Genomic DNA, 121,896 nt, shown 5'->3' on the forward strand with positions numbered 1-121,896 from the left:
TCACATTACGGTTCGCAAATGATGCAACAATTTTCATTTTTGGGTGAACTATCCCTTTAATAAGCCATGAAATCTAAGTTGGAGTTTTGTGACTTTAAGCCCATGTCTATAAGCATCATCTATATTCTAGTGTACTTTACTATTAAACGTAATCATTATTTCAGTTTGTCAAATTAAAATAAAATAATATAAAAAATTTACTATCAAACTCATTGATGACTCATAATGTACTCTTTATCCCCCAAAAATGCTCTTGAATGTGAACCTCCCTTAACATTTTTTCATCTTCAAAAAAAAAAAAAACCAACTCCCACTCAACTTTTCCTCTTCTTCTTTCGCAGGTTCCGATCTCGTGTCTTTCTCCTGGCCTTAGTTCTGGGATTCTGGCAAACATACACGTTGAGGTCTCATCCTAAAATGCTTTGCTAAAGCTGGTAAAATGGAACCAAATCAACTGTTTTATGGATTTGGTCCCCTTCAACCAGCTGTAGCTGTGCATTGATCACCCCGTAGAGTTTCTGCAGATGGAAACACGCCCGCACGTGCTCATCTTTCCGCTCCCCTCATATTCGCCCTTTATGTGGATCTAACTTCACGACGCGCACCGGCCGTGCCCTTGGATCAACCTCAGGACCTGTATTTGAATGCATGTTCCTTTAAGCACTAATGTCATGATTAATCACTCGTTGTGCTTTTAAAACCCAGGTGAGTATTATACATGTCATGGCATTTATTATCGATGAGCTATAATTGTTGATTATGTATTCAACCCAAATCACTATCATTGGAAAGTGGGCTCCGGGCTCTTTATGGCCGTCAATTGATTTCTTGTCTCTCCGCTGAAAGAACGAGGGGGGATGAGTCAAGCTGGATAGATGTAGGGAATGAGAGGAGGGTGCGTGTCAAGCTGTTGAATAAGTAAAACAGTTGTTCATCTTTTTTCTTATACTTTCTTTCTACACTTGTCTTGATTCCTAATGCACACACCTGATCAATAAAAGCTCATCGTGAAGTTCATAAACTGCTGAAGTGGTTTTTGCTTTCGGAGTGAAACAGATTATTCAGCGGGAAATAACGCAGGGTGGGGACTTGATTTTTATCCCTTGGGATTTGATTGGATTGAAAGCATTACGGTACGATGTTATTGACTAATATTATTTTTGTCCTGCTCGTGTGGCCTCAGGAACATGAGCAGAAAATGATTTTAGAGCTGGAGAAAGGTATTATCCTACATTTTTTGGGTGCAGACAAATATATTTTAGTTTAGAACAACACTCAGCAATGAATCGTGTTGGTTATGTTAATGATTCGTCACACGCCCTGCGGCATCAGCGTTCTGATGACCAGCTGGAGGGCGTGTTGTGTGCAGCTGAGATGAGATGTTCGGATGAGACACGTACACTTGTATATTTCCACTGATGCTGCATGGGCTCTCACAAATGGTACAGTTATGACCTACTTATATTTTCTCTCTGCCTCTGTGTGACTTTTGGGGGTCTCACAGTGGTATTTTGGGAATTTTTAATTATATATACAAACTTTTATAAACAAACTTATTATACACAAACTCAGACCATCTTAGGGCATCCCAACACAGAATGTTCTTATACAGCATCTGTATAACGTATAAATTGTGGTTACTGTATGAATGCATTTTGCAGCATGGATGGTGCATTTTAAAGATTCCCCTCCGGTGTCAGTTCATTGTCTACATTCTATCAAATGCAAATATATTTGGCTTTATAGATTATAATAATAATAAAAAAATGATACACAAATACACAGTGATGGGATTTGTTTTCTCAGAACAAATGTTAAATTCATTTGATTCACACAAGGCCAAAAAACATCACCTAGCAGCAGAACCCCTAAGTACATGTGAAGTTTTCAGTATTAAAAATACTGACCAAGCTTAATAGATGCAGACATTTTAAGTTTATTTATATACTGTATATGTTAAGTGTAAACATTGTGGCACTGTCAAAACTTCGCTGTGGTTTATTTGAGCAACCCAACCAATAGCACTGTCACAACATACTTAGAAACAATGTCCCCATATGTTTTCATAAGGGCAACAGAACTAAAGTGTTTACACTTTGAGAAATCAAATGAGAACTCAAAAAATGCTTATGATTCTGTATACTGTTAAGCAGATATTTTACTACTAAAAAGTTGCAAACATAATTTTTCGATTTTGTGACCGTGGTCTCTTTCAGATCCTATGTTTCAGTACATCAGTTCCATTATCTGTACAGTTGCCAAAAACTGCAAGAGAGATTTGCTCTTAGCGATTTAAAATATTCAATTCTTATATTTCTCTTTTATAGCACAGTAAAAATAAGCCATTACAGAATAACTGTGTGAAGGCAATCAAAGAGAAATTTACTCACTTCTCTTTTTAGTACACGCTTGAAGCTATGAAATGAGTGCAGCCTGTATACTTTCTTTAGATTATAGTTACTCACACATCCCATCAATACACACAACCATAAGAATGATCTGACATTAAACTACAGTTCTATAACAAACTAACATTTTAGGGGAAATGACTAACATTTGCAAAAAAACTTTTTTTACTAGAACCCACCACAATCCATTCAGTGTTATACTGCAAACACACCTCATTTCTATGTTAATATGGCTTATTATACATTGCACCTTATTGTTAAATTCTTAAAGCACTTTTTGCCTGGTGCAGTTAACAAAGAACTATTACTGCTTGCAGAAAGCATGCGTTAAACGAAACTTTAATTAAAATACATGTTTGTGCACATTTTCTATTCTTTTGTCTTTCTATTGGATTGCAGAATTGTAGAGTCAAATTTGCATATTTCCCTTGGCGAACCATACTAAAACCGTGTTATGCAACAATTCATTCTTAGCAAATTCTCCTCTCGGCCAGCAACAAGTGAGGGTTCATTACAACATACATTCATGCTTTTTGTATGTAAACGATAAAAAGCGACTCATATTTTTATTATTCACCACAAATGTTATGTGCTGTACGCATAATCAAGCTTGTAATCATAACCTCAACAAGCAACCTGGCTGACACCAAGCTCAAGCTCGCAAACACGGCAACTCAGCCATAATATAATATGATAAGGCCGCTCCTTGCAAAACTTAGATTTATGTAGCGGGTGACATTGGAATGGCAGAGAGCGGGTGCCAAGCAACATAAAACAATAGCAGACATTTTAATATTGAGATGGAGAAGGAGGGCACTGTAGGTTGGAACAGGACATGGCAGAAAAATAACCAAAACATCAAGAGACTGGAGAGTCCGACCTCTTTACTCACACTGTATTGATGGGTGAACACATTCATCAAATGCGTTCCAGCACAGACCATTGAACTATGGTAATACACAAAAACACACAACTTATCCTCTGATGTCTCAGATATTTGGAAGAATGTTAGTAGTTTTCAGTTCTGGGGCACAATTACCATAGCAGAAAATATTACTGTATACGGTTTTTTGTTCTGTTCAACACAAAATAAGATATTTTGAAGAATGTTGAAAGCAAACAGTTCTGGGGAACCTTTGACTATATAGCATTGTAATTTTTCTACTATGGTAGTCAATGATGTCCCAGAACTGAAAATTACTAGCATTCTTCCAAATATCTTCCTTTGTGTTCAGCAGAACAAAGTAATTTATACAGGTTTGGAACAAATGGAGGGTGAGAAAATAACGACAGAATTTTCATTTTTTGGTAACTATCCCTTTAAGCAAAACTCCACAGTCCACACAGTATTGATGAACGGAGCAGTTTGGCGAAGACGAAGCTTTGCGAAGAAAATCAGAATCACATAATTACTCCTAAAATTTAAGTCATTAGACAATTAGCAATTAGCAAAGTGTTTCCCGATGAACTGAAGAACATTAGGGAGACAACAACCTCAATGCTCAGTAAACAAAACTCTACAGAAGGAAAATGGGGACATTTGTTCTTAACCATCTGCTAGAGCCTTAAGCACAAATCACTTTCAGAATCTAATCTATGAAGATATGAGCCCATCATAGGCAAAGTATTTCTTTAGAAATAAATGTTTATAGTACACAGTGCTGACAGTGCAGAAAAAAGTCATAAACGATAAGAACAAACATGAAAATACGTGAACAAGTTTAAATGAGGATTTATGTTTGGGGCTAACTGTGCGTACACACCGCCAGCGACTCTGCCGCTGGGTGTCGCTAGTCTCTTGCTACGAGGTCGTTAGAAGGCGTTCCTAGATTTGGTTGCTCTAGTAACAGTTATAAACTAACATTTTTTTTTATTGACACTATAACAAACATATAAACACTTATAACAAGACATCCAAATAAAAATATGTAACCGTCTTTAAATAGGAAAAACATTGAAGTGTTTGGTGGCTTCTAAATTCATCCCTGTTTGGATCCTAAGGAATGAATGGAATGAATGGTGCTAAGCTAAACGCTAACATAGTGGCGCCGCGCGCTAGAGCGATTAAGTGCACGCACTGAGATGGGACAGATATATATCAACTCGTCGAAGTTGAGTGAAGAACATAGTGACATATGTAAAAACGGTGGTGTTTTCCTTTAATAAGGGAAAATCAAGATTACATTTTAAATTTCAATTATAAACAAACCCTGCTGTAACTGACGGGAGATGGATGAAGTGAGCTCCGCTGCTTTACTGCTATTGGTAGTCTTCTTTGCATAAAGTTGAGCAACTCTCAACTTTGTCGCGTCGCTAGACATGCCCAATCAGTGTTGCCAACTATTTTCAATGAAAAGTAGCCAAAGCCTGCCCGAAAAGTGGCTAAATATCGCCAGATGACGTCACAGGCTAATTTTCATATCAGTGACGTCATCACATAGTATCTGACAAGCTAAGCACTTTAGGTCTGCTTCATATCTCTACTCTCTGAGTGCTCGTATACAGTATTATATTAAAACAATACAACTGCACAATAAACAGGTTCTTAATGACTTATTTTTCTATTTCTGTTGGCAGACAACAAAAACTATGTAATAGTGAGTGAACTCGACCACTTAAAACTACACACCAGCAGTCACTTTCGTTGAACAGCTAAAATCCATCTGTGTTGATGTTTATGCGTCCATACAGTCATCACGTTTTAAATCATAAATGCTCAAACAAGGTCAATAAGTGATTAATTCTTGGAAACACTGTTTGTACATACATATCTCATTCACGCGTCAGTGCGGTCTGAACTGAATGTCCTGCTTCTCCCTGCCGCTCACTGAACAGAGTAGACAGGCTCTCGCGGGGCAGTAGAAGTGAAGCAGAATGTTTCGCTAAGTCGCCAAGGCTTATTCAGAAAGTAGCAAGATTTTTTGTTAGTCGCTTTTTGAAAAAGAAGTCACTAAAGGGGTCTGAAAAGTAGCTAAATCTAGCGACAAAGTCGCTCAGTTGGCAACACCATGCCCACTTCCAGTCGCCAACGGTCACTGTCGCTCGTGTCGCCGGAAGTCGCCAGCTTTCCATTGAAATGAATGACATCAAGTCGCTAGGTGTCGGGGGTGATTCACATTTCCTGTGCAAGTTCGTTATTTGAAATGTAGACATGTGGCAGGCGAGCACAAATAGGGACGTGGCTCGCACATTTTTCAAGGTGCGTCGGCGCCTCATCAAGAAGAAGAAAGCGGTGCGGCACAGGGTTTTCCACACAGTTTCAGACACGAAATGTGAATCGGCCCTTAGACGGCGAAGTCTGCATTCAGCTCAGGGATCAAATACCTGCAGCCGTATGTCCAACTCAATCTGAACCATTTCTCAGACTAACCACACATCACTGGGTCTATTGGGAAACATGAGGGGAAAAGAACTTCTAGACCTCGGCCAATGAAAAGAAAGTTGCTGATGTGGCAACGGTCAATCGCTCCAGTCATCATCACAATAGTATGAGCAGTTTGATTGCATTGAAATCCTCTGGTATTTGAAGGTGGGAACATATCGCTTTTATAACTCTACGTCACAGCTATTCAGCAGAAAGATGTCCAATGTTATTGCAGATAGGCTACGAGGAGAGACACAGAGGAGTTTAATTGAAATAATACATCAGGTTCGGTACATTAAAACACAAGGGAAAATCTATTTCAATTTTGCTTAATTTCAGAGTTTTTATTACAAAATATATTCTTAAAAATGATATAATTTAAGTATAAACTTGATTTTTTTGTACTGTAAATGATACACCACAGGTTTGGACAAAACCTGATATTTCATGTTTTCCCAGCATAACTCAGAATGTTCAATTGAAAAAAAAGAAACCTTTGTCATAATTTTTTTCCTTATTTTCTATATTCATCCTAAAACTTTTTTCAAGTGAAAATCTTTCATTGTGTTCTCAGACTTTGGACTACTGGTGTGCATTTACACATCTAAAAGGTTTCAATTGTCTCAGTACAAGTGTTTAAGGAACTGCCACAAGGGCCCATTTTTAGTTGTGCCAATTGAAAAATATAGATGTAAGTCACTACAAAATTTTGAGTTAGTGTACATTTTCTACAGATTTATTTTTCAGAAGTACCTTGCCTGCTTTAAAGAGACAGTTCCCCAAATATAAAAATTCTGTCTTCATTTACTCACCCTCGAGTTGTTCTAAATCTGTATACATTTCTTTGTTCTGATGAACACAGAGAAAGATATTTTGAGGAATGCTTGTAACCAAACAGTTCTTCAACCCCATTGAGTACCATGGTAGGAAAAATTACAATGGTCAAAAGTGCCACTTTCTTTAATAACTATCGTTAATGTTTCCTTCAATTATCGCCAATTCTATTACTGTGAATAACCTCAGTTAGCCCTGGAGTTTGGCCTTCATGTGCTGCGGTGTAATTCAGTACAACACATACGCTTTTTTGCATGCTGGAGTAATTGAATGGTAATTGGAGTCTATATTAATTAATTAGGCATTAGCTTAATGTGAAAATAAATTGAGATTGAGGGGGGAAACAGCTGGATACAGTTTCCATAACTTATAATAATGTCACAAAGTGTCACGAGCAGAAAAGAAGTTCTCACTTCAAATAGGACAAACTTTGTTTTACTCAAACATTCATGTGAGGTCTTTGGGAATAGGAATAACATATTACAGCAATAATATCTCCACGCTAAAATGCAATTTACCGCAATTAAACAAAAACATTTTTGCAAAGAAAAATGAAAGCCCCGTTAAGAATGACGATTCTCCTGCAATAAGCTAAAGCTGACCCATAATAATCTTCTGTTGTACATAAAACGGACTTTACATGTATGTAAATATGCTGAGCTCATTTAAAAATGAATGTGAGTAGTACAAGGGTTTCTACTGAACACAGCCATATAAATGCAGAGGCACACAGAAATAAACTACAGTAAAAACGACATTTTTCACTCCACACCTTTTACCATCTTTCATCTCTCTGTCCCAATGTTGAAATAAAATGAAATTGTTCATCATTCCCAGGTAACCACCAAACATCCATGCATATGTAAAGATGACATACAGCACATGACAGCACAAAGCTCTATTTCTATAATGCACACACAAGCAAAGTCGCATCGTGCACCTGTGTTTACTACCTGTCACATTGCTACAACACACACAGCTGAAAATTAACCTCTAAACTATGTCTAAAGCAACCATGGAACTAACATGTTGGACAGTTGTTCCTGATACAGCATGGAATCATATGTCTCTCTCTCTCTCTCTCTCTCTCTCTCTCTCTCACACACACACACACACACACACACACAGCACCCTCAGACTCAAAGAAAAGAGAGAGCAGAGCACCACGCTGCGTCCTTCAGCCGACCGCCACCGACAAAGCATCCCCCGAGACCAACTAGGACAGAGAGAGAGAGAACTGAATAATGACATTGGCAAGAACATAGCGTGAACTCTGCAGCAATCAAACAATGATACTGAGAATAAGATTGTGATAGAGTGATAGACTGAGACTATAAAAAGAGACCAACAACAAACACAAATCTATTTGTAGATAGGAAATAAACCTCACAAACCCTTTCCTTAAGATTTATTTAATTTAAACAATTATCTTTCTTTAATCATACTTAAAATTCTGTAATATGACGTTTTCATAATCTGAACAACCACCTTCATGTTTTTTTTTTTTAAATAACACCTTCATGACTGTTTTTAGACAGCACAGCCCCTATGCTTCTTCAGGTAACGTGCCTTGTCAAACTGCACTTACTGAGAGCGGGCAGCACAGAATGAATAAGCAGCCATTCACACAGGACGTGTTTTTGTGTTTAGAACATCTAGACAGGCACAACAGAATGCAGGTGTCTCGAGACACTATACACTACGTCGCAAAGGTGTGGGACATTGAAACGGCAACAAAATTTATGATGCAAAAGCCAATTTATTAATCCGAGCGTACTGTGAATAAGGTGACCAAACACACAGATTTTTCTACAATACCAATTTTATCTGTTAGGTTCACTGACATAAAAGGAAGTTAGGGATGGGCATTTTTAAATAATTTCCTATTCGAATATTTGAGCTCATGAAAAACGAATATTTGAATATTCGTTTATTTAAATTAAGTTAATAATGACGTAATTTGTTACGTTTTTATTTAGTCACAATTTCACATCAAGCTTATTATTATCATTAAATATTCATAACGCATTAATATTATATCCTCTTTATAGGTTTGATGTTGAAAAATTTTAAAATACATCCTTAAGATTAAGATCCTAAAAATACCCCAAATTCAATAACTTTAGTTGCAGTGAAATGTACATTTTCATGTTTCGAGTTGTTCAAGAACGAATATGAATTTATTACGAACAATAGCTCCGAACATTAATTATTGTTAATCATTTAATATTACGTTGGTATTTTTAAAGCTAATGTAAGTAATGTTAACGAATTCTGTGCCTCACCAGTTTTGAAACATTTGAATATGGTGATGTGAGCAGAGCGTAACACGTGATCCGGGCATCCTGTGTGTAAACTTAAAATAATTAAACTAGCTTGCGATCTGAGTGAACAAAGATTTAGGAACACATACAAATGATTTTTTATATTTTCTGTATATTAAAAAATCATTACAGATAAAGCGAAGAAGCGTTAAATAAGACGTGACAACTCTAAGGTCTTCTGTAGCGGTAACCTAACCTTGTGATTACTCAGTTTTATTCTTATGGAAAATACGAATATTCGAATAGCTTTTGTATATTCGTGCACATCCCTAAATTAAATACATCAATATTTTTTTTAAGTATATTTTGGTCACACTTCAGTATAGGGGGCAATTCTCGCTATTAACAAACCATTAACTACAACTTTTTCCTCAATAGACTCTTAATTTGTTGCTTATTAATAGTTAGTAAGTTAGTTGTTAGGTTTAGGTATTGGGTAGGATTAGGGATGTAGAGTATGTTCATGACCCCTCACACCCAGCACACTCCCTTTTTGAACTGTTACCGTCTGGTCGACGCTACAGAGCACTGAGCACCAGAACGACCAGACACAGGAACAGTTTCTTCCCTCAGGCAATCCATCTTATGAACACTTGACATTAAACGCGGAACACACAACTCTATTTTACATTATTTATTCACCAAATTTGCACATATCAGACCTGTACATACATAATTGTTTATATTGTATATTGTGTTTTTGCTGTTTTGTACATTGCCTGTTTCTATATTATTGTATATTATTTTTATTTTTTATTTTATCATCTGTGTTCTGTCCTGTTGCTGTCTTTCTGTTGCACTGTGGAGCTTCTGTCACTATAACAAATTCCTCGTATGTGGAAACATACTTGGCCAATAAAGCTCATTCTATTCTATTCTATTCTATTCTATTCATGCAGAGTATGTGCTTTACTAATAAACAGCCAATATGCCAAATATGCCAATAATAGGCATGCTAACAACAACTAGTTAATAGTGAGAATTGCCCCCATACTGAAGTATTACCTATATTTTTAACAAGCTGAAAGAAAGAAGCCACGAACTGCCTTGAGACTGGGGGGTTAGCCAAATGCTAAGATAGCACTGCATTTAAATTAAAACTTGTGTTAAATGACAAATTGCATTAAACTAATTACATTAATTTGAAAGGTTTGTGTTTATCATGCATAGTTGTATATCCAAGTAGATTGAACGATACTGATCTCTATGCAAGAAAAAACATTTGCTTGTTCACACTGTGAACAGTATACTTTAGAAGATCATGTATCTGAAACATCGTTGGGACAGTCATTACTGTATGCTGTCAATCAAACGGCCAGTATATGACTTTTATCACATTCTTGAGTGTATAGGAGTTTAAACTATTGTTACATCATAGTTGAAACCTACCTAACACTAGAATATCACACTCATCCACACATTTAAACATGTCACAATGATGATATGCACACATTACTTCTCCTTATACAGTATGGCTATGCCTGATATGAATCAAAGACATTCTCGCGTGTAGGCACCACCAGGGCCGTAGCTAGAGGATTGGGGGCCCCCTGAAAAAATATTGATGTGGGCCCCCCCACGCACACATATCACATACTGTGCAATATACAAGCATGGAGGCCCACATATATTCTTTTCTTTTCCCTGACATTGTCAGTCAGCATGTACATCGCTAACTTCATCTGACGTCTCAACTCTGATTGGTCGTCTTGTTCATGAGCTGGGGTGGGACTTCTGAGAATACTTCGTATCAGACTAAACCATTTTTTGGGAGGGTATGGAGCAGATATTAAAAAATTTCTTTAACCAAATTGCATGCTTTTTTTGTGGTTTTCGTAATATCTCAGTTATACAACTAATAAAATATTAGAATTATTCACAGAACATGGGCCTATATAGTATAATTCCTGGATTTTGTGGGGCCCCCTGGGCGGTGGGGATCCCCTAGAATTGTCCCCACCTTTCACCCCACTAGCAACGGCCCTGGGCACCACTAATCTTTCAATATTGCTTTTAAAAAGTATTTGGAAAGTATTTATTTGGATTCATTCTGAAGACATTTCTTATTTTTAATTAAATTGTTTAAGGGTCATTAAAGCTATGACTTTCGTGTTGCTAGCACCATACTTTACCAATTGAGCAAAAAGAACACTTTTCCACTCTGGTATTAATCTAAAGTTTATTAGTGATGTTTTCAGGTGTTTGTTGTCTTTAATTCTAAAACAAGACTTGCCCCAGATAAGGATCACATGGTATTTAATTAAATTTAAGCCAAGTAGGACAGACCTATTTAATCGCCTCATATATCGTAACCTGGGCCTATAAAAGAAATCTAAACTGACAATATGTCCTTTTCTTTAAATTTTCTTGAGAATCTGCCAATTACCCTTAAACTGATACGCAGTGTTGCCAACTTGGCGACTTTGTCGCTAGATTTAACGACTTTTCAGACCCCTTTAGCGACTCAAAAAGTGACTAGCAACAAATCTAGCTACTTTCTGAATAAGCCTTGACGACTTAGCGAAACATTCTGCCTCACTTCTACTGCCACCTTCCCAGCGCAGCACCTCCTATCTCTGTCCACTCTGTTCAGTGAGCGGCAGGGCGAAGCAGCACATTCAGTTCAGACCGCACTGACGCGTGAACGAGATACATACGCATGGACAAACAGTGTTCCAAGAACTAATCACTTATTGACCTTGTTTGAGCATTTATGATTTAAAACGCGAAGACTGTATGGACACATAAACATGAACACAGACAGATTTTAGCTGTTCAACGAAAGTTCACTCACTATTAGGCCTACATAGTTTTTGTTGTCTGCCAACAGAATAAAAAAATAAGTCATTAAGAACCTATTTATTGTGCGTTTGCGTGTATTGTTTTAATATAATACTGTATGCGACAGCTCAGAGAGTAGAGATATGAAGCAGACCATAAGCGCTTAGCTTGTCAGATACTACGTGATGACGTCACTTATATGCAAATTAGCGCGTGACATCATCTGGCGACTTTTCGGGCAGGCTTTAGCTACTTTCTATTGAAATGAGTTGGCAACACTGATAACACGCACCTGTGACGACAGACTTACTTAAAGCAAACTTAAAATAAGCTGCTGAAGGCGGCCACTTTTCTCCCTTAATATTGATCAGCACGTTTCTGGAAACACACACATCAATTTCCTTCAGATTCCTCTGTGTAATGGCTTTAAAATCTGCTGATTTTCTTAGCCGTGATTGGTTCACCCACTCTGAAAATTACCAATAGAGTTTCTCGAGACCTGGGCAGGGATTCAAACCTGCAATGGGTCACGATGTGCGTTTAAACTTTGTCGCCCAAGTGCGTTCCATTCGCTAACGTAATGATAAATGAATCAAGTTTTGGAACTGACCAGCTACTTTAATGTTTTAAGGCGTTTCGCAAGACTGCTGACGCTGGGATTTTACGTCCTCTGAGAGGGAACGGGCCTTATTTACCTCACCGCTGTTTTGTGAGACTATGGCCCGGTTTCATAGACAAGGCTTAGCCTAAGTCAGGACTATGCCTTAGTTAATTTAGGCTATTTAAGTCGCTTTTATTAAAATGCCTTAGAAACAACATTACCGATGTGCATCTTGAGACAAAACAATGACATATTTTAAGATATGTCAGGGCAAGTTTTTTTCAGCTAAGACAGCTCAAAATTCCTTTTAGTCTGGGACTAGCCTTAAGCCTTTTCTGTGATACCGGGGCTATATAATTAAACCTTTAGTTTGCGAGACTGCAATAAATTAACTTGATGATCGAGTCAGGCCGTTTTACAACATCCCCCGCCCCCCCGGCAGGCTCATTGTCTTTTCCATTCACACACACACACAGACACGTACAACCAGATGATGTCTTGTATGTTCGTGGTCATATGATTGTGAAAGGACAGGGGAATGAAAGAGGAGAAATCAATACAGAGCCACACTTAAGACATTCTTCCCATTATTTTCTCAGTTTCCCAATCCACACACTGCATTACTGATACAACGGCTGCGTTAACTTTGGTTCTCTTCAAAAACAAACAAACTGACAGGAGGAACACAAACAACCCACTTTCTGGTACTTTGCATGTTTCTTTATCTTGTACTGCAATAAAATTTAGGTTTGTGTCTGTCTGAACTGAAACATGATCATTTATTTTCACCATCGAATGTACTGTATGTGCTTTTGAACTCTATAAATCCAAAACGATGTGGTCCACATCGGACCAAGAGAGGTTTATGACTTTAGCCCGTCCGCACACTCACCCACAGCGGCCCGAGTTTCTCAGTCAGTCAGAACAATTCTGAAGCTCATCAATTTCAATTTGGAACGATCACATCATCAAATTTAATACATTATGCATCGCTCGATAACCCAGACAATCAAGCTCCACATTAACATAGAGCTAATAATACTGACGCATTATTCTCAAATTCACAACATAAACAGTTAAAAGAGAAGAAGCCCTCGCTTCTTGAATTGATGAGGTTGCAATTATCGCTCCAGCCAGGCCCTCTGCAGTACTGAAAGAATCTGAAGGAAGCCACTCACTCGCATCCATCGGAGAGGACTGAGTCAGGGCCATCTTCAGGGATGGAAAATTATCAGGGACCACAGACTCCAAAGATGCGAAAGAGAGACCCAACCTTATTTATCCCTGGTCCTTGGAGTTAAAGCATCATTTAAGCTGCATCATTTATTTTTCACTGAAACACAAAAAAACCTTTCTTCTAATATACTTTTTTTTTCAAAGGTTTGTGCACATGTTTGCCAAATAAGTCGGTAACACTTTACAATAAGGTTGTGTCTGTTAACAATAAATTATATGAACTAACAATGAACTATGCTTCTACAGAATTTATATAAACTGTTAACATTAGTCAAGGCACCATGAACTTACATGAATAAGTGTATTGACCTTAACTATAAAGATGAAAAAAATGATATTGCTCATTATAAGTTTATTTTCACAACAAAATGTGTCTAAAGTTAATCACTATAGTTTTATGTGAACGAGTGAGCAGAATGGTTTTCACATCGTTTAGCAAATTCTCTAGTCTACAAGATTCAATATTGATTATTGAGAATATATTTAGCGTATGTTTTCTGACCTTATTTCAGTGACTAAAAAATATTTTTACTAACCTTGCATGAACATCATTTTCTAAAGAAATGCAAGCATGTGCATACACGTTGCTTACAGAGCACAGAATGTGCTGATTACAGTAAAATTAGACTTTAGCCATAATGTGTTTATAAACTACTGAAAAAAGCACAAATGTCAGGGCATGTCAAAACTGGTGAGTCATGAAGGACCCCGAAACACCCTCAGACCCCAGAGGGTTAATGCATTTACTACACCAAATACAAACATTGTAAATTGTTACCAATAAATCTAAAGGTGTATCTACAGTAAACAAATCAATAGTTTTGTCTAATTATATAACAAAAATACAGAATTCTTGATGGTTATGATGATCTATGTTGTTGTATGTGCACATCTTTTTTACCCATTATTAGAATTTATTAGACAAATTAAATATACTAGTGAGAGTGAAGTGTGAGAGTTTATGAAAATTGTGCCCACATCACAACCACTGAAAAAAACCATATACTGTACCTGTACTGCCGTCACCATCTCATTTCAGGACATATTACCAAATAATGTGACCACTCCTTTGGTCTGTGAATTACTCGGAAGAGTAAAAAGAGAGCTGGGATTGTTTTAGGCAAAGGCACACCAAACACGTGAGAGAAAAAAGTAAATGGATTATGAAGAATTTCGCAAGAAAGGCATCGTTTGGAAACGTGATGTTATTGGGCTCTAATCCAGACAACCCTGCAATATTCTAAACCCAGAGAACGGTACTGAGAAATATTATGACTATTACACACCTCACTTTTCACTTCACATAGACACCAACACACACACAAAGTGAGAATGCTGTAAAATCCCGAGGTAATAATTGTTTCATTTGTTCTATCGGCTGGCAGATAAATATGTGAGAACAGACTAGAATTAGCATAGGATCAATGAGCCAGGACACTAAACTAATTAAACCAGCTCAGCCACATAGCAGGAGTGCCAACATTCCCATACACACATACACATACAGTACAGTCATGCTAGCCTTATGATTTACAACCAAACGCACAGACATATCCAGAATTACAAGATAAAAATACACACATGATGTGTCCTTCAAATGGCTCATGAAGTGTAACGTGTTCATTTTGTGAACAGACAGGGGCAGTAATCAGACAGGTGGATGTTTCTGCTGATGGTGCGGTCCTAAAGGTCAGTGTGTATTCATACACTCTCAGACTGATCAACATGCTGTTAAAAGCTCAATAACAGCTCTACTCTCTCCTATCTATTGAGAGAAGAGTGTTTACAAGTGTTTTCAAACCTGTACGGAAGCGTTTTGGTCAGCAAAAGGTTTCAGTTATTTTATAAAATTTCAGTTATTTGATCAAATGTATTATATTTAACAAATTCACCATTACGTAAACTGTTGATAAGTGATGATATAATAAATGAGGCATTATACTATGCGTGTGTGTGCGTGTGTTGAGTGTTTGCATGTCTGAGCGAATATGTTTGTGTGATCTCACCCCTTATAGAGCTGGGTGTAATCTTTTGATTTGCTGGATTGACCCCACTTAATTCAATGGAAGAGAAATGCTGTGACAGCAGCACAGAATGGATTTTCAATGAACTGCACCTGCACTAATAATTTTAAGGATAACCTCCTTCTTTCAGTGAAGAGACAAAGAGAAAGAAAAAGAAGAGAGATGAAGGGAAAGGACATTTTAGCTCACAATTTACAAACACCCTTCACATAAACTCAACTCAACTTTATTTATAAAGCGCTTTTACAATTTTCATTGTTACAAAGCAGCTGTACATGAGACATATTGACTATACTACGAAGCAAAATAATTAAAGTTGTACCTGCAAAAACAAGAAAAGGTTGAAAACACAGAAGACAGACATACCCACATACAAAACACTCCACACACACAATATGCACACGTACTAACACACATAGACATAGAGACACACACACACACACGGATGCGCACGCACACACACACACAACACACACACGTACGTACACAGACAAGTACGCACACACACACACACACACGCTCAGTGAGAGCACACATTTAGGATATAGGAGAGAGAAGCACAGGTCAAATATAACAGACTATAAATTCCTATATGCAATATTAATTAAGTAAAACTTTAAAATTCTAAAGCAGCCCCCTCGGTCAGGCAGAAACAGTATGCAAACGGTGGCGAGGAACCCAAAACTCTAATCGAGAAAAAAAACCTCAGGAGAACCCAGGCCCAACCAGGGGATTCCAGTTCCCCTCTGGCAAAAGCTGCTGCCTCTGCACAAGCTCCAGAGAGCTTGCACAACAAGGCTAAATAAAATAAATAAACTTAATAATAAAATAAGTTATAGTTTAAGATTATCATTAATAATCTAATAGCATTTGAAATTTTGTGGTGAAGACATGTCAAGAGACAAGGATAACACTGGCAGAATGTTGTCAAATTCATCCGTGCAGGGTACACACACACACACACACACACACTTTTTAAATGAAGAAAATATATAAAGCAATGCTCAAAATCCATCACAAATAATTGTGACTTAGTCAATATTAGAAAACTAGGCAAAGTTGGCAGAAAGGCTGTGTGACATACCGTATCTTCCTCCACAACAGTTAATAAAGCTATGCAATGTATAGAATATGGTTTGTGATGACTAATTTGCAATACGTGTAATATGCCTTGAATGTTTTCATGAAACTGTTTTTATTTATTTAATTATCTACTGCTTGTATACATTTAAAAAGTGACATTTTCAATCCAGTCCATGTCTTGAAACTAATTTTGTTTACTGTTGGGCCATATATATCACACAGTATATAAATCTATAAATGTAATGTTTGATTTCAAGAACATGTTTGTTTACTTTTGTACATTCTTGCATTTTTACACCGATGTCCAATATAAAATCTTGGTCCTGAAGTAAAACTACTGCACTAAGGCATCCTGTAGCTCTCTCTATCTAAATATACAGTATTAAAGGCCTATCAGTTTAAAAGACTGTAGCAGAGCTCAAGATCAATGTCTGCCTTTAACAGCCTGTCTGCGTTCTGTCTGGCCTGGGAGAGGAGAATGTATTGTTCTCGTATACCCTAGTCTGTAAATGAGAGTTCGTGATAGAAAGAGAGAAAAAGGCAAATAAAAAAACTGACTTGAGCATAGAAATCCAGTCTGGATGTATTATCATGTGAACCCAGTGAGGGATTTGTCATAGCTTATCAGGTCCATAACCACCCCAGACATTGTAATGTCCCAAAGATCATTACATCCTTGACCCCAAATATGATTACAAAGCGCTAAACCTACAGTATACAGTACATAAACCATAGGTGGGCAATTCCAGCATTATAGATGTGACATCAGCAGTCAAAACTTGAAATTATCAGAGAATGTCTTTATTACCAGTATTGAACCAAATGTTTATTTTTTCCTAAACCCCTGTTGATTAAGTCGATACATCAGAAAAATGTCAGGCCATTCCTTTTTATCTATTTAGGACGAGGGAAATAAACACACGTTAAGGATGTGACAAAAATACCTTTTTTGAGAGATGAAGCACTTTGTTGGATTGTTGTGAATTAAAATGCACAAACAAGAAGCAATAATATCCAAAAAATGAAGAAAGGGATGGCTCTTCATAAAACATAACATAGTGACTATATTTCCATGTGCCCATTTATGAAGAATATGGACCATTAAAGACGTGAAAACTCTGAAAGTGGAACATACCTGACTATAGAAAATCATACTTTTAAAAAATGCCTTAAAAACTTTAAGAGACCGCATGGGAATTTAAAGGTCCAGTGTATGAAATTTGGTCCTGACCCTGACTTAAAATCACAAATAAGTGGATAGAACAATAACTTAAAAATATGCTAATTTTGTTTAAATAAATAATAAGCAGAACTTTTTTAGTGTTGATCTTCAAACTTCTGTTATATTAACATAATGACCTGGCGAACCTTAAGTTGATCTTAAAACCATTGTCACCAATGGAGCTACGATCATCGTAGGCTTCCGATGCTTTTCGGAAAAACGCAGCCCAGATCAATATCTGCAAGCCTGCAACAATGTTCCCCTGACATAACATTGCTGATGCACTATAAAGACAGCTTTCTAAATATTCAATGTGTCGTTTTCTGACTCCCTGTAGAGATTAAACAGCAAAGTACAAATAAGTCATTAGCGATCTCTGTGTGATACTGTGATACTCTTATACAGTATACCTCTACTTTAGCATGAACGGTCAATGGAGAATGCCCTCTAGTGGTGACTCATATTACAACACAACAAGGTTGCATTACTGTACATGCAATACACTAACGGTAGGTCTTGTTGTCACAGGCAGAGTGCACTAACTAAACTACTACTCAAAACCAAATGCCATGATTCATACAAAATAATAAAATATTAAATGACAAAACTGACCACGTTTCATAGTTCTCATCAATTAAACGAACCTCATTGGATTGACCAGTGGGGCTTGTGTATGAATCAGGACAACAGTGACTAATCTCATAATACTAGTAAATTACTAAGTAGCTTTTGTGTAAAAATCTGGTTCAGTGAAAAGTAGCACTAACTGCCGTTTAAACTGTAGGATACATAATACGGTCATTGATACAATTTTTCAAGGCATGTCAAGTATTCCTAAAATGCATCCAAAGCACACATTTTCAGGTGCACGGCACATCTTTTGACATTTTTACATACACCAAGCAAAAAGTTTAGCTGCGGTAATTCTTGCTAATAACACACTCTAGCGGTCCAAGAGGAAATCACAATCTCACTCGCCTTATTTTACTGTATACTAATAAATGCATTATTTAGGTTTAAATGACGCATTACTGTGAGAAGGAAGCCGACTGATTTAACTCTAAATTACATACGTGTTGTTTAAAATGCCGCGCAAATGTCGATGGACAATGTCAACATTGTTTGCTAAATTGCTAAATTAGATTAACAAACTGTGAGAAGTTCTCCACAAGAGACACAAAATAAATCAACAAGGGTACCTGTTCATCGGCTGTTTCTCTCTGTGTGCGTTTCTTAATAAATGTGACCGTTGTTGTCGCGTGCAGTTTTTAGCCGAGCTGTCCCGTCTCAGTTTGTTAACGACGATCTGGTGGGAAGCCCAATGAAGACGCCCTACAAAAAATAAATAGTAAATAACTTACTTAACTTAATAAAGTCATCATACAAGTTACTAGTACATCATACACGTCACTACAGTTAAAACTATGGTAGTAAATAAATTAAAAAAGATTTTAGACAAAGATATTATTTTATCAAATAACGTGGGGTTCAGACCAAGTATTTTTTCGAGATTGATAAAATGATTGTGTATATAACAAAAACGAAACATTGCTTAAATAAAAGTAAAAGCACTTAAAGACTGTGGTGTGTTTATTATCTGTGCTGTATGTAGCCTACTGACTACTGAGGGAACGAAATGGAAATGTTGCAGATACACGAACTGCCCTATAGATGGCAACACTGTAGTGTGTATGTTTTAGCAGTTCAAAATAGTTCCATGACTCACACACAATATTGATAGAGTATTCCAAACGTTTTTTGCTTGCGAACACTAGAGGGAGACTAGTCTGTTTGATATTGAACGCCTACCTTCCTTTTAATTTATTTTTTTAGTTTAGTTGTAGATATAAAGCCATAGATTATGAAATTATTAATCAATAAGATATCAACATGCAATATTTTAATCTACTTTTGCTCTTGTTAGCTCTCTAAAGTTGATAAACAAGAAACTGTCTCAAAGAAAGTGTTTTTATACAAAACTTATCTTGTTGAGCTGTGATGTCTCTCCTATGATCAACTCACTTTTGCCCACGCATCGTCTCCCCTTTACAGAAGAACTAGAAAAACCCAGACCACTTGTTCCAACCACACACACACGTGCGCGCGCGCGCGCGCGCGCACACACACACACACACACACACACACACATTTTAGCATATCAGTACTGAGAGTAGCTCACTTCCTGAGATAAATTCACACACGTTTAAAGACAGAAGCAGTAAAACCGCTAACAGTCTTCATACATTACCACAGGTAGAAGGTCACGAACTGTCCGAAAATTAGCAACAATTTCATAATTCCATATTATAAAATAAACAGGAATTAAAGACCATTTATTCAATACAGATGCAAAATAATAGATGAAAGCTTTTTATATTTCAAAATGCCAATATTATGTGCACTACAAACCAAACCCTGCTGGTGGATGCTGAATGTCAGCGGTAAAACAGTTGTCACATAGCCGTTTGTACGGATGAAACCTATTGGTCCAGCAGCATAACGCCATGGGAGGCGGGCTCTCATTGGATGGATTAATCCGAGCGTTGAGCATTTTATATCATCTACAGCCTATGCGTTTATTCATGCATCTGTGGAGGGAAAGGCCATGTACACGAGCTTGAAATCCACAAAATAAATCCGTCGGGAATGGACCATTCGTTTCAATAAAGCGTAAGTAACTTTATTGACATCTTTATGTTGTTGATACAGTTCATGTTCATCCTGTGTGAGAGTGATAACTGAATGTAGTGAAGCAGCCAGACAGCATGTTAAAATGCAGCAAGCCATATGGTCGTCAACAGAGCGACCCGACTGATGCTTACTAATGTCTGTCTCACATAATATAACGTTATCTGGTATTGTGTATTAACTGCTAAAATAGACTCAGGTGTGCTGTGCAACTGTATTAGGCGATAAACACTCATAAACAACCCTGGATTCGCGTTTCCTTCACCTGTTTCCAGCATGCGCGGGCTAGAAGCGCGTGCTCATTCTACACCACAGATTGAAAAGCATGGGCATTCTGTATGTATCATGTTTTTAGTTCATTGTTGTTTTTTTATCAATTGGGATATATCGTGTTGCGGTATGCACCTGACAGACTGTCTAGTAAATTGCGTGATATTTAGTCATCAACAAGTGTGAATAAGGGCGTGCCACTAAACGACAGATTAGTTTGTTCTGCATGCGTCTAGGTAGCCTAGCGCACGCGAATGGACCAAATTGCAAGATGCTCACGCGCTCTTGTGATGCGTCGCGATAAAAAGCATGATCATCTGCTTTATCCGTTTAATTTGTTCTGCTATTGTATCTACATGTCATAACACGCACTCTTGCGCAGTGCAACATGACTAGTAATCGGGATTATACCGTATATCCTTAAATCCACGTGCAGTTGTGGATTCGCACCTGTCTCCAGTCGTGGCCAAAAGTATTGCCAGTGACATAAATGTTGGGTATTGTAAAGTTTCTGCCTAAACTGTTGTGGTGTTCATTCACATTAGCTATTTGTAGATTATTATTCAGAATGATCGGATGCATTTGAAATAATTGCAAAAAAAGCAACTCCCCAGATGTCAATCCCATATAGAGAATCCTCAAAAAGAGAGTGGATAAGAAAGCACACAAATCAAAAATCGTGATCAACTCGGAGCACTAATAAGGCAAGAAATAATCGCCATCAATCAGGATTTGGCCCAGAAGCTAAAATCCAGCATGCCAGAGCGAATTACAGAGGTTGTGAAAAACAAGGCTCAATGCTGTAAATATTGACTCTTTGCATATATTATGTTTTTGCCAATAAACGCCTTTAAAACTTAAGAAATGCTTATCATTGTTATACCATAGAAACATTGCGATACAAAGTTGCGTGTAAATGCTCGAGAACAATATAGCAGCAAACATCAATGCACTTTTCTGTCAGTGATGAGACTAGTGTATACAGACCTGATTTAATAACAGAGACCTGAACAACACTGCTACATTGACAGTATTACTGGTTTTGCTTAGCCATTTATTTGAGTGTTCACTCACCGCGAGTGTTTAGTAAATCCTTTTACTGATAAACTGAATAGGTTAAAAAATGAGTGTCCAGAGAATGATCAAGTTCAAATAAATAAACAGTATGCAGGTTTTTTGCCACTATTAATGATTTAAAGGTGTCCTGAACTGGCCGTTTTTATTATTTTATACTGTTGTATGAGGTCTACTTATGACATTCACGTAGTTTTTACATTTGAAACATCAAATTCAATAAGTAATAGGCTATTTTCTACCCTTTTGAGGCCATCTCGACAAACGCTCTGTTTTAATGGGCGTGCCGCATTGAAGACTTGGAAGTAAATGCCCACTGCTATGATTGGATGGCAGTTTGCATAGTAAACTTAGTTGGAGCCTTCTGTGAATTTGGTTAGACACGTAACATTAGGTTACACATTATCAGGACATATCAAGCGATCTTTAACAAAGCAATAGTGACGCATAGTACAAATATGTTTTACTCACATAAGATTGCTGCGCCTTTCCTGTCGGATCCAATATTGACTGCACAGCACTGCTTTTTAATTTTAGTCTCTCCGCAATTCCAGTGCCTTGTCCACAAAGGAATCGTCGGTGAAATGCAGCGAACAAATGCTCAATGTTTCACCCACGTGAGCAGGAACGTACTTTAAAATAAACTTCAACCAAGCATTCCTAATATCAGAATCCGAAGGAAGCGACTGTGTTCTTCCACAACCAGGCGCTGCACAATGTTGCATGTCTGTTGCTTGGTCGCTCTAAATAAAGATAACTGTGAAAGAAGTCCTCACTTTTGCACATATGACACGGGGCTAGCCGCTCTCAAGAGCCCTTCGCTAAAGTGACAGCGTTGCCAGATTTTCATAGAAAAAATAAGCAAATAAAGACAAGACAAAAAAAATCCTTAAAATGCAAATTGTTTATATATTTTATAAGACCAAAAATTCTTAAAATCTGCAACAGACCATTTATTAAGACCTAAAAGCGCTTATTAATAACAAACATGGCAACAGCAAAAGAGTGCTGTGTGATGTAGCCTTCCGAGCATAAACACAACACATATCAGCAGTTTAGTTTAAACTGATGGACAAAACGAATCTTTAGCTGAAAAATATGTCGCTATGGTTACCAGTTTGTCAATCATCACAAATGCCTGAGTGTGTCCTATGTGTGGCTGAAGTCATTCGCGAACCAATGGGCGGGGCTAGAGAAGTAGTCGTTGATATTTTTCTGTGGAGGCGGTGTTCAACCTGTCATAGATAGGTGCATTCCAGGACCTGGCGTTCGCTGAGCCTGGTGTCAATAACAGTTGTAATTTCAGTAACAAGGGCGTTTTCAGTTCTGACACTTACAGGATTAAAATTGGTTAAAATTGAGGTCTTAATTCGCTTGAATACGATTCCCTCTTATACAACAAAAGCTTGGGTTAAAATTGAGGTCTTAATTCATCGCCCCTTTAAATGGCTATGGCTCAGCCTAAAATACAGTACATTCTTCTCCCCTGGAGATTAATTAACAGTAATGATTACATCGCCTGACATACTGCAAAATTAATGCAAGAGATGAAATCAGTTGGGAATCTCTATGGACTCTGGCAATCTGTATACTAGTGTATGTGCATCACTAAATTAGATTTTTAACTTTTAGCCTCTTAGTGATAAGAAAGTGATTCTATAGCCCCATTGATTCTTCATGACTCATTTCTATTTTGACACTTGTAATTCATATTCACATGCCATGATGCAACTAATCACTTCGGTATCATCCTTCCAAGCTAACTTAAAAAAGTTAGATTTTCAGTGGTAATTTCTCCAGATGTGATTTTTATACCAGACACAAGTATAGACATGCCTACTAGGGATGGGCGATATTATATCGTTTGCGATATACCGGTAGAAATTCCCCACACGATAGGAATTAGTCTTCCCGCGATATAAACGATAAATTCTAGTTGATGACGTATTTCTTTGTGAGACCCATTCACAGCTCATATGTGAAGCGAAAACGGGTATAGCGGAGGGCGGACGTGAAGCTGAGAAAGAGTTTGCACTAAAACACGAGCTCTAAATCTCGTTTAGGTTGGCACTGTAGATGCATCCGAGTTAATGCTTAGTTTCACTTTCGTTTTATTTAATTCGTTTAAGTATTCGTTGATAGTCATAATACGTTACACCACAACATTTAGTTTGGCTGAAAGTATTTATTTAAACATTCGTTAGATGTTATGCGCGCATGCGCAAATTGTTTAATACGATTTCTTGCCTGTTATATACAGTATGAACGGAGCGACCCGTGCGCAGCTCGCGCCCACATGTGCTTTCATAGCGACATAGCGTGCACAGCACTGCTGTCTGTTTACATACAGTACAAAATGCGAGTTTGTATTACGTTATTTTAAATACGTTTATGAGCGTATAAAGGCATGGATTATTTAATTAGATTTCTTTTATCCGCATTTTCCTGTTCTCTTTCTGTAGCGCGAGTCATAGACAGTTCAAGAGAGAGTGATTGACAGCTTGATGCGATCGATCGTTTCCACCCAACAATAGAATATATACAGTTTTAGGTATGACATGATGTGTTTTTTGAGCTTTAGTTCATTTAACTTTTCTTTACTACAACATTTTGAAGTCGAATCTCACTATAATATTTTATATTTGTCAAAAATACTGTAGGTATATTTTAGGAGCTGTTTGATTTGGGGTAAGTTTTACTTTTTGATAATATTTGTTTTTCTGAGGGTCTAGACTACATGCAGCTACTATCACTTGATGCAAAAAAACAGCGGTGGATGGCGTTATGGATATATCGTCATTTTTATCGTTATCGCAACAAATACCAGGAATTATCGTGATAGAGTTTTAGGGCCATATCGCCCATCCCTAATGCCTACTCTCCTAGTTTCTCTAACTTTAGAAAAATAGTAAATGGAAAATACAAAAATAGTATATTTTATAATAATAAAATACATTTTTAAGTTAAATAAAATATTTTAATAGGTTTTCTTTGTGGAAGTTTACACGCTTTGGGCATTCTTATCTTTCATTCGACAGTACAGTGTCTTTTTATTACACATAATGTCAAACACTTCAACATATGAACTCAGAATGAGAACGAAGAGACTTGTTTCAGTATGAGTGAAATCATGTCATCTCCCAGCCTAAGCCCAAGCACCACTCTTCCGCACAATGGTCATCACAAAACTAAAAAAATGTAAAAAAATAAACATATAACTTCACGTCATACTTAAAAATGTACTTTGCTAGTACTAATGTAGTCACACACAAAGCATACTGGGGAACTACAGATCCTCATCCAATCATGTTGTATTAACTTGTTTACATTAAGTAAATTAGACAAGGAGCACAATTAGGTTTACTACTTAATTTAATTATTTAGAGCATTTGGATTTACACTGTAAACATTGAAAGTAAACAGTTTTTACAAAGCAGTTTTGATCTCCAAAAGTATTTTATTTTCAACTTTTTTTATTGTTTAAATCATGTTGAAAAGGCAATTAACTGCACGTTTACCTTAAATAATATACTATAATGTAATTTATAAAACGTTCAGTTCTGGTCCTTGATTCTGATTGGCTGAGCGGAGTTCTAAGCCGTTATAAAATACCACAATATATAACGGCTGACTGCACCACATAGCCTAAATATCATTTTATTTACTTATTTTATGAAACCTTGCTAAGCATATGGAATAACCGTTTTATAAAAGCAATAAGCCCCGCGAAGCAGTGGGTTACAGTGCATTTTATAACAGCTAAGGGCGTTGTGGCACGACACGAAGCGGAGTAATATAATATATTTACAGTGCAGCATTGGGTCAAAAAGGGACAAACCCAACTGCTGGGTTAAAAATTTACATGCTGGGTTGTTTTATCCCATTGTTGGGTCAAATATGAACATTCTCAGGTTGGTTTTGTTCTTTTTTTGACCCAACGCTGGTTGGAAAACAATTTTTAGAGTGAGGAGGAATTTCCTTAGAAAATCCATCCTGGTCTTATTAAACTTTTACAATTTAAACAGTTTAAAAAGGGCTTTTCTTTCTTTGTCATAAATGTGATTTTTTTTTATTTGTATGGTTGAGACATGGAATTGACCACTGTAATCGCATATCATGACTGTCTGTGTTGACTCCCATTTGCCAGTGCCACAGGCAAAACCTGGAGTGCGGAGAAGCTGATTGGCTGCCTCTCTGGGTCATTCATTCCACTTGGTTACACCTACAGTAGGCACAGACAAATGTACATCAAAATGATGAGACCAGCCCCTGCAGAAATGGGACACTTGGTCTAAACACATCATTACAAGTTCAGTTGGCACAGTGGCTGGTGTTTATTTTTTTAGCATCTACTGTCTGTTTAACTGTCATCTAACTAATGATTGTGGATTGTGAGTGAATTAGACTTCAATGTACGCTGGATTTCAGCCATTGATTGTTCACGATAACAGCAAAGCAGCGAGCTGATTGGCTGACCTGCTTTGCCATGATCTAGTCGCTAGTGGAAACTTACATGTGCTTTCAGTTTTCAGGTTTGAAATTTTAATATTCCTTATTTATGCAGTTTTTTTGTTTAGATCATTAGTCAAGTGTGAACTAACAAAACTACTAACATTGTTACGATGAACACAAAAAAATATATTTTGAAGAAAGTAATTTATACAGGTATGAAATTACATGAGCTTGAGTAAATAATGACAGAATTTTCATTTTTAGATAAACTATCCCTTTAAGGTATCCTTGTTTCTTCTTCAATAAGTTCATACACTTTGCATTGTACTGTACCTGTTGTAATACTACAAGTACAATATATTATATGCCATGCAAAACCATATAAAAAAACAAGATAATATGCAAAGAAAGAGGTCATATTTTGGGTGCTTTGTTGAGCTTAAGTTATGAGTTTCTGGTATAAGAACACACCAGAAGCAGCAGCAATACAGTGTGTGTATATATTCTTAAAATGTGAGATACGAATGCTTAGAATATTTAATGGCTTGAGGTTGGAGGCCAGATATTTTGTGACTGTAGCCAGAATGACCCATTCTTTGTACTGTATTTAGCACCTGAATCATCTTTTACTGTTAAAAATTCTTAGCGAAAGTGTTGGTTTTGCTTTGTTTCCATGTTTCTTCTCCCTGTAATTCATATCACATCCTACAACCGTGCGCTGTAGTTCAAAGAAAAGGGAAGGAACCTGCAGTCCACAACAAACACATGTTCCCACCATGAGAACTCTGAGCTTGTAGATCCTATCCTCCCCTCCTTTTGACGACATGTTAAAATTAGAAATAAGAGTTCAAAGAACACAATAATAAATAGTTACAGCAATTACATAATCTCGTCGTGAGAAGACATGAGCTGAGCAATAACTGTTCGCGTTTGGTGTGAACCCAGCATTAGAGTTTTCTTTCAAACCTGTCCAGTTAAGATGTGAAGCATAATCAGAACAATGTAATACAATCCTGAAAGACAATCATAAGAGCAGTTTTGTTGTCAGGCTGTATTTATTTTATGTTGGTTTGTTATTTGGTGTGAGATTAATTTGGGCAGACTGAGGAATTGAAAACGCATGTCTCATGCGTACGCGTTTGTAACTCTGCTTTAATCCCAGTACTTCTGTAATCATTTGACACAGAAATAATGAGTGTGTGGTTGAAAAGACTTTTTGTGATGTCGTTTCATACCTAATTGTGTTAATTACTTTCTCTTCTTCAGCGGCAGCACCATCACCAGGGTTTTTCCTGGCTCAAAATGAGGTGGAGGTGGTGCAACGCGCGTGTAGGCCTACGTCCCTTTAAGTGGCTTAACAAAACACTTATATTAACGTTCTAAAAAATTGATGAAATGACAACTAATAAGTTATATAAAACATTCAATTTATTCACCTGAACAGAATAGTTGAAAATTTGAATACAAGCTTAACAAACTTTTCAGCCGATAATTAACCAGTCTTAATAAATGAGCAAAGTTCATTCACATCCTACGTTCTCTTGTGGTTCACTGAGCTTTGAATGAATCGCTGATCTCTTACATTCTGTTTAAATGAATCGGTTCAAAGGAGTCATTTGTGTGCGAGTCAGTCTGACCGCAATGTGCGTTCATACTGGCGAACTGGCTGTGAACAGTATAACGCTGATTCTACGAGCCAACTTCACAGCTATAAACATTCCAATGATGTACAGCACGTTAATTTAAGAAACCTTTTCAAAAAATTGAACGTAAAACACATGAACATCCGTCAAACACAGCTAATACAGCTCCTAAGCTCTTCTACTGAACTCTTCGGCGCCTCACTGTGCTGATAACGAAACCGCGCCTCCATTGTGGCGTAATGCCGCAACTGCCGTTACAAATGACAGTCTGTTTAATGCCCGCAGTGTTTTTTGTGAAGACACCCGACATCATTTTTCCGGGAGTCGGAGGCGGCACTAAATTCGACTGAGGCGGCCGCCTCCAAATTCTCTATGCAGGAAAAACCCAGATTGGAGCGTTATGTTTTTAGTCGGAGGTGTAATAGACACAGGAGAATCGTTGATTTTCATGAATGAGATCATGTGGGCGTTTGAATCGAGATCACGATCTTTTAACGATTAATCGTGCAGCTCTTTGGGATTTATTTATTTCATGCTTCATGTTTTATTATTGTGTTCATTTATTTATTTAGCTTGACAGCCCCTGGTCTTTATGAACTTGCTTATAAAGTCTAGCATACACGCTTGAAACAACATGAGACAGAACTCTTATTTTTTATTGAACTGTTTCTTTAACTCGGCAGTCTTACCACAGAGTTGTCATGTCATAACTGTTTCCGTATCTGTTTTTCAAACATGTGTACGTTACTCATAAATGATCAGCAATGGAAACTCTCATATTTTACACCATATTTTCCAGTTTGTGTAATAGCATGAATTACATTGTTGTCATTCCCAACATTAAGTAGCAAAATTTTGTAACAATAGTCATTCATCGTTTTAAATGATTATGATCTATTTATAGGTACACTTGTACAAAAATAGGCAGAACTTTTATTTGACTTGAAAGTTCACTGTTATATCATATTTTTAGACACTTATTGTAGCCAAGTGAAGGACCCGAATATGGCCTTGTGATGCTGTAGTATCCAATTCATGGCCTGGGTTCGGTTTGTGCTATGTTCAGGGAAAAGGGACTACTGACAAATAAAAATAAGAACAAATAATCAAGTTACATGTAGCAGCACCAATAAAACAACAGAGCAAAGCAGAAAATAAAATAAGATACTGTATATATACCTTTTAAGGTAGAATTGCATTAAAGTAATCAAATAAAACATAACATTGCATATGTACAAATGAAATAAAGATGAATCATAATTGATGTTACAGAAGCTATTGAGTCACAAGCAGTGAGTGATTTCCTTGACTTTTAACAGACAACAGGAATATGCTGCTGTCGCTTTAAGAGGAATGAAACGGATCACTGATACTGTACACATGCGTTGTTTTTCGTCCATTTCATCCGTTCACTTAAGACATAACCTATTATGTTTGTTAAGATACTCGACAAGAGGGGCATGTTGACCTACTTCGTGTGTGAATCTGTCCGTTTAAGCGCTTCAAAGACAACTCAATATGTGCGCCATGTCTGAGACTTTCCTTATGCGCGCTTCGGATCTTCTCACAGCGCGCAAGCGAGTTTTCTTGTGCATCATCTGGCACTTAAATGTTTAAATTGACAAGGCTTGAATGAGTGTAGTTTAAACAGCAACACGTGCTGTTCAGGTCTCACCTGCACTCGCGCGCTCACAACACCCGGGTGATGAAAGCATAAATTACTGGTTATATTACTGCATACGTCAATCCTATTGAAATTTGTCTACGTTATTTGATTTGTTGTAGGTATTAAATGTGTATCCATCGACAAACATACATTAGCTGAACTTTGTCAGTCTGTTTTACGCATTATAATTTCATAACGAACCTAAATGCGTCGTGAGATTTAAGATGTGGAGAACCGTGCGGTTCAATTTTTTACCCAAGAACCGTTACACCCCTAGTATGCAGCCACCAGTGTTCTTTCTTCTGAGGTCTTTGGTAGTCCACTCCATAATCTAGTTTTGCATCCATTTTTTTGTTCTCAAGTGACTTGAAAGAAAGCTATTTTGCAATAATTAAATAATACACCAGAACCAAACCTCTTGATCATGTCTGAATGTTTTATTTAAAAAGCTGAAGTCGGTAATAAGGAAAAGTGGCCACTGATTACATATTTTTGTATTCATCTGTCTGTCTGTGCATCCTGAAAAAACAAGTTTTCTTCCATCCTTCAGTTTCCCAAGAAAGTGTTATGTAGTTTATTAGGTTTTTGTAATAAATAACTTCTGGGATGTCAGTTCTGCTAATGTGTCTAGCTACAGTACTAGAGTAATTGCTTTCATGTACTTTCTTTGTAGTTCATTTTTTCTTGCATTAGATGCATCACAGGTTTAAAGGGCCACGGGACTATATTGAAGGCCTTGCTGTAGGGCAATACATTAAAAAGGTAAATAAATCCATACAGTTACAACCGTGGTGTGATAAGATGACACAGGTGTGACATTTGAGGTGTTGATTATCATATGTGAGGTAGATACTGTAAAGCGATCTCTCAGTTGAATTACAGTGCAGAATAGGTTCAGTGCGGCTCATTGATCGATGTGAAACAAAGAGTGACTGAAAGTAACGCCCTGTTTTAGGGCTGTATCTTTTCTTCCTTGTCTCTGTTTCTCCTACTTCTACTTTCCTACACAATCAGACTCTCTCAGAGCGATGAGGTATCATGTGGAGCTAAGGTAGGCAAAGTGATTTTTTTAAATCCAGTGTGACTATTGTTATGAAGTTATTAGCTGTGATGTGCGATACATTCATTTACAAAGTGTGATGTTTTTATAAAGGGTGTGTTTTAGGGATATGCAAGGAATATTGTTTTATGTATAGGGTATTATAGGTGTCCCTGTACGGAAAGGATTTTAAGGTCATGGCTTTGATTTCCAGACAGACTGGTAAATGCATCTATACACTGTAAAAAACAAATCTGTAAAAATAGGGCATAATGTTTTATAGTATATTCAAATGAAAGATTTTCCTAATTGATTTTTACAGCTCTTTTACCTATGAATTTTGAAATGTATTGTATTGAGTCCATTGCACATTGAGTCTGAAATTTGCGTCCGAAATTTCTGCACGTTAAAAAATAAATATGACATCATGTTGTGTCAATCACATTTACACACTGCCTCTGATATTTTCATCCGTCATAAAAAAATTCGGACCGGGTTCGATTTTCTGCGTTTTTCGCATCCGTCAAGTATTTTGAGTGACCTTTTTTAACAATTCAGAGACACCGTACAAACGAGAGCCTAATATGAAAAAACGCATACGAAAATTTTGGACTGTATGTGCAAAGACCTTTAGGGTTGTGCAGTTAATCATAATTGATTTTCAGTTTCAATTTTGGCTTCCAACAATTATGACAACAAACAAAATCAGGGTAAAACAATTATTGTGCCGCATTCCGTTTTGCAAGGATTGTCTTATTTATTTATATTATTTTAATATTATTTATTTAAATGTATGCATTCATACTTTATTTGATATGTTTTTACATCTGTTTTTTATTTGTTAAGTTAAATCCAGTGTAAAATTGAAAAGTTATTTATTTATTACTGATTTATTTAATAGTCTTAAATAAGTGTAATCGTGTTAAAAACCTGTGATCTCAACATTGGACAAAAAAATTGTGATTATATATTTTTTATCATAATCAAAAAGCCCTATAAGCGGTTAACGGAAGTGTCTCAAAATTAATGGAATGTCTGGGCAGAAAATCGGCAGAACAATTTCTGTTTTTTCCCCCTTACTTTTAACAGTGTAGGTCACTTTACATAATAGTGTCTGTCAAATAAATATAATAGAATCAGAAGAAGCTTTATTACCAAGTATGTTTACCCACGCAAGGAATTACACACAAGGAATTTGACTTTTCTGGAGGAATTGGAGCTTCTAGTGCAGAAGAAAGTATACACATGGTGCAAACATAGTGCAAACATAGATGAAAGAGATGAAATATAACACTAAGACAGAAAAAAATGAAAATTAAATAATAATAATAATAATAATGCACTATATACAAAAGTGAAAAATATAGACAAAAAACAACATATATATTTTTTAATTAATGTACAGATGTGTTATTTACATCATAGTCAGAATGTGTTTTTTGAATTTGCAAAAAAAATAATGATTGTGGGACGAATTTAGTTGAATTTTTAATTAAAATCAAGTACAATGCTCTTGACCCTGGAAACAATTGTGGTTTGCATGTATGGCTTGATTGGGCCAGGGCAGAGGCTGACCATCTCGCTTTGCTCCCGGTATGTGTGCGGCTCTTCTGGTGTTATGGAGCGGCACTCGGTCAATGCCCCAGTATAAATCTGTTGTGCCCCAGTATAAATCTCAAGTTTAAGTAACAATTTACCTTTTTTTGTCAGTGTATACACTTACATTGATATTAGCGGAGAAACGGATCTATACGCAACGTAGTAACCCAACTCACATTAACCGCGAAATCATTCCCTGTCTTCCATTCCAAAGTGATCATCCCTACGCCCTAATCTCTTCGAAGAAGCTCTTGATGTGTAAGCTCTGAAGGGAAAAACGCGATTGTCACTTGGCAAAAGGAGCAATAAAAACATAATTTTCTCTTTATTTGGAGTGACGTTTATTTTGTATGGTGTCCCCTTCCCGAAGGGCCCTTCGGAGGGAGATATATTCCGCTTGTGTTTCCTTTCTACAGCGCCCAGCCACGCACTGCCTATTTGCGAGTTGTAGACATGACATGCGCCACCGCTTCTCGTCCGGTGCGCACTGTTGTTTTAACATTTCAAGTCATAATGAGCTGTTTGTGAAGAAAGGCTCGACTTCCAAATGAATGTCATTTTGATCCAATTCAAGCATTCTAAGTGGTTTGTTCATGGTGTGTGCAGTGCAGCAACGATGCAGAAGTTAATGGGTCATCTCAAACATTGTGAATGTTGTATGAAGTTTTGACAGAAAAGTACTGGAAATGCACCAGTCATACATAAAATTCTGTGGACATTAGTAGAGTAAGATATTTGATATAGACACAAGGAAAGGGCACAGGCCTACAGAAAGATTTTCATCTTATCACATGCAGCTTTGTAAACTGATGGCAACTAGAATGAGTTTGTTCAGCATTTGTTTTTCATAGGAAGGGCTTTCTCAACTTATATTTTACAGTTTGTCAATTAATAAGAATAAGCTTCATATAAGCACCCCTCAAAATCCCCCACAGAACCCCGGCACATAACAAATCCCATTTTAACCCCTAGGTACATGTGAATAGTCATGCCACATCGGAGGTCGCGTTAGCTGAAAACAAGGAGAGGATCCGCGTGCAGTAAAATATTTAATCAAAAAGACACTGGCTGGCTGCATGGATGGGCAGGGAGTTTTGCCCAGAACCATACCACCAATCTAAACTGTATGGTAATTGTCAATCATATTTGACGGTAGTGAACCTGACAGAAACATTAAATATGTAAACGACTTCAACTTTAATGGGTATTCAGTTGTATTAATACACAGTAAGTTCAGAGAGTAAACACATGTACATAGCGATGATATCACAAATATGCTAATTAGCACGTAACATCACCTTGCACCATAGCGACGGGTAAAAATAGATTGACGGATTTTTACGAGCCTGTCCGTCATAGTGCAACCTCTGTGCCACATATTATTATTAATTCTCCGTCATTGACAGATTTTTTTTACCAGTGACTGAAAAATCTGAAGACCTTCCGTCATTTTGACGGATTACAATGAGGGCAATTTGTAATTCCCCTTTATGTCAAATTGGTAGCATCATTTCCTTTCATCAGAACGGGATCGTTAATGACCGGAGGAAAGGACACATGTTTCGCATTCATTACTCATAAATGCCACGCGGTGCGGAGCCAGGGGCGTGTATAAACAAGGCATTAAACTATGATGGCCCACCACCGTCCAATTTTCGGCGGCCATAGTTTCAAAACGAACTGAAAATCTTTTTACACTTTTCATAATAACTGTCACGGTTCAGCAAGGAAAACAAGGAGAGGATCCACTTGCAGTAAAATATTTAATCAAAAAACACATAAGGGTTGCTCAATTTTCCAAGAAACACGAGAGAGCACATACAACAACGATTCACAACAGACAACTGAACACCAGGGCTATATATACACAGATGAAGGGACAAACGGGTAATGAGACACAGGTGAGACCAATACACGATAACGAGACAAAGCATGATGGGAACTGGAGTCCTTACAAAAACACAGGCAGTACACAGAGTAGAATAGCGCCTTTAGGTGGCGAAATGAGGCGCCAGCAACAGGGCGTGACATAGCCCCCCCTTCAGGGCGGATTCCAGCCGCCCTCAAAATAACAGTCCCGGAGGACAGTGTAGCGGAGGTAGAACAGGGGGAGGGACGGAGGGCCAGGCCCATGTAGGGGAACAAGGCTAAGGCCGTGGTGCAGAGGCGGACCTGGGCCGTGGTGCAGAGGCAGACCTGGACCGTGGTGGCCGTCTGGAGGCCAAGGAGGCGCAGGCTGGTCTGGAGGCCAGGGAGGCGCAGGTTGGGTAATGCTCTCTGGCGGCTGGGCAGGGCTGGATGCCGGCTGGACAGGGCTGGGCGTGACAGGCAGAGCTGGAAACCTGGGCGTGACGGCCATCTTTGCAGCGGGCTCAGGCGAGGCGGCCATCATGGCTGCGGGCTCAGGCGAGGCGGCCATCTTGGCAGCGGGCTCTGGAGCGGCAGAGCAATGCACAGCCCAAACACACACCAACGCAGCAACTATCACCACCGGGGCAGACTCCCAGGACAGGACCTCAGGAGCAGACACCTCCATGACCACCGGACTTGGGACCACCGGCTTGGCGGCCATGACGGCTGGAGACTCTGTGGCCACTGAAGCTCCTGGCCCACTGCCCCCTCCCAAAAAATATTTAGGACCGACCTCTTCCTTCACCTCGCCTACGGTGAATGTGGAACCAGACCACAGCAGAGCATAATCCACCAATTCGGTTAGCGACCCTCAAGGACCATTACGATTGAGGTGATCATGAAGTGTTCGATTTAATCCATAGCAAAAAGATCTATAAGTGCAAAGTCTGGTAAATCTGTAAAATTGGCAATGTCCAGAAAATCTGTAATATGGTCCTCGAGGGTACGATTACCTTGGCGCATGCTGACAAGACGTTCTGCTGGATCCATGCTTTGGTGAATCGTTCCGTCACGGTTCAGCAAGGAAAACAAGGAGAGGATCCACGTGCAGTAAAATATTTAATCAAAAAGACACTGGCTGGCTGCATGGATGGGCAGGGAGTTTTGCCCAGAACCATACCACCAATCTAAACTGTATGGTAATTGTCAATCATATTTGACGGTAGTGAACCTGACAGAAACATTAAATATGTAAACGACTTCAACTTTAATGGGTATTCAGTTGTATTAATACACAGTAAGTTCAGAGAGTAAACACATGTACATAGCGATGATATCACAAATATGCTAATTAGCACGTAACATCACCTTGCACCATAGCGACGGGTAAAAATAGATTGACGGATTTTTACGAGCCTGTCCGTCATAGTGCAACCTCTGTGCCACATATTATGTGTTTCATTACTCTTCATTCCATATAACAATAATTTGCATAGTGTGTACTCAACTCAAATGTGAAAAGGGAATATTCAGAATCTCCTAACATTCATTGTGTTACTGTGGGTCATTCTAAAACAGTTACGCTTTGGATTATAACAGAAATGCAGTCTGACTCTGGCATGCCCAGTAAAATATTGTGTTCATTTCATCAAGTATTTTGTTGACCATGATGTGGCATGTAGAACTACATTAATGAAATGTTGATAAATGTGGAGTCAATGCAGAACAGAATTGCCTAATTTCTTTAAAAAAAAGGGATAGTTCATCCAAAAATGAATTCTTTCATTTACTCCCGCTCTTGTCATTTCAAACCTATTTCTTTCTTCTGCAGAACACAAAAGAAGATATTTTGAAGAATGTTGGTAACTGAAAAACGGCGTTACCCATTCACTTGCATTGGTTTTGTGTTAGTACAATAGAATGAATGGATACCGTTTGGTTACCAACATTCTTCAAAATATCTTCTTTTGTGTTCTGCAGAAGAAAGTCATTCAGGTTTAAAATAACAAGAGGGTGAGTAAAGGATGACCGAATTTTCATTTTTGGGTGAACTATCCCTTTAATTGAAGTGGCCTGAATAATTTGATTCACTAATTCTAATAAACCTTATCTGTAACCTTAAAACCTCTCTTTCTTGCTCTTATTTACAGAATTAAGTTTTCCAAGAAATAGACCACCTTGGTTAACTTCAGTATAATCTACAAACATCTTTCTGCAAAGATCTTCGTTTAAATTCACTGTGCGCAGTCAGATACCGAAAAAAAATCTGACTTCATTTTGGAAAGGATTTCCTGGTTAATTTTTCCCATTTTTTTCCAAGTCCCCCACTGTGCCCCCGTTGGGGCCATGCCCCACCAGTTGAACAATGAAACTTCCTTTAGCTCCAAGCAAGAGCTTTTGGTCCTACAAGACAGCCCCCTGGGACCCAATCCAGACACCCCCAGCCCCGTGGGGTCCCAGGGCTCTGTTCCAGATAGCCCGTGTGGAGATGTCAACGTTGTGATCAACAAGACGAGCAAGCCCGGACTCGATCTCGCAGATTCGCCGCTCGGGGTGCAGTTCGTCCCCACGGACTCTGAGAATCTGTGTGGATGGGGAGCGCTGACCCCACAGTGTATGCAGACATTCAACACCCCCCGCTGGGTTCTGTTCTTCCTCTGCGTGGCGTCCTTCCTTCAGGGTATGATCATCAACGGCTTTATCAACACTGTCATCACCTCTATCGAAAGACGCTTCGACCTGCGCAGCTACCAGGTCAGTTTATGAAAAACTGAATTCAGCCATGTATATTTTTCAGCTTAACTAATGCATTTGTGTCGCCATTCCAGGCCGGACTCATCGCAAGCTCCTACGACATTGCCGCTTGTTTGTGCCTGACGTTCGTAAGCTACTTCGGCGGAACGGGCCATAAGCCAAGATGGCTGGGCTGGGGTGTGCTGATCATGGCACTGGGGTCTTTGGTTTTTGCCTTGCCCCATTTCACCACACCAGCCTATCAGGTGAGAGTTTCAGAGCACATGGGACTTTGCTCAGCCAATCACACAGAGACTTGTGTCGGTGAGGAAGGAGGACTCTCGGCGTACCGCTTTGTCTTTATGTTGGGACAGTTTCTTCACGGGATGGGCGCGACCCCTTTGTACACGCTCGGGGTGACCTACCTCGATGAGAATGTCAAGTCTAACTACGCACCTGTGTATATAGGTGAGTGTGGCAACTCTGTTAAAATCAACATTTACCTCAGATTAGTCAGATACACATCTTAAAAGCGTCTCAGGTACATACTGGTCCATTAGACTGATGTTTAATTTCTTCCTCTGTTTTTGTTTTGTTTTGAAGAGCTTTTATTTGCTTGAGCTTAAAATGTGTTTGTGTGAGTTCAGCGAAGTTGTTTATTATGGGCTGTGGTGGTTGTGTGCATGCTTCAACTCAACATGACCCTTGAAGGAATTTGTGCGCTTTGTGATGATGGAAGTAATAAAGCTTATTCACAGGCCAACTGAAGGTCAACACTGTTGCATTTATACAACAACAGTATTCATAATGTCACATAATGACTAAGTTGAATCAAACTTGATTTTATCAGAGGGTGTGTTTGTGTAGGCGGTCCTACGGCCACTTTAGCACTCAACCAAAATGCTTTTGGTGTGATTCACTTTATGTTACATAGACCAACACACAGAGATTGATACTTGACCTCACTGAACCCTGTAACCGTGTCCTAACCATGTATCGACACACCTAGTCATGTTTCTTTTGTCTTTATCAGCGAGCGCCACGGGCTTCCACCTCAGACATCAATAAAACCTCCTTCAATTGTTTCTCTCTCCACCATCCAATTTTCAAAGGCCATCCAAGACAATTCTTGCCCTGCTTGCCCTCTTTCCACACATGCAATCTCACCCATGATCAATGGGCTTTTGATGAAAACTAAGAAAACATGAATCAATGTGAACCCAGACCAGCTTGAATATGAATCAGGAGGCACCCACCGTAAGCCTCACATGTGCTATGTTCTTTTCCCAGGGATCTTTTACACGGCCGCTATTGTGGGACCCGCAGCCGGATACCTGCTGGGTGGAATCTTTCTCAACATTTACACAGAGATCGACCAAACGTAAGTGGTTGGCTGAGATGCAAGAGTGTATATAATGACAAACTTTCCTGTAGCTGTAATTGAAACGACACAAATAATGTAAAGGAATATGTCCTGAAGGTGCTTTGGATAACAGCAATTGCCAAATGCGCAAATCTTACAGGGATAGTTAACCAACAAATGAAAATTCTGTCATCATTTACTCACCCTCTTTTCATTTCTAACCTGTATGACTTCTGCAGAATACAGTAGAAGATATTTTGACAAATGTTGGTAACCGAACAACGGTGGTACCCATTGTCTCGCATTGGTTTTGTGTCCATACAATAGAAGTGAATGGGTCCATTCACCATTGTTCGCCAAAATATCTTCTTTTGTGTTCTGCACAAGTTTGACATGACAAGAGGGTGAGTAAATGATGACAGAATTTTCATTTTTGGGTGAACTATCACTTAAGAGACAAGCAACAGATTTCACTTCACCAAAATGTGATATTTCGATATAAATGTTTTATTTCACACAGCTTCTCTTAACTTCTCTGAGACGTTTTGATTGTAACCAGTATGTCTTTCTCTATCAGGACAGAGCTGACCCCTGAGAACCCACTGTGGGTGGGGGCCTGGTGGATAGGTTTCCTAGCAGGAGGGGCAGCAGCTCTGCTTATTGCTCTGCCTATACTTGGATACCCACGCCAGCTACCAGGTACTACCCACAATCGCTGTTTAAGAAAAAAAATACATTTTTAAAGTTAAGTACTTATTGTATAAGTGTGACTAAGTGTTGGGGGGGTTGTACATTTGGTTTGATGCAGGCTCTCAAAAATACGTGGCCATGCGCGTCTCAGAGGCTCACCAACTAAAGGATGGCAGCCAGGTCACAGCGTCTGATCCTCAGTTTGGAAAAACAGTCAAGGACCTGCCCAGGTATAAATACGTTCAGAGAGAAAGTGAGAAAATGAATTGATCGATTGTATAAGATGTTGAAGGCACTGTAAATGGCTTTGGACATTTGATACTTGTGTAAATGCGCAATGGGTGGCATTCCTGTGTGGTTTTTAAATGTATTAAAAGGCCATATTTGTTTGAGATAAAACAACGTCACTTTGTTCGAAGGTGTACCGAACTGTCACATTTATATTTATACACTCTTGACAGAAAGAAGCAGAGCAAGTAATGATGCAGTTTGTCTAGTTCAGCGAATTTAGAAGTGTGATGGGTCCGTAGATGACTTGGGTACGATACAGAGTATTAGCACCTTTCAGCATCGCTCTTGCAAAGTCGACAAACTGCCACGTTCAAATTACCCCGCTGTCGTTTTTTATTTGTTTAACTAGTTTTTATTTGGCTACTAATTTCTGCCTCAGACATCAACAAAACCTTCTTCAATATTTTGATCACCATGCAGTTTGCCCCTCCAGGTATTTAAACCAACAAAGTGATGCCATACTAATGATGGCCTTTTAAATGAGAAGTGTGTCCATATAAAATGAAAATATTTAAACAAGCCTTACTGGACTGTACATAACAATCAATGGTGTAAATTTGGGGCGGGACTATCTTTTTGTCTGGTGCTTGTCGAATTGAAGAAATTACATTCGCTTCACTTTTCCGTGTTCAGTTTGGAAAGAACAGAACGCGTCATTTCCCATGACGGTACGTGCACTATGTGCAACTACGCACATTGTTTGGTATGACGTGCACATATTATAGTAAAATAGGGGATTGTGAGTGTCAGGGGCACCGCGTTCCAGGGGTCTTCCTTGGTCCGTTTGCGTTCCGGTTTTGTTTGCGGCACCAACGGTACAGGCCCCCGGTAGGTTGCGGAGGAGCACCAAAAGACCTGAGAATCATCCGCCCTTACGCCACTCCTGGTGTTGAAGATGACTTTTCACATACTAACGTTGCAATCCTCACTCAGAATAATTTAAACATATGGTTTTGAGAACTATTGCACACTATTTAACATTTTTATTCTACTATTTGGATTGTAGGTCTATGCTGTTTCTTTTTAAGAACCCCACCTTCATCTTTCTGTGTCTGGCCGGAGCCACAGAGGCCACACTCATAGCCGGGATGTCCACGTTTGGCCCCAAATTTCTGGAGTCTCAGTTTAGTCTCAGTGCATCAGAAGCAGCTACCTGGTTCGGTAAAAATCACATGTCATGTCAATCATATATACGCAATATACCGTTTCTGTGTTCTTTCTAAAGGAACAAGTACGTGCATCCAGAACTTCTGTTTTATTTTTTAGGTTACATGGTGGTGCCAGCTGGTGGAGGTGGCACCTTATTAGGTGGCTACATTGTAAAGAAGCTAAACCTCCGTTGCCGAGGAATGATCCGTTACTGCATGCTGTGTGCACTGGTCAGTCTGATGGCTATCTTCACCTTTCTCCTGCACTGTCCTAATGTGCCCATGGCTGGTGTGACGGCCCCGTATTACAGCAACTCACCACAGAACCATTACAGCGCCCCCTACCTGCAGACAGAAAGCCACAACAACAGGTACTAAACTCATTAAAGCGCTGCAAAGCAACATCATGTACTGCAATGGATAGACTGAATAAATGGAGCCCTTCGGTTCATGATCTCCTGGATGAGGAGGGAGGCGGCTCAGGCCAGAAGGAGCAGAGCGCTGCTCACCCAGAGCAGATTTGATCAATACAGATAAAGGGGCTTTGATGGATAATATATTATTATTGATTTGTTGAGTCTAAAAATGTCAGGTTAATATTACAACAACAGCACTGGGAGGAATGATCATATTTTTCTTCCATTTTCGTCAAGAATGACAACCCCAAACAAGAACGAATTCAGTCTCTTTCAGCATTTCATTCAACATTTTTAATAATAACCTAAATGAAGTTTATGTTCATTCTTCCCGCTATGATTTTAAGTGCATCACCTGTATTTAGAATCAGAAAGAGCTTTATTGCCAAGTATGTTTGCACATACAAGGAATTTGTTTTGGTGACTGGAGCATCCAGTACACAGAAACAGCAACAACAGTACACAGAGACCATAACACATTACATTACATGTACACAGGTATGATTTACAATAATAGCAGGAAGAAAAGTATAACATCTTTTTTTACTGGGGTGATTTATATGAACGATTTTCTCTCCCGCAGCCTTTCAGAGCGGGGCAACCTGACCGTGGGCTGTAACATGGGATGTCAGTGTGTTACGGAGCTCTTTAACCCTGTGTGTGGTGCGGATGGAGTGACGTATTTCTCTCCGTGCCACGCCGGCTGCAGCTCCACCAACCACACGTACAGCCCCAGAGGCCGACAGGTACTAAACAAACACCTGCTACACCTCACTCCATTTAAATACACGAATGTCTTATGAGATGTCCTAATTGAGTTTTGATGTGTTTCTGCTTTCACAGGTGTTCTCTGGCTGTAGCTGTGTAGTAGGGAACGTTTCATGGGGTGAGGAGGGTTTCGCCGAAGACGGAAAGTGTGTGTCGTCCTGCAATCACATGCCTGCTTTCCTCACCTTCCTTTTCATCACCATCTTCTTCACATTCCTTTGCAGTGTCCCTGCACTCACTGCCACACTCAGGTATGTATGAGCTTATGTTTACCTAAAAAAAAAAACCCAAATAATGTTTTTCCCCATTATAACCGAATGTGACAACAGTGCGGAATACTACTGTTTAAAATGTTCTCCCTTGTAGGTGTGTTCCTGACCGTCAGAAATCATTTGGACTTGGAATCCAGTGGATCGTTGTAAGGACACTAGGTGGGATCCCGGGCCCCATAGCGTTTGGTTCAGTGATCGACATCTCCTGCCTGCTGTGGGAGGAGAAGTGCGGGGAATACGGGTCCTGTTATTTGTACCATAATTCATCCATGAGTCAATACTCGCTCATCGCAGGCATCATCTACAAGGTAGATAAAGACACTCCTAATACACAACAGAAATGATGATCTTATTTCCTAATCTTGTTTTAAGCGTTGTCTTTGTGGTTTTTCATCATCAACCACTTAAAACATTCAAGAACAGGTACACTCATATTAAAACCATTACAATATTGGCACACAAAATATTGAAATATTAGAAGATATATTATAAACAAGGAAAGGTTGACTAGAAATGAATATTTACTCCATGGGTATTTGTGGTCACAACATTATACAGCAAGCTATTTTTCGACCTTTTTGTTGATTTCACTTGTCGGTTTCTCTGTGTGTGTGTGATGCAGGTCTTAGGCTCTCTGTTCTTTCTGCTGGCCAGCGTTCTTTATCAACCTCCTCCTGAGTCTCCTCAGAGCAGCTGCGAGAGCACAGATGCGGGTGGGCACGACAGTGGGGGAGGGACCAAAGACCTGCCAATCAAACACCGCCCCCCTGAGATCATTGCAAACCCACATGCCAAGTTTTGACCTCTGTGTGTGTCAACACCATATCTGCTTATGGTTCCCTGTCACTCTGGCTGTCTTTACATTTGTAGGACATTCAGTTGTGTTGTACACTAAACCAAAACCAAAAGTCAGAGGAACAGATTGCAACACTACATAAATTGGTATTTTGCAGCACATGGCTTCTAGTAAAAATGTTCTCATTTGAAAATAATGTGCGAGTTAAATCTTTTTGAAAATAATCTAAATGGAAAATGACAGACTATCTTGTGTTGTTTAGAAAAAAGCCATAGATGACACAGAAAAGAGCACTTAACACAGTATATAAAACAGTATATATAGTAATGTAACAAACACAAAAATGACAAAACCGGACTCGAATGCCAGTCGGTAACACAGAGAGATGATACCAGAGTTACAAACTGTGCCTTTTAGCATCATAGTTTTGCATCATTTGGCACAATTAGAGGAAGATTTTACATGTGTTCAACATTAAACTCTTTAAATTGCACTTTACTGATGGATATGTATATTTTAACCGTGTGGTAAACAAGGTGCCATTACAAACAGTTTTGTACTCAATATCATGGCACACAGTTCTGATTCACATTCCACCACCACATAAAAGCATTTAGTCATTATTTTGTGATTGTCGTATTTGATAAATGTTGATTTATCACTAAAATGTGCCAAATTACTGCAGCTCGGGACAGAGAGGCTTTCATATGTCATGTCAAGACCTATTTTTGATTAAAAAGAGCAAATATTTACTATCCAGGATGATATATTTCTGAAAAGCACTTCACCCTGAGATTGCATTGAGAAATATTCATTGTGTCTTGGAGATTTTCAACTGCATTTTGAAAAAAAAAGGAAACATAGTAAGACCATTCAATTATTATTAAAATAACAGAGCACATGGCAGTATATTTTATATGTAGCAGGGGTTTGAATTTTCAAGCTGCTAAAGTCCAAATATGTAGAAAACATAACTAATATTTACTTTTAACAATCGCTAATACATAGAGCTCCACAATGGTATTTTACGTTTAAGTTTTTTATTTATTAAATCCGATCATTTAAATTTGTGATTGTGTATTTATCAGTTGTAATTTATTATTTTTTGCTGTTTGACCTTCCCTAATGTGAGAGATCTCTGAAAAAAATCTATTGACTCTCGTGACAAACTATGAATGAAAGCAATGCACTTAAAATTGATTTTGCACAATGAACATGCAAGACTGATGTGACATTTAATTGTATTTGTGTGCTGTATTATTCTAATGACTGAAAGAAGTGAAAGAAAAATGACTGTTTTGTCTCAGAAAGCATTTGTGAGTGAGCCGTTATTGTCTTTATTGATATTTGTTCTGATTTTTTGGCACTGTGTCTAATCACAATATAATTCGTTTTTTGTACTTTTTTGTGAAGTACTTTTATATGCAAAAGTTTTAATAAAAGCAAAAAACCCAAATACAAAGAACATTTTCTTTATTGCTATAGACCCTATACGGTTAAGTCCTGAAAAATCTGACTCAACAAGTAGGTGTAACATTTGAGTAGTGTCCTAGAAATTTTGCAACATTTTAAAGATGTTCTATTCATTTTAAACTGTAACATTTTCAGATCTGCCATGTTGGTTTATTATCAGGTTTAAATGGGATTTTGAATTACAATTGCTCAATGTGGTCTCAGGCCATTCGCCATATGCTTAGTGGCTGGAGCCCATTAGTGTCTCAACAATCTTCCAGAAGGGCCTAAAGATAACAAAATGAAAGCTACATGACAAAAAACTTTTTCTTACAAAAAACGTTCTGGTTATGCAAAGCTGTAAAAAAGGGTACAAACTATGAATGGGGTTGAGTCAAAAAGGTTAAGATCCACAGCTTTACAGTAGGCCTACGTGTCCGACATGGATATTATTCGTTAGTACCACTAGATGTCGCTGGTGACGCAGTGCTGTAAATTTTGCTCAGCAGAGAGAGGGAAGTACTTGCATAGCATGTGAATATAACGCTTTAATATAGGTACATATGCACACTCTGCTGATAAACATTTTGGTTTTCCATCAAAGTCATTCCGAAACAACAGCATCTCTGCAATAATTTCAGCAAATATTGTTCTAATCTATTTTACATAAAAGGATGCATGAGAGGTACAGATACAGAACTGATATACTGTTTCATTTACAGTACATGTTTTGCATCATTGCTACAGACAGACATTTAATGAAAGTCTATTATCTTAATACACAGTCAGTTTAATACTCATCATTAATGATACAAGTGTAAGCCTACACATAATTCGGTCATTCATCTTCACCTAAGAGGATTCAAATCTTTGGGGATCCACAATGATGGTAAAAGTGTGATCCCCTACAATCGAAAAAATGCCGGGTCTATGGTTGTGTCAAAAAGTTACAAACCCAACCGTTGGGTTAAATTGACACAGAAAATGTTCATATTTGACCCAAGTAACCATGGTTTGAAACAACCCAGCAAACAGTAGGTTCATTTATAACCCAACGACTGGGTTCCTCCATTTTGACCCAACTTTGGGTTAAAAATAATCCAGCATTTTTTAGTGCATTAAAATGGAAATTGATTAATAATGAAACTAAACCATGTTTATTTGAAAATGTAAAAAGGATAAGTTTAGGGGTAGGCTTAGGGAATATAATGTACAGTTTGTACAGAATAAAAGCCATTATATCTTTGGAAACTCCACACAATGTGTTATTATTACTTCAATAAAAATGCTATATGAATTAAGATTTGTCAAATTTATCTGAGCAATGCCATTTATGTTAAAGATCTGTATCAACAGTTATCTCATATGTGTCTCTTTTAAAACCTCCTAAAGAAATGTACAAGAGAGACACCTGAGATAAACGTGATACCGTAAATAAAACTTTCAGATGATGTGAAAAGGATATATTTAAACATTGTCACAGAAAGACACACATACAAACAATCAGATGAAACCTATGCATGAACATGTGTGCTTGAGGTGAACATGGAACAAGACCATCTGTTTTAACCACTGTGTAAACAGCACTATTGCCAGCAAGGAGCTAAGATCTGCACTTCACCTCCAGCACAGTAAGGCTTTTCAAACAGCACTAATAGAAACATACAGTAAACATCAAAGAAATGCACTGGATGGTTTCTTTCCTGAGCTGGAAAATGTTTCATTATTTTGTAGTGGGCATGTAGCAGATGAAATCATCAACCAAAGTGCTGCCTTGCAAATTGAAACCTGGGGTGTAAAATGATCTGAGCTCACAATATAATGTAGTTTTCTTAAAAGTGTCATACGGTGACAAGAAAGTCACTCTACTTTTTTTAGCTCCACTTATAGTGCATCATAATTTAGTTACATTTATCTTTAATGCCCATATGTTAAGACAGACAATGTCTGATATTTGGGAAGATATAATAAAGATTATTCAGTCATAAAGATATTCTACAGCTTGTTCTCTTGTCATTTGTCTCTGAGATTCATTCAGACCGGACCGAACTCACCCCAGGCACACAGATATTGAAATCGAATACAGCCGAACACAAACGCCCATTTCTTATGGTCACTGTCAAAGCAGTTTTGTTAACGGTATTAGACATCAATGGTGGTTGTGAAGCTGGCTGTAAAGGTCAGCTCTTTTGTGTCAATCTCACACACAACAACCACTCCATATGTCAGTGTGTGATCAAGATTAGAGAGCATCAAGAAGACAGCCAATTCCCCTCTGACACCCTCTCTAAAAAACACACGCACACATTTTCACACCTTCATGGCCGTGAACATATAAACTGAACCAATAGATATAGAATAAGACATACATGAACACATGCAGGAAAGTTTACCAAAACTTGACCATTGTTTTACTCTGTTTACACTTTTTGCTTTCCTGTTAAGGAAACATAAACCAAACCTGAACATTAATCTTTAACTACAGTATGTGCATCCATGCATAAGATTGATGGGTGTAGAATCCTGCCAGTTGGGCAAAACAGATCCTGCCCCAATATGACCAATTTTGAAAAATTATTCTGTGTAACATGTAGTGTGTGTGACCTTCAAATTTTAGCATGTCTGTTTAAATATGAAGGAATTCTACACAAGAAATACAGTGTTGCTTGTTTGCATACATCAAACTAATTGTTTTTGTGTGGACTTTAAATATTAGACTGTCTATGCCATGACTAACTGCTTCATAAGACATACAGTATAGTGTTGCTTGTGTGCATGTATTAGACTAATTGTTTTTTACTATATGTATACCCTTGAATTGAAATTGTGTGTGGTAGAGTCCTGGCAGTTGTGCAAAACAGATCCTGCCCCAATATTACCCCCCTTGAAATATTATCCTATCATATTTAACATGTAGTGTGTGTAGCCTAAAAATAATTTGACTGTCTATCCCATTATGGTTCCTGCTTCACGAGACATACAGTGTTGGTTGTGTACATGCATCAAACTTATTGTTTTTGACTGTGTATCCATGCATATGTTTGAGGGGGGTAGAATACAGGCAGGTGTGCAAAACAGATCCTGCCCCAATATTACCCCCCCCTGAAATAGTATCCTGTAATGTGTAACATGTAGTGTGTATGCCCTTGACATTTTAGCATGTCTATGTAAGCCACTTTACTGCAAGTAAGAAATGACATTTAGATGATGATTAAATACCAAAACGTTACCAAATCTAAATCAGAAATAATTGGCCAACTTGCGAAAGTGATTATAACCGTGAGCCATTAAACCCAGAGGGACAAAGACATGTTTTATTGTACTGTTTTATAGCAAAAAATATAATGTCATAAGACCATTAAAGGAAAAAAACATATTTGTCTCACCCTGCACAAAATTACCCCGATACTGTATGCTTTCTGTAAATATAAACTTGAAATACAGTTACAGAGAGCAGGCAGCATGAGTAGGAACCATTCACATAGATTGGGTTTTTGTGTTTTTGATGATGATCTGTTTTAAAATGTATTTTTAAACGTATGATGTCTTGAATATAGTGCTAATTGTGGAAGATGTTGAAAAACAGCAGGGTGTGACACAATGGTCATCAGTTTGTATATGCAGGAATAAAAAAGCACCACTAGAAGTGAAGTTCCCATACTCTGAATTTGTCCCCTAAAACTAAGAAAATGTTGATTTTTGTCCCTCGTGTAATGTCTATTCAATGACTTCATCTCGCACAATAAGGTTTTATCTTCATTGGTCAGCTTTCTTCAACAAATATCGATATGATTTTTTCTATTGAATTATTCCAATTTCATGTAATCAATTTAATTATTTTCTTTTAAAAATCAATTAACAGTGTTTACAAATATTTAGGTATATCTCTGCAAACTCAGTGACATTGTGCTATCGATTTCTCGCAATGGTGGGTTCTTAAACATTTGGAATTGTCTGTCTTTTATTATATTGTATTGATTCGCCAAGACTTACAGAGGGATCCTCACGATTTAGTTTTACACCGACTATATTGAACAACACAAACCGTTGTATTAGCTAAGTGGATTGAAACTTCAATCCTGCCTGAGGTTCCACAAAGATGACCTCTCTGTAAAATGTTGGCTTGTTGACCGGCTCGTTCTACTAATGCAGTTTTTTTTTTTTGGAAACCCTTAAATTCCTTATCTTTTCTATGATAAAAGTTATTAACTAAATTCCAGTATTCATGTGAAGCTCTATACATGAACATCAAGACTATTCAAAATATTCAAAATTAAATTTGAAGATTTAGAGCTACTGAAAGATGTTAAAGTGATACTTCACCCAAAAGTGAAAATCCTGTCATCAATTACTAACCCTAAGTTGTTCCAAACCTGTATACATTTCTTTGTTCTGTTGAACACAAAGACAGATATTTGGAAGAATGTTAGCAACTGACATTTCTGGGACATCACTGACTACCATAGTAGGAAAATTTTAAATGGTAGTCAAATGTGCCCTAAAACTGTTTGCTTTTCTAAAAATTTTTAAATATCTCATTTTGTGTTCAACAGAAGAAAAAAATGATACAATAATTTTTCCTGCTATGGTAGTCAATGATGCCCCAAAAATGTCAGTTGCTAACATTTTTCCATATATATGTTCATTATTTATTAAACTGTCATGTACATGATTTACAGAAAGCTATGTGAACTGATACATTTCTGAGAGTAACAATCCATTATAAGTAAATTTATAACCCAACATTTGTCTATACTTAACCAAACCACGGCTTAAAACCAACCCACCATTTCTAAGAGTGTTAAGGTAAAAAAAGAGAACAAGAGAGGGAGTGAAAGAGAGAGCGTCTGCCAATAACGTTTCCAACAGAGCTATCACACTGATCTTTATTTGTCTTCTGAGCAGGACTCCAAACACACAAAAGCACCTCGGTTTGTTTTACGAGCCAATTGATACCTGCAGAGCCGTATAGATATTCCTCACTTCAAATGACACTATAGCAGCGTGAACTGTGGATGTCATGCAGACAGAGGTCAAGAGGCTCTGTAACAATTATAACTGGACAACTGGACGTCAGAGAGAGCTAGACAGAGAAATTATTTGTGTGTGTGCGTGCGTCTGTATGTGTTAATGAGCTTTCAATGTATTCATGTATGGAGGTCAAGAGAAATCAGGTAATGGATTTGTTTGTGTCCATTTCATTGTATTTTCAGGCTTCTAAGTTACAAACTTTCCCATATCCAATGCAAGATTTATTCGCCCATACCAGCAAACAATCCAACACATGCTCTGTGTGATTCCGGCCATTCTTCAAACCTGTCAGCCTCACATGCGACGTGAATGAATAACCTGCCATTTCAAAGGACAGGGAAGCATTACGAATCACATCATGTTTTCAATGACCTCTGAGTATCAAAAATGCTGCTTTTGAAACCCTTGTGTTAGAGTGTTGCTCTGAGGCTGAAGAGCAGAGAGTCTTGTAATTGGATCACGCACATGGATCAATCACCTCTGCGTCTGGTTTAAATAAAAACATAAACACAAAAGATTCTTGTAACCTGAATCTGTCCATGCACCATATTACTAGGAATATAAGGTATGTGGTCCATAAATGCAACCCTTTCTCACAGAATAAAATGGTAAATAAATGATTACTATACAGTACAATCGAGTTGGAGATCTGTAAAATGTAACCTGTCCAACCTCATGCAAACTCCTGACTTAATCCCCCCTCAAAGAAAACTATTGGTGCACCACCCGCATATTTCCTCTTTAATGAAATCCTTCACTGAGTCTGAACTAAGTGGTCAGCATCACTGTATCTCTGACAAGACAAGCCGTGTAGAAAATCCAATGGTTCTTTGACTCTTAAAGAATAGATTCATCCTCAGTCACATCATATTTGAATAAGTGAAATGAACCCTGAATGACAAAGAGAATTTAATAAAATTTACTTTGACACATGTTTTAAAATGTTTAAAAACTAATAGAAAGTTGGTTTGGGGCTACATTGTCTCCTCAATTGGTGAATCATATAATCTGCTGTCCAAAATGTCAGATTACAGGATGTTACTGTTGTAAACCTTATTTTCTTTCAAAATTCTGCTTATTTTATTAAATAAAATATGTCAAATTTCTGGGTAAAACATTAAGTGCAGGTTTACCAGTGTAACACTGTTAGAAAAACATATTATAATGTTATAATATCTGCTTTGCCAGTGACAACCTTCTCTCACAAATGAAAATGTTTGAAGCTCTGTAATGATTTACGTGAGCTTCCATCTGAGCCACAGAGCCTCTTAATGGAGATGCTGTTCACCAGAAAAACAAGAGACTAATAAACATCTGCTGGGGTGTTTATACAATTAAGCTGTTAAAATCATTAAAATCTGTTATTTGTAAAGAGTCTATGCATTTTCACTTTAATGAAAAGTTTTTTTTTAAATACAGCATATTTTAATATGATCTCACTATAGACCACTTTACATATATAATTAAATCCTAAAGATATGTTTAACATTTTGACTTGACTTGAATTATAAATGTTCTGTTGGATGTATTTTGTACAAACATTTGTGCAGTGTTAAAAAACTGAAACAAGTTCTTCTAGACCATTGGACCAGCGTTGTTTAGACTGTATTTACAGTGTATAGGAACTGTATATTAATCACTGTTGTGCCATAAAAAAGTAAAAAGAAAAATGGGGTTCAGACTGACAGCGATTTGCAGCAACAAAACAAGTGAAAATCATTAACTGTCAATGATAATTGGTAATTTCAGGAGACACGAGTGAATGTTTGTGATGTGGCAATTAAAGGCGCAGTTCTTAATTAACAGCGGCCACTAGCGTTGTATTATAGATTTGCCATGAATCGCTCAGTCCAAACATGACGGTGGCCACCACAGTACAAAAAGATGTCGTTCTCATGTTGATGCAGGGAAGAGATTTTGCGGGCATTAGAAAGACTGTAGAAAGAGCTATTACATAAAATAATGGTTCATACGTAAGGTCTTTATACACCTCTGAAGAAATAGTTTTGTATATTATATTGCATTTCTGTCAATAGATCCTCCTAAAAACGCCATATTGTCCCTTTAATGTAAACAGTGTTATTCGTAAACAAACAGCGACTATAAAAAGAAAGAAAAATTGGAAAGCAGGTTTGGCTCAGATGTTTTCCTCTGTTTTTCATCTTTTCCTTCAACTTAAGACAAAGTTCCAAAACAGATGAAAGTTTCAACATTAAGTCCTTGTGTTTTGAGCAGCAGTCATGTGTCTGGATTCTACAGTGTCTGTCTGTTCTTACTTTTACCATAATGTGATTTGAGTGGATAAATAACATTCCCATCCCTCTATGCTTCTTTCTTTAACACACACATAAACAAGCATAGCTCTAATGAATCCTGAGAGATGTGTGTGAGGTAAATATATGAGATAAATTCTCCTCTCTGGAGGTCTGAATCAATAGAGCTATTAGAGGTGCTGTAAGTGATTTCTGAGAAACGCTGTTGAAAATTTAAACCAACACCTAAACAAACAAATTAGTGATTATTTTTTCTGTGCATGTGTTAAAAAATTGTGTACAGTATGTGCACATAGTCCTGGCTGTGTAATTAGGAGAATAACATTAGGGGGCATGTCCGCTCATTATTCTGTAGGAGACAGTTAACAGGTAAGTTAGATACAAACAGAGATCAGAGCCAGCTACAAATGCGTGGGTCAACTGCACGTGGTCTGTACAAACCTCCAGAGAATTGTGATATTTTCCCATAAAAAAATTAAGACTGGTGTAGTGGCTGGTGCTTTTGGTTTGTTGTGGGCAGGACATTGCTTTGAGAACCTACTCCATTACAAACCACACCAGTTGGCTTATTGGATGGGCCAATGTGAAGGTGAAGCCCATCAAGGCTTAATTTTGCTGTCAGATACCGTGAATTAGGTTCTCAGAGTTTAAGGCTTACTTACTGCATATCATTAAAAATTTTAATCAAAGCAGGGGAACGTATTATGACAACTAAGAATGTTGCTGTCAGATAAGGTTTCCCTATATTTAATGTGAAAAAAATTAAGGATGACTCAAACCAGTGACCTACCCATTTCAAATCCAAAGCACTAACCCCTACACCAGTTGGCTTATTGGATGAGCCTGTTTGAAAGTGAAGCCAAGGCAAAATTTTGCCAGTTATAGCAGGGGGAACATTATCTGACAGCTGAGAATTTTGCTGTCAGATACTGGGAGTTAGGTACAGTATAAGCGGAGTTTGGAGTGGGCTGTACAAACCTCCAGAGGATTATGATTGGTTTATGTAATGTCGTGTGTTGTAGTAGTAGGCTTGTTCGACTTCATGCACTGCAATATATTTTTTATTTTCCCATTAAAAAATAAAGACTAACATTCACCGTATACTTCAGATTTTGTTTTCATCCCATAAATGGAAAGAGACCGTGACCTAAGACTTGAAAGTAAGATGATAGTGTATGATGAAAGTGAACAACAGCTTGAGGAAGTGAAGATGACAACAGCTCAAAATGAGCTATTCCTTCTCATTTTCTGCTTCTTTTTATCTGCACTCTCGTTTACAAGGGTCCTTCTCATTGGACGAGGGCAACATTATCTGTGCTTCACTCCCAATAAGAGGCTCAGTATCGGGGATCTATTCATTTCCCCGAAGCATTTTAAACAGCTCTCCACTCCTTCACACAGGCGTAAAGATCCCCTTATAAAAGTCACACAATTGGCCCTTAAAAACTAAACCCTCTCAGTTGGCCCTCTTTTTTATTAGCCTTCATATTAATATGGTCATGAATTTGAATACTGATCTATGCATGTGTGTGGGAGGCAAGTACTAGTATTGTATTTTATCTAATATAAAAATAAAACAGTTTGATCAGTATTTTTCTTTCTTTTTTTTTCTTAAGCTTCAGAAATACAAATAAGGAAATTTCAAAATTAAATAAGAAGTTCTGAGAAAAACAGAGCACATACAAAATATAGGACTACTAAATTAAGAACAAAACAAACAAAAGTACAGAGTGAAATACAGAGAGAAAATAAATGAATAAAACAAACAAAGATAAGAAAACAATAATTAAACTAAACATCAGGATATTCTAATAGCTCAGGGATAGTTCACCTTAAAATGAAAAATCTGTCATCATTTTCTCACCCTCTTGTCGTTTTAAAACTGTATGACTTTTAAGAAGATATTTTGAAGAATGTTGGTGACCAAACAACCGCGGTACCCATTGAGTTCCACACAACATTGAAGTGAATGGGTACCACCCATTGTTCGGTTGCCAACATTCTTCAAAATTTCTTCTTTGTGTTCCACAGAAGAAAGAGTCATATACTGTACATATTTTAAACAACTTGAGGGTAAATAAAAAAATTAAGGTTAACTACTGTATCCCTTTAAGGTGTGTGTGGTCCTGTTATGAGTCCTAGGGGTTCTAGGCTTGGTCTGGGTCCTGGAGGGTCTGGTTTATGGCACCATCTTTTTATTGATTATAGTGTAAACTCACTAAATACTAAGTATACAGTAAATTAGTTAAATTACAATTTGGTGTGTTCAGATGAGAGTGTAGACATGAACACTGAATAAGATCCATCTCCATTTTTGTCATTTCCTTCTTTGTTTGTATATAACTCAATACAGTTTGTTAAAGACAATCTCAACCCAACCTCACACTTTTGGTTGAAATCTGAAGACAGAACAGATGCTGCAGACTAAAAGATGTTGTTTTAAAGGATGAAAACATGCACTGACACTTGAAACATATATTGAAGTGTCTGGTGTATATAAATGAAATATTTGAGACTCCTTTAAAGAGAATCTCCCCAGCAGCACCCCGATGGCAAGCATTCTGTTTCAGCCTGTGCAAATGAGGTTTTTTTTTAATTAAATCAAGTGATTCATGGCCAGGGCGTTTTATCAATTTTATGGTGTGGGTTTGTACACAACCAGTCACAGATCTGATATTAGCATAATGACAGTCAGTGTTATGAAGCTGTAGATAGGAGGGAGATTGGTGGAAAGAGGCTGTTTGTTTCTGATTCATCATGTTGTGTGAACAGGTGCAATCTAGCACACTAGCAGATACCAGCAATCACTAGCAGGTGTCTAACACTAATTGTTGGTCCATACAGAAATGACAAAACATTTGATTATCAAAAACATAACAAAGTGTGGGTCTCATACTTTGCATGCTCATGTGTAACCACATAATTTTACCAATTACAACAAACAGAGCATACATAAAAACACCCAACTAAACATTGTGTGGAGATATACCAATGGCACAACTAGCACATCATGTGCTCACCAAAGCAGTATGAATTTTGTTGTTCTGCCAAACACAGAGATATATTTGATGTTTGTAACCAAACAGATCTCATCTCCCATTTACTGCCATAGTAGGGAAAATAATTTCTATGGGAGTCAATGGGGGATAAATTTGGTTACTGACATTTTTCCAAATACCTTCCTTTGTGTTTAGCAGAAATGTATACAGCTTTGGAACAGGGTTAGAAAATTATGACAGAATTTTTATTTTTGGACGAACTATCCCTTTAAATCAAGGCCTGGGAGAATGACTAATAATTATTACTAATAAGAGAGCTTCCACAAATATTAACAATATATAAATTTTAGTCAATGCTGTGAATTGATTTTCTATGTATTTTTGTATGTTACAATAAAACCATTATTCCCTGCTATTAAGTAGTTTGCTTTTTTTGCCAAATAAGTTTTCCCATGAATACCTTTGGCTCCTCTAACAGCATGCTTCCTTTGCTTCCTGTGACATCATAGAAATGTGACTTGATCAGGAATTGATCTTATTTAATTTCAGTGTTTTCATTCTAAAAAATGTATTTCCCTTCAAGGAGACAATACAATTATTTTCCTTTCTTCTGTCTCCTGCGGAGTAATTAAAGAGTAGATCTGCTGCTTCCAGGAGTGAGGTGCCCTTTAAATGTCAGAAATGATGATGAAGATGCTGCATGCAATCTGACGATTTGATCAGCTAAAAAATGCCTGATAAAGGTGAAGAATATCAACCACTGTATACAGTATACTGTATGTCAATAACAAAGACACTACAAAGTTACTTCCAATTTAAAAATCCCAATATATCCCAAGGTTGAGACCAGTTTGCTTTCAAACCACCAACTGTCTGTTCTCTGCCTTGTGATCTTAAGTGGTACAAACTGTACAGTGTAGACTCATTGAAAAATGTAACCAGGTTATACAGCAGCGACTGTTCTACACAGTCAATTTCACGGGATAACAGTTGTCACAATATCAGACTGACTCGATATTCACTACACAGTTATTGTGGCCAAACAATATTATTGCAATATCTATCTAGAAAAATGTTTATTAATAATGATGCCAGTCAAATTTGTTTTAAAATTAGTTTTTTTTTTGTTTTTTTTCTTATCATATTATCATCATATGTTATCATGTGTAATAGTAACATTGTAATATTGATAATTATGGTTATTGTCCATATACTGTATTGTGACACCACTGAAAAAGTAGGCACTATTAATTATTCATACTGGTTGGAAACCTTTAGACAAAAGCTGTTGTGAAAGCATTCAGACAAAGAGAGTCAAAGGCTAAAGTCGACCCCAGTTAATGTCTCCATGAGAGAGATTTATTCACTCGTTCAGAGAAAGACTGGGCGAGAAAAACAACAGTGTTTATATATTTATATAGCCCTTTATGTTGTGACATTTAACATGTGTGACTGTGAAAACAACAGCTAAATAGTCACCATAAGTGAAGCGGATTAAAGGGGTGACTCAACTCCTAACTAACAGCAGGTTACGGAGTTCATTTTACGCACAAATTTAAATGACTCATCACAGCCAATGAATGAAGCTATTATAGCAATTTATTATTATTATTATTATTATTAGACATACATCACCAGCTATACACCTGGGCCCGTGTTCATGAAAAGTGCAAAGAGTTGCTCCTATGATGAAATTCTAAGAACATTCTTAGAAATGTGGGCGTTTCCCCTTAAAATTACAAAAAAGTTCCTAGTAAAGAAAACATTATTGATAAAGGTCCAAAATTGTTAGGAGTAGCGAGGAGGACTTTTTGGAGGCTTAAGAGTTTCTTTAGCAGCAGAGAAACGCGAAGAGGGAAAAGAAATGTGTTGCACACAATGCATTCGACAGTAAATTAATATTACACAACATATTAGATTGTGAAGAGATTATGTCTGTGACCGATCTTACTAGAGACATGCTAACATCTCGACACAGCGCTAATATCTCGACACAGCTTCTAAGAATCCACCAAGAAAGCTCCTAACTTAGCTTAAAAACTTCTACGTAGGAGTTTTTAAGTGCCGGAAATAAAAGTAATCACTACATTAACAACATATTCTGCATCTGGAAAAATGCAACTATGCAGCAGAGATGATTTGGTTCTCTCCCAACCTTCTGTAAGCAAAGTGATCAAAAGAACAATTACAGCACTTTCAGAACATTATTGTGTTGCTTTTCATTTTCTTATCAAATACGTTTACTATGACATTAACAGCATGGTAAATAGAAATAAAGAATAGTTATATATACATATATAGTGTGTGTGTGTGTGTGTGTGTGTGTGCGTGCGTGCGTGTGTGTGCGTGCGTGTGTGTGTGTGTGTGTGTGTGTGTGTGTGTTCGGCCTCGACAGCCGGTGTGTGTGTGTGCGTGTGTGTGTGTGGCGTGCGTGCGCGCGATGCGTGCCAGTGTGTGTGTGTGTGTGTGTGTGCGTGTGCGTGCGTGCGTGTGTGTGCGTGTGTGCGTGTGTAGGTGCGTGTGTGTGTGTGTATGGTAAAACAGGAAAAATTACACTTGTAATCACAAACTGACGATTTTGGCCTATAATAGACCCTATACTTAAAAGCGCTCTTTTATCCTTATTCGGCAACCAACCAATCAGTCTTCAAAAGACTGTGTCACACGGGGTCATCCCCGCCTCCTCACTAAGATAAAAGTTTTTGTCTTTTCGTTGCTCAGAGTTGCTCTCAGATTGGTCCTGAACGCTTTTAAGCTAAGACTCCTAAATTTTTAAGCTAAATTAGGAGCTTTCTTGGAGGATTCTTAGAAGTTTTAACATCTTAAGCACAAGCACAAAACATCTTAAGGCTAAAAGTAGCTCTTGCCGATTTAGGAGAAACTCTTAAAAATAATGGTGTGTCAGTACTAATTTTAGGACTCCAAAATTTTTGTGCTAAGAGTATTTCACAAAGCATTAATTAGTAACTTTAGTATAAGTTACTAAGTATATTTTATAATCCTTATTTGAATATGGCAACAATTATATTTAAATATATATATATATTTTAAGATCTTAATTTAAATATGTCAGCATGATACCTCATTATATTTCTATGCATAAATGACTGACAGAGACCCATCCTCTATCAGCCAATCACTGTGGTCATAGTCAGTATAAGCTTGCTGATATCATCCATAGCCACAAGGTCAACCCTGCCCTTTCTCTTAGCTTAAGATTTCTTTCTGCTCCTTAAATCTTAAATACAAGACTTTGCTCAGATTTTGCCCAGATTTTCAGTCTGGACTTGTTGCAGAAAGTCTGTGCCAGTCTGCAGATTTTATCCGTTAGTGTGTTTCTATCTGAAACTTTCAAAAAGTCTGCTAGTGTATGATGTCTAGTTTAAAATCTGTTCAGATTTTAAAAGTCTTGTAGTGTATTCCAGCCATTAGTAAAAGTTGCTCTCAGCAGCGTTGTGAATATGTTTTAAGAAGAAACTCTTCACTAAAAACTTTTATAGCTGGTTAGGAGAGCTCTTAGTGGTAAGATAAAATGTACTGGCCCTGTGGTAAAAATGCTTTGGGATTGTTTCATCTCCTTTTCAGGGATTCTTCCGAGTGTGAAATTCAACAGTATCAACAATTAGCAACATTATTAGAAGTGCATATCTGCAGTTACTACAGGCTGTGTGAATTCTATGCTAATTTTGATTATGTTGTTTGCTCTCCTTCCAAATCACTGTATGTCCAAATTCGCTGTTTTTCAGGAAATGGAAAAAACACTGCACTTTTGAAATGATTACATACTGTGTTGTCAAAGTAGACAAGCACTTTTTAATACTGTTTAGTGCTTATATTTTGCAAAAGTCCGGTGACAAACATAAAGTGTCACTAATAATAATGATTTATGGCAAAAACTAAAAATCACGAAAAACAGAGATGGTTTCAGGCAGACACCAGCGATGTGTGTTGTGTATTCTGTCTCTTTAGAAAGACATGTCAGCCACAGACAGTCTAAATGAATGTAAGAATAACAACAGATCCATTGTAGAAAAATCAACGACACACTTGCAGTCATGTAGAAATACATCAATCACAAAAGCAAGATAATTCAACCTTCCCTGATAAAAAAACATCCTGTTAATTTCCGGCACTTAAAAGGGAATGAGGTATTTATAGCTACAAATAACTGCTCTAAATATTTCTTATCTAATGCCAATTCATTTGAAAGCCTTGAATGAATGGCTCACAGAAATAGGTTTGTATCTGAATGGGTTTTTTTGCACATCTTAAATGAAACAAAAATATTTTGTATTTACCTTTTCAATTTATGGAGGATATGTGACATTTAATGCTTGTTACATTTGTTTCAAATAAGACAAAAAGGCAAGCCAAATAACAAAGCTCCCAAAGGGAAACTTCATTTTACTCTGTTACAACCCATAAAATGACACAACGCCTCAAAAAGCAGAGTAAGTTCTCAGAAACTGTGCCTGGCAATAAGATTTGAATGGGACACATTGTCAGAGTAGTTTAAGTCATAGGTCTAACTGAAAGATTCTGTAATATTCCTGAAATAGGGAGTTATGGAAATATGTTATAACATGAAATATAACAGACACGAAACATATTGGCAATATAAGAACAAAAATTAAAGCTTTGGCTTGATCTACATAACGTTAAGACAAATAGTACAGAACACATTAGCACAGGGCTGATCTTCAACTTGGACATGACAGCTATAGAGGTAAAGAGATCAGAGGACATTCAGAGACTATTATCCAAAGAAAAGAAATGCCTGTTCATACCCATCTATCATCATTTTTTCCTTTGTTTCCTGACAGCCTCACCTATACTGTTCATTACTCTGGGTGAAAGGTTGTCTAATTATGGACATATCATTTAATTACTGTATTATATAGAATTAAATGCCATTAATCTATGAACATTTTCACTTACAATATGTGGGACAATAATTTTCGTGGCACATGCATGTCAAATGAAAACACCAGAATGGCTTCTGTGTTCCAAATAAGCTGATTGTAGTCTAGAAAAATATGAATTTGCCGTTTGTCATCTCTTGCAATCAAGCATTTGATATTATACATCACAGCATTCGCAGTCTTCACTTGTTTCAACTCTGGATACTTCAACAAAAGCTCTCAGAAGTGAGATGGCACACTCTTTCATATGGTCAAGGTTATAGCGCATCCTCGCAGCAAAAATAAACCAATCTTTGAATGGCGTTGCGTCATTGCTCAACGGTTGCGTTCAACACGCCTCCTCGTCATATAAAAGCGTCTGAACGGCTCCCCTCACACACAGACCTCAGTAAGTTTAGCGCAGTGGCCACTGGCTCACCGGAGATTTTGCGCACAGCCGCCTGTTTTGAGTTGACACGCCGCGTGCAGATGCTTACCAAAACTCTGCGAATTTATTACGATAATTAAACAAACGTTACGTTTTAGTTTAGTGTCCTTAATGAATAACATGGAGGTCAACGGCACACTCCCAGGACGCAACTTCATAGACTTGCGCATCTTAACACAAAATCTTTTATCGTCGGCAAACAGGTCTCAGCAATTCCTGGACAATGAAACGATCCGCGTCGCCGAGGATGATCTGGACGTGAACACAGACATCTACTCTAAAGTTTTGGTCACCGTGATTTATGTGCTGCTTTTCGTTGTCGGGTGTTTAGGGAATTCCATCACCCTGTACACACTTCTCACGAAGAAATCTCTTCAGAATCTCCAGAGCACGGTGCATTATCACCTGGCGAGTCTGGCCATATCTGACCTTCTCATCCTGATCCTCTGCATGCCCATTGAGTTGTACAACTTTATCTGGGTGCATCATCCGTGGGCTTTTGGAGAGGCTGTGTGTAAAGGTTACTACTTTCTGCGGGACGGGTGCTCGTATGCGACGGCGTTCAACATCGCCAGTCTGAGCGTCGAGCGCTTCATGGCCATCTGTCACCCGTTCAAAGCGAAGAGCATCATGTCGAGGAGCCGCACGAAGAAACTGATCAGCGCCATGTGGCTCGCATCTTTTCTCCTGGCCACCCCGATGCTCTTCACTATGGGACAGCGTCTGGTTGAAAACGAATTCATATGCACCACTATCGTGTCCTCGATCACTGCCAAAACCGTTCTGCAGGTGAGTGCGCACAACATCCTTGCGTCGAGCGGTGGATTTTCTTCTATTTCTAGTATTGGAAAATTTGGTAATATCCACATTAGAGTAGGCTAGATCGTTTACCTCTAGAGGTCATTTATACCCCTTTGCTTCTTTTGAAATTACAAATTAAATTCAATGACCTGAATATTCATGAACATTTAAATGATAATCATTGTTTTCAAGCACAGCTGTTTGTTATTTATGCACCATTCGCCATGAAAGTCAAAATACATATTAGTGATTCTAACGCATTTTGTAAATAAAATTACCAACCAATATATACCAATATGGCAATATACTACCATTTCCACATGCTTTGAAGTAAACACTGACTGGCTGAAAATGTACACATAATGCTTTGACTCTTGGAAATTGTGCCCACAGCTGTAAACAGCATGTCTGCCTTTATTCGTGTTGATAACACCAGTGAATCAGATTTAGTTTGGAAGATCTATTTACAAGGGCTCCTAACACTCAGTTTCATAAACTTTCTTTGTACAGTCAATAAAACACAACCCAGCGTGAGACCAGTAAAAATGGACACCTGTGGAGTTCTACTGTGCAAGATAAAAATATGGGCATTTTAAAGGGATAGTTAACCTAAAAGTGAAAATGCTTTCATTGTTTACTCACACTTAAGTTATTCTAGATCCGTATACATTTCTTTGTTCCGTCGAACACAAAAGAAGCTATTTTAAAGAATGTGGGTTCTGGGGAACTATTAACTACCATACTATTTTTTTATCCCACCGTAGTAGTCAATAGTGCCCCAAAACTGTTTGGTTTCTCACATTCTTCAAAATATCTTCTTTTGTGTTTGGTTAGTAAATAATGACAGAATTTTTATTTTTGGGTGAACTATCTCTTTAAGTCCTACAAATAGATGAATGGACTTCATGGGGCAGTGGACACACGAGTCACAACATAAGATGGAGCATTTAACTATATAACTACAAACAACAGTAAATATAAAATGGAGATGCACACGTCAACAGAGATGGAAGAAAAAAGATTAGCTGGGAGATAAAAGAAAGGGATGCAGAGCGAGCTTACAAATGTTATCAGAGACTATCAGTCCAAAGTTTTGAGGAATCCTTCTTAGAATGACAGCAATTCCATACAGGTGGTTTATCGCTCTTCATTCTCTGCAAATTGGTTAGCACTGAAAATCCTAAAATGCTGTCTATAATATACAGAAGGTTTCACAATATGAAATATGGTGTATTATATATTGATATAAAATGTTAGGCCTGAAACTCAATTGCCTTTTTGGCCACACGTGATTTGATTCTAAGCAGAAATGACATACCGTATGACAAACATCTTCTATGGGAACTGTGAACTTAAATAAATATGTTACAATCTGACCCATTGCAAAGTCGTAAATGAGATCTTTATTTATCTCTTTATTTAGTAAACTTTAGAAGACACGTGTAGATTTCTTTTTTTTTTTAATTAGAAACAGACCCCATTAATCTCATATGAGTCTCAGAAGACATCTCAACAATATCTCAATCTGTGCTCTTCTAGAAAACTTTTCCCTGTTGTGATGAAATAACCTTTTAAATTCCAGCCCAGTTTTCTGAGTGCCTCCTTAATAGCTTCCATAATGTCCCTTTACAGTAGTCACACAAACATCTCTCAGTCATAAGATTATATGTTGTTGTGTTCTTCTAATGGTGTTGCTAATGTAATTCTAAATGTGTTTGCTTCTCTGATCTTGGGTTGTACTGTCCATGTCTGAAATTAATATATACTGCACATAAATACACAAATAAAATGAGACGTCAGATATTTATAGCAGCAGGCAGTGGTCTTGCCATGGATAAATGGCTGAGAGCCGACGGTCTGTAACTAAGAAACACTCTAGCAGGTGTCTCCTCAGCTATAAAGTGAGAGAGAAACTGTTGTGTCCAAATCTCCAGCTTCTCCACCCCACCACTTTATTCAAAAGTACATTCTGGATTTGACAGAATAGGGCACCTGAAAGAGACACCTGGATGGAGTTATAAACGGTTCCCTTTCTGTCGGTCTCTCGATGTTGTGTCGAACCGACAGAATGGGGTTTGTCTTGAGAACCTATCATTTTCTGAGTATTTAGAAAAGGCCAATGAAAATTGGCAAATGAAATTTGCATGCCGGGCTCCTCCCCGGATGTCCGGGTATAAGAGGGAAGCCGGCGTGCTCATTCATTCACCTTTTGTTCTTCAGAGCCTACGCATCTGTTGAGCTTCTCTACGATCTTTGTTTTTTTTTTTTCTGCTGGAATCTACGACGTGGACAGCGGACGGTCCCTTCCTGCAGTGACTCTCCCCTGGGCGTCTCGGCAGTTCCGGAGGTGTTCGAGCAAATTTCCTTTTCTAAAAGAGCAAATTTCTCCAGCGTGGCTTGTCCCGCTGTTCTCATGGGTGCAACACACTCATCGAGGAGGGGGACGGACACAATGCCTGCTTCCAGTACGCTGGGGCAGACGTTGTGGATACGTCCTGCCCGCACTGCGGGCGGTGACGATTCAGACGTTGCGTCACAGGTGGCTGTGTTCCCACGGGACTCAGCCACCACCTCGTTTGCTCCCCGTTCCGTGGCGGCAGGACTACGGCCCTGCCCTCCGCTACGGCAAGCAGCAAGGGTGATATGAGGAATACTGTGGTATCTCCACTAATTCCTCCCTACGGTAGGTAGTGGCCTCTGCAGCGTTTTTCCCCCACGGGGGAATAATGCTTACCCAGTGGCCCGTACGGTGCCGGGCGGCTTCTCGCCATTTAGAGAACTAGGCCTCCACCCGTGACGGCCGGTGACAGGGGCTTCCCAACTTTGTGTAAAGCTCTGGGACCCCCTTCCACTCCACTGGAGGGTCATAATTTCGCGTTATCGTGTTCGTCTGACTCGCCCAGGCCAGTCAACGTCGCTCCGCAGAGATTGTGACGCGGCTCAGTGCTGTGGCGTTTTCCATAGGAACCCCATTCTGTCGGTTCGACACAACGTCGAGAGACTGACAGAAAGGGAACGTCTTGGTTACGGATGTAACCTCGGTTCCCTGATGGAGGGAACGAGATGTTGTGTCCCTCATGCCACAATACTGGCCCCCCACCCCAGCGGTCGGGGGAGGATGCTTTAGGCTCCTCAGACCAAAGGTGAATGAATGAGCACGCCGGCTTCCCTCTTATACCCGGACATCCGGGGAGGAGCCCGGTATGCAAATTTCATTCGCCAATTTTCATTGGCCTTTTCTAAATACTCAGAAGATGATAACCAAGACGATTTCACTGCAAGACATTTGTATTACAGCTTTGCCAACACAGGCTTTAACTATTGGAACCTAAACAGGGCTCGAAATGGACTTTTTTACTTGGTTGCACGGGTACTTCCAACTTAAAAGAGTATAGAAGCACCAGAAAAATTTAGGAGCACCCACACAAAAATAAAGAATACCATGGTCTGTCTGAAAGCCAAAGGCGTCCGTCTGCGTATTTACATAGAAAAACGATGGTAAAGTAGCAAAGCGAAATAGAAAAACGCGTTCTCTGTGAACGGCAGGGCCAGTGTTACTGTAGCTCTCAGCACATGCACATACTGTGCATATAGCGCATATAGCGAATGCTGTGTACAGTACAGTAATGAAAACAGGTCGCACCACAACAAAATGTGCAATTCGAGCCCTACTAAAATAGAGAATTTCCAAATCCCCTTTATTTAAAAATGGTATTTACAAAATTCAAATTATTTTATTTGATTTCATTTAAATAAAAATACTGTGCCAGTACAGTTTTTACCATGGTATTGAACAAGTATCAAATTTAGGCTACATACTGTACCATGTACTTTTTGTCCAATGGTATTGTTTTTAGTTCGGTGTATATTCGACATCACAAAGTGTTCCTAAACTACACACTCATTATTTTGGTGATTTGTGGGATTGAATGAGTGCACGTGATAATGTTCACTATAAATTCAGACACCAATTTCACCCTCAAATAGTGCACTATATAAGGGTAAAGAGGCTATTTTGGACACAGCCTTGGTGTCGGTAATACTGTATTTGTGTGGTTTTTGTTTAAAAGTTACTCATCAATTTTTGGTATTGTACATATTATTACATCTGACTAAGTTACTTTATTGAAGGATGGAGCTATAATTAAAGGAACACTCAAGTTGTTCCAAACTTGTATACATTTCTTTGTTTGGTTGAACACAAAGAAAGATATTTGGATGAATTTTAGCAACTGAGACTTCTGGGACATCATTGACTACCATAGTAGAAAAGAATTGTATAATTTTCATTAAATGGGTTGTGCACAGCCTCCCTATTAGATCTGTCAGTGATACAGTATAAATGTATTGTCCATTACTTGCAATGGTTAGCCAGATAAACACAGCCAAAGGGTTTGTATGAGAGGAGTGAACACATAAAGTACCCTACACAATCTGGAAAACAGATCTATTTCATTACAGAGACAGCGCTTTGACCATGGACATACATAGACCATGCAGTGAGCACTTTCGTCCATTGCTGTGATGTTAAAGGGATACTTCACCCGTATAAATGACTTTGTTCTGATGAACACAGAGAAAGATATTTGGAAGAATGTCAGCGATTTTCACTTCTGGGACATCAGTGACTACCATTGTCATGATTCTGTCCTTCTTGTCATGAGTTTTCTAGTTCGGTGGATAGAGTCGTGACAGTACCATGCCTTTTGTGCTGGTTGGGTTATGTGTGGGGACACGTGGCCTTTGTTATGACATTGCGCCTCGTGTCCTCCTGTCGCGTCTCTTAGCCCCGCCCCTTGTTTCCCGTTAATCTCGCCCTTAGTGTTGATTCAAGTCACCTGCCCTATGTAATTATCCTTTGTTAGTTTTCCCTACTTAAGACCCTCTTGTTTTTTGTCCCGTTCTGGTTCGTTTTGTTTGACTGTTTCCCTATTACCTTGTCGGTCCTGATTCCTGCCCTCCTCCTGGAAAGTATTATCTTGTTTATTTCTAGTCTTTGTTATTGTTATACCCCTTGCGGGAAGTGTTTGGTTTTGTTGTTTGATAATTCCTTTGGTTCCTTGTTTATGTTCCTGTTTACCCCCTCGTGGGTTATTTGTTTTGTTTTATAAATAAAGCATTTTGAGTTAACCCTTTACTGCTTGCGTCTGGGTTCTGTCTGCTAATCCTGACAACCACAGTGGGAAGAATAAAATGGTAGTCAAAGGTTCCCCCAGAACTGTTTGTTTTCCTAAATTCTTCAAAATATCATCGTCAATTCAACAGAACAAAAAACACAATATATTTTTGTTCTACTATGGTAGTGAATGATGTCCCAGAAGTGAAAATTGCTAACATTCTTCCAAATATCTTTCTCTATGTTCATTAGAACAAAGAAATTGATACAGGTTTGAAAAAACCTGAGGGTGAGTAAATGATGACAGAGTTTTCATTTTTGGGTGAACTGTTCCTTTTAAGTGTTAGGAATTCTATGCAGGAGTTAAATGGCACCAGAAACCAATGGGTCGTCTATATATTTATGATGTCTATGGGTTTTGACTAGCGAATACATTCAAGTTAATTAACTGTACTGAAAATAGAGATAACCCACGCTTCCTATAAATCTTCTTACATTTGAAGAATTGCAGTCTTCACAGATGTATTTGTCTATACAGGCAACGTTTGTCTGTGACTTGTGTTTTCTATTTAAAATTGACTGTACTAGATGACATTGAGTGACAGGATTGCTTTACTTTTTTCCGACACTCTGTCCAAAGTGCAATTTTCACAGTCAGAGTGCTTCAAAGGAATCACTGGTTCACAGGTGCTTCAGATACCCAGAAGACATCAGGATAGCAGATATTGACAGCCCTACTGAGAAATGTCTGAAAGAAGAGAACCCTCAGTCAAGAGATCTGAGAGGAGAAGAAAGAGGCGAACCTTCACTATGTACATAAAAACATACAGTATGTCTCTTCTAGAATTTAGCCAATAGATACAGTGAAAATGTATGTTAAATAATATGTCATTTGACTCTTTAAAGGTGATGTGTGCAATTTTGTTTCATGTTAAAACACTCTTCTAAGCATCCATTCTAACCTGTTCTCATAGGAAATACGTACCTATGTACACTTTTTCCAGCGCCACAAAATATGTACCATGAGGTACGTACTGCAACCCGGTATCACAATTTCCAACAACAGTAACGTTAACAAGACCATGTTTTAAATTGGGATGTAATGATTTTGAATTAAAACAGACATCGTATTTTGTGTACGTTTATTACTTAGTGCGCACAATTTAGTCGTATTTGAGCATTTGTAGGCGTGTTTTGCTGCATCCCCTCACAAAAATAAAGTTTTTATATACTTACGTTAGGGAATGTACAAAATATCTTCATGGAACAAGATCTTTACCTAATATCCTAATGATTTTGGCATAAAAGAAAAATCGATAATTTTGCCCCATACAATATTGTTGGCTATTTATATTGACATATACCCGTGCATCTTATGACTGGTTTTGTGGTCCAGGGTCACAATAACATATCAGTTCTGTTTAGCTCATTACACTTCGCATTTTAACATTTTAATAACTAGAATGTCTGTTAATTATCTTGGTTTGTGCTTAAAAACTAAGCGTCACATCATGTGGTTAGCCAGACTGTTGAATGATGTTTGTCAGATTAACTAAATGCATAAGAGCAGTACGGAAAACTATAGAAGTATACATAGAGTATGTTTTACTGACCATTGGAAGGTCTTTAATCTAATCTCAGTTCAAGCACCATTAAATGCATCATTATGGGCTGCTATTAGAAATTAACAGATGTGAATGAATATCGGTAGGTTCCAGCCACACACCACAGCCCAGAATCCAGCATAATTTCCTCATTAGAGCTTTAAAGAATCATTAATTGATCAAATCAAACAGTGCAAGACTTGAACAAATGTATAAATATATTTATAAAAAATTTATATGTCTAATATAAAGCAATGAAATGACACCAAACTGTTACAGTCGTACAGATGTTTAAGATCATGTACTGCTGTGTCTTAATTAATCTGTTTATCATCCATTTTATAAGGCTCAATTTCTCGCTCTCTCTTTCTCTCTCTTTCCATCTGTCTATTTTTTATGGTGTACTTTTTTCCCCAAGGTAGGCCCAGCAGCTGTATTGAGTGAAGTGGTGTATCTCAGAGGTGCACTCGTGTCAAAAATAAAAATGAACAGCATCTCATGTGTTATTAAATCAAAACGCATTTGGTACAGAGTTCAAAGTGCTGTGCTTAAAGAAACCTTCATTATGAGTTCTGCTCAGGTGGTCTTACAATTAAACAACAGAATTAGCATCTAAAAGACGAGAGAGAGAGAAAATAACATGGGGTTTAATTAGTTTTTGGTTTAGAAACAAACCCTTTCTGACACTGGCAATGTTGTGTTAAACAACATAATACAGACCTCCAGTCAAAGGTGCTTTCAGATCTGTTTTCCAGGATGTGATAAATGTTTCAACATACAGAAACGTAAATAGGTTTGTTCAAATACAGCGTATAGGATCGCCCAAATATAAAATGTCTGACATACATCCACAATCTTCCTGTAATGCCGTTTCATCGTCTAGACTCACAACTCTGTTCAACATCTTCATTCAAGGTGAGGATAATCCACGCTGGACTATAAGACCCAGAGAACAGGATCCTCGACAAGCAGACACTTGAACGGAATTTGATTTGCCGCATGATTTGTTTGGTTATTCGAGTGTGCGTGCGCTCTGCTGTCGTAGTGAACGTACCTGCCGGAAAAGCTTTGATGGAGAAATGATACAGGAATGTCATTTTTCAGGACAATGTCAGCCACTGGCTCTAATAATATGCAGAGCGGATAGACATCACAAATCAATAAGGGGGATTTTTTATAAAAAATATCATTAATAAGTAGATTTAATTCGTTTTTTGTGCATAGGGATGAGTTTGGCTCAGGTGGCTGGACCAATTCTTTTAAATGGCCTCCATGGTTCCCATGGAGAGGGTGTCTTTGTAGGTAGTGTGTGGTATTGAAAGGCATAACATTCCATCAGCGCTACATTTAAAATCGAAGAGCGAGACACTGAACTTCATGTCCTTGCTGGATTGGTAGAAGTATGCCCATTGAAACATAAAGGTCCACAATATGTCTAGCACACTGTAGCTGTACATATACATTCTATTTATCATCGCAGTACCTCTAAAAACCCTGGATTTCCAAATGCACTGTTTTTTAGGAAATGGACTAGCTTTTAAAAGACTGAATACTGTGCACGTTTTAATGCTTTTTATTGGTTAGATATTTGCTAAATTTATGGCTAAATATTAAGATCCTGAAATATGGAGATACATGGTTTCAGAAGGACAACAGCGATATGAAAGATTATACATTTTTGTGCCTGTGTTCTTGCCATGTTTTGTTGACACTATGAAATTGATTATGGCTAGTCAAGTAAAGTTTGCCTCTCAACAAAAGAATCCCTAAAGAAATCATTTGTTTGCCAATACACTCAGTAAGATAATGAAAATCATATCTTCATTTGAATTGTGTTTGCGTCTTCATCTACACACTCAGAGGACTTTTATAAATCCCTTTAAGAAAAGTCTCCCCACTAGCATGCCATATTTGCAATGCCTCAAGCTATGAGACTAACCTAGGGGATGATACCTTGTAAATCACTTTCTATCAAATAAAATAACAATTTTACAACCAACCAACAAACCTGCACTGTAAAAAATCATGTTAAAAAACAGAAATTTTCGGGCACCTGGGCGCCAGAAATATACATTAAAATGAACAGTTTTTTTCTAGTAAATTTGCAGTCTTTGTTGTAATTTGATGTTTTTTGACCGTATTTCAAAAATTACGAGAAAAATCTTTAAATAAAACAGTAACATTTAGTAAAATTACAGTTTTTTACAGTGTAACATTAACTGTACCGTACATTGCGTTTTCTAGGTTATTCCCGCTACTTTGCATGCACAAAGGGTGGAAAGCACCTCACAACATTCAGTACAGAGCCCTTGCCCCAGAGAATGAATAATATTTTATTGAGTAAAGATTTGTTTATTCAAAAGTTCTATCAGTATTTATAATGTTTATTGATTTGGCACATGCGTTTATGGTTTGAGTCATCCTGAAGATGTTTATTTGCAGTAATAGGCCTATTGTACATGACTACTTACCAATTAAAGAGTAAGAATTACAATGTCCTTAAAAAATGACATTTCATACAGTGTGTAATATTGCTGTGTGTGAATGTAAGCAGTCTGCAACTAACAAATAACAAAGTTATTGGCTTGGGAAAAAAGGAGTTGACTCTGAATCACGTCAACGATTTCGTTCTAATTTCAGTTCTGTGTCAGATTTGCATCACTTTGTGTTGTTCCCACCTACGTTCCGTTTGCGACACTGCGACGCGGTAGACCATCATCAGACTAGACCATCTGACCAATCAGATCTGAGGAGGGGATTAGACAGATGAATCGCCAAACGAATCACTTGAGAGTCAGTCAAGAAGTAAGGTAATAATAACTGCCTATTATTAGAAAATGAAAGTGTTTTTACACCTTGTATGTACATAAACTTGTTGTTGGACACTCCATAAACAAAAGTAGGACCTTAAAAATCACAAAATATTTACTTTTTAAGTAAACAAATGAACATGAAATATTGATTTGAGTTATGATGTGAGGAAAAACTGAGCACTAAAGAAACACAGAAGTTGTGCCATTTAAGTGCTACATTTAAAATCGAAGAGCGAGACACTGAACTTCATGTCCTTGCTGGATTGGTAGAAGTATGCCCATTGAAACATAAAGGTCCACAATATATGTCCCAGCACACTGTAGCTGTACATATACATTCTGGATGTCCAAATGCACTGTTTTTTAGGAAATGGACTAGCTTTTAAATGACTGAATACTGGGTTGTCAAAGTTGACAAGCACTTTTTAATGCTTTTTATTGGTTAGATATTTGCAAAATTTATGGCTAAATACAAGGTTTCAGAAGGACAACACCTTAAAAATCACAAAGTATTTACTCTTTAAGTAAACAAATGGACCTGAAATATTGATTTGAGTTATTATGTGAGGAAAAACTGAGCACTAAGGAAACACAGAAGTTGTGCCATTTAACAAACCGACTGTCAGTTTGCTTCAAACAATGTTAAAGGGGTCATATGGCACGAATACATGTTTTTCTGTGTCTTTGGTGTGTTATAAGTTGCCCATGCATGTATTAGACATGCAAAATTGCAAAAATGAAAGTGCTGGAACAAAAGATGCATTCTATCTAAAAGCGAATGCTCATCCAGACCTGCCTGAAACGCCTCGTGTAACCACACCCCCACAAATCCACGTCAGTTCATGGTATGATTTGACTAAGACCGCCCAAATGTGTATGCAAGTCAGTACTGTCAGTACAATTGCTTTGGAACATGATGTTCCAAATATGGTAAGAGGTGTTACATTTCCATCACACGCTTGCAGTATTTGACCAATCACCTCGCACTGGTTAACTGGCCAATCATAGCACACAGAGGCGTATTAAGACCTCATGGTGCCCCTGGGCAACAGCCCCAGAGGTGCCCCCCCATCAACCCACACGCAAGAATCCACTCATTAAAAGATTTATTATTGAACAATGGGCAAAACCATTTGAATAGGCTAATGAATCAGTTCAAATGATTTGTTCAGTTCGCAGCACGATCTGAATCATCTGAAGCAGGATTACTCACTCCTCGTAGCGCGAAACTTAAGAACACGCAGAACACAAAGAGCGTTGGATGAAGTGGATATTAATCTATATCTATACAATCAAAACTGCAAATGTGTCATATTGTTTGCCAGCAATGATAAATGCCCGCAATATGCGCGCTCCCGCGCGACCTGTTCGTCAGACACAGCAACATGCGCGTTACCTGTCAGCAGAGGCGTATTAAAACCTCATGCTGCCCCTGGGCAACAGCCCCAGAGGTGCCCCCCCATCAACCCACACGCAAGAATCCACTCATTAAAAGATTTATATATTAAAAGATTTTATAAGAATGAAACTCAGCAATTTACAATATACTATTTTACAAGAATTATACATTAACATGACACTTTTGTAGAATATAACACAAAAACAACTCTTTTCCATTAAGTATTTTTAACAATTAGACCTACTGTAGTTAAGGGGCACCTGCTTTCTGTTGTAATGTTACATTTCAGGTTTTGATGTAGTTTAAAGAAATCACTAAAACATTTTTAACAGGTGTAAATGTTGTGCGTGCCACAAAATGGGGGTACAGGGACACACACACACACACACACACACACACTATAGTTTGCATGTATGTATTCACATTAGGGGGACAATGGAACAATGTACAGATTTTCAGGACATTGGGACTTTAATTCACCAAAGTGGCATTCACCAGATTACAATGTATAGCAAGGTTATTCATAAAAATAACATGAAACGTTATTGTTACTATTTTAACTGCTATACAGCTATTCAAACGCTCTATTTAAGCACAGTATGTGTATATTCTTCTTACTAAACGATCACATAAGTACTAAGATATAAGTGTACTCCACTAAAAAGGACACATATGAATTGATTGCTATAGTGATGACACCGTTCTTCACTTTCACTTTAAAACCCAGGTTTGGAACTTAAATAGTGGCCTTACCTCCACGTACTATTAGCATACATTATCGGCACTATAACATCTTACTTCTGACGCATGCCATGTATATATACCTTTATTAATCAGTGCTAATCTCCGCATTTTTAGTCTCCGCTACAACAATGCGCTCTGAATCGTTCCCGCTTCCATGTTTGAAGATTAAAGTGTAGGCTACACGAAAGACGACTCGCTTAATAGTAGTCACTTGTGATTGGCTGAATGTTAATTCACTCAAATCTATGTAACTAACCAGATAACATGGGCGGGAATTTTGGCGGAGGTGTGTCGAAAAAGTGCGGAGGACAGAACCATTTTTATCTGAAAGTGGGGGTATTCCCGCACATGGTGCCACGCCTATTTAGCGCAGATGCGTGACTTAAGTCTTAAAAACAAGTGCTTATGTACATTTATAAAAAATATATATTTTGTATTGCGGGTTTATTTGGTGCACCTAAAGTCTTGGTGCACCTAAAGTCTTGGTGCCCCTGGGCACTTGCCCAATTGCCCATATGGTTAATCCGCCTCTGCCTGTCAGACACAGAGATGTGGGCTTGCAGAAATATACATTTGAAGAACAGAAGGAAGAAAACTTGTTGATGGGCGTGTGGTTCACTGTTTACTGTTTGTTTACAAGTAAGAGCGTTTCACAACACACACGTGACACAACACGAGAAAACACGAGCTTTGTTCAAAAATGTGTATTTCATTTAAGAGAGCACTGCAGATGCTCTAGATCATTTTAGGAAATGCTCTGAGTTTAGTTCATGCTTTAGTTTGACATGGTCTATTATTCTGAATAAGTTGTGTAAACTTGACATCAGGACTAGATGAAATTTACAGAAATGCTTGTCTCTTCTGTGTTTGTCTATTCTTTAGTCTCTCTAGTATATTGCAAAGATATCTGCTTATGATAATTAAAAATATTGATTAAAATGTAATATTAAAACATTGGCGTTAATATAAATTTTATGTAGGCCTATATAATCAGATACAAAGTAACTAAGTAACTAGCTACTTGAGTAGTTTTTTCATTGCATACTTTTTTACTTTTACTCAAGTAATTTTTAAAATAGTGACTTTTACTTTTACTTGAGTAACAATTTCTCTAGTTACTTGTACTTTTACTTGAGTAAAGATTTTGGCTACTCTACCCACCTCTGATGAAAACACTAAAAACTAAGCTTTATGCACATTGCACAACATACAGTATAACAGCAGCATATGAAGATGTTTCAACAGGAATCAGGCTTACCATTGTGAGGAGATGGTCGATCTCAGTAGTGTCTCTGTATGGACTCAGACTGTTCCACACAAATGGATGATATGCTTTCCTGCACAAATATATTTATACAGATTGTATAGATTGTTTGGAGTGTCAGATGAAAGTGCTGACAGAGTACACAGCACTGAGATAAGGATCTAAAGCAACAGAACATTTATTGCTTTGTGTGCGTGTGTGTGTGCTCCTATCTGTTCTACACATCATATATCCTGCCACTTGTACTACACGCTGCCTTTATTGTGTGGATTTCCATTAGTTCAGAAAAATGACCTTGTGCATTGTGTCATTGTGTATATGCTCCAGTGCAACTTTGTTATGCCAATTTAGGTCAAGGCAGAGAAATTTGAAGTGCTAAAACTATTGAATTAGACCACTTTACCCAAGTTTTTTTTCCCCAATCACACATTTTAAAGTCATAGACAGATCATTGTTATGGTACAAGATTATGTCTGGCACAAGTCAAAACTTTCAGACTTGTAAAACTGTCCCTTGTTTACCTCTCAGGGCGCTGATCTAGGTGTGCCGCAGAGATCCTCTGCATCTCGGCTTTAACATGGTCCAGCTTTTCTTTTATCAGTTGAGTATGGGTGTTGTATGTGTGTCTCGCTGCGGTACTAATGGGTTTTGGATAGTGGTGCTGATTCTTTCTCTGGGGCCCGCTGGGACTTACATCTGAGGAAATACGACCTCTTTGACATCATTCAGAAAACATCACATTATTTGATAAGATGTGATTAATTTTTACTGTAAGATTTCTACAATTGTTTATTTGGTGCACTTATAAAAGGATTAGAAACTGCATAACAGCAATTTTATGTGTCAGATTGGTTCAATTCCTTACTATTGGTTTTTCAGAACATATGAGATGGTGTTGTAAAGCCAGTCAATGCATGAATAAATGATTGAATTTGTACTGTATTTTTTAGGCACTTGAAACAAAAAAAAGGATTAACGTCAACCAACAATGAATGACACAAAGGTATAGATCAGTACATCAAATTGTTTTAACGTTCGCGTTTTACTCTGCACTGTTGTATTGGCCGTACTATGACACCTGTCACGCTTCAAAAAGTTTCCTAAAAGGTTCTTTGTCAAGCTGTATGGGTCCTGAACATTTCTGTTACACAAATAATTATTTGTAAAATAATATGGTTCTTCCAAAGGCCCCGTGTATAAATTTAGCGGCATCTAGCGGTGAGATTGAGGATTGCAACCAAAGGCTCACTCCACCCCTCCCTTTCGAAGCACTACGGTGGCAGACTCAGGGCCAAGATGTTGTCACGTTTTCACTTTTTTGCTGAAGGAGATAACGTATACGAAACACACTCTGTAGAGCAGTTTGTCCGTTTAGGGCTAATGTAGAAACAACATGGTGAATTACATGCAAGGGGACCCGCTGTGTATACTATGTAGATAGAAATTGCTCATTTTAAGGTAATAATAACATAACACTTTATTATGCAAGCTCTTTAAACACCTCTGAAGACCTAGTTATGTATATTACATTGCATTTCTGTCAATAGATCCTCCAAAAAAATTACACTTTGGACCTTGAACCCTAAAATCTAATTGGTTGATAGAAATGTTGCTCCAGAACCATCAAACATCCATAAACATGTCCTGAGTAAATTACAATAAGCCTTTTGATCCAACATACTGTACCTGAGGTAGCTGCTCCCCCAGTTTCATTGTTTATCCATTTTTCTGGCAAAGTTGTTGTGTCTTCTTTGGTTGGAGTACATGCTGATGAGTGTAATTAAAAATGAGAATAGACAGTTAACACGAAGAAAGGTTATCAGCCCCATTTAAAATGACATTAGTCTTTATGGCATTTATACACAATTACGCAAGGGCCCTGCAGGTAATAGCGTACTTCTTTATTTCTCTTTATTCTGTAGTTAATTATCAAATATAAGCTCAAAGTAGAGGGCAGTTTGTTTTTCTTTCTAATGTCAGTATCAATAGTTGGGGCACTTGCCTTTTAAATCTTCCCTTGATGTCGCTCTGCTGTCACCTTCACTCGAAGATGAGGAAAATCGAGACATTCTTTCAAAGAAAACATTTAATTAAAATCATAATGCCAAAGAGAGCTGTTGTTATATTATAGCAGACAGGAGTGTTCAGTCTTATTGATATTGAAGGCTGTTGCAGCCATAGCAACAGTAGTCAAGGTGCAGTCAAACAGGATTCGGAGTGTAAATGGACTCCTGCTGTTGCGTTAAACTGCTGAGCGGTGAGGCTTTCTGCATATCTAAGGCATAACCTTACAAAGATTTCCACATTCCATGATACTGTGAAAAAATGTAATACCTGCATTTTGTGATTTTTTTGTATTAAAAATAATTTTAACAAGTGAATTTATTAAAAATACATACACATCCAAGCAGAATAATTTAAAGGACATCCAATAGGAAACTACAAGCTTTGTTTATATAGCTTTCAGGTTTCCAGTGTAATCATACTAAGTGACAAAAGTTTTGCTGTGGCTCAGTGGTTAGAGCATGGCGCTAGGAACGCCAAGGTCAAGTGTTCGATCCCAGGGGACTGCATGCAGTTATAAACAAATGTATAGTACAATGCAATGTATGTCGCTTTGGATAAAAGCGTTTGCCAAATGCATAAAAAAAAATTAAAAGTACAAATGTCAATCAACTATATACTCTAAAATAACAGAACATTAAAATTGTAAATACAATTCTCATCACATAAGAAAAGAGCTTTTTTGGCTACCGTTTGTATTTACTTTACAGTTAAATTGTGGTTAATTCTTTAACCATTACCTAGTGTGTTCAGAGTGCTGTGTAACCAATGAGTAAATCTGCCCCTGTGTCCCGGGGCAAGTATTCAACAGGTACCGGGACGGTGAGACAGAGAGCTTCTCCGGGCGGATGGATGTGCAGGAAGCGCTCCCTTTTCTTTACGCTGCGCCGTATCGCTGTATGCTATAAATCTACAGAAAAAAAATAAAACACGGCGATGACTAAAAGACCAATTACTTATACAGGGCTATTGTCTTTATTCGTGTTGATTATACGATGAGGTTTATTTCCATGCACTGCTCGCAGACTGGAGGCGAGTGATTGTCCGTGAGGAGGAGGATCCACCGGACATCCGATAAGGAACTACGAGCTTCATTCAACGGTGACGCACATGGGTTAGTGATTATTAATCTGCATTGTTTTAATGAAGGAAAGCGCACGGGTAAAGCAAGCAGCAGCTGTCTGCCTGTCTCCAACAGGGGAGCGAGATGAGCGCTGATGCGATCTGAGATCTCCTGACATTGTTGCTGAGCTGTGAGCAGGAAACGCCGCTGCGAAACACAGGCCTGCCAATGATGAATGAATGAACGCGGTGTGACGCTTTGTTTGTTTTGGATGGTTAAACGAGTGCTCTGGTGCGTTTGTTACAATGTTACTGTAATAAAACGGACACGTGAACTGTTGAACTTGCGCGCAGGTCGTGGAAGTGTCATGATACATGAACGGAGATACATTGAGACCGTTAACGTTAGCTGTAGGATTTCCTGAATAACGGTAATAGATCTGAATTGTATCCCGCCGAAGTGTTTGTCAATAGCGCAAGAGAGGCGGACTTGATTGAATCATTCTGTTTCATTGCTTGTTGATCGAGTTACACGTCCATTGCATTGCACACATGTGGGCAGAAACAGGCAGATAGTGTGCTGTATTGTTTCTTTATGTAGACGGAATTATCTACCTAAAACACCTGCTTTGCAAGTGAGTGATTGGATGAATTATTATAAATGTATTATTATAAATGTAGCCCTTCATATATACATACTAAGGCTCATATGCAATTATTTTTGCACAGTCAATTTTAGTTTATTAATTATTATATTAAATATATACAGTGCGTTGTACGCACTACCCTGCTGAAAAAACAATAGAATCATGCCCAAAACAACAGGAAATGTAATGGTTATAATGGGAATTGTACTAGCTTTAATGGAGGCTATATTGGTGTCTACTGCTATGTGCTGGATTCTACATGTATATGTCTTATACATGAAATAAATGTTTTATACTGTTCAATGTGGTTATTTCAATTGATTTCTGCAATATATTGTAATGCTCATGCAGTGTATCTAGCACATTTGTCATTCTTTTTAAACATATGCTCACAATATCTTTTTCCAGAACTTGAAGGCTGTTTTCCAGCATGACTGCTGTCAGACAAAGGAAGGGCAGCAAAGGGAAGGACCCTGGCCCCAGCATTCAGAACCTAAAGCCAGAATGTATAGCTGAATCAAAAGAGAGGCTTAAAACAGGTCAGTGCTGTTTCAAAGATCAATAAAAGTGATTGTAGGTCAAGCCGGAACAAAGGAGGCGCCAGAAACGAAAGATGCAGAGAGATCTTGTAAATCAATGGCAACGCTTGTACTTTAAATGCAGGCCTACCTATTATTTATTTAGCTTTCTAAACATCATTTAACGAAACTGTCTATTATAGTACAAAAAAGTCATATCCAGATCCACCACTGGCCAACCATCTACCCCACATCGACGGCTCATCTGCCATGAATGCTGAATTACAACTGTTCAGATCAATTGATTTCAAATCGTAGCTGTTCATATATTTTGGATTTTAGCACAGCTGGTCTGCTCTATTGACCAATATTTTTATAATAAAAAATAGGCTAGTATAATATAAATGGAATTGTGGGCTCTCTTCTCTTTTTTAGCATGTGGGTTGTAAGAGTAATACTGCTGTCATTCCCTCCAGGTGGTTTCTCATGGTGGACAATATTGTGTCTAATCATTGGCTCAATAGTGGGAGTTAGCCTGGGCTTACTGTGCTGCATCTATGTGGCTACGCTTCATGACAATGACCTGTGGTTCTCCAATATAAAGGTAAAATACACTTTTGTTTTTGTACACGAGTAGCGATGTGAAAATACATCATTTTAGATTGATTTACTTTCAGGCTTTCAAAAATGTCAAATGTCTTTCGAGTGTTCTTAGGCTACACGTCTAATATGAAAAACAGCACTAGATTTGTGTGGTTACATTTGCCGGTGTTCTTATGTGCACGTCTCGCATACATTTCCTCCTGAAAAAAGAGTACTTTTCCATGTGTGCTGAATGATTATTTTTCTCTCCCGCTTTGGCATAACACTCACATAAACAGAGTTTGGGCTGTAGATCGTGTTATGACTTCCAGAGCTGAAACAGAAGAAACCAGCAATGCCAAAAATGTTATGTCATGTTCAGTTGGATACATCAGTTTGTGTCCCAGATTCCTTATTAAAATGAAACAGATCATGGGAGGTTTAACCACATTTCCCAATCAGCTGTAGGTTTTGTAATAGATCTATTTCTTTTTATGCATGCAATGTGACACAGCCTTTTGTTCACTTACTGCTACTTCTTTTATGGGATATTTTATTTGATTATTTCTCATGTTATAATGCAGTGATTTGTCATGAAACTTGTTTTGTAACAACACAGGAACAGTCTTAAATATGACATCAATCAAGTTTTCTGAAATGTCATGTGAACTTTGTTATTTTAGACTGGTTTCTGGTTATCCCTTTATGCTTTGAGGATATATTTAGGTGTTGGCATATGTGGAAACCATTACTGTATTCTGGATAAGTCTTCTACTTCTACTTAATGTGTTTTCTTTAGTGAGGGAGCAACATCAAACCAAGTGGTGTTTATTTCATACAAAGACAGCATGTTTGTTTGGTTTATATAATATTATAAAACAATGAATACAAACTTACGAAAACTTTATCTGAACACTTTCTGATTGTCAGACTTAGTTAAATATCTTCATAGTTAACGTGATGAAGTACATCTGTGGTCCCTGTGCTGGGACACCAAAGGTCATACTTTAAAAGTGAACCTAAGACCAGATGGTTAAAATGATTTGCAAAAAAGTCGATTCTGAGGAAAGGCGATCGCATCATTTGCTTTAAGATGCAACTTGGTTGAATATTTTGTATCTGATGCGATGAAATTCATTTAAAGTGCCTTAAAGGGAACTCGGTGTGTAGAGAGATTTATGGCTTAATGCTTTGTAATAGCCTTACACTACTAGCATTTGTCGTTAGAAACACATCAAATATTTTCAGTTCTTAAAAAAAACCTAAATGTAATACTCATTTTAACCTAAGGAGGCCGCCATGTTCTTTTTTGATGACGTAAACTGGTTGCACGCACAGCTAACCAGCCAAACTAAACACCGACACACTAATCAGTTCTTCAGTAAATATAAGGTTCTGTAGGATAATATATACAGTATATCTATATACAGTATGTGTAACAATGTTCAAGGAAGAAGGAGGAGGGAACCGACGAACGTTTAACAACAAAACTTTAATAAAATAAACAAACAACAAAACGAAAGTAAAATGCCGGCAGCTCCCTCACGGTCGACTGCCGGTCACACATAATAAAATATAACGTAAAGTCCAGGCCTGGTTCTCTCTCGTCCTTTACTGTTGTCGCTCCTCCTTTTATATAATGCTAAAAGAAGAAAGAAAGTAAATACGCTATTTGGTGTATTTTCCTACATTTTAATATTGTTTGTCAGAAACAACACAAACATGCATATTAATAACCAAAATCATTTCGAATTTATCATATACACGATGTTTTTTGCCATTATACAATGCATTTTATCCAGATTTTGACTTTTTGATGTTGATTTATCAACATCAGTAGCCTAACGTTATTGTCTTTCCCTCGGTCATTAGCTGACGGGGGCTAATATTCACGTGTGCTCTAATACAGAATAAATAACCAAACCGCAAGCATTATTATTGTGTTCATCAGTATATTCTCATAATCTATGAAGTGTACGATTATGGTGGATGCTGATGTCTTAAATAGTCTTAAATGTCTCAAATGCGGTAGTTTAAAGTTATGATTTAATGCACGCTCACCTTGAACAGACGTCTAATACTGTACGAGTTCTTCTTTTATGGCTGGCAGGCTGGCTTGTGTCAAGAGGACATACCGCCACCTACTGTCTCTGTGTGTTTGTATATCTGATCTTATGTTTTACGTGTCATATTTTACTGTTATATATGGAAAACGTGTGTGCTTCACTGTTGCGAAAGAGAACAGGTTTAGGTCGCAACCATTTGACATCATGGATTCTGATGCAAAAAAATGGCGGCCTCCAAGTAAAAATATTTTTTCAAAGTTTATGAATACTGTGACAGTTACACTTTTTTTTTATTTCACAATTATAAAGTCAGTGCCATTGTTCATATATTAAGCCATACATCGCTCTATACCCAGGGATCCTTTTAAGTGCACAGTAATATTTGGGGCCACACATTCACACATTTCTGATCTGTCTGGTTTATACAGTACAACATGTGTTTTGTATTTGATCTCAAGTTTAAAATGAAGTCATAGTGCAACTGCAGTGGAAAGCTAATGCACTCTAGCTGGTGTTTGATAGTGGGCATGAGGCATCTTTTATCTGAACACTTGCTTTTGTAAACGTGACTCGCAGTGATTGGATGACCACACTTTTTATTCTCCATGTGTTTCATTTTTCAGCTGAAGAAAAATGAAAAAGGACTAGTAAAAGGGCTTGAAAATATTCTTTATTTGAACACAACATAAAAGATAAAAATTGCTTGTATTAGAGGTTGGTTTAGTAGCTATTCAAATGTTTCTGTAGAGATCTTCCATTAGAAACGCGGGCGGGTTGCCTTTGGAGTGTTCCGGGAACCGGCAGAAAATTTCACAGGGATTTTGTAAATGTTTTCAGCAGGAGTTGGTCTTACAGTCAGTTTCATCACTGATGTTCAAATGTTGCCAGACTTCTTGACCGAAGGCTTTTAAAGATTGTATGTGTCTCTTCTGGGACGCAGCAGGAGACAGCTGCCACTACAGCTTCTAAATTCATTGTGCGTGAAGTCACGACCAGGACAGTTAGAGAACCACACTATCGTCATAGTGTACAGTCAAATTGTTTTCACAAATGCGCTTAAACCTCTAAATTATGTTCCTAGTTTGTGTTCCTTTTTTTCATCTTTTTTCTATTTTTTTCCCCTGACTACCAAGAGGTCACCAGTTGTGCAGCCCACATGCCTTCCTTCCTGTCTCAGCCCCTTTCTCTCTGATCACATGTGAAATGTTCCTCTGGCAGATTGAGCTTAGAATGACCTCATGAGGTTCTGTTTTATTGTTTTAATACGTACGCTTGAAAGTTTTGGGGCAAGTAACTCTGGAAAAGAGTCATAAACAAAAGCGGGAGCTTACGGACAGAAGCAGAGAGGGACTCCTAGGATAGACAGAGCTCAATAATACTTGAGAATGAGAGTTCGTCGTGGGAGGAACAGCAATCTGGATGATAACACACCGACCTCCCAGAACAGACTGCCTATGGGTAACTTTGGGGCCAAAGACAATCTACAGGATTATAAGAGTGGGCAGGGGAACACGGAGTGGTGCCTAAAGCTTTCATGGTGTCACATTCCGGTGCAAAGCTGTTGGCTGGCTGTTGTCATAGCAGCAGGTTTGCTGTTGGCAGGGGTTATTGGGCTGTTTCATGCATGGTGTGTTTATTCTATACACGAGAATCTGCTGTGGTTTTCACACCTAAAGGTAAGCAGGACCCGGATCTGTCTTCTGTTTTGTCTCTGGGATTGTTGCTTAGAAACATTAAGTGAATGCGTGTCTCTTTGTAATCGGGATATGCAGTCTCTGTCCGGTCATTCTTTGTCCGGATCTGATTCTTTATACGACATTATTTCTTCTTTAAATAGACTATTGAAATGGACTTTTTCATTAACGTTTCAGAAGTTCTTTATAAAACAATTTCATTCGATATTACTCGTTATTGTGGAACATTAAGACCTTTTTTGAATGTAGTTTAATTGCGAAAACTGCTTCCACTTTAAAATGTTTCATATTTACAGCATTTTTTTCCTCAAGACATTTGCAACAACAAAAATGTTTGTGGTGCTCAGACAGCTTCGAGGTGTGAACGGTCCGTGAGCCGTGGCTGGCGGATTATCGCTCACAGTAATCCTCATATCACCCTCGCTGCTTGCCATAGCGGACTGCAGGGCCGTAGTCCTGCCGCCATGGAACGGGGAGCAAACGAGGTGGTGGCTGAGTCCCGTGGGAACACAGCCACCTGTGACGCAATGTCTGAATCGTCACCGCCCACAGTGTGGGCAGGACGTATCCACAACGTCTGCCCCAGCGTACTGGAAGCAGGCATTGTGTCCGTCCCCCTCCTCGATGAGTGTGTTGCACCCATGAGAACAGCGGGACAAGCCACGCTGGAGAAATTTGCTCTTTTAGAAAAGGAAATTTGCTCGAACACCTCCGGAACTGCCGAGACGCCCAGGGGAGAGTCACTGCAGGAAGGGACCGTCCGCTGTCCACGTCGTAGATTCCAGCAGAAAGAATGAACACCCAGATCGTAGAGAAGCTCACCAGATGCGTAGGCTCTGAAGAACAAAAGGTGAATGAATGAGCACGCCGGCTTCCCTCTTATACCCGGACATCCGGGGAGGAGCCCAGCATGCAAATTTCATTCGCCAATTTTCATTGGCCTTTTCTAAATACTCAGAAGATGATAGATTCTCAAGACAAACCCCATTCTGTCCGTTCGACACAACGTCGAGAGACCGACAGAAAGGGAACACTTTTTAACCCTTCTTTTAAATAAAAGTATGAATAGTAGTTATTTAAAAGTATTTACCTTTAAAGCCTCTATCTGAAAATTTGACATCTATATCGCCATCTTGAAAAAAACATTGCAGATTACTTTATGTGGTAATTGATAAATAAACCGTACATGATGGTGTGACTGCAAAAATTTAGAAAACAACTGTTAATAATATACATATTTTTAAATGATTAATATTTATAATATAAAATAGCATGAGAGAGATTTATTTTCATTGTTATTTTTTGCTGTCACACCATAGGACACATTTATTTGTCATATACCCATGTACTTAGCTTTATGTGGGTTGAAATGTCAGCCATGCTTTCCCGGGCCGCCGTGAGAGTTGGGCTGCAGTTCCCGCACTGCCTCTACCAGCGCTCGCGGCTGGATACATGGTGCCTCGGGTTTGAGCGCGGCTCCAAGCCGCGCCCGTCCCCCAGTGCTGTGTTTACCAGAAGTGCATGAGGAACTTAGTAAGGTCTGGAACGCCCCCTTTTCGGCGCATCCACGTCCAACAAGTTCTGTCGCCCTCTCTTCCCTCGAGGGTGAGGCAGCTAGAGGACACGTCGATCTCCCCCAGGTGGAGTGTGCCGTCACGGTGCACTTGTGCCCGCAGACGGCGGCCACTTAGGGGGGCTCGGCCTAGACTCCCATCCAGGGCATGTAGGGTCTCAGCATCTCTGGTGTCGAGGGCTTACATTGCTGTGGGCCAAGCTGCCTCCTCTCTCTACGCTATGGCCATCCTGAGGCCAGGGCGTTGAGAGAGCTCCACGAGGGTAAGACCGACCCTGCGCTTTTGCAGGAACTCTGCGCCGCCACCGACCTCGCTCTACGGGCGACCAAGGTGACTGCGCGGGCCCTGGGTCGGGCGATGTCCACACTTGTGGTCCATGAGAGACACATCTGGCCGAACCTTGCACAGGTGAGTGACGCAGAGAAGGTCCGCTTTCTCGACGCACCCATCTCGCAAGGGGGGGGCTGTTCAGTGATACTGTCGAGCAGCAGTTCTCGACAGTAAAGAAGCAGACAGAGGCATATCCTCCCCCGCCGCGACTCGGCCGCCCTCGGCCATCGAGTCCCGTGCACTGTCTGCTGGTCCTCTTCGACGCCCTCCGGCGTCCCCTCAGGCGGCCCCCCGGAAGAAGATGTCAAGGAGGAGACCACCACCCCGTCAGCAGCCGCGGCGAAAGCAGAAGCGGCCCTCATGGGAAGACCCCAGGGAGATCGAGAATACCATCGGGCCCGACCCCAGCCATCCCATCGCTGGGTGGTCGATCCGGGATGGTTCCTGACCCGTCCCAACAGCCCACTTCTCAAAGGGAGTTTCCTCTCTCTCTGGGTGTTTGTCACAGCCGCTCTCACCCTCTACACGACGGTGGTCGGCAACTCGACATTGCATCACGGCGAGACCCAATGTCGAGGATATTCAGCAGCCCTCAGCACTCTCAGTCGATGGTGCGTTGTGCTACATTATCGGCAGGCAGGTAAGCCAGCAGAACCGATCTCCTCGCCGGGGGGCAGCCATCGAACCACCCCCTGGAAGGTCGATGAAGCAGATCGTACCCCTAGCCCCGGTCTCGGTCCCTGGGAGCCTGACTAGAGCCCCCAAACCGTCACGGTGGCTACAGGATACGATCCGTCTCGGCTACACGATCCAATTCGCCAGACGCCCGCTCAAGTTTCGGGGCATCCTCTCAACCTCAGTCAGAGGCAAGGATGCTCCCATGCTTCGGGCCAGGCTCGCCACCCCTCTGGCAAGCGATCGTGCTCGTCCCTCTAGCCGAGATGTTCAATGGGTTTTACAGCCCGTACTTCATCGTCCCCAAAAAAGGCGGGGGACCCGTGGTGTATCGGTGTATATTTGGTGTATATTTTTACATAAGACAGTCTGTTCATAGTATGGATGCAATTAATATTAAGTTGCAATCACCCACTGGGGGGTTTCAGTATATTTGAAAGCACAATCTAGTAAAAAGTAAAGATTTTCAGCAGACACAAAATTCAACCCGGTTGTTTTTTACCCAAAGTTTTCTTGCATCATTTGGTGATTAACATTTAAGATGATTTCTCCAGTTCTTTCAAATGATAATGACTTACAGTATACGTTAAACTTCCAGTATACCATGGCCTTTAGGGGGTCTCTATGTCTCTTTGTAGTATTACTTTTATCCCCAGAATTAGCAGGTCTATTGTTTGAGTAAATAACTGTCATTGAGGATCGCAAAACTAATTGCTTGTTCAGCATATTCCAACCATTTACAGTCTGAAAGATCAGTGGCTGGGAAAATGACATCTAATTATTTCTTATTTCTGGGAGCATTTCTTTGATTCTTTTGTTCATACTGACAGTGTACCCAGAGGTGGGTAGTAACCTCATACAAGTAAGAGCTTTTCACAACACACACACGTGACACAACATGAGAAAACATGAGTTTTGTCTAAAATCAGTTTGTATTTCATGTAAGAGAGCACTGCAGATGTTTTAGATCATCTTAGGAAATGCTTAGTTAAGTTTAGTTAAATGCATTATAAACGAAAACTCTGCAGGTTCACTTTAGTTTGACATGGTCTATTATTCTAAATAAGTTGTGATATTGGGACTAGATGAAATTTACAGAAATGCTTGTCTCTTCTGTGTTTGTTTATTCTTTAGTCTCTGTGTGTATATTGCAAAGATATCTGCTTATGATCATAATAATAATAAAAAACATTGATTAAAATATAATATTAAAATACTGGCATTAATATACATTTTATGAATAGTATAATCAGATACACAGTAACTAGTAACTAGCTACATGAGTAGTTTTTTCATTTAATACTTTTTTACTTTTACTCGAGTAATCTTTTAAATAGTGCCTTGTACTTTTACTTGAGTGAAGATTTTGGCTACTCTACCCACCTCTGAGGGTACTCTGTCAGCTTGCCGGTAATTATCCACTAAATATCCACTATTATCCGTTGCTTTCCTTATAAAAAATGTTGTTCAAAGCACAACTGCATGAACAATTCTTTCTGCTGTTCACATACTGTACACACAAACTGACAAAACCTTTAGTGGCTCAACACTTTGCTCTCAAATACAACCCAACTGACATCTCTGTCACACTACACATCTCCCTTCACATGTCCTGCCAAATTAAAATTACGTCATTCAATTTTTTACTCTACACATCTCTTAAATAAAACTTAATGTATGTCACAAATAAAGTGACAGTAAAAAAATAACTTTATGAGAACTTTACACTGTCATGTGGAAGTTTACCAGCATGTTTCAAACTAAACCACAAATAACAAAATCATGTGTAATATTGTGAAGGTCCTGGCTCACTTTCTACCATAAGTAAGATAGAATAGGACAAGCAACCAAATGTAGACATATTGTATGCCATGTTGTTTTAGACAAACTTTAATTCTAACTACAAATCATGTTTCTTAAAATGATATGGCCTAATCCCTTTTCTTCCTCTGATCTCCTCTCTCTACTCAAGGTAAATGCTTTCCTGTCTTTTGTGGTTCCCATGGCATTAATCTCAGCATTAAACGGAGTCATAGCCAGTCAGCTGCTGCGCATGTTTCGGGAGACTGTGCAGGACAATCGCACCTCTATCATCGGAGGAAACGCTACCATTCTTAGTGTCACAGTGGAACCTAACCGCGCCCAATCACTGCGGCATGGAGTCATGGTGTTACGTGAGTGCCTTTCTCTTTTCCCCAAGCATATAGTTTAACAATAGTGTTTAGTGCTTGAAATAAGTATGGGTGCATACAATTAAATAGTATACAAGAGCAGGGGCGGACTGACCGGTAGGATATTCTGTCAAAGTCCAGAACGGCCGTCCTGGTGACGGCCTACGGCCGTGACCAGGGGCGGACTGGCCATCTGGAGTACCGGAACTTTTCCCGGTGGGCCGCTAACGTATGGGGCTGGAATGGACGCTTGGGCCGGACAGACGGATGTACAAAGTATTATAAACGCGAATGCACGCAATGCGAAGGCATTAGCGAGTCGAACACATATGCATGTAATGCAATGACACGTTATATACAACAGCCTCCCCCATCGACAGAAATGATGGAGGGCCGATGCCAGATTTCTAATGTACTTAAATATTAAATGTAAAAAAAAAACATATAAAAATCTATTTATGAAATACTGTCCACCTCTGCATAAAGGAGATGGAATCAAAACATTTGGTAAATACTTGCCCACAATTTATTCTAACATAAATAGTCTTTCTGCAAATATATCACTTTCAATGTAAATTTTGGATCTAAGATCAGTTTTACCATACTGTACTTCATTATTTTTCATATTAATTTATTTTGAAAATGTGTTTTGAATGTCTTTTTTATTTTAATGTTAATGTTGAACGGGTCTTATTTTTTCAAAACAAAAGTCTTTCTGTCATGATCCAGAAAGAAGAACCCAAATGCAGATGGCGATGTGGTTTCAACAAAGACTTTAATCAAACAAAAAGACTAGGGCTGTCAAACGATTAATCGCGATTAATCGCATCCAGAATAAAGGTTTGTGTTTACATAATATATATCTGTGTACTGTGCATATTAATTTTGTATTTATAAAGACAAAACATACACATACTTGTCTATAAATTTTAAATGTATTAATTTATATTTACCAATAATTGAAATTGTAAATAAAAGTTTATTAATAGTTATATTTTATATTTTTCTTAAATATATGTGTATGTGTTTATAAATACAAAATTAATATGCACAGAACACCAGCATATACTATGTAAACACAAACTTTTATTCTGGATGCGATTAATCACGATTAATCATTTGACAGCCCTAAAAAAAACACAAAGCAAAACGTACGTGGGGGTAAAACAATGGGAAACAGGAGGTAAATAACACTGACAGGAACAATAAACTTGACTCGACTAAACTAATATAACACTTGACATAAACCAGACTGGACTCGACGTGACAACACTAGAGAGATTTCACTCTAAGAGCAAGAAGGAAGGAAGGGAACAGGTGCAGGGCATGAAATAATTAACAATCAATAATGAGGAAACGAGAGGGCGGGGACAAAGATGAGACCCGAGAGCGTGGTACGCCATAGCAAACAATACCACGTCTCTCTCACACTAACCGCGTGGGTCTGTCATGATCCTGTCACAAGACTCAGAAACTATGACCAGAATAGGCAGAATTGTGACACTTTCAGATGTCAATACTGCAAGTCCCCAATAAATGAAGACCCAAATACCTAAAGTTTAGTTTTTTTAAGTTAAAAAATGCATGTGTTTGTGTGCATACATCTGTGAGTGACCATTCTGCAAATCTCCACTCAGGGACTTGATCTATGTAATGAAGGTTAATAAAATTACCACACTTAACCCAATAAAGTTTGTCAGAAGATGAATATCACCATTGACACAGGAATAGTCTGATAGGAAATACACTGACAATGAATGACAAACATGTTTATCCCATAAGCTGTCTTTCATATATGCTACTCAACACTGGAGATGCTTTCTTAAAATAGGTAAATAACAACTTATAACACATCATGATAGGTTCAACGTGTGCAAGTACAGCTTCACTTTAAGACCGGAGTTAAAAATATGTACTGACAGAGCTTTTCAATTTAATCCTCATTTGTGAAGCAATTTTGCTCACACTGGACTTATAATAACAGGAAGACGTTACTTTGGAAGAGAGAGCTATAATTTCGTTGTATGCAGCTGTGAAATGAAAATAAAGATATTCTATTATGTATCAAAATGTGATCCATTAAAGGTAGGGTGGGTGATCCTGTCCAGAAACATTGTTTGTCATGTTGGTTAGAAATCTATTTACACCCTGATAGCAATCAAGAAGTATAGTGGTCAAATAATATTTTTATTATTGTATATCGTCTGTGAAAGGCGTATAGGATCAAAAAACGTTCGCCCAATCAAAACGTTCTGGCCGAACGCTGTGACTGGTCATGTGTACATTTTCAGCCAACGTATTTTACACACCACTGTGCACCCTGTTCACGCAGACATCATACGTCATCAGCGCGCTCACGTCTGCTGTGTCAATGTAGAGAGAATGGCGGACAATCAGCAACAATCAAACTTTCCTGCGGAGCCGACAACAAGTAAATCTACAAAACGAAAGTCAGTTTTTGAAAAAGCAGTGACGAAAAAACGTCTGGATCATGAAAGAGGAAAAACTCGAATTAACATCGGTTCAGCTTTTACACAATTGAGACCGCTCCGGCAGGCTAAGGGGCTGAAATGCAATAGCATGATGGCTCTCTTTCTTTTGGACAGGTATGTACTAGGGATGCACGATATTATCGGCAGATAATAACTTATAAATTAATTATCGGCTTCGGCCCAATAAAGAAAATAACGCCGATATGCCTTGCCGATAGGAAGCAGTAATTAAATCATGCTTGTAAAAGCAGCGCATTCTTACATTAACTGAGTGTGCAAAGAAATCCATCTCTGCGCCCGTCAGCCGCGCACTGCCTATTTATTGATTAACGTTTTTAACTAAAACACAGAGTAAAAATAAAGTTGAATCCTGCCCATCGTCCATCGGGAGTAGACTTTGAACTTGAGCTCAAGCCTGCAGAATATGCAACGCGCCGCCCTGTGACTTTCCTCTCTGCACGCTGCCGTTTTGTAGTCTCCATTTCAAAGACCTATGCTCTTGTTGCTTATTTAATTAATATTCACCAAATTCATTTTCCAAATGTATTAAAATTATTTTGTTTATCATAATTTTAAAATGTGAAAAGCCGGGCTTGACATTAACACTTGTCCGGGACAAGTGAATGTTTTGTATGGGCAAGTGAGAGATAACTTTACTTGCCCGACTGGACAAGTAACTTGAAAAAAATAACAACAGTGCGACATATATGTAGAATAATAAGAATATGTGCATTAGACAGAGCTGTGTGTTTGTGTGTAGTGCGTTGGTCATGGTGTGTGACAATAATCAATGGCGCATCGCACTGAGTCCATGTAACTACATGCGGACGTGCTCTCGGTTTTATAAACCGTCCCCTCAGTTTTTGAAATCTGTACCCACGAATTCATAATCTGTGCCCATGCTTTCGCAATCCGTTCACACGGTTTTGCAAACTGTAGCCTACTCGCGGAATTGAAGCCTCTGTCTGTCAACAGAACAAGCTCCTTCCTACAGGAACATTAACCAATATTGTATACTGTTTTATTTTAGATTATATTATAAATTGTCTTATAAAATGTGTTTACACACGAGCTCGTGGCGCATATAAAGCATGCGTTCATTGCCGCGTTTCACTGGCATAAAGTTGGTTTGACATTAAACTTTCGTGAATTTAGGGACCATCTCTAAAGTTACATTCACATTAAAATACTTTTTTCCAACTTCAAAAGCATTTAAAAGGAAAGATTTATAGCCACAAAACTAACTGTACAGTGTTCATGTGTGTGTCTGAAAACTGAGGGGACGGTTTATAAAACCGAGAGCACGGATCGGAAACTCGTGGGTACAGTTTATTAATCCGAGAGCACGGATTTTTAAACTGAGGGAACGAATTACAAAACTGTGGCCACGGATTTGCGGGTTTTGTTTTTTTTTCTCCGAGGGGTGACCAGACGGGCTCCGTAGAAAAGCGCTTGACGTCTTGTGTGTTTTTTTTCCATTGTCCAATCGAATGAGTGGAGAGGCGGGCCTTCCGATGCGGTGACGGAACTTTACAGTTGCTTGAAACATCCGGAGACTGCAATGATGGAGGAGAAACTTGTGCTGGCACGGGTTAACCGAGAAAGGTCCGAGCAAGCGCCCTCTGCTTGTACCTTTTTAAAGTTTCTGATAATAAGACAGTTAACAGCAACTAGAGCGCTCGCGCTATAATCCTTGACTGACAGGACAGCTGTTTTGGTGGTTACTTAGCAACATAAAAAAAACGCTGCGGGCTTCTCTTTTCGGAGTCAACCAAAAGAGCAGAGCGGCGCGCCTCGCGTTTTCGAACATGAAAAGCGCGTTCTGTCTGATCGAGCCCTTACTCCATATGATTATAATTTAAAACAGAAACTAGCAGCTTCTAAAAATAAGTCAAGTGTGAACACAGACAGCTTTGTCTATTTGTAGTGGTTCTCTCTTGAGCTGAAAAGGTAGATGCTGGGATTGCTGATAGCGAACCAGCCGGGTGGATTATGTGCTCGTCTCGAAATTTGTTTATTAAACATCATTCACTGAAGCACCTCACAATAACGCATCCTCCTTCCGTTCGCGTCTGCGTTACCATTTGCTTGTTATTTGGCGTGAGATTTGTTTAGTTGGGCAGAGTGAGATCCTGAAAGCATGTGCGATGTAACAATGAGTCAGCAGGCAGAGAGTAGATCCACATGCAGTTTTAGCTTTTAATAAAATAAAGAAAAGACAAGAACAAACCAAGGTAATCCAACACTGAATGAGCATAAAACAAAGACCGGCTCCAAACAAAGGAAACACTAGGGTTTAAATACACTGGGGTAACAAAGGAAACAGGAAACACCTGGGGAAACTGATTAACAAGAAAAACTACATAGGACTACAAAACATGGCACACAACAGGAAATAATATAAAAGTCCAAAATAACAGGGGAACACAGACTGGGATCATAACATGCGAAAAGCTTACAACGCTGAGCGCATGATTGAGCAGACACCTGATGCTAGGCGCTCTAGTGATAGGGGAGGGGCCACGCATGCTCGGACAATCCATTGCATCATCGATCCCCCGTTTTAGCCCCGCACAAAAATCCTGAACAGAGAATCGGTGAAAAACTACGGTATAACTCCACAATTCAGTACTACATACTTCTGAGTCTTTGTAATGTGTTTCAGCAATACATTTCTAACATCTATAATGTGTTTAGAAACAATTCTCAGAATTCTCTTTACCCGTACTTTAACTATTTCTCATATTTCAGTACGACTTTGTCTGTGATCCTTGGAAAACTACACAAAATTTAAACAATAAATTGAAGCTTAAGGTCACAGCTATCCTTTGGTGTGTCCTGCTCCTAAACTTTGTGGCTTCTCTGACTTCATCATAATTCTGAAACATGTCGTCCTCTCGCTGATCTCCTCTGTCATCTGATTCTGATTGGGAGCTGAGAAAATACAGTACCCTCCACTATTATTGTACTATTACAGTAACCTCTCCAAGACAGAACTCCTGGTTATACCGGCCCAGCCATCAATTGAACGGCACCTTACTATTCAGCTCGGATCCTCAACTATAACACCCACCAAGTCTGCGAGGAACCTGGGGGTGACGTTCGACGAACAGCTGAAATTCACCTCCCACATCGCAGCAACCTCTCGAACTTGCAGGTATGTGCTCTACAACATCAGGAAAATCAGGCCGTTCCTGTCGGAGCATGCCTCTCAGCTGCTTGTCCAAGCTCTGGTCATATCAAGACCGGACTACTGCAATTCTCTACTGGCCGATCAATGCAGTCAAGCCCTTGCAAATGATCCAGAATGAAGCTGTACGTCTAGTTTATAATCAGACTAAAAGAACCCATTTAACATGGCTGTCAGTTGCCGCCCGCATCAAGTTTAAATCTCTGACACTGGCCTTCAGAACGATAACGGCAAATTCGCCCATCTACCTTAACTCAGTGCTCCAGGTCTACATCCCCTCCCGTCATCTTCGGTCTGAAAATGAGCGACGCCTGGTTGTTTTAAAAGCCAAGCGATGTCTGTTTCTTTACAGTAAACCTGCATATCAGAGCCATTTGACAGATGTAAACAAACGTGTCTTACCGGGAACTGTGTTATTGATATCTGGTCAGATTCATACAAATTTGTTGTTTAAAGGTAAAGGTATTTAATTGCTGAAAACAGTTTATTGTAATCGGGCGAACTTTATGTAAGCAGCGAGTACAAATGTTCATCTTCTCCTCTGTCATGTTCACAGCTCTAGGTAGAGATGAATGGCTTCCGGTGGGGCAGTGGATCTTTTCTCGCACCCTGAGCGTAAACACGGAAGTGACCGTGCATATGTGCATTGTAGCGGTTTAAGGACTTTTCACCAATCTCACACCAGCTTTCAGAATCATATATCCTACTGTTCATTGCAGTATTTAAAAAAAAATTGCATTTATGCATTTGTGTGGGTGTCTAAAAAACGTAATGTATTAATTTAGCTTCATCTGCTGTGATCATCTGGATATTTTTTCCCAGCATGCAACGCAGCTTCTGCTTCTATCAATGCTTCTTTGCTAATGTTTAAAAACGTAAATTGAAATGCATATCCTCTCACACCCGTCCTATGTTGATGCATCTGTCTATAGACCTGTCAGCATTGTGTGAGCTTAATGTGAGTTTGCTAAGAGTTAGCAATCTGCAACCAAAACATTTCATCTGTCAGTGTGACGGCACTTTCTGAGAGCGAGTGAGGTGATCTAACAGACTCTAATTATGGCAAATCTGCAGAAGACACTTTCTTTTGCCCAGCAGGTTTGGACAGGGTCAGAGATGATGGCAGGGCTTTCATCCATTCTTCCCAATTTATCTAATGTTGGCTCCACTTACTTCGACGTCAACTGAATTTGAATTGATATGGTGCGCTGTGAAAGGTCAGAAGTTGCTTTTATTCCTGAACTGGATCCAGAGGAGACAGACACTTAGTGAGAGTTCATATCACCAAGATATTATTTAAGTTCTGGTGATTGGCGAGTAGGGCTGTCACAGTTAAAAACTTTGGCTGACAATTAATTGTCTATGAAATAATTGTGATTATGGCGATTAATTGTGTTTAAAAGCTTTGACAATTGTAACGATTCATACAATTGATTTATTCAATGAAGAAAATATATCCTTTAGAAATGTGAAAATTCTGTAAATAACTAACATTCACTAAAGAGTGACCATAACAGAAGAGAGCACTCAAACTAAAACTGCCAGGAGTCTGGAATCACTCTAATAAAACTCAACACAAAAAAATACAAAGCTGATACAACTCAAATGATGGAGAAATGTCATACAGTATGAATTTACCAGTCAGTGCAGTTTAAGGATGGTGGACGTAGAATGCACTGCAGATTACCCTTGTCTACAAGAATTTACAAGAATTGCAGTTATCTGAAATAATTGCGTTTATGTCAAATAATTGCGACAGCCCTATGGGCGAGTAGGCAAAGATCTGTTGTATTTAGAAAGAGAAAAAAAACAAGAGTAGTTGTAGGGTATGTTTACACAACGATGTACTACTAAAGGCTTTGAAAGGTTTCACATGACAACACTTTAACCTTTATACTATAAATTTATACAAAACAAATCTGCATTTAGTGGAATGTAATATATATACTGTGTATATAAACCTGCAAAACTGCATTTTTAAAATTGAACTAAATAAACATACATCAAATTATAATAGGAACCGGAATGTGGACATTTATGGAATAACTTCATTCAAATTTGCTGATATGCAGTGCAAGTATAGGGTCAATAAATGATCCTGTGTGCTTATTCTTGTTTGATGAAGTCAAAAAGCAAGCAAAAGACATGGCTTCACATTTGAGAAATAAAGAGAGGCCGATCTCTTCTCATCGGCTTGCAGTGCGACTGGCTGCTCATCTGAACCCGGCGCAGGAACTAGAACAGGAAGTGTCACTCTGTCTGAGAGCAGGAAGTGAGAAAACGATTGTTGCAACTCCTGGTCCCTTTCACATGCTAATAATTGCTTCAAACAAGCACGATATCACAAACACCTCACAAATATGCTTATAGAGTGGCCATGAATTATTCAAGGTACATAATGAGTCTTTATCTGCTGTTAGTAAGAGTGACCCTCAAATGAATCACGCTGAAGTGGGGGCAACATTTAATGGACGTTATATTGAATTTACCAACAAAATAATACAAGTAATTACATCTCATCAGAGCACGGCACCAGGCAAGAGTTTTGTCGCTTTCTAATGTGTTTATGCAACTGCTGAATTTAAAATGAAATCAACACAGAGTGGAACAAAGAGATGAAACGGACAAGCTTATTATTTGCTTTATCCAGCTCTCAATACACCCTAGATATCCAATGTGTGCATGTGTGCTTGTATGATGTACACGGCTCCTATTTGTGATGTTGACAGTGTTGATTCAGTCTGTGCTGTGTTAATCTATTGCTCTAAACAGGCATAATTCACTTCCTGTGTGATTTATCACTGATCTGTATTTAGATTTCTTCATAGGAAACAGCCAGGCTTTGAGACTATTCTTATCTAGGCACACGGCATACCCATACACAAGCCAGATATCTAGAATCCACATTTGTCTGATTAGCTTTCAAATGGAAGGCTGAATGGGGATTCAGACTCTCATTTGGAAGGTAATCGGACGAATGCGGATCCTTGATTGAATTTCAGAAAGATTCTGCCAAAGCAGTAGTGCAATCCTGTCCTTACACATTAGCATTCAGATATGGTTTGTTGCTCCATTAGTGATAAGATAGAGATGTAGACAGGTGGAATGAGAAGAAAATGATACTCATCAGAGCCGGATCATTTGGAGTGACAGCAAATGGTACCACAGAATGGTAACTGCCGAAATGCCATTGGCATCATAAGCAGTTCGCCATCATTATTGTACTGATCCGTAATGTTACATGATGAACATTTGTAAATGTTTATACTCTGTGGAAATATTAAGGACAGAACCCATTTCGCGTTCTTCAATGAGACCAAGTACATCATAGTAGGCCTAAATAGGCTACATTTTGAACTTTAAACCATTTTTGCTGTTTTAACTAATGCTTGTTATTTTACCGTTTTGTGTTTATATGCTTTTGTGTTGATACAGCCGTGGAAAAAAATGAAGAGACCATTAATTTTATTTTTTTCAGTTTTTCTATATTTACTATTTATAGTATATGTTTAGTTAAAATTATCATTGTTTCAAATTTCAAGTGAAATATTGTTTCTATTTGCCTTTATTTGCAGAAAATGAAAACTGGAGAAACGGGTCAAAATAACAGAAAAGATGCTCTGGATTTTTTAGATCTCAAATACTGAAAAAACATTTCATATTTACTTTTAAGCAATGAAATAGTAATATCTGTAGATGTATTTAGCAAACATTGAAAAAACAATTTTTGTGATAACCTGGGGCCTCATGTATCAACGCCGTGTACGCACAAAAACTTTGCGTACGCCAGCTTTCACGCTCACGGTCGGATGTACTAACAGTGAAATTAACGTGAGAATGTGCATTCCTCCACACCAACTTCATGTCTGGCATGAGTTTTTTTGTGCGTACGCACATTTACAGCTTTGTCCGTACACAGTGTTTTACTATGGAATCAACGCAAGTCTTTGTACATGAGGCCCCTGGATTTTTATCAGTTTTCATGTGTCTTGTCATGCTGTCAGTCTTTCACATTGCTGTTGGATGACTTTATGTCTCTCCTTATTTTTTTGTCTCTTCAATTTTCTTGTAATTCAATAGATGCTGGACTGGAATGGCCACAATACATCTAGAAATGCTGATTGAATAAAAATGTTGAATGCTGTTTTTCCGCAGCTGGAAATGCTAAAAGAGAATCAAATGTTTGCACTGGTTGCAGAAGCCCCTGATAACAGACAAATTGTGAAACAAAAGCTGAAAAGCTATATTTCTCTGTCTCCAGCTTCATTCTGTCTTTATCTTTTATTTGCTTCTTTCCTCATCCAGAGAAATAAGAATTCATTTTAGTTCAAACCCTTAGGGCTAAATTTAATCATTTAAGACAAGAAGATCAAAAAGAAGGACTGTCAGTGTTATTTTTCATTCATAAAATCTTGAGATGCAGATTTATAACTCAGCATGACTCAGAAGGGGGAATTCCTTTCTTTCACAGAAACACACACAAGCGCACAACCATTTATATCACCTCATCTCTAATAAATGGCTGACTAGTTTGATTCAGAGAGAAATTAACTGCCTTTGGGAATTTCTCTGAACGTCTCTGAGAGTGAAACAAAACAGAAGAAAAAAATATGCGCTGTCAGTTATCTCTGCCAGTGTTTCTCAAGTTCAAGTTTTTACAGTGACATACCACAGATTATACTATATTAATAAAACATATGCTGTACATTTTGAAAATGTAATCTGGGTATTTCAGAATTTTAGAAAATGTGCATACTGTATACAATACGAATAGTGTGTACAACAGAAATGATTCAAGTATTGGATTATATTCTGAACATAGTCATTTTTCTCCAATGTTCAGGGAAAATAACCACAATTTTTTATCAAAGCCTAAAAGTTAAAAACATTAAGAATTATGAAAGTAATTACATTCAAGCAATGCGTAAAATGTAATGGAATCATATAACCAAACAAAGGAAAACAAAACCCTCTAATGTTTTTCCTGGCATTTTTCTTTACACTAGCTAATTTCACTACCTAATGGCGTTGAACATTTCTGAACAAAACAATATTAAGTCAATGTGTGATGAAGCAATTTTAAAGCACAGACTTAATGTCTATTGCCAAAACCTCAGACCATATTATTGAGCATTGTGCCAGCAGTATAGCAAGAGCCTCATATAGAGAGAATAACAGAGATTAGTAAAGTAATCCCAGTTTGACTCAAATCAAACCTGAAGTAATGGAAAAATAAAAAAGAGGAGTGAGATGAGAGAAAAAAAATGGACAACTAGCTGAAGTGAATTTGCGTCAGTGAGAAAACAAATGAGTCATCTGTTGTTCCCAAATGTATTTATTACATGTGAAGGCACCTGCAGAGCTTTTGAACGCCTTCTCATTCACATACATCACTGCACACGGGTGGGAATGTTTCTTACCGTGATTGTTATATTGTCTGTTTTCTTTCACTTTACTCTCCGCAGGTGCTGTTGTCATTGCGTTTGTGGTGTGCTGGTTACCGTACCACGCAAGAAGACTGATGTACTGCTATGTTAATGAATGGACTCCGTGAGTGTCGCTTTAAATATTACATTTTACATTTGGCAGATGCTTTTGTCCAAAGCAACTTACATTGCATTATACTATACATTTGTTTATAATTATGTGCAATCCCTGGGATCGAACCCATGACCTTGGCGTTGTTTGCGCCATGCTCTAACCAATAAGCTACAGGAAAGCTTTTATTACAAAAAACAACAGAAAAAAAGATGGAACATTCTCTTATTTCATTCCAGTAGTTTAAATGATAATTCAACTCAACTCTCAACTCAACTTTATTTATATAGCGCTTTTACAATTTTCATTGTTACAAAGCAGCTGTACATGAGACACATTGACTACAAGCAAAACAATCAAAGTTGTACCTGCAAAAACAAGAAAATTCACCCAAAAATGAAAATTCTGTCATCATTTACTCACCCTCTTGTCATTTCAAACCCAGCTGACTTTTTTTCTTCTGCCGAGAAGATATTTTAATTTAATTAAATTGTATTTATTTAGCGCTCTTCAGAATGTGCATTGTTCCAAAGCAGCTTTACAGGAGAAAATAAGAAATGGTACGGTCACGGTTTGTGCAGAACCCAGACAGTTAAAGTTCAACAAAAAAGTACTTTATTAATAAAACAAAAACCCACGAGGAGGCAAACAGGAAAATAAACAAAGAACCAAGGATAGCATAAAACAGCAAAACAAAACACTTCCCGCAAGTGGGGAAAACAAGAACTAAAACCTAACACAAACAAGGCTTACTTTCAGGGACTGGGCAGGACCTAGACAGACAAGGTCATCGGGGAAGATATCAAACAAAACGAACCAGCACAGGACAGCAAACACAAGGGCATTATATAGGGAGACTAACAAAGGATAATTAACAAGGGACAGGTGTTAGGAATGAAATGCTAATGGAAAGCTAAACAAGGAAACGAGAGGGGCGGGGTCAAAGACGAGACCAGAGAGAGCGCATGTTATGTCAAACCCAACAATAACATGTCTCTCTCAACACATGAAAGGCTCTGTCATGATCCTGCCACTAGATCAAGAAAGACATGACATGATGAGGCAGAATCATGACAGGTACATTATAAACACAGTGCATGGTGTTTATAGAACAAGCAAGATCAAGTCTCCCTATGAGCAAGAACCCAAACTCCAATGATAAATAAATGGAGAAAAAAACTTTGGGAGAAACCAGTCTCAGCCAGGAGGGCCAGGTCCCATCTGACGTGTCACAGCTGCACTCAGTGACTTTGATTAAAAGTTACTGAGTAAATGTTTATGAAAAATAGGGAGAGCTTATTAGTTGTGATTTAGGAAATTTCATTTGTTGAAACTGTTTAGGTCTAATTTTGTGATCGATATCAGACAACAGAGGAGTGTTATAAGCAGGGAAAATAGTAATGGCATAATGTAAATGAGTGCAGCTATAACTGCTGTCATGTGATGTAAGTTTATCATGAAATACTAAGTATTGTAAATTTAGCATTAATGTGACAAGTAGTCCGTCTTTGCTCTCGGTTGGGAATGGAATTGCCTGAGCTGGAGCTGGGATGGTCAGTTAGTCTGCAGGCTCTCGCAGGAGGGTGGCACGTTCAGATGGAGCATAATCTCTAGGTAGGGATGGGCATATGATGTTCATCTGGTCCTGGCGTAATCTCTCCCTACCTCGGGATGGGCATCCCGAGGCGGGGGAGAAAGGCAGAAAGAGACTAATTAGTGTAGCTACTGTTCATTAATTTTATTTTGCATATTAAGCATTAGTGAATGCTTGGCTGAAAAGATGTGTCTTTAATCTAGATTTAAATTGGGAGAGTGTGTCTGACCCTCGGATAGTATCGGGAAGGCTATTCCAGAGTTTAGGTGCTACGTATGAGAAAGCTCTACCCCTTTTGGTAGATTTATTTATTCTAGGTGTTATCAAGAGTCCTGAGTTTTAAAGAATGTTGGTAACCAAACAATGGCGGTACCCGGTGACTTGCATTAGTTTTGTGTCCACACAATAGAAGTCAATGGGTACCGCTGTTATTTGGTTTCCAACATTTTTCAAAATATCTTCTTTTGTGTTCTGCTGAAGAAAGAAAGTCATACAGGTTTGAAATGACAAGAGGGTACATGATGACAGAATTTCACTTTAAGGAGTAACTAGCTAAAGTGCCCATTTAAAAAAGTGTCATTTCGGCTCCTAAAATTTGCAAAAGTTCACTTGCTTTATATTTTTTACAGTAACAAGCTTCATTTGACAACAGGCAACTTTGTAACAGCACAAAAATGTTGGTTTTGGTCGGAGGTTTAGTGACTTTTTACTCTTTAGGTTTATAGTTTACAGGATATTTTATACTATATGACTAGTATACCCAAAATGGGGAAATCCCCTCCTAATTTAAGTAATGTAATTCAAATAAAGTACTGTACACTGATAACTTCAGATCTCATACAGTACGTATTTTAGGCCAATGAGATTAGATCACTTCAATAGTATACTCTCAGAAAAATAGTTTATTCAACAAACTTCTGGAAAATCTTTTCCACACAATTAATTTAGGATTGTACAACAGGAATACAATTGGTAAATTTAATTAAATAATGTTTTGTTAAAACAACTTGATGAATTAAAAAAATATATAGAATTTGATTATTATTAAAAAAACATGTTGCATTAACTCGTTAAAATTAAGTTAATTGCACGAGAGGCGATTTTTGTGCATTTTGGACCTTCACGATTTTGAGTACCATGTAAGAACACGATAACATTTAACTATACAATTTTTTGCTTGTATTCAATTCTGTAAATGACTCAATGTGTTTAACTATGATAAAGCTTACTGTACATATTTCTAGTGTTTTTAAAACAGTTGCATTACTGTAAATTTCAATATTTTAAATTATGAATAACTTGTGAAGCTACAATTTCAAAGTAGCTTTTATTTACATGTATACATAAGGGATGTTAATGATTAATCGATGATCGATTAATTGTCGATAACAGTTTACTCGAAATAACTTAAGGATGATCGAGTTCAAGGTCATTCACGCGTGCGGCTCATGCACAAAACACCTACAGCAGAATCATGGAAAACCACAATGGCTGTCCACTTATTGCATTACTTGGCTACCGACACACCTTCATTTAACATTTTTATAGAAATAAAAGAAAGTTAATTTGGACAATGGACGCAAGAGTTCGTGAGGCTCACATCTGTCAGGCGTCTGTGAGGCGCGATGATTGACAGGTCAAGGTGGAGGAGAGCTTTTGTTAAATAAAGTTTCATTTCTTCGTTTAATATAAGTAGTGTTGTCCATAACTTGTTTGGAGCAGTCGTTCGTTCGTTAGAAATACATTAGGCTAACTAATGCTGATTTCAACAACTTGAAACATTAAAATGTCAACCCAGCTAACACAGTACGTTCTGACAATGTCACCAGTTCGTCTTCATTTGCTCACCGTGACATTACTTTGTGACTACGTTATGAGGACGTCTTGGCAATGTTCCATTTCTTAGAATTTTTTCTTACGTTCCAGAAACGTCCCAGCCACGTCCTCAAATAACGTCGTGAATTAATCCCATGGAGAACGTTGTAGCGACGTGATGTACTGGTCTTCAGATAACCTGGACACTGGTCATTTTTGCTTACAGTCCAGAAACGTCTTAGCCACGTCCTCAAATAATTGATCCCGTTGAGAATGTTGTAGTGATGTGATGTACTGGTCTTCAGATGGTCATTTCTGTTTATTATGTTATTGAATGGAAAATTTATGATCAGAGTAAAATCTGTTATAATGTCAAGACGAATTAATCTGACTTCTGACAGCTATTAAAGTGGAGTTTAATTCGATACCACAATTACAACTATTTATTTTGTGTGCGCGCGTCTGATATGTGCTTGCGCGTCTCCAGCACGCACGTGCCTTCTTTGTTCTGCAAAGAGTCGCGCGCTCTCATCATTTAAACGTTAACGGTCATTTCTTTTTACCTCGCTGCCTGATTTTACTTTAGCGGTTTATTAATATTCTTTCTTTATTTTATACCTTACAGATGTGAGAGTAAACACATATTTTAGTGATTTTCGATCGATTTGGCGCGTTTAAATGAACGGACCCTGATGTTTGCGAGTGTGACTAAAGAAGCTTTTGATTGTTGTTTTAAAAACGGACAACCTGCTAAACTTGTGTGGTAAAACAAGAATATAACATTAAGCCTAAACATAATGTTTATTCATCTCTGTCAATAAATATCTGCTTTAAATCCTCTATATTGTGTTGAAGTCTTTGTTTATTTATGTCATGTACTACAGTATAAATAAAATATCTGATTGTGATGTACAGTGCTGTGTTGAGTTTTATAATCGTTACTGTGCTTTATACATATTTGAATAGAAAATTACTCCAATTATGCATAAAATATTGAATCTTTAACGCACAGATTAAATCACAAATTAATTTAATCCTCCATGTGAGGGATGATAATTGTTTAAATTAAATAAAAAATAAGATTTTAACAACGTGACTGCTTGGTCATTAGGACGTGCTCATCACGTCCCAGAAACGTTATTTGGTACGTCGCTGCGACGAATATGGTACGCTCCAGGTATGTCTTCAGGAGGTAATCACAATGTCCCAACAACGTCAAATGTTACGTCTTCAGGACGAATATGGGAATCACAAAGTTACGTCGCTGGAACGTTATTATGGTACGTCGTGGCAACGAATATGTTCCGGTCCGGGTACGTCGTCACACCGTAACTGTGTTAGCTGGGAATTTCACTGCAACTACAAGTTTTGCCTTAGCATGTGACTAGTACCCTTTTCCATACCTCAAGCCTGTATTTTCCTCCTAAGAACTTCAACAAGGGTCGTCACCTGTAAACAGAGGTGGACGAAGTACACAACTTCCTTACTTGAGTGAAAGTACAGATATTACTGGTCAAATATTACTCCACTACAAGTAAAAGTTGTAAAGACAGATTCTTACTTAAGTAAAAGTACAGAAGTACGTGCTTTTAAAAGTACTCAAGTATTAAAAGTAAATTTCCTTTATGTCAGTTGTGCATTGTTTTATTGTCGTATACCTTATGCCTCTGAAGCAACCTACTGAATACACAGAGTAGCTCACAGTATCAGTTGTATTAAAGGAGTAGTTCATTTCAAAATTTTCCCCCATTGACTTTCCATAGTAGTTTTTATTCCTACTATGGAAAGTTAATGGGGGCAAATTTTGCAGTGAGCAACTCCTTTAAGAGCTTCATATGTTTAGCACATATATGTTCCGTTTAGATATAACCCTGTATGATCATTTAGCCTAATTATCCTCATTAGCCCCCTAGGCCTATATGTATTTATGAGCAGTGTTCTTTTATTTTGTATTTTCCCTTTACCAGTTTTAGCAGCAATTTACCAGTAAGTAGTAAGGTTGTTGTAAATAGTTAAGTGTAGAAGCCATGTGTTTGTTGGATTTATTACCATTTGTATTTCCATAATTTAACTACAAACATAAACTATAGCTAGTATAATGAAACTATGGTATTTTTAGTTGCTGTGGTTTTACTAAAGAATTCGAATGAGATTTTTTAATTAAATTCCTCTTTGTAGTGTGTTTGTGGTTTTATTCAAATAGGATTTACCATCCCACCAATAGAATCCATCACATACAAGTAGACAACATGTATCCATAGTACAATTCCCATTACAACCATTAAATCCATTACATTTTCTGTTTTATTTTGGGCAGGGTTCTATTGTTTTTATTTCAACAGGAATACTTCAACGATAGTTACTTCAGTAAAAACATCATTCATTTTCCAAATCGCTTTAAATGATATAGCAGCAGATCAGAAGTTAACACGCACGCGTAGCTCAAGGTGTATGTGATGCTTATTTACCGTTTAGCCGTTATGCCGATCATTTTCATGACAATGTTTCTACGATCTTTGACTGATCGTAACCCACAGATGATTACACCACACTTTATCATGTGCCTTTTTCGTCTTTTATTTTTCTATTTGCCTTTTTAGAGCGCTATCAACGGTGTATCAGCGCCTACGTTTACATTAGTTTAGCGGGGAAGATCCCAGAGTTGCCAGATTTGCGTTAAAAAAATCTGCCAAATGGCCATTCAAAGCTTGCCGGAAAACCGCGAGCTTAGAAAAACTGAAATACTTGGCAACAGTAAAAGGTCCTGGCAGATCGCAAGCCAGATAAATTGCGCACACAGGAAACCCCGCTGCATAGAAACCATTTTCTACTTTTGGACCTTTTTATAAATGTAGTGGAGTAAAAAGTACGATATTTGTCTTTCAAATGTAGCGAAGTTAAAGTACAAGTACTCAGAAAAAACAATAATACTCAAGTAAAGTACAGATATTCAAAAAGTGTACTTAAGTACAGTACTCAGGTAAATTTACTTCGTTACTGTCCACCTCTGCCTGTAAATAAATTCGCACAGATGTTTTTTTTTGTTTTAAAACGCGGTGTAATTCCTTAGTTAGACTGCTTTAGTTGATTTTATTTATTGATGCAAATGCAATACAAAGCTAAACAAGACAGACACTGACCATAAAACGACAAAAATATTTATATACAGTGGTGATCAGCAGGTCTTTGTTTTTAGGATCAATTAACAGTCGGCATGGAGGTATCAAGCCTGTTTACTTTATTTATAGTCAACATTATAAACAATAAAGCCAGATATTCTTATCAGATCTAGGTTTTGTTTCCGGGAGTTAGAGAAGCGCGTTTTCTCCGCTGTCGGCTTTGTTAACCTTCGGCTTGTTGAACAGACTTTCACCAGAGTAAAATAGACCATATAGGCTATATGCTTGTTTTTCTTATCAAGAACATGTAAAACAAAATAAACAAGATAACCATATATCACAGACTGTCAATATACGTTGCGATTTGTTTTGTGTTTGGTTTTTGTATGATTTCGCGCAGGTTTAAATGCAGTTTTTTTTATGTATTTTTCTATTTTTTTCCAACGTTACTAATCTTTTCAGTATTATATCAACAGGATATAATATTAGTGTGTTATGAATATTTAATTATAATTATAAGCTTGATGTGAAATTGTGACTAAATAAAAATGTAACAAATTATGTCTTTTTCAACTTAATTTAAATAAACGAATATTCATTTTTTATGAGCTGAAATATTCAAATGTGAAATTATTGAAAAAATAATGCCGCGGAGGATTTGCAATGTACACTTATACGCAGTGTTGGGTAAGTTACTCTGAAAAAGTAATTAATTACTAGTTACTAATTACATATTCAATAGTGTAATTAGATTACTGTACAAATTACTCTCTCCAAAAAGTATTTAGTTACTTATTACTAATTACTTTCTATATCCTATATCAACCTTGATTAGTTAAGTGATTCAAGGGTAGGCATGAAACGGCTCTTTTAATTCATTCAAATAAATAATATAAACTACATAAAGTACTCTTATTTACTGACCAAAGTATTACAAATGTGAGAATTATACATTAAAGCATTCATTTTAAAGTTAGACTTTGAATTTTGATGTTAATTCCACTATTGCACACACATATATTACACAAAGTATTTAGTTTAATTACATCAGAAGTAACTAATTAAATTACAGAAAAAATAAGAGTAATCCCTTACTTTACCTTTTCAAGGGGAAAGTAATTAAATTACAGTAACTAATTACTTAGTAACTAGTTACACCCAACACTGCTTATACGTCTATAGAAATACAGTAGATACAGGCACTGATGCGTTTACTGATTCATTCAGTCATTCAGCTGTGAATCGCAGTTACAGAAACGAGTGAGAAATATGTCAGACAGATTGATGATTTGTGTCGGAATAAGTGCTGTTTAGTTCCTCCTCATGCAGGGCTCATCATCAGTGTTGCCGTAGGGAGAACATTAAAATCTTCACCCAGACAAACAAATGCAAGTGAATTACGACCCTCGTTATTCACACTTCAAACTGAAAAGCTCTTCAGATTTAATTAAACATATTTATACCTTATGTTCTGTGGAGATTGAATTATTTAAAGGGGTGATATGACACGGCTAAAACATATTATCGTTTGTTTTAGATGTAATGCAATGTGTATACACGATTTAAGGTTAAAAATGGTGTATTTTCCACATACTGTGTATCTCCTCTTTGCCCCGCCTCTCTGAAACACGCAGATTTTTTACAAAGCTCATGGCTCTGAAAAGCGAGGTGTGCTATGATTGGCCAGTTAACCAGTGCGTAGTGATTGGTGGAATACTGCAAGCGTGTGATGGAAATGTAACGCCTCTTACCATATTTGGAACATCAGGTTCCAAAGCAATTGCACTGACAGGTACGCCCACCTTACTTGCGTATACATTTGGGCGGTCTTAGTCAACTCATACCACCAACTGACGTAGATTTGTGGGGGTGTGGTTACACGAGGTGTTTCAGGCAGGTCTGGGTGAGCATTCGCTTTTAGATAGAATGCATGTTTTGTTCCAGCACTTAAATTTTTGCAATTTTACGTGTAATGCATGGGCAACTTATAACACACCAAAGACACAGAAAAACATGTATTCGCGCCATATTACCCCTTTAATATTTTCTATTTAGTATGTTTCTCTGACATCTGACCTGTAATGTACCATTGTTTTTATTTGCTTTTTTATAGAAAAATATATTGTTGCAAAAATAATAAAATATGGAGATACAAGGTTTCAGAAGGAAAGCAGCAGTATATAAAATTCATATGGACAGTTGACAGGGGGTCTGTTTGTACCACCTAATTCATTGCATTTAGTCACATTCGTCTCAAAGACCCCAAACATAATTCATGTAACAGTTTTAATAGAGTTTCAATTTGAAATGTTGTTTATAATGAGATCTCATAAGAGTATAAACCTGATGCTTCAATGGTAATTACTGTATGAGATGATGAAAGAGCTTTGGGGTCTCTTAGGCTACAGCAGAACATGAAGTTAAGAAGTTTCTTATGAGGTCAGAAAGATCTCACCCCCTGCCATGATAGACTGGAAATGAATCCATTCATCAATCAAACAAATTCTTTGAAATAATGTTAAAGAGAAAATGTGTATTAGCCTAGGTACAGAGAGATAGCAAGTCAGTGTATAATCAATCACTTTAAGTGACTAATTAATCATCTGTGCTAAAATCGTCTGTTGATGCTTAAATCCATTTGCCTCCTAAGCAGATTGGTAGTGTGTGATATTTATATTTCTCTCTTTCTACTCCGCTGGATTCTATAAAAAATGATGTCACTTATTCTTAGAAGATGAATGTAAAGTCATGCATCAGATAGCATGATCATGGTCTGTTCATGGACCATCTGATGCAGATTGCACACAAAAATTATCTTTCGGAAAATGGTATTTTTATTCAGAAAAGTTCCACTTGCAACTTCCAAGGAAAAAATAGTCTCATTGAGCAAACATGCATGTGCAGCTTTGACTTTGGATTTTTGTGTCTGTAAATGGCTTCCTTGCATTGGTGAGATGATCCAGTCTGCTGTGGCAGGGTTAAGTCTTCTTTAGAGTTTTGGTGAATCTGGGTTACAGGGCTGAGTTGATAGAGACAGACAGGTTCACAGTGAGACTGTACATGTGTCTGACATCATAACTCTGATGTGATCAAAGATCAGAGAGAATGAATTATGAATGTGACCTTCACTCCGTGTAGTCAAAACCCAATTTTCGTTTTTGAGTTTTATGTAGAGACGTTATCTAAAGAGACACATGATCGTTGATGAGATTATCTTTTATTTTAATCAGTTCAAACTAATCAAATCACTATACAAAATCCCAGATTTACATTACATTGAGAAAGCTAAAGATATTTTTCTAAACACAGCCTAACATAAAATAACAACGTCAAAACTTTCCAGAATACATTTTAGTAGTATAAATAAAGAAGATTTCTGTTGATTTCAGAAACAGAGTGGAGATTGAAAAAGCGTAAAAGAGATAAAGTTTATAGGTATATGGTACAGTATATGAAGATCATAAAATGTTAATTTAAAAAGAACTATCAAGTTGTCTGTACGTGCAAATGACATAAAACGTAAAGCAGCTGTCATGAAACTAGGTTTATTGTGAACGTTTTTATAGCACGAATAGATTTGAATTGAAAATGTTTCTCCTCAGTTTTATATCCATCATGACTCTATAGCCAATTATTTAAGTTCAGAATATTTTTTTCTAAATATTACACTTACTATTTATCTAAGATAGTTTTAATGCTTCTTTAAAAATACAGCCACAGAAAACAAACTACTGAAATTATTCTTTTTTTCAATTTGATCATTCGATTATTGATAAAAAAAATGAATTCTGTAAACAACATTTCTCCCAAATTCCAAAGGAAAATATTGTTTTATTTGCATTTATTTGTAGAAAAATTAAATAGGACAAACTGGTCAAAATAACAAAAAATCGGTTTGCAGATCTTGAATACAAGGAAAACAAGTTCATATTCATGTTTAAACAACACAGTATGTACTTTTTATTGGTTAGATATTTGCAAAACCCAGTGATACACATAAAGGGTGTCTCATAATAATGATTTATGGAGATATGAGGTTTCAGAAGGACAGCAGTGATATGTTAAAAAACAGCTCAGAGATGAAAAGTCCTGATTTTGAATTGCAGCTTTTAAGTGCATTCTCTCAGTCATCCAAATTGCTATTGGGTGACTTCATGTCATTCCAGAGGTTTGATTTTGTTAAACAGACACTTGACTGGAATTGGTATACAATGCATGCAAAAATGCTAAATAAAGGCAAAAAAGTGGGCGTTTTTTCCTGCAGCTTTGTAAAGATAAAGTAAATTTTTGCCAGTCCTTGGTCTCATAAAGTTTGTAAACCCCGGATGTACTTTCTGTATTAGTACAAATATTAGCTCTTTCTGTCCCTCAATCTACTCTGTTTGCTTTTCTCCTACAGTGCTCTGTTCGATTTCTACCACTACTTCTATATGGTCACCAACGTGCTCTTTTACGTCAGCTCGGCTATAAACCCCGTCCTCTACAACCTCGTCTCGTCCAACTACCGGCAAATTTTTTTTTCCACGCTCCGCTACTTCCTGCTGCCGTGCCGTCATAAGAAACAACAACGCGTCCTGACCCGACACTCCATCAGCATCTGCAGCAACCACACCTTGTCCACCAACGCTATCAAGGAGACCATTTACTGACCGCCTATTCAGTTCCTCCATTTCATTCAGAAAAGCCAAGGGGAAGCCATTGAAGTGAAGATTGTGTCCAGATGGACTTGTTATTACAAGAAATGTTATGTTTGTGCTCATACATCACCACATTGAGCTTTCGAGTGTCGCGGAATAGCTACGAGAGACTGTGTTTGTGTGTGAAAGAGTGCGTTGTGGTACCACGAAACACACAAAACGAAAACTGAACAGGGTGCTCAAACACTGTAAAAATCTCCAAATGTAGAAATATTCAGATTCGCAGTAACAAATGTTACATGCTCAGCTGATTCTAGATCAGTTTGAGTGGTAGTAGTGGGAAGTTTTAATGTTTTGTCTACAACATTAGGTGGATAAAAAGAGTTCAGGGTTGAATAGGATGTAATGAAGAAATACATCATTCCTAAGCTAATCTTAAGAACCAGACTGCGAACAGTTGATTTATTTATGTGAATAAACAGCTGCTGTTATGTATATAGAGTCTTTATATCCAACTGATGTAATTTACCAACTGTGAAGATGAGAACATGCATTTGGTTTTTATTACTGCCACAGCAGAGATCGCTACATCTTGAAACAAGCGATTCTAGCTTGTAACACATCACAATTTCTGTAACCATTCTGTCGCTATAGCAACAGTCTACATTCAAGAAGGAAGAATGCTCGATGGGAGGACGGGCATAATTGAATGTAAAAAAGCTTCTTTTAAACACAGCCTTGCTCTGCAGTTTGCAGAAAGAGAGACAGAGTCTTGACTGAATATGTGCGGCTGAAGGAAAAGTGTAAACCAGCACAATTAATTTTCAGCTGTATGAAAGGCACTTATCTCTGAGAAACGCTTGGCCGCAGGAATGCTGAGATTTACATCAAAACTTCCACTAGGGAAGTGTTTCGAGAATGATGGGAGGGCTAGAACACAAGATTGAGGATCCGTGACAATGATGTGGGTAATGGAATTTGGTAATACAGATGGAAAGCCAAAGAAAAATGGAAAGTTCAAGATAGTTTGCACTGTTTTTCTAGTGCCTTTCGTGGTGAGGATGATGAAGATGAGGAAGCTATCTTCTTAATGGTGAAATGTTGATAACGTTGTTCCGCTGTAGGTAAATAAAGTATGATGGCAAAGTAGGAAATAGGGATGGGTGGTGTTAGCCACGCCCACTTACTTACATACTGTAGCATATAGACGGTTTCATCAGACGCACTGGCCTGGACCGAAGTTAACTTCCGATCTGAGTTTGTTTATCAGTCTATATAATATAACAAATGATTTTATATTCAATGAATTTTATTATTTTAGTTTATATAAATTGTTATAAAATAATCTACTAAACCAGTGGGGGGTAAACCTAGGGAATGGCAAATTTTCCTCTGGCCATACAACAACCACTTTCCAAAGTAACGGAACCATAAATTATACCACATCATATCTACACAAAACGTGTACAAGAATCCACGAAACTGAAAGAATGCACGAACAGACTTACAGATAACAAACCCTACCCTCATATCGTTAAAAATGCTCTTTTTGAAGCTCTAATTCTGCAGCAATAGGGCGACTCCAACAAAGTATCTACTAAACCATCTGCCATTTATACTGCGATTTAATAAGTGATGTGAAAACATAGACAAGCGAAAGGTGGATTCAAACCTGCATCGCAATAGTGTCAATAGTACTCACTGCACCACTGAAGCTGTTGATGAGAGAATGTCGTTTTTACATTCTAAAATACACATGCTTCCGACGCCCATGCAAGAAATATACAGCAGTCTAAAATAGTTTGATGATCTTTAATAAGCATCATTATGCACACTTTGTTTCCACTGTTTTGTCTGAATGCTAGGGTATGGCCACTGCCAAACTCTGCCATACGCAAACGCCGCCCCAGACAGAAACTGTTGTTATTGATTCTTTGCAGATGTCTACTGGAAGTTACGTTTGGGCCACATAATGTCTGTTTATGTTGTTGTCAATGAAACCGTCTACTCTACACAGTCGCAGTTGACATTATTTTGTCTCAACAGTATATACCTTCATACCACCCAGCCCAGGTCCCAGAGTCTGGCTAATGCTCCTTGTTTCTTATTTACATCTATCAAACAATTTTCATGTCAACTGGATAAAGTTTTGGTAAAAACAGCTTTTGTTCGTATTCATCCAAATCAACCACTGTGTGTGGAACTGTAGAGAACATGGTGAATGCTCACAGCAGGGAGGATGCTAGGGAGTTGAAAAGAGTGGTGTGTTGAAGTACACAGAATGTTAAAGAGAACACGCTGATATGCTGGCCAGAGATACTTGACCAGAGAGAGAGAAAGAGAGAAGTATAAAAGATCACCTGCTGAGGTTGTGGACCAGAGGTTGTAGACACGACAGACACCGTTAGAAAGGTTATGATGTTCATTTGATGGTTCTCCAAGGGGACAGCAAGATAATTACAACATTTTTCTGTTATTAAGAAAATGTTTTGCCTAAACCATAAACATTTCTAAAATGCCAAAGGTCATTACGCATGGTAATGAAATGTTATCTCATAATGTAAATTTAATGGCTGTATAATATATGGGAAATGTAAGAGAAAATGAAGACAATTATAATATATATTTTGTGTACATACCAAAAAAATTCATGCATCGTCTGAGCACAAGGACCATTTTAAGATTATGTAAAAAAAATGAAAAGCACTTTGATACTGTACGTGACATGGGTTAACAGAGCAATGCAGGGATCCATTGTGTAAACATGACAGAAAATCTTAATGGTGGGCGAAGAGTTAATGTAATAAAGCTTTAAATGTCAAAAAGTTCCAGAAGCAGTTTGAAGTTGACCCTTTATCCACACTTCAATATTAATAGTTCTGGCGTATTTTGGGTTTGCGTCTGTGCATGATCTGCACTAAATCCACATCTCCACTGGTCTAAAGCAAGCTGTTATGTTCTTACAGAGTCATTGCGAAATGTAATCTACAGGGCTAATACCATCAAATCAGGACTGATCATTCCTAATGGGAAGATAACGGTTTAAAATGAAGTATGATTTGATTTACCTGTAAGTTAAATTACAACCCTATTAAAGCAAATTACGTAAAACATTTACTTGCTTGAAGCAGATGCTGTTCATGAAACCTGAAACACTCTGGAAAGTGAATTGTGTTTGCACAGATTTGATATACTGTATGTGCACTGTGCTTTAAGATATTATTGATGTTAAGATTTTGGAGCATTACAACAGTTCGCCATCAGTAACAGAAATGTAGCACAGCAGTTTTTCTTTGATGATTCTAGATCATCATCTCTGACCTTTTATTGTAACGTTATTGTTGCTGCTGTCAAATCAATAACTTTCATGAATGTATACACTGTAAGTCATTTCTACGGCACATGTGACTTGTTTTAAATCAGTGGTAATCAGATTCACAGTTAACATGCCTTTAGAGTTCTATAGCATCCATGCACGTAGTGTCATGAATCCTCCTGAATCAATGTTGATTCAATTGGTTTCATTGAAATCCCACAGGTGGTGTTGTCTCTTTTGTGCTGTTTGTTTAAAAAATGTCATTATAAATATATGTTAACACTAAAGATGGATTTGAATAGTGCTGATGTTGTTTTGTTATTATCGACTAAATTAATTATTCATTTTAATGGGAAATAACTCAGACTAATGAATTGATTGTTTAAAAGCTTTCCTGGTGCATTTAACTTGCGATGTTTAATGGAAAAGCCACTGTATATGATGAGTATATGTTTTGTAAAGTACAAAATAAAAATGAAAAAAAAAAGATTTTTATATTAGTCATTAACTAATACATCTTCCCACTGTGTTTTGTTCTCACACAAGAGAGAGGCAGTAAGTCTCTAACATACACCAACAAACTCCTTTTAAATAAGAATGTTTGTTGCCGTTTTGATGGTTTAGTGTGAAATAGCTTTTATAAGTACACAAACTATTGATCAGTTGAAATTCACTTTGAATGGATTGCAAATCACAGCACATACACACACTTGAATGGCTGATCTGATTGACCTTATCAGATTCTCCTCAGGTTGTGCTCTGTTCTGAGGTTGTCTGTGATGGATGTGATTCCTGAGGTTCTTGACTCCAAAGCTTGTAGCAGCATTGAGAACAAGTCAACTATAATTGGTCTGTTCAATCTCCTCTGAGAGCCGGCTCTGAAAGCTGCGGGCACCTTTCTAACCTAATGATAACCTAAACGCCCATTCCGCTAAAGTGTTCATATCGTCTTTACAATGACAAAAGGATTCAAAGATGTTCTGAGCCCAGTTCAACAACTGCATGAGTTTCTTCATAATTTTCACACTTTACATGCATGTGGAGGAAGCTGAAATCATTACAGGTTATGTCATTTGAGGATCATTAAATCTGAATTTACAGCCCTGTGTATTTATATCGCTGACCCAGGTAGGGGTCACAATATCACGATATTTGAAACCACGATTGTTGATTATTGATACTTTACACATATAATAATATTGTAAATATGGTTACAAGCTCTCTCTCTTTCTCTCTCTCTCTCTCTGCCTCACTACACTTGTACTTGTAATTCATGAGCAGAAAATAAACAACAAATTTGACCAGCAGTATTGTTTATACTCGTTTTAATTATTTTGGCCACGATAAACATCCCTATCGTGACATCCCTAGCCATAGACTTTAAATCTAAAAATCAGTCAAAAAAAGCTTTTTATAACTGATAATCTAAACAAAATTTTCAATATAGTCTGTGTAAAGACATGTATTTAGGATACAAAAATGAATTTAGGATAAAAATAATTAAAGTAGCAAAACAAAAGAGCCTGCTTTTCTCCTTTAAATTTTTTAAAAATCGTATGTAATTTCAAGCCTGTATATTTTGCTTCATAACTTTCCATGCGGTGGAAATGGCAGATATTTGTTGCGTTGCGTGTATATTTAATAGACATTTGTGAATGAACGAAATAAATAAACTATAGTAAGTGTGAAAAATGTGTTTCAAAGAAGTAGCTTATTATAGAAACATCCCATACGGTTGTATTCTTTAGAGGAAAAACTCTGGATCATCACTTTCAGTGGCCTGTTTTTTAAATTCCATGCAGCACACCCACTCTTCCTTACACCTCTTTCCCTCTTTGTGTTTTTAAGACTTCTTATCATCATTTCAAGTTTACACTGGCGCATTCACGGATCATGTTCATCACTGTAATGGCCCTCCTACATCGACATAATTGCAAAAAAAATTACTCTGAATAGAAAGAATAACAGCACAAAGCTTCACTCTGCATAAATACCAACTAAATGTGCATCTGAGAAGGCTGCTGTGTTTCTTTAATCTCCCGAGTCGTTTCAGAAGAGTGAGCCTCCAATAATTCACAGCCCATAGTAATTCCCTTCTGTGTTCACGCTCAGACAGAACATCATCATCATTTCTTTACTCTTGCACATGTGCTTAATTACTCATTCTGTAAGGCCAATGAGCTTGTGACTCTTCCAGCTTCATGAAGGCAAGGTGGCAATGAGCTGCTCTGTAGACGGAGGCTGGAGAGATTTGCAATAACCATGCAAATTGCAAATGCTCTAATGAGTTTTCAGAAGGCAAATGTGCAAATACAAATCTAGTTTCATGCAATGTCTGCAAACACATTAAGGGGAGAGCGGGGCAGGCTGTCACAAAGAGAAGCTTTCATAAGGGCTTATTGATCTCTATAAGGCTTTCTCAAGCAGAGGTTATTGTAGCTTTTTGTCCTCCAAACAAAAATTCCAATATTACATTTTTGCCGTAGATGTTGGGCAACAAGTGAACACAATAAAACCACACACATTTAAAGAAGAATAAACTATGATGAAGGTTGATTTTATGGTTTCATGAGTCCTTGAGATAGAAATGTATGTGAATGTATTCTTCTCAAATGTGAACATACCTATGCAAGATCAGGGTTTGTTTAATGAACCGTATATACAGCCGTGGAAAAAATTAAAAGACCATTCACAATTTTCATTTGTAATCAGCATTCCTAGATGTATTGTGGTCATTCTAGTTCAGTGTCTGTTGAATTGAAACAAAATCCAACCTCAGGAGTGACATCAAGTCAACCAACAGCAATGTGAAAGACTGACAGCATGACAAGACATAAAAATCTAGGTTATCACTTAAAAAAAGATTTTGGAACTTTTCCTGAATACAAATATTACTGTTTTATTGCTTAAAAGTAAATATGAAATGTTTTTGCAGTATTCATTTGAGGTCTGAAAGAAATACATAGCATCTTTTCATGTTATTTTCACCTGTTTCTCCAGTTTTCATTTTCTGCAAATAAATGCAAATAGAAACAATATTTTTATTTTAAAATTTGGTAAAAATAGTGTTAGTAGTTCACAAAATGAAACAAAAATGATAAGTCTACCTAAACACTACCTTTTTTGTATAATACATTTTTCTCTGAAATGGTCTCGTAATTTTTTCTGCAGCTGTATATTTGTGTACAGGCCAGGGCTGCGTTTCCTAAAAGCATCGTAACCTTAAATTGATCTTATTGTCACCAATAGTGCTACGATCAACGTAGGCTTACGATGTTTTGGGGAAACGCCCTGCTATAACCCCTGTGCAATAGCAGTGTAAATGTTTAAAAGCTTTTATTTTCCTCATTCTGAGCTGAAGTTCACAAATTAAACCTCGGCATTTTGGGAATGGATTAGTCAAATCAGTGTACACAGATTATCCTGAACACAAATTTCCATTGGGAACATAAATCCTGACCGCAAACTCTCCCTAGCTGGCATGCACGAAACATAAAATGTAAAAGGACATGGGAAAATGTATTAAAAACAACAAAAACGAGTTAAAGACGAGTTAAAAATAATCCGAAGGGACATAAGAATGATCTTTATTGTGTCTTGTGTTTGTGTATATGTGTGTGCGCGTGCGTGCATGAATTCACACATTTTTCTCTAAGGGTGGCAGAATGCACAGCAGATGCAAGGACGCAATCTGTCAGCTCAGATCGATACATGTTCTCACCTGCATTACAATGCATCTATCAATAACAGGGTCAACTCCCATCCTTTATATTTTTCCCCACAAACTAGCAAAAAAAGATTATTTTAAGTCCATCTAAGTCTCACTTAGTGTCACTTGGTCTTTTACAAACAAGAATAAAGCATTTACAGAGCTTTTGTGAGCAGATATAATTTGTTTAATGAATGATGCGTTTAACACTGACCTCATGACTGAACCTATCTAATAGTCTCATTTCATCCTCTCTCGATCAAGCAATTATGTTATGCAAATAATACAAATTCCTATTTTTCGAAGCACTGAACTATATTCTGTATTCATATAGTTTGTCTTGACATCTGACACTAAAACGGTTTAGTAATCCTGACAGTCATCAGTATCATAATGCAATAATCAGCCATGTCTCATTTGTACACTTGTCATCACTGATTATGTATCTGTTTCAATCCATCCAAACAACTTTAAATTCAATGAATTCAATGTCATCAGAATTCAGTATGTCATTGACACATTTAAAGTGACATTTACACAGTCCCACCATTCGAAATTGACATTTTCAAATTTAGAAACACTAGCATGAAGTGACTGAGAAGAATCCTCATAAAAATAGATTAACCCCCCCCAAAAAAAACACTCTATTGAGATTATTTTCTTAATGGAAGACAAAAAAAATCAATTAAACCCAGAAATTCAAGACTACTGTAAAATTATAAAAGTTAGATTTCCATTTGTCTGTATAGCTTCAGAAGTTGTATGTAGGCCTAATCATTTTATAGACCACTTTACAAGATGTAAACACTGGTCCAGAAGCACTTCCGGTTTCAGCTTTTACTAATTTTTTTTGACATATATAACTAAATCTTAAAGATATTTATTTTGTTGAACAAGTTGTTTAAAACCTGTATAAATGTCTTCTGATGAACACAAAGATATTTAGAAAAATGTTAGCAACTGCCAGTTTTACTATGGTAGTCAATAACGTCCCAGAAATGGCAGTTGCTAACATTTTTCTAAATATTTTCCTTTGTGTTCATCAGAACGAAGAGATTTATACAGATTTAGAAGAATTTGAGGGTAAATTTTCATTTGAAGTACCTCTTTAAAAAAAATAAAACAGTTCTTCTGGACCAGCATTGAACCAGCGTTGTTTACATCATCCTTGAGTTGTTTTGAATTTACCTTGAATGGAAATTCAATTCTTTAACTTGTATTTATTCTTGTGTGTATGTGTTCCACTAAAGAAATTACTTCATACTGTTTCAGAACGACAATATAGTGAATAATGACTGTGAGAGCCATTAAAGCAATATGGACAAATATATATTTTTTAATTGAATAGACTTGAACATGTTTGCTCAACATGACAATGATTAACAGTGTGTATGTGATATTTGGCTCATTACGAGGGTTTATAGTGAGGTCATATAGAAAGAGCTGCCAGGGTTGGGTAATTAGATGCATGAATGACCCTCTCACACTGCTTTACTCACTTGCTCTTATTATTTCTTATATTACTTATATGTTTCTATATCCTGGCGGGGACCTAAACCTGCACACCAACTCACGGGGACTCGTGTCACCGTGGGGACCAAAACTGAGGTCCCCATGGGCAAAAAAGCTTATAAATTGTACAGAACAATATTTTTTATAAATCTAAAAAGTTTTCTATGATCTTGAGATTTAGGGGTTGGGGATAAAATACAAACAGTATAAAATACAATATAAAAATCATTATGCCTAGGACTGTCCCCACGGAGATAACAAACCAGACATTTGTGTGTGTGCGTGTGTGTGTGTGTGTGTGTGTGTGTGTATGCATTTATAATTTTTTAGCAAGCATTTTCTATTCGAAACAAAGTTACAGCACAATCTTTTCATCATAACGTTCTAGTACAAGCTGTGTTTTGTGGACGTAGATGGAAATATGGTTATTTTTGTTTTTACAGATGTTGATTTGTTGATATGTTGATTTATGTGTGCTTAAAGAAACTGAAAAAATGCATTTAGGAAGCAATTCTTTTTAGAAAAGATATTATAAGTCTTTTCCTCGGTCAGTGTTGGGTCAACAAGAGACAAACCCAACTGATCCAATTAACCCAGAAAATGGTTCATCTTTGATCCAACAATGGGTTAAAACACCACAACATAAGATATTTATAACCCAACGGTTGGGTTTGTCCCTTTGTGACCCAACACTGGGTTGAGAATAAGAGTTTTTTGGAGTGCACCAATCATTGCAGAAATTGCCAACTTAAGACTGTTCTTCTGATTCAAGCACACAACAAAACTCTATACTTCTGTTTGTTGGTAATCCAATCTGAAAGTGTCCATCTGTAACATATTCAATCCTCAACAATCCCAGACCATAATAAATAGTGTTCCACTATTGAAAAGAGTATCATGGTGAGGTCAGTCCTCTAATTGGATCTGAAAATCCTTGTTTTACCAAATGCCAGAGTAAGCTAAAATCAATACACACAGTCTCAAATGGAAACTAATGTTGGTGTTCAGATGGGAAATAAAACTGCAGTGTGTGTGTTGAGAGGGTAAAGCAGCATCTCACAGTATTTTTTTTCTTTCACAATGATTTGTGTGTTATTCCATCCAATCAAATTACTCATTTATCTCTCATCACAGTGCAGTCAAATTCTGCTTGCAAGAAACATGGAAAAATGGTACTGATCAGAATACCAAATGTCATAATTAAATAATCCTGTCTCCACTGAGCTCTGCCCTCGCCCTAAATACCAAATCTGATTTGATGATCTGCAGATCTGAATATTTATATGGACAATGGGCTCTATTGTACACTCTGCGCAATGTGTTTTTTGCCAATTTCAGCCCAACGCAGTTTTTATTTTCACGTTCTGCACCACGATGTTTAATTAGCAAATGTATTTGCGCCCATGGGCGTGCTGGTCTGAAAACGAGGTGTTTTCAGGCGCATTATTGACGTGTTGCTATTTTGAGTCAACTGAAATGACTGCGCCACTGATCAACTGAAACCTGGTCTAAAGTCAATGGCGCAATATGTTTTTGGTTATTTAAAGAGCGCGTTCGTAATATGCGCCTATAAGCGGGTGCACAGTGCACGTACATTCTGCTTATTACACACAGAGGGACACGCAGCAGCACTTAAACATGCCAAATATTACAAATAAATGCATTACAATGTAAAAGATTATATTATTGTGTACATGAAGATAAAAACCCAGCTTGTCCTGTAGATTGTCTGCTCGCGCGCTTTAACCTCGTGCACGTTTCCTCTCTGGCGAAGTGTCCAGTCTTTGCTCTTGCAAATCCGCCATGGCGCGAAAGCAACTGGCTCTTAAAGGGACTCTGATTGGTTTACTGCATGTTTTGCCCAAAACACACCCATGACTCATTAAGAGAATAGGGACAACCCTAGACCATGCGCCTGGCGGGCTGACCATTTTTCCCGTACTTAAAGGGGTCACATGACACAGCTAAAACGAATATTATCATTTGTTTTAGATGTAATGCAATGTGTATACACGATTTAAGGTTCAAAAACACTTTATTTTCCACATACCGTGCATGTTTGTATCTCATCTTTGCCCCGCCTCTCTGAAACATGCAGATTTTTTACAAAGCTCATCACTCTGAAAAGCGAGGTGTGCTATGATTGGCCAGTTAACCAGTGCGAGGTGATTGGTGGAATACTGCAAGCGTGTGATGGAAATGTAACGCCTCTTACCATATTTGGAACATCAGGTTCCTCTTCAATTGTACTGGCAGGTACGCCCACCTTACTTGCATACACATTTGGGCGGTCTTAGTCAAATCATACCATGAACTGACGTGGATTTGTGGGGGTGTGGTTACACGAGGGGTTTCAGGCAGGTCTGGGTGAGCATTCGCTTTTAGATAGAATGCATCTTTTGTTCCGACACTTTCATTTTTGGAATTTTACGTGTCTAATACACGCGTGGGCAACTTATAACACACCAAAGACACAGAAAAACACGTATTCGCGCCATATGACCCCTTTAAACTAAAGTGGATTCGGACATGCCCTAAGTGCACTTGCGCCCTGCGCTTTAGACCATGCGCTAAAAACGTTAACATAGAGCCCAATAAGTACATTTTACCTGATTTCTGAGGAGCATGTGTGCTGTGACACAAAAAGATATGTTAGATAGAAATGGGAAGTTCCAGCATTATGGATGTGACATTTTCAGTCAAAACTTGAAATATAAATTCTCATAGAATGTGTTTATTAGCAATATTCTGAACCATCCATTTATATTTTATTAAACCCCTGATGAAGAAGCCAGACATCAGAAAAATATCAGTCTATGCACGAGTTTTCTATTTTAAAAGAGGGAAAAATTCATGGATGTGACAAAAAAAGGTGCATGTTTTTTAGAGATGACATTTTGTAGGATTTCTGTACATTAAAATATACAAACCAGAAGCAATAATACCCAACAAATGCAGAAGGGATGGCTCTTTAAAATAGTTATTAAATTTTAATTTTCATGTGCCCATTCATGAGGAATATGCACCATTATGGATGTGACAATTCACTTACCTGACTAAGAAAACTATGCTTTAAAACACAAAAAAATGCTTTAAAAACTTTGAGACTTCCCATGGGTATTTAAATCATCAAATATTGACATCTTGCCTATCAGTATATGGTGAAAACCTTTGGTAAAACTTGATTTTTTTTATCCCAAATATAAGATACAAACCAACACATATATCTCTAAATGTTGATAAATAATTATTAAAGCTATTTTTCAGAATGTATCTTAACGAATTTTTGTGCTGTAATAACTTTTTCAGTTGCTTAAATACAGGTTGTTCTGTTGAGTGGAGAACGAACACACTAGATTATACAAAAAAAATTGTTTACAAATCAATAATTCATTTTTATTTCAGTATTGTTTCAGTCATGTAAAACTGAAGCGACTTACTTTGATGCTCTGCTTTGTGTTTCTTTGCAGTTGTCCTGAATGGACGGTACTTTAACACAAAAAGGTTTGGAGGACACACTGTTCAAAGCCTTAAAATAGAGGCATTTACACCCACACTGGGTTACATTTTAAATGTTTTTTTCTGTCAAAGTAATCCCACACAGCTTGAGTGATCTGGAGGTCAGGGCTCCATGCTGGCCACCGCTGGACACCGGCTCGTCGATCTAGACTTCCGCTCTAAGCACCTCCTTAGAGAACAATTCACCCAAAAATAACAATCCTGTCATGTACTCACCCTCATGCTATTTCAAATAATGCAGTTGTTCCCTTTGTGGAACACAGAAGAGGACATTCGATCAACTGCATTTGACAAATCCTGCACGTGCAATGTAAATAGATTGCATAGAAATACAACAATCTACAACCCAATCCTCACTTACTTTTCCTCTCCCTGCATGGAGCTAAAGTCTCTTCTAAAGTATTTTCCCACACAAAGCTGAAGATGGCATTATTAAGGCAAATGTGATGTGTGTTAAGAGTTCTTGACCAAAAGACGACAGCAGGGCTAATCTGTAAACACTCTAATGGAGTCATTATCTTGCAAAAGTAAGGTGCACTTATTCTTCACTGAGAAGTTTTGGCTTTCTCTTCCAAAAACGTGCCCTTTGTT

At 37.9% G+C, this 121,896-nt stretch overlaps 2 protein-coding genes and 1 long non-coding RNA gene across 5 annotated transcripts; all 3 read left to right on the forward strand.

Moving 5' to 3' along the window:
* Positions 1-20,450: 20,450 nt before the first annotated feature.
* slco4a1 (solute carrier organic anion transporter family, member 4A1) lies at positions 20,451-44,086 on the forward strand. Of its 2 annotated transcripts, none has more exons than XM_057319141.1 (12): positions 20,451-20,547; positions 36,310-36,913; positions 36,988-37,360; positions 38,183-38,273; positions 38,833-38,954; positions 39,064-39,175; positions 40,243-40,397; positions 40,503-40,755; positions 41,384-41,546; positions 41,644-41,819; positions 41,935-42,148; positions 42,463-44,086. In XM_057319141.1, exons 2-12 carry the CDS (start codon positions 36,506-36,508, stop codon positions 42,640-42,642), a joined length of 2,247 nt encoding a protein of 748 aa, XP_057175124.1. In that variant the 5' UTR covers positions 20,451-20,547; positions 36,310-36,505; the 3' UTR covers positions 42,643-44,086. The 2 variants fall into 2 exon arrangements, with proteins under 2 accessions (XP_057175124.1, XP_057175122.1); XM_057319139.1 differs by lacking the exon at positions 20,451-20,547 and adding an exon at positions 30,537-30,721.
* A 15,631-nt stretch (positions 44,087-59,717) lies between these two features.
* On the forward strand, positions 59,718-121,321 carry ntsr1 (neurotensin receptor 1 (high affinity)). 2 transcript variants are annotated; one of them, XM_057319143.1, is made up of 4 exons: positions 59,718-60,529; positions 86,666-86,867; positions 98,012-98,096; positions 121,257-121,321. In XM_057319143.1, the coding sequence occupies exons 1-4, from the start codon at positions 59,852-59,854 to the stop codon at positions 121,279-121,281; spliced, it is 990 nt and encodes a 329-aa protein (XP_057175126.1). In that variant the 5' UTR covers positions 59,718-59,851; the 3' UTR covers positions 121,282-121,321. The 2 variants fall into 2 exon arrangements, with proteins under 2 accessions (XP_057175126.1, XP_057175125.1); XM_057319142.1 differs by lacking the exon at positions 121,257-121,321 and adding an exon at positions 109,012-113,004.
* Positions 76,367-78,371, forward strand: LOC130544947 (uncharacterized). Its single transcript, XR_008961605.1, has 3 exons — positions 76,367-76,659; positions 77,663-77,793; positions 78,249-78,371. It is a non-coding gene; the product is annotated as an uncharacterized LOC130544947 (long non-coding RNA).
* Positions 121,322-121,896: the final 575 nt, after the last annotated feature.

This window comes from Triplophysa rosa, linkage group LG21 (genome assembly GCF_024868665.1).
Source record: "Triplophysa rosa linkage group LG21, Trosa_1v2, whole genome shotgun sequence".
NCBI lineage: Eukaryota > Metazoa > Chordata > Actinopteri > Cypriniformes > Nemacheilidae > Triplophysa > Triplophysa rosa.

Excerpts from the sequence above, each read along its gene's own strand:
- ntsr1 (XM_057319142.1), top strand. The coding sequence starts at position 59,852 with ATGAATAACATGGAGGTCAACGGCACACTCCCAGGACGCAACTTCATA. Across the intron at positions 60,530-86,665 it reads CTGCCAAAACCGTTCTGCAG|GTAAATGCTTTCCTGTCTTT; the intron begins GTGAGTGCGCAC and ends TCTCTACTCAAG. Across the intron at positions 98,097-109,011 it reads TATGTTAATGAATGGACTCC|TGCTCTGTTCGATTTCTACC; the intron begins GTGAGTGTCGCT and ends TTTCTCCTACAG.
- slco4a1 (XM_057319141.1), top strand. The coding sequence starts at position 36,506 with ATGCCCCACCAGTTGAACAATGAAACTTCCTTTAGCTCCAAGCAAGAG. Across the intron at positions 40,756-41,383 it reads ACAGAAAGCCACAACAACAG|CCTTTCAGAGCGGGGCAACC; the intron begins GTACTAAACTCA and ends TCTCTCCCGCAG. Across the intron at positions 41,820-41,934 it reads GCACTCACTGCCACACTCAG|GTGTGTTCCTGACCGTCAGA; the intron begins GTATGTATGAGC and ends TCTCCCTTGTAG.